Here is a 144,179-nt window from a genome sequence, read left to right as displayed (position 1 = left end):
CTGTGAGTATGTTGAGTTACATGGCAAACGGGAAGTAAGGCTGCAGATGGAATTAAGGTTTCTAATCAACTGACCTTGAGATGAGGAGAGTTTCTGGATTATCCAGGTGGACTCGATCTAATCACAAGGGGATGAAGGAGGCAAAAGAGGGGGAACCAGAGAGATGTATGAGAAGGACTCAGCCTGACATTGGTGCCTTTGAAGATGGAGAAATACGGTCTTGAGGCAAAGAATGTGGGTGACCTCTAGAAGATAAAAGAGGCAAGGCAATGGGTTCACCTCTATAGTCTCCGGAAGGAATGCAGCCATGATGGCACCTTGATTTTAGCCAAGAGAAACCCACTTCAATCTTCTGATTTCCAGAACTGTAACCGAATAAATTTACCTTGTGTTAAGCCACTAAGTTGTTCTTACAAGAGCAATAGAAACTAATGTAGATTTTGGTAGCTGGAAGTGGGGTGCTGCTATAACAAATACCTAAAAAGGCCATACCTTCAACACTGCTTGGGCATCATCTCAGCTAAATATCCAAGTTCATCACTTAAAGTTCAACTTTCCACATAATCGTAGAAAATAATCCTAATAAGCTATCTGCCACTATCTAGAAAAGGTCTCTCTTCCTACAGTTTCCAATAACTTGTTCCCCGTTTCCTTCTGAGCCCTCACCAGCAGCACTTTTAACATCCATATTTCTACCAACGATCTGTTTAAGGCAATCCTCACTTTTCCTGTCATGCACCTTAAAATTTCTCCAGCCTCCACCATTATGCAGTTCCAAAGCCACCCCGCCTTTTAGATATTTCTTATAGCCACACCCTACTTTCATGTACCAAAATCTTCATTAGTTTCCCTTGGCTGCTGTAAAATATACATATGGCAACAGGGGAAGGGTGCTAGTGTGTCAGTGTTTGTAGCGGGCTGATTGTGTGGGGAATGAGTGTGTGTGTGTGACAGGTTTGTGGGGGACTTGTTTCTGGGGAGTGAGAGTGTGGTGTGTGTGTGTTTGAGAAGTGAAAGTGCAGAGTGATGTGGACATGTGTGGGTGTCTTAGTTTCCTAGTACTGGTATAACAGAAATACCGCAAGTGAGTTGCTTTAAAGAACAGAGATTTATTTTCTCACAGTTCTGAAAGTTTAAGAGTCCCTATCAAGTTCTTGACTGTGTCTATTCTTTCCGTGTTGGTAGCCCAGGTGGCATAGATCTTCTTTGTGCTTGCCTTTGTGTATAATCTGTTCTTTTTATAACTTGGAAGTGATTAGGTTTAAGACACACCCTACACTGATATGGCCTCATTAACATAACAAAGAAAATCCTATTTCTAAACAGGACTATATCCACAGGTGTAGGGGTGTCTTGGTCATCTAGTACTGCTCTAACAGAAATTCCACAAATGGACTGCTTTAACAAAGAGAAATTTATTCTCTCACAGTCCAGTAGGTTATAAGTTCAAATTCAGGTGTCAGCTCCAGGGGAAGGCTTTCTCTCTTTGTCGGCTCTGGAGGAAGGTCTTTCTGGTCAATTTTTCCCTGGACCAGGAGCTTTTCTGCACAGGAACCCTGGGTCTAAAAGACACGTTCTGCTTCCAGCACTTCTTTCTTGGTGGTATGAGGTCCCCAACTCTGTTTGCTTCCTTTTCCTTGATAAAAGGTGGTGCAGACCACACTTTATACTGGATCAGGGAGGTGACCTGAGTAAGGGTGATGTTACAATCCCACCCTAATCCTCTTAATTTAGGATTACAATCACAAAATGGAAGACAACCACACAATACTGGGAATCATGGCCTAACCAAGTTGACACATATTTTTGGGGGGGCATAATTCAATCCATGACAAGTGGTTAGGATTCCAACACATATTTTGAGGGGAACACAATTCAGTCCATAACAGAGGGCAAACTTTTATGTGCGAAGACTTGTAGAAGGGGTTTTGTGTGTGTTGAAGGGAGTATGAGTAAAATGCTTGAGTGATCTATGGGGAGGGCATAGAGGGAGTATATGGGGTAGGGTAGAGTATATAAAAATGGAGAGTTGTGGAAGAGTGTGTGGTGAAATTAATGAATGGGATAGCTGTGAAAGTGAGAGGATAAAAGGGAGCAAAGACGTTAGGAGTTATAGGAGGAAACCTCCAGAGGAAGGTGACAGTGATGGTGTTGCCCGGTGGAAACCCCAGGTCCTGCTCAGTGTGACTTGTTACAGCCAATAAACAAGAGGCTGAGGTGGAGATCAGGAAGATGCCTTTATTTCCTTGCACAAGGAAAGGAGCAATTGGGACTGCTGCCTCCAAGACTGCTCACAGGCAGCTTGAGGAAGTGGGCTTTTACAGAAAGTGGACAAGGAAATGCAAATATATCATGAATATCAAACCCCTGGGATGGAGGAAGAGGTTGGTTTTCCTTTATTAGGATTACAAGTCTCCAACCAGAGGCAGTTTGAAGCCATCTACAGCCCATTCTGTGGTTATCTTGTCAAGAAAAATTTCGGAACAAAGTACAGCTTATTCTGCTTGGTGTAGGAGGATAAGCCAGAGCAGGTGTCTCTTAGAAAGGTTGGGCTCTGAGGCTGCCTGCCTCAATGGGAAACATCAAGGTGGTCCTAAAACTTTGCTCTTATACCACTTTTCACAGTTCAGAATTCAGGGTCCCCAGGCTTTCCCCATGTATAAACCACTTGGCTTCCTCAAGGTCCTGGATCCATCAGAATAGAGTCTATTATAAAACCCATCACTGAGAATGGGATAAATACTGAATTGCTGTTTTCAGTCAGTTGAGTTAAGAGAGTAAATCTGAAGTCATTCAAGAGAAGGAAGAAATAGTTTGAAAGGAATAGGGGTAGAGGAGTGGAGATTGGAGAAGATATGGGAAGACGCATGGGAAAATGAGAAGAATGGGGACGCTAAAGAAGCGGGGAGAGGGAGGTGCCACAAGGTGAGGAAAGGCCAACATGAGCCTGGGATGCTTCAATGAGCAGCCTTATCATTGAGAGTTTTGGTTCTTTGTTTGTTTGAGGGAAGGAGGCAAGAGAGTGTTCAAAATGGAATATGTTTGTTACTAAACACTCACTCGTTTTTTTAAAATTAGCATTCATAAACGTGTAAAACCCCCCTTATGCAAATTGTTTTCATTTCCATTGGTTCTAATAGGTAAACTGTGAAGGTCATTCAATTTGTAATTCACTTTTATAGCTCTTCTAAGTCATTTGTGTAACGCATAGGACAGTGGTAAAGACCATTTTTTTTTTTTAAATTATTTATTGTACTTTAGGTGAAAGTTTACAGATCAAGTCAGTCTCTCATACAAAAAGCCATACACACCCTGCTGTGCACTCCCAGCTGCTCTTCCTTAATGAGACAGCACATTTCTCCTCACCAGCCTGTATTCCCCATGTCCATTCAACCAGCTCCTGTCCCCCTCTTCCTTCTCATCTCACCACCAGACAGGAGTCGCCTGCATAGCCTCATGTGTCTACTTGAGCCACGAAGTTCACTCCTCACCAGCATTGTCGTCTATCTTATAGTCCAGGCCAATCCCTGTCTGTAGAGTTGGTTTTGGGAATGGTTCCAATCTTGGGCTATCAAAGGGTCTGGGGACCATGACTGTCTGGGGTCCTTCTGGTCTCAGTCAGACCATTAAGCCCAGTCTTTTTACAAGAATTTAAGATCTGCATCCCACTATGTTTCTGCTCTATCAGGGATTCTCTGTTGTGTTCCCTCCCCATCAGGGCAGTAATCGGTGGTAGCCGGGCACCATCTAGTTCTTCGGGTCTCAGGCTGATGGAGTCTCTGGTTTATGTGGCCCTTTCTGTCTCTCGGGATCATATTTGCCTTCTGTCTTTGGTGTTCATTCTCCTTTGCTCCAGGTGGGTTGAGAGCAATTTATGTATCTTAGATGGTCTCTTGCTAGCGTTTAAGACATCAGACGCCTCTCACCAAAGTGGAATGTAGGCCGTTTTCTTAATACATTTTGTTATGCCAATTGACCTAGATGTACCCTGAAACCATGGTCCCCAGATCCCCGCCCCTTCTACTCCGGCCTTCGAAGGTTTTGGTTGTATTGAGGAAATTTCTTTGCTTTTGGTTTAGTCCAGTTGTACTGACCATCCCTGTGGTGTGTGTTGCCCTTCCCTTCGCCTAAAAAAATTTTTGTCTACTGTCTAGTTAGTGAATATCCCTCTCCCTCCCTCCCCACCCTCTTAGCCATCAAAGAAAATTTTCTTCTGTGTTTAAACTTTGTCTGGAGCTTGTATAATAAATTTTTAATAAATTGCCTTCTTAAATATAGAAGATTCTGAAAAAAAGAAACCTGACAGAATATGAAGCCATATGCTTAATTGAGTGTCTGTCTATTGCTGTTAGGTGCTGTCAAGTTGGTTCTGACTTATAGAAACCCTATAGGACAGATTAGAACTGCTCCATAGGGTTTCCAAGGAGTGGCCCGTGGATTCGAACTGCCAACCTTCTGGTTAGCAGCCGAGCTCTTAACCACTTCGCCACCAGGGCTCCAAAGGCAGCAAATCCTCTCCTATTTGAAGTTTTCATCCCTAGCATACTGTAGCTTTTATTGGGGACTTAGTAACAAGATCCATCCAGTGTTGGGAACTAGTGAACCTTTCAGAGTTCAGGCCTCTCATTTGCTGGCTCTTTGGGCCACCCTGTCTATCTGGAGAGAGGACACAGAGCGCAGACAGTGACCATTCCCCCAGAGGGACATGGAGCAGTGTAGAAGGAATGATTACATTCTCCCAAGGCTCCTACACAATCTTCTTGCTTGATTTCTGCTTGACACTGAGAATAGGCAGCCACTGCCCTCTTTAGGTCAATGGTGGACACATCCCCCTCCACACCCCTGTTTCACAGGGTCACCAAATGCCACCATTTGAGGGACATTCTGTCATCTCCTGACTAAGCTTGTGAAATAAGAGGGCAGCGGGCTTGTCCTGGTCTTCCTGGTCAAGGGCGGAGACTTTGGGCACTGCTGGGGTCTCTGCCCAGTGAGGGCAGAAGGTGCGAGACTATCTACTTCTTCTTGCAAGAGCGCTTAAGCTCCACTTCACAGTCTCCTTCTGACTCAGCTACTCATCAGGAATGCCACTGGCACATCTCATCAGATCTCTTTTCCTTTTGCTGCTGCTGATGGAAGAAGACTGGGGGGTGTTGTGCAGTGAGCGTCCTCAGACAGTGTGAGCTGGGCAACCTGGGCAAAGTGGGGGGGAGGGACAGTGACAGGGCTGCACTCAGGTCCCACTGCCCATCCCCATTTTCTACACTCCACCCTGTTCGCTCCCCCTCACCATCACAGTCCCTGGATTCTCCATCCTTGTTGGAGATGTCCAGGAGCACACTGGGGTATGAGAAGGATCAGGATGGGAGAGATAAGAAGTGAGGCTGGAGCCAGGATGGGGAGATGGAGTGGATAGTATCTGTTCTTGGCAAGTATGAGCTGTCCCTGTACACTTAGGGAGGGGAGTGTGGCTTGACAGGGAGATACCCAGGATGTTACTCATGGCTAGCTCCATAATGTTCTTTCCATCGCTCCAGTTGGTGAATCATTCCCTCCAGGTTGCTCACCTAACTGTTACCCAGACACTCCAGAATGCGTAACTTCAGTTTGGGAATCTTCCCATTCTATCTGCCTGATATGGGCCTTTTCTTCCTCTTCACCCACTAATTCAATTACGGCACATGATCACAAGCACCCCCATGCACAAGGTACAGTGTTAAATATGGTATCTCTCCCTCTACTGCCCAGCCCCACCTCCTACTCCAGAAAGCCTTCCCTGAATACCCTGTGCCCATGATGGATTTCACATGTGCCCTAATACTGTCTCTTTTTCCTTCTGTTGAAAAATCTGGGCACCTAGAATGTAAGGCCCTGGAGGACAACGGTGTCATATTTTTTGTGCCACCGAACTTGGCAGATATTCAAGAAATACTTGTCAGATAAATTCTCCTAGTAATAGTGTGCATGTTTGGGAGGTACAAAGGAGCATCAAAGTATTTTACTGAATCCCAGATAGTTAAAGAGGTGAATAGGATGAAGATCTGAGAGGGTCTGGAATGTAGACTCCTCCCTCTGACAGGCCACCCCTTCTGAGGGATCCTCTTGGGGTCACAGAGTGTTGGAGTCTAAGGAGACATCTTCCCACCTCAACCTTTGCCTGAATTTTTTCTTACAGACTATCACTCTCTTCATTATGATTTCATGGTGGTGACTTGGACTAGACCTGCACAGCCCTGGTGCAGAGTACATGCACAGTTCAGTAGATGGAAAGCCTTTCTTTCACTATGATAGTAACAGCAACAAGGATAAAGCCTTGCATTCTATGGGTGAGAAAGTCAACATCACAAAAGTGTGGGAAGAACAGATCAAAACCCTGAAAGACTTGGGGCAAGAACTCTGTATTTTCCTGCCTGATGTTAAGCTGGAGAGCTTCGTGGCCACAGGTAAGTGTGGAGGAGCTCATGGACTGGAGACAGTCAGCAGGAGACAGAAGTGTGAAGGGAAGAAGTAGGTGGGGAGGGCCATTGGATGTATTTGTATCAAGGAACTGAACATAGATCCAGCTCCAGAGGGCAATGGAAACTAGATGGTCAAAAAAGGGCAAGATCCAGAAGACAGAGTTTGGGTCCCTAAATGGTTGGAAGAAAACAGGACCAATGGGGAGTGAGGGGGTTGGCAAGAATAGAGGGCCACCTCTTTGTGGATTGGGAGCAGGTCCTCCCACCTTGCAGGTCAAGCTTGCTTTTCAGAGAGAAGCAGAACAGTACACTGGTGCGTCCTGGCAGTTCAGTATCAGTGGGCAGCTATTCCTCCTGACTGACACAGTGAACACCAACTGCACAGCAGGTCATCCTGGAGCCACGAGCATCAAGGAGAAGTGGCAGAAGGACAGGGCATTAGCAGAATATTTCAGGAAGATTTTACAAGGAGATTGCAATCACTGACTTTGTGACTTCTTGGTGCACTGGGAGAATATGCTGAGGCTGACAGGTAACTGAGGAATGAGAGAGATTTGTTGCTTCTTTTGAAATGTGTGCGCATGTATGTATGGGAGAGAAAGAGTCATAGGTAGATTCGCTGATTTGCTTTCTTAGAGAATTTTCCTTCTCAGGAGTCAGTGTCTACCATAGAAATTTTCTACACATCCTACCTTTCCCTTCTCATTTCTGATATCTCTTCCTTACTACACAACTCATCCCCTGGTAGCATATGGGCCACCACACTGAAGTTCTTTCTAGTCTCTAAATCACTGTGCATCATTCCTGCCAGATCTTTTGTTCATGCTCATCACTTTGCCTGGAATTTTCTTTCCTACTTGGTCGAATTCTAAATGGTCATCCAAATCCAGTTTAACTGCCACCTGCTCTGAAGACTTCCCCACTCTCCCTGGATAGAATTAGTCACCTCCTCTTGTGAGCTCTGAAAATCTGACTATAGAAAGTTATCACGTTGCTTCATGGTATATTTTTCTGCCTCTGTCAGTGTATTTAAAGGTCCATAGGGGGCGCAGTGGTTAAGAGCTTGGCTACCATCCAAAAGGTCAGCAGTTTGAATTCACCAGCTGCTCCTTGGGAGCCCTATGGGGCAGTTCTACTCTGTCTTATAGGGTTGCTATGAGTCAAAATCTACTCAACAGCAACGGTTTTTTGTTTTTTTTTTTTTTTGTAGGTGGCACAAAGATGTTTACCTGTGTTTTATCGACTACAAAAAGGCGTTTGACTGTGTGGATCATAACAAATTACGTGTAACACTGTGAAGAATGGGAATTTCAGTACACTTAATTGTGCTCGTGAAGAACCTGTACCTAGACCAAGAGGCAGTCGTTGGAACAGAACAAGGCGATACTCCATGGTTTAAAGTCAGGAAAGGTGTGCATCAGGGACATGTCCCTTCACCATACTTACTCAGGCTTATGTGCAGCAAATAATCCAAGAAGCTGGACTATATGAAAAAAAGTACAGTATCAGGATTGGAGGAAGACTCATTAACAACTTAAACGATATATGGATGACACAACCTTCCTTGCTAAAAGTGAACAGGACTTGAAGCACTTTGATGCCGATCAAAGACTACAGCCTTAAGTACGGATTATACCTCAAAATAAGAAAACAAAAATCTTCACAACTGGACCAATAAGCAACATCATGATAAATGGAGAAAGGATTGAAGTTGTCAAGGATTTGATTTTACCTGAATCCACAATCAATGCCCATGGAAGCAGCAGTCAAGAAATCAAACAACAATTGCATTGGGCAAATCTCCTGCAAAAGACCTCTTTCAAGCATTAAAAAGCAAAGACGTCACCTTGAGAATAAAGGGGCGCCTGACCCAAGCTGTGGTATTTGCAGTCTCATATATATGGGAAAGCTGGACAATAAATAAGGAAGATTGATGAAGAATTGATGAATTTGAATTAAGGTGTTGGCAAAGAATATTGAATATACCATGTACTGCCAAAAGAATGAACAAATCTGTCTTGGAAGAAGTATAGCCAGAATGCTCCTTAGAAGCAAGGATGGTGAGACCTTGTCTCACATACTTTGGACATCTTATCAGGATGGACCAGTCCGTGGAGAAGGACATCATGCTTGCTAAAGTAGAGGGTCAGTGAAAAGAGGAAGACCTTCATTGGGATGGACTGACACAGCGGATGCAAGGATGGGCTCAAGTATAGCAACAATCGTGAGGATGACACAGGACCAAGCAGTGTTTTATTATGTTGTACACAGGGTCGCTATGAGTCAGAACCATCTTGACGGCATGTAACAACAACAAGAGGTGGTACAAAAGGAGCCCTTGTGGCTCAGTGGTTAAAATCTTCAGCTGGGAACTGAAAGATTGGTGGTTCGAACCCACCAGCTGCTCCATGGGAGAAAGATATGGCAATCTGCTTTGGCAAAGATTATAGCCTTACGAGCTTCTTGGATCAAGTAGACACATGAGACTATGTGGGCATCTCCTGTCTAGAGGGGAGATGAGAGGGCAAAGGGGGTCAGAAGCTGGCCGAATGGACACAAAAAGAGAGAGTGGAGAGAAGAAGAAGTGTGCTGTCTAGGGGGAGAGCAATTAGGAGTATGTACCAAAGTGTATATAAAGTTTTGTATGAGAGACTGACTTGATTTGTTAACTTTCACTTAAAGCACACACACACACAAAAAGATTATAGCCTAAAACTCTGTGGGGCAGTTCTACTCTGTCCTCTAGGGTTGACTTGAGATGAAATCCTCTCAATGGCAATGGGTATGGTTTGGGTTTGAGGTTGCACAAATGGTTTGTACTTGACTGCTAACGTAAAGGTTGGCAGTTGAACCCACACAACAAACCCAGAAGAAAGGCCTGGCTGTCTGCTTCTGTAGAAAATCCTATGGAGCACTTCTATAACACATGGAGTCATCATGATTCAGAAGCGCTTAATGGCCTGCAACAATAAGACAATATCAGTATATTCATAAGCTCAGTTGGGGACATTACGTTTTCAACCTGGGACCTGTACAGTGGCTACCATATAACAGAAGCTCAGACAAGTGAGGATTTGAATGGTTGTATAATTATAAAAAACGGATGCACTCATCTATGCCAAGAAATTTGGAAGATAGCTCCCTGGCCAACCCACTGGGAGTGATCCATATTTGTGCCCATTCCAAAGAAAAGTGATCACACGGAATGGAGAAATATATCAAACAATACCATTAATATCACATACAAGTAAAACTTTGCTGAAGATCATTCAAAAGTGGTTGCAGCAGTACATTGACAAGAACTGCCAGAAATTCAAGCCAGATTCAGAAGAGGATATGGAACAAGCGACATCATTGCTTATGTCAGGTGTATCTTGGCTGAAAGCAGAAAATACCAGAAAATGTTTACCTGTGTTTAATTGACTTTGCAAAGACATTTGACTATGTAGATCATAACAAATTATTGATAACATTGCAAAGAATGGAATTCCATAACACTTAATTGTGCTCATGAGGAACCTGTACATAGTCCAAGAAGCAGTTGTTCGAGCAGAAAAAGGGGATACTGGGAGGTTTAAAATCAGGAATGGTATGCATCAGGGTTGTATCCTTTCACCATACTTATTCAATTTGTATGCTGAGCAAATAATGCAAGAAACTGGACTATATGAAAGAGAACATGGCGTCAGGATTCAAGGAAGACTCATTAACAACCTGTGATGTGCAAATGACACAACTTTGCTTGCTGAAAGCTGAAGTTTGAAGCACTTAGTGATGAAGATCAAAGACTATAGCCTGCAGTATTGATTACACCTCAATATAATGAAAACAAAAATCCTCACAACTGGACCAATACGCAACATCATGATAAATGGAGAAAAGATTGAAGTTGTCAAGGAATTCATTTTACTTGAATCCACAATCAATGCCCATGGAAGCAGTAGTCAAGAAATCAAATGAGGTATTGCACTGGGCAAATCTGCTCCAAAAGACTTCTTTAAAATGTTAAAAAACAAAGATGTCACCTTGAGAACAAAGGCGTGCCTGACCCAAGCTATGGTATTGTCAGTCATTTCATGTGCATTCAAAAGCAGGACAATGAATAAGGAAGACTGGAGAAAAATTGATATATTTGAATTATGGCGTTGTCTAAGAACATTGAATATATACCACGGGCTGCGAGAAGAATGAACAAATCTTTCCTGGAAGGAGTATAGCCAGAATGTGCCTTAGAAGCAAGGATGGCAAGACTTCATCTCACACACTTTGGACATGTTATCAGGAGGGACTAGTCTTGGAGAAGGACATCATATTTGGTAAGGCAGAGGGTTGGCGAAGGAGAGAAAGACCCTCAGTGAGATGGACTGACACAGTGGCTGCAACAATGGGCTCAAACACAGCAGTGATTGTGAGGATGCTATTGTGAGGACAGTGTTTCATTCTGTTGTGCATATAGGGCAGCTACGAGTCAGAACTGACTCGATGGCACCTAACCACAACAACATAATTACCCTTAGGCAGCAGTGGCTGAGGAAGGAGTTGCCTCCTCAGATTTGGAATCTGGACAAGAACTTGAACTCTTTTTTTTTTCCATTTCAGCACCACCATCCACGGTCCCAACCACATTTCAACTCTCCTACATTTCCATCATTTTAGTTATTGTCTGCTCAGTCCTGATCTTCATCATCAAGTGTTGCATTTGGAAGAAGACACCAGGTACTATGGGCAAAGATATACGGAATGGGGTGGATTGGCCTCTGGATTAGGGGGAGGCTTGGCCTGTGTATTAGTCAAGCATTCTCTAAAGAAACAGAACCAGTGAATATATTCCATATTTGCATATACAGAGATAGATTTACTTCAAAGGATTGGCATATGCGATTTTGAGGGGCTGGGAAATCCACAGGTTAGGCGTCAGGCTGGAGACTTCTGCAGGCTTGTGTCCCAAGATCTGTAAGTCAGGTGACAGAAAGAGTGCATAATGGAGCAAGAGAGAGCTATTTCTGCCAAAATGTACTTTTATAGTTTACAGAAAGACCACACCCTAAGGAGGTTCCCCTCTCAACTGATCTATTGACTACATTATATTCAATTCCAGTATGGAAGGTAATTATGTTATGTTACATTGTCTTACCTTGGGTTACATTACGGAATAGAAACTAGTTTAGTGTTTTGCCAAACCACTAGGAATCACAGCCCAGCTGAGTTGATGTATCAAATTAACCATCACAGCCTGGCATGCAGATGGGGAGAATTGAGACTGCTGGTGTTCCCCTGACCCTCTACCAAATCTTTTCACCATGGAAAAAGGATGAGATGAATCAAACCTCCTATCTGGATAGCTGAGAGTAAGAGGCTTAGCTCCAGGTCAGTTGAACCCTCTCTGACCCTGGCAAGTAAGAAAGGGGCACAGTCTGTTCCAGGATTGGGGCCTGTCTTTGCTTTGGGTCTGGGCCCTGAGGTAAGCAGAGACATTTCCAAATTAATGCACCCGCAGTAGCCTGGCAAAATCAGGCCTGATTCATACTAGGGTCACTCTCTAGGAGTTGCCATGTGGCGGGTGGTGTAGGACAGAAGAAACACAGAGTGCAGGCAATACCCAGTCTAGGACTGAGATAGCAGCTTGGTGATTTGACCATGGGAAAGAATATCCCATACCCAAGTCAGAGGTATCCCTGGGTTTAATCCCTTGGGGATTTAATCCCACACAGTTAAGAAGGCTCTGTGGGCTCTAACCAAGCAGGCTGGGGTAAGGGCTGAACAAACAGTAGTGGAAAGGAAGCTGGAGAGGGGATTGGTGAGCAGGAAAGGCCAAGGGCCAGCTCTAGATCCAGGAGTAGGAGAGTGAAGATTAAAAGGTGGGACTTCATGGACACCTGGGTTTCAGGTTTGCCCCTGGGCAGAGATCCTGGCAACCAGAGTTATGCCATACCCACCTTCAGGGGTCTAAGCCTGTTGAAGGGTGACCCATGCCAAAGCTGGGCCACTCATGCCTCTGGTATGGGCTCCTCCTATGTCCGCTTAGACGGTCTTCTCATCAAAGGGATGATCAGGGCCTGAAAAGGGGAGAGGATTGTGGTCACACCGACACTTTGTCTGCCTTTGTTCTGAACCTCTAAAAGCTCTTTGATAGGTGCTGGGACTAATTATTGATTTAGTGGAGAGAGAACAATTTTGTAAAGTAGAGGACAGAGGGGGAAGAGGGGAACCAAAGGGATGAATCTCTCCCTAAGGGAGAGGTGGAGTCTGAGATCTGGAGAGACAGGGAGGGGCAAATCCTGAGGTGATCTGACCCAGGGTTCTACAGTTTTCTGTTTCTTCCCAGAAGGTGGAGAATACTACCAGGATATACCAGGCAACAGGGTGTTGCTCACCAGTACTCCCTAAGAGATGACAATGTCGGCTTCCACTGCCACCTTGTACACCAGTGTTCATTGTAACACTATTCACAATAGCCAAAAGATGAAAACAATCTAAATGGCCATCAACAGATGAATGGATAAACAAAATGTGATACATACATATAATGTAATACTACTCAGCCAACAGGAGAAGTTAAGGCCTTTTTTTTTTTGAAAGCTCTGGCGTCAGGGCATTGTGAAAAAAAAAGTATTTGTAATGAAGTCATTGGTCTTGCAAAATTCTATCACGTGATCTCTGGCATCATTTCTGTCACTAAGGCCATATTTGGACATGTTATCAGGAGGGATTAGTCCCTGGAGAAAGACTTCATGCTTGGCAAAGTAAAGGATCAGTGGAAAAGAGGAAAACCATCAAGGAGATGTATTGGTGCAGTAGCAGCAACAATGGGCTGAAGCATAACAATGATTGTGAGGATGGCTCAAGGCTGGGTGAGACAGATAGGGTTAACTGTGCTGGCGGAATTGAAGAGCTGTTAAAAGATTACCACCTGGAAGCTGGGTAAACATGAGATAAGGTTAAAACAACGCATGAATTACTACTTCCTTCTTAGTGTTTTTCTAGTCCCTTCCCCTTTACAGCATAGAAGAACAAAGTTGACTGCTGTTTGATCTTCCTTGGCCAGCCGAAGTGGGCGATATAGTGCAGAAGATCAGTGCGCCTGCACCATATCCCATAATAAGTGAGGCCAAGAGTTACCAAGAGGAGTCCATCTTGAATATCGGTGGGTTCCATCTTGGACTCCAGGTGCTCGTGAAGCCTAATTAATATGTACCACCATTCTGAGAGGGACCCTCCCCTTCAAAGAAACCCACTAAATATTCATTTCTCTACTGTCCCCACTGAACCCATATAAGCCTTTACCCTACCTCCCTTTTCAAGTCAGTCTTTTGGAACAGTATGAGCACCTACTCTCTCCTTTTACTTGTCAGAAGTAAAATAAACCTTTTAGAGCTGAACCCAAAATTATCTCCTCTGTGTATTCTTACAAGAGAAAGACAAGGACCCATTGAGTCCAGAGGGCCTCCATGCCCTCGGCGGTAACGCAGGCAGTATTTCATTCTGTTGTACACAGGGTCGCTATGAGTCAGAACCAACTTGACAGCACCTAACAACATTTTACAAAATCCTTGCATGTATATCATCACAAATCAGAGTTAAGATACTTCGTGTTATTACAAAAAAAAAAAGATGGGGTAAGGGACAAACCTATGGAGACCTAAAAAGAATATTCTCCTATATTAAAGTATCTGAAAGTCGCTCAATTACACTTTGCCTTCTGCTAAGAACAGCCACAAAATATTGTGACAAAGAAGCATATTGTGTGGTATTTATATTCTTTGGAGTAGACATTACATTTTATACTCAGTAGTTCTAAATATAGTAAATGAATATAAAAGTCCCTCACTTACTTTGTTCTTAGAATTACCTTTTTTTTTTTAAACTGGATAAATACAGCTTTTTTTATTATTGTACTTTAGATGAAGGTTTACAGAACAAACTAGCTTCTCATTGAACTATTAGTACACATATTGTTTTGTGTTGCCAACCCCACAATATGTCAACACTCTCCCTTCTTGACCTTGGGTTCTCTATTACCAGCTTTCCTATTCCCTCCTGCCTTCTTGTCCTTGCCTCGGGGCTGGTGTGCCCATTTACTCTCGTTTTGTTTTATGGACCTGTCCAATCCTTGGCTGGAGGGTGAACCTCAGGAGTGACTTCATTACTGAGCTAAAGGAGTGTCCAGGGGCCATACTCTCGGAGTTTCTCCAGTCTCTGTCAGATCAGTAAATCTGATCTTTCTTTTTTTTTTTTTTGGTGAGTTTGAATTTTGTTCTACATTTTTCTCTGGCTCTGTTGAGGATTGTGATCCCTGTCACAGCAGTCGGTGGTGGCAGCTGGGCACCATCCAGTTGTGCCAGACTGTCTCGTGGAGGTTGTAGTACCCATGGTCCATTAATCATTTGGACTAATCCTTCCTCCACATCTTTAGTTTTCTTCATTCTTCCTTGCTCCAGACAGGGTGAGACCAGTGGAGTATCTCAGATAGCCACTCACAAGCTTTTAAGACCCCAGACACTACTCACCAAAGCAGAATGTAGAACATTTTCTTTATAAACTATGTTATGTCAGTTGAGCTAAATGTTCCCCAAAACTATCATACCCACAGCCCCCAGCCCAGCAATTCGATCCCTGAGTGACATTGGATGTGTCCATGGAGCCTCTGTGACCCTGCCACGGACAAGCTGTGCTGGCCTTCCCAACATTGTGTATTGTCTTACCCTTCAAAAGCCACCACCCATCTATTGTCTATTTAGTGTTTTTCCAACCCCACTCCTCCCCTCCTTCATAACCATCAAAGGTTGTTTCTTTTTGTTTGTAAATCTTTTCATGAGTTTTTGTAGTAGTGGTCTCATACAATATTTGTCCTTTTATGATTGACTTACTTCCCTCAACATAATGCCCCCCAGATTCATCTATGTTGTGAGATGCTTCACAGATTCATCATTCTTTTTTATCGTTGCACAGTATTCCATTGTGTGTATGTACCACAACTGGTTTATCCATTCATCTAGAAATGAAGTCTTAGTACGTGCTACAGTACGTATGGGACTTTAAGACATTATGCTCAGTGAAATAACCCAATCACAAAGGACAAATATTGTATGGCCACAGTTATATAAAAAGACAAGAGAGAGAGGGGGCCAAGATGGTGGACTAGGTAGATGCTACCTCTAATCCCTCTTGCAACAAAGACTCGGAAAAACAAGTGAATCGATCACATACATAACAATCTACGAACCCTGAACAACAAACACAGATTTAGAGACGGAAAACGAACAAATACGGGGAAGCAGCGACTGTTTTCGGAGCCTGGAGCCAGCGTCCCAGTCAGGTAACCTTGGCGCCGGGCTTCTGGGCCCAGGCGAGCTGAACTCAAAAATCTTGGGACTGCGCAAACAAGGGGAGCAGCCCTACTCCCCTGAACTAACCCCGGGAGGGGGCCCAGTCGGTCCACGGAGGCAGCGCAGCGACGCGGCTGGTGGGACGAGAAGTCCCCGGGAGGCAGCGACTGATTTTGGAGCTGGGAGTGCAGCGTCCCAGCAACAGAACCTTGACGCTAGGCTTTGGACTGGCAGTGGAGGATCTGACCGTGGCTTCAGTAGGCCAGACCCCCAGGGGCAATCTCCACACAGCCAGCACACGTAGGCGACACGCCCCTCGGGAATCTCAGATAAAATAGTCATTCCAAGCAGGACAAACAACTTTGGCTATATTCCGAGGTGCTACTCTCCTATCTCTCTGAACCCTCCCCCACCATTCCCAGGCGGCTTCATTAACATTGGAATTTCCTGAGCCAGAGGGAGAATGGCTCCGGCTCTGCGGCAGCTTTGCTTCCCCCCACGTTTTTTTTTGGTCTTTTCCTAACCCATTCTTCCGGCCTGAGAGAAGGAACCACAAAAAAACCAGGGACCAAAAATCCATCCCTAATTGGACTGAAAACACAGAACCAGCTACAGCCAAGCATATATGATCCAAATCTCGGACTTTCATCCTTACAGGGAACAAGGTGGTGGTTATAATCCAAAGGCAGCTCTGATAGGGACCTGACTGTATTTTTTTTTAGCGGATTTTCTGGAAAAACAAGTTTCCCAGTGATGGCTCGGAGACAGCAGTCGATATCAAACCACATAAAGAAGCAGACCATGACAGCTTCTACAACCCCCCAAACAAAAGAATCAAAATCTTTCCCAAATGAAGATACAATCCTGGAATTATATACAGAATATAAAGAACTAATTTACAGAATGCTTCAAGACATCAGAAATGAAATAAGGCAAACTGCAGAAAAAGCCAAGGAACACACTGATAAAACAGTTGAAGAACTCAAAAAGATTATTCAAGAACATAGTGGAAAAATTAATAAGTTGCAAGAATCCATAGAGAGACAGCATGTAGAAATCCAAAAGATTAACAATAAAATTACAGAATTAGACAACGCAATAGGAAGTCAGAGGAGCAGAATCGAGCAATTAGAATGCAGTCTGGGAAATTTGGAGGACCAGGGAATTAACACCAACATAGCTGAAAAAAAATCAGATAAAAGAATTAAAAAAAATGAAGAAACCCTAAGAATCATGTGGTACTCTATCAAGAAGGATAACTTGCGGGTGATTGGAGTCCCAGAACAGGGAGGGGGGACAGAAAACACAGAGAAAATAGTTGAAGATCTCCTGACAGAAAATTTCCCTGACATCATAAAAGATGAAAGGATATCTATCCAAGATGCTCATCGAACCCCATTTAAGATTGATCCAAAAAGAAAAACACCAAGACATATTATCATCAAACTCACCAAAACCAAAGATAAACAGAAAATTTTAAAAGCAGCCAGGGAGAAAAGAAAGGTCTCCTTCAAGGAAGAATCAATAAGAATAAGTTCAGACTACTCAGCAGAAACCATGCGGGCAAGAAGGGAATGGGATGACGTATACAGAGCACTGAAGGAGAAAAACTGCCAGCCAAGGATCATATATCCAGCAAAACTCTCTCTCAAATATGAAGGTGAAATTAAGACATTTACAGATAAACACAAGTTTAGAGAATTTGCAAAAACCAAACCAAAGCTACAAGAAATACTACAGGATATTGTTTGGTCAGAAAACCAATAATATCAGATACCAGCACAACACAAGGTCACAAAACAGAACGTCCTGATATCAACTCAAATAGGGAAATCACAAAAACAAATTAAGATTAATTAAAAAAAAATGCTCATAACAGGGAATCATGGAAGTCAATATGTAAAAGATCACAATAATCAAAAAGAGGGACTAAATACAGGTGGCATAGAACTGCCATATGGAGAGTGATACAAGGCGATATAGAACAATACAAGTTAGGTTTTTACTTAGAAAAATAGGGGTAAATATTAAGGTAACCACAAAGAGGTATAACAACTCCATAACTCAAGATAAAAGCCAAGAAAAACGTAACGACTCAACAAACATAAAGTCAAACTCTACGAAAATGAGGATCTCACAATTTACTAAGAAAAACGTCTCAGCACAAAAAAATATGTCGAAAAATGAAATTGTCAACAACACACATAAAAAGGCATCAAAATGACAACACTAAACACTTATTTATCTATAATTACGCTGGATGTAAATGGACTAAATGTACCAATAAAGAGACAGAGAGTCTCGGACTGGATAAAGAAACACGATCCGTCTATATGCTGCCTACAAGAGACACACCTTAGACTTAGAGACACAAACAAATTAAAACTCAAAGGATGGAAAAAAAATATACCAAGCAAACAATAAGCAAAAAAGAAGAGGAGTAGCAATATTAATTTCTGACAAAATAGACTTTAGACTTAAATCCACCACAAAGGATAAAGAAGGACACTACATAATGATAAAAGGGACAATTGATGAGGAAGACATAGCCATATTAAATATTTATGCACCCAATGACAGGGCTGCAAGATACATAAATCAAATTTTAACAGAACTGAAAAGTGAGATAGACACCTCCACATTTATAGTAGGAGACTTCAACACACCACTTTCGGAGAAGGACAGGACATCCAGTAAGAAGCTCAATAGAGACACGGAAGACCTAATTACAACAATCAACCAACGTGACCTCATTGACTTATACAGAACTCTCCACCCAACAGCTGCAAAGTATACTTTTTTTTCTAGCGCACATGGAACATTCTCTAGAATAGACCACATATTAGGTCATAAAACAAACCTTTGCAGAATCCAAAACATCAAAATATTACAAAGCATCTTCTCAGACCACAAGGCAATAAAACTAGAAATCAATAACAGAAAAACTAGGGAAAAGAAATCAAATACATGGAAACTGAACAATACCCTCCTGAAAAAAGACTGGGTTATAGAAGATATCAAGGAGGGAATAAGGAAATCCATAGAATGCAATGAGAATGAAAATACTTCCTATCAAAACCTCTGGGACACAGCAAAAGCAGTGCTCAGAGGCCAATTTATATCGATAAATGCACACATACAAAAAGAAGAAAGAGCCAAAATCAGAGAACTGTCCCTAAAACTTGAACAAATAGAAAGTGAGCAACAAAAGAATCCATCAGGCACCAGAAGAAAACAAATAATAAAAATTAGAGCTGAACTAAATGAATTAGAGAACAGAAAAACAATTGAAAGAATTAACAAAGCCAAAAGCTGGTTCTTTGAAAAAATTAACAAAATTGATAAACCATTGGCTAGACTGACTAAAGAAATACAGGAAAGGAAACAACCCAAATAAGAAACGAGAAGGGCCACATCACAACAGACCCAACTGAAATTAAAAGAATCATATCAGATTATTATGAAAAATTGTACTCTAACAAATTTGCAAACCTAGAAGAAATGGATGAATTCCTGGAAAAACACTACCTACCTAAACTAATACATTCAGAAGTAGAACAACTAAATAGACCCATAACAAAAAAAGAGATTGAAACGGTAATCAAAAAACTCCCAACAAAAAAAAGCCCTGGCCCGGACGGCTTCACTGCAGAGTTCTACCAAACTTTCAGAGAAGAGTTAACACCACTACTACTAAAGGTATTTCAAAGCATAGAAAATGACGGAATACTACCCAACTCATTCTATGAAGCCACCATCTCCCTGATACCAAAAACAGGTATAGACATTACAAAAAAAAGAAAATTACAGACCTATATCCCTCATGAACATAGATGCAAAAATCCTCAACAAAATTCTAGCCAATAGAATTCAACAACATATCAAAAAAAATAATTCACCACGCTCAAGTGGGATTTATACCAGGTATGCAAGGCTGGTTTAATATCAGAAAAACCATTAATGTAATCCACCACATAAATAAAACAAAAGATAAAAACCACATGATCTTATCAATTGATGCAGAAAAGGCATTTAACAAACTCCAACACCCATTTATGATAAAAACTCTCACCAAAATAGGAACTGAAGGAAAATTCCTCAACATAATAAAGGGCATCTATGCAAAGCCAACAGCCAACATCACTCTAAATGGAGAGAGCCTGAAAGCATTTCCCTTGAGAACGGGAACCAGACAAGGATGCACTTTATCACCGCTCTTATTCAACATTGTGCTAGAAGGCCTAGCCAGGGCAATTAGGCTAGACAAAGAAATAAAGGGCATCCGGGTTGGCAAGGAGGAATTAAAATTATCTCTATTCGCAGATGACATGATCTTATACACAGAAAACCCTAAGGAATCCTTCAGAAAACTACTGAAACTAATAGAAGAGTTTGACAGAGTCTCAGGTTATAAGACAAACATACAAAAATCACTTGGATTCCTCTACATCAACAAAAAGAACATCAAAGAGGAAATAACCAAATCTGTACCATTCACAGTAGCCCCCAAGAAGATAAAATACTTAGGAATAAATCTTACCAAGGATGTAAAAGACCTATACAAAGAAAACTACAAAGCTCTACTACAAGAAATTCAAAAGGACATACTTAAGTGGAAAAACATACCTTGCTCATGGATAGGAAGACTTAACATAGTAAAAATGTCTATTCTACCAAAAGCCATGCATACATACAATGCACTTCCGATCCAAATTCCAATGTCGTTTTTTAAGGTGATAAAGAAACAAATCACCAACTTCATATGGGAGGGAAAGAAGCCTCAGATAAGCAAAGCATTACTGAAAAAGAAGAAGAAAGTGGGAGGCCTCACTCTACCTGATTTCAGAACCTATTATACAGCCACAGTAGTCAAAACAGCCTGGTACTGGTACAACAGGCACATAGACCAGTGGAAAAGAATTGAGAACCCAGATATAAATCCATCCACATATGAGCAGCTGATATTTGACAAAGGCCCAGTGTCAGTTAATTGGGGAAAAGATAGTCTTTTTAACAAATGGTGCTGGCATAACTGGATATCCATTTGCAAAAAAATGAAACAGGACCCATACCTCACACCAAGCACAAAAACTAACTCCAAGTGGATCAAAGACCTAAACATAAAAAATAAAATGATAAAGATCATAGAAGGAAAAATAAGGACAACCTTAGGAGCCCTAATACAAGGCATAAACAGAATACAAAACATTACCAAAAATGACAAAGAGAAACCAGATAACTGGGAGCTCCTAAAAATCAAACACCTATGCTCATCCAAAGACTTCACCAAAAGAGTAAAAAGACCACCTACAGACTGGGAAAGAATTTTCAGCTATGACATCTCCGACCAGCGCCTGATCTCTAAAATCTGTATGATTCTGTCAAAACTCAACCACAAAAAGACAAACAACCCAATCAAGAAGTGGGCAAAGGATATGAACACACACTTCACTAAAGAAGATATTCAGGCAGCTAACAGATACATGAGAAAATGCTCTCGATCATTAGCCATTAGAGAAATGCAAATTAAAACTACGATGAGATTCCATCTCACTCCAACAAGGCTGGCAATAATTCAAAAAACACAAAATAATAAATGTTGGAGAGGCTGCGGAGAGATTGGAACTCTTATACACTGCTGGTGGGAATGCAAAATGGTACAACCACTTTGGAAATCTATCTGGTGTTATCTTAAACAGTTAGAAATAGAACTACCATACAACCCAGAAATCCCACTCCTCAGAATATATCCTAGAGAAACAAGAGCCTTCACACAAACAGATATATGCACACCCATGTTTATTGCAGCTCTGTTCACAATAGCAAAAAGCTGGAAGCAACCAAGGTGTCCATCAATGGATGAATGGGTAAATAAATTGTGGTATATTCACACAATGGAATACTACGCATCGATAAAGAACAGTGACAAATCTGTGAAACATTTCATAACATGGAGGAACCTGGAAGGCATTATGCTGAGCGAAATCAGTCAGAGGCAAAAGGACAAATACTGTATAAGACCACTATTATAAGATCTTGAGAAATAGTATAAACTGAGAAGAACACATACTTTTGTGGTTACGAGGCGGGGAGGGAGGGAGAGGGGTTTTTACTGATTAATTAGTAGATGAGAACTACTTTAGGTGAAGGGAAGGACAACACTCAATACATGGAAGGTCAGCTCAACTGGACTGGACCAAAAGCAAAGAAGTTTCCAGGATAAAATGAATGCTTCAAAGGTCAGCGGAGCAAGGGCAGGGGTTTGGGAACCATGCTCTAAGGGGACTTCTAAGTCAATTGGCAAAATAATTCTATTATGAAAACATTCTGCATCCCACTTCGAAGAGTGGCGTCTGGGGTCTTAAATGCTAACAAGCGGCCAACTAAGATGCATCAATTGGTCTCAACCCACATGGAGCAAAGGAGAATGACGAACACTAAGGTCACACGACAACTAAGAGCCCGAGAGACAGAAAGGGCCACATGAACCAGAGACTACACCATCCTGAGACCAGAAGAACTAGTTGGTGCCCAGCCACAATCAATGACTGCCCTGACAGGGAGCACAATACAGAACCCCTGAGGAAGCAGGAGATCAGTGGGATGCAGACCCCAAATTCTCATAAAAAGACCGTACTTAATGGTCTGACTGAGACTAGGGGAATCCCGGCAGTCATGGTCCCCAAACCTTCTGTTGGCACAGGACAGGAACCATCCCCGAAGACAACTCATCAGACATGGAAGGGACTGGACAGTGGGTAGGAGAGAGATGCTGATGAAGAGTGAGCTAATTATATCAGGTGGACACTTGAGACTGTGTTGGCATCTCCTGTCTGGAGGGGGGATGGGAGGATAGAGAGCTGGAAGCTGGCAAAATTGTCACGAAAGGAGAGACTGGAAGGGCTGACTCATTAGGGGGAGAGCAAGTGGGAGTACAGAGTAAGAGGTATATAAACTTATATGTGACAGACTGACTTGATTTGTAAACGTTCACTTGAAGCTCAATAAAAGTTAATAAAAAGAAAATATTAGGAGACAAAAAAAAAAAAAAAGACAAGAGGAGTCAAATGTGTAGAGACCAAAGCTCACTAGGGGTTACCATCCTATAGAATCTCAGGGAGCTCAGGGAGCTCAGGGAGGGACTGAGATACAAAGAACAATGGTAAACATAGAAATCGGTATAAAAAAAAAAAAAAAAGGCTAGAAAATATAACCAAATACTGACTGTAACAAATAGAAACTACTTTTTCTGTTTGTTAACCAACTTCATTTTTATTTAAACAAATGACCTTTTTTTTTTCATTCAAAAAGTTTATAAATAAATAGTTTTGTGACATTAGGTGTAGTCTCCACAATGGGTCAGCACTCTTCCCCTTTCCCTTATTACCCTGGGTTCTCCATATTCATTCATCCAGTTTTCCTGTCCCTTCCTGCCTTCTCTGCTTTTGAGCAGGTTTTGCCCATTTGACTTCATTTACTTGATTGAACAAAGAAGCATGTTCCTTACATGTGTTAGTGTTTGTTTTATAGGCCTGTCTAATCTTTGGCTGAAACGTGGGCTTGAGGACTGGCTTCACTTCTGAGTTAGCAGGGTATCCAGGGGCCATAGTCTCTGGGGCTCCCTCAGTCACCATCAGACAAGTAGGTCTGGTATTTATTTATGAATTTGAATTGTGTTCTACATTTTTCTCCTACTCTGCCAGGGACCCTCTATTACGATCCTTATCAGAGTGGTTAGTGGTGGTAGCTAGGCACCATCTAGTTCTTCTGGGCTCAGGCTGGCAGAGGCTGTGGTTCATGTGGTCCATTAGTCCTTTGGAGTAATATTTTCCTCCTGTCTTTGGTTTTCTTCATTCTTCTTTGTTCCAAACATGCTGGGACCAATAGATGTAACCTAGATGGCCGCTCACAAGTTTTTAGGACTGAGATGCTACTCACCAAAGTAGGATGTAGAACATTTTGTTTATGAACTATGTTATGCCAATTGACCTAGATGTTCCCCAAGACCATGGTCCCCATCCCTCAACCCCAGTAACTCAGTCCCTCAAAGAGTTTGGATGTGTCTAGGAAGCTTCTGTGACTTTGCCTTGGTCAAGTTGTGCTGACTTTCCCTATATTGTATATTGTCTTTCCTTCACAAAAGTTAACATTTGACTACTGTCTTAGTTATCTAGTGCTGCTATAACAGAAATACCACAAGTGGATGGCTTTGACAAACAGAAGTTTATTCTCTCACAGTCTAGTAGGCTAGAAGTTCAAATTCAGAGTGTCAGTTTCAGGGAAAGGCTTTCTCAGTCTGTCGGCTCTGGAGGGAGGTTCTTGTTAACAATCTTCCTCTGGTCTAGGAGCTTCTCAGCATAGGAATCCCAGGTCCAAAGAACACCCTCTGCTCCTGGCACTCCTTTCTTGGCGGTATGAGGTCCCCATGTCTCTCTGCTCGCTTCTCTCTGTTATATTTCGGGAGAGACTGACTTAAGACACAAGCTAATCTTGTAGATTAAGTCCTGCCTCATTAACGTAACTGCCACTAATTCTACCTCATTAGCATAATAAGCCAAAACCAAACCTGTTGTGGTGCAGTAGATTCCAACTCACAGTGACTTTATAGGACAGAGTAGAACTGCCCCATAGGGTTTCCAAGGAGTAGCCGATGAATTTAAACTGTTCACCTTTATGGTTAGCAGCTGTGCTCACCATGGCTCTTAACATCATAGAGGTAGGATTTATAACACATAGGAAAACCATATCAGATGACAAAATGGTGGACAATCACACAATACTGGGAATCACGGCTGTCTTTGGCTGGGTTCTCTAGAGAAGCAAAACCAGTAAAGCATATAAATATATATAGAGAGAGATTTATATCAAGGAAATGGCTCATGTGGTTATAGAGCCTGGAACATCCCAAGTCCGTTGTCAGGACAGAGCCTTCTCCTGATTCACGTAGCCACAGGGGCTGGCGAACCCAAGATCAGCAGATCAGAGAGCAGAGCTCTTGCTAACAGGCTGTGAAGATTAATGAATCCTAAGACAGGCAGGGAAGACAACAGGTAAGCTGCTAACACAAGTCCCAAGAACCGGATGTCAGCAAACAGGAGCCACCTGCAGAAGCCAGAGTGAGGAAAAGCCCAGGAGCTTTGCCAGAACATCCACTTATATTTGACGCAGGTCACATGCCCGAGGAAACTCCCTTTCAACTGACTGGCTACTCACAGCAGATGCCATCACGGAGGTGATCACATTATATCAAATCTCATCATGGAAGTGATCACAACATCATATGACTGCCAAACTACCTTATAACTGCCAAATTACTGAGAATCGCAGCCCAGCCAAGTTGACACACAGTCTTAACCATCACAATGGCCTAGCCAAGTTGATACACATTTTTGAGGGGGACACAATTTAATTTATAACAGCTTAGGTTTTTACTATCTAATTAGCGATTTCCCCTCCCTACCCCTCTCCTTTCTCGTAACCATCAAAGATTGTTTTTTTCTCTGTGTAACTTTTTCTTGGGTTTTTATAATGGTCTCATACAATATTTGTCCTTTTGTGATTGACTTATTTCACTCAGCATAATGCCCTCCATATTCATCCTTGCTGTGAAATGTCATTGGGTGTGTAGATATTTATTAAAGCTATGTCTTCTTGGTAGATTGTCCTTTTAATCATTATATAATGTCCTTCCTTGTCTTTTTGGTTGATTTTGCCTTAAAGTCTATTTTATCTGAGATTAGTGTTGCCACTTCTGCCCCTTTTTGGTCACTCTTTGTTTGATATATATTTTTTCCATCCTTTGATTTTTGTCTTTCTAGCCAAGGCAGCTTGGCATGGCCCAGCAGGAAAGGGTAGAGGTGAGGTACAGGCTAGGTGGGAGGGAGAAGGAAAAGGAAGAAAGGGGAAAAAAATTTTTTAATGGCATGGCATGAGCCAGCATGTGGAGGCAGGGTGGTCCTGGGCTGGTGGTGGGCTGATATCTCTCTAGCCTTGTCTAACCGAGGTGACCCAGCAGGAAGGGGTAGAGCCAAAGCATAGGCTAGGTGGGAGTGAGAAAGAAAAAGAGAAAAAGGAAAAAAAGCTGGCATGGCAGGAGCCAGCAGGTGGGAGCCGGTGTACCCAGGCTGGCGGCGGGCAGATAGCTCTCTAGCCAAGGCAGCTAGGCATGGCCTGTTGGGAGGGGTGGAGATGGTGTACAAGGCAGAAGGTGAGGGATGGGAAAGCGTGTTTCTCTGGTTACCAGGTGCTCTGTCTCCTGTTGGGATCTCCTTGAAGTTGCCTTCACATATTCTCTGAGACCGCTGATGGCTGTGGTCCAAGATGGTGAGGCTGTGCCATGTCAGTTGGCAGGGGACCTCCACTCTGCATCTCTCCTCACTATCTTTTTTCCTTCAGTTTCTTCTTCCATTCAGTGTTTGATCTATTTCTTTATCCCGTCGTTTGATGTTTAGGATTCCAGGATGGATGTTCGTATCTGCTTTACTTAGTTTTTCAGGTCTTTGCTGCAGAGCGATGGCATGAGGCATATGTCTAGGGCACCATGTTGGCTCCACTGAATTGGTAAATATTTTGCTGTGTATATTCTCAACAACAACAACATAAATAAAATTTAGAATAAATAAAAATAAATTCTAAAAAACGAGCACATGATTTAGTAAGCACAGAAATTTTTTCTTCCATTTAGACCTATGATTTTTTGTAATGTATATTTTTACCTTTTATAACCACTGAAACCAATACTGAAATAACTTGAATTTAAAACTAGATTTCAAAATAAAAACAAAGATTTTTTAAAAAACAATAAAGCAATTTCAATCACATATTTCTTATTTTCAAGCATAACTATTAAATGTATTTTAATGAAAGCAAATGTATTTTGTACAATTAATACATTCTAAATTGTTTATTTCATCTTTATCTCCTTTTAGTTTATGCTTAATGCATTTCACTGTATGTATAACATATATATAATATACATGTAGGTAATTTACACATAAATTTAAAATTTGACATTTTTTTAAAAAGGCGATACAAACCCCATTCCAACATCAGATGGTACCAATAAACAGTAACTTTTTTACTAAAAATTTTAGTTCATGACCTTTTTAAGTTACATCCTCTCTTAGCCTCAGTTTCTTTACCAGTGACTTAAGGAGAGACAGAGGACCCTTCTCACTAAGAGCTTATGAAAATGAAGTGAAATCATGATTATAAAGGACCTGGTACCTCAAGATGCTCAATAAATGGTAGTCCCCTTATGGAATGGGTCACAGGGAGTAAGGTGTTAGAGCTTGACCCCTTTCCTGATGATCTTTATAAGCCCTCAGGAGGTACTCTCCTCCATTAATATTCAATCTAAGTACAGTCAGTTCTGCTGTAACATGACATAGACATTCCCCCAAAATTCTAGTGCTATACAAAATAGTGCAATAAAAACCACTCAGACCATGGGAAAATGCAGCTAGGGCACAACACTCAAAAACTCTGTCAGTGACAATAAAAATATAAGAATCAGGAGGAACCTGGAAGGCATTAAAAAAAAAAAAAACACTGCCATCGAGTCAGTTCTGACTCATAGTGACCCTAGAAGACAGAGTAGAACTGCCCTGTAGCACTTAACCACTACGCCACCAGGGAGTATGCTGAGTGAAATTAGTCAGTTGCAAAACGACAAATATTGTATAAGAGCACTATTATAAGAACTTGAGAAATAGTTTAAGCTGAGAAGAAAACATTCTTTTGCGGTTACGAGGGGTGGGTGGGAGAGGGGTATTCACTAATTAGATAGTAGATAAGAGCTGTTTTAGGTGAAGGGAAAGACAGCACACAATACAGGGGCAGTCAGCACACTTGGACTAAACCAAAAGCAAAGAAGTTTCCTGAATAAACTGAATGCTTCGAAGGACAATGTAGCAGGGACAGGGGTCTGGGGACCATGGTTTCAGGGGACATCTAAGTCGATTGGCGTAATAAAATCTATTAAGAAAACATTCTGCATCCCACTTTGAAGAGTGCCGTCTGAGGTCTTAAACGCTAGCAAGCAGCCATCTAAGATGCATCAATTGGTCTCAACCTACCTGGAGCAAAGGAGAATGAAGAACACCAAGGACACAAGGTGATTACGAGCCCAAGAGACAGAAAGGGCCACATGAACCAGAGACTACATCATCCTGAGACCAGAAGGACTAGATGGTGCCCGGTTACAACCGATGACTGCCTTGACAGGGAACACAACAGAGAACCCCTGAGGGAGCAGGAGAGCAGTGGGATGCAGACCCCAAATTCTCATAAGACCAGACTTAATGGTCTGACTGAGACTGGAAGGACCCCGGTGGTCACGGTCTCCAGACCTTCTGCTGGTCCAGTATAGGAACCATGCCCGAAGCCAACTCTTCAGACATGGATTGGACTGGACAATGGGTTGGAGAGGGATGCTGGTGAGGAGTGAGCTTCTTGGATCAGGTGGACACTTGAGACTATGTTGGCATCTCCTGCCTGGAGGGGAAACGAGAGGGTGGAGGGGTTAGAAGCTGGCGAAAAGGACACAAAAAGAGAGAGTAGAGGGAGAGGGCGGGCTGTCTCATTAGGGGGATAGTAATCGGGAGTGTACAGCAAGGTGTACATGGGTTTTTGTGTGAGAGACTGACTTGATTTGTAAACTTTCACTTAAAGCACAAAAAAATTATTAAAAAAAAGATAAGAATCAAATTAAACTGTGGCAGAGTTTTATACCTATTAAATGGATAAGAAATGCAGACATACTACAATAAATATGACACTTCACCTAAAAAAGACCTGAAGTTCATTGTGCAAGAGTTCACTTGCCAAGTGTGCAGGAGGAAGGGAACAAAAGGGAGAGGGGAAAGGGTGAGAAAAGACAGAGAAAAAGAACAGAGAGAGGGAAATGTATAATAAGCTAAAAGGAAAGGGAAAAAATAAGAGGGGAGGGCATGAGGCTGGGGCAGTTGGAAGGGTTGCCCAGCAATGAGTCATTATGCAGTGGCGGAAGGTGGGTTATCTGAGGTCGGATAGAAAGTCATAGCCTGGAGGTGGACAGATGTGACTCGTAACACACATGGTGAGCTCAGGTAGCTGGGAGATGGTTGAGGTGTGCGTGTGTGTGGGTGTGTGGGTGTGTGAGTGAGACAGAGAGAATGCTTTGTATATTCCTACACAGCTTAGTTCAGTTTTCTGCATTCACCTTGCATCTCTTGAGGACTAAATCCCTCATAAGCAAGCCTGAAATTCATAATACGCTCAAATTGTTCCCTCTTGTATCATTTGTGTTGGAACAAATTAGTATATTTAAAACAGGAGGTATAGAACTGACTGCATAAATCATGGGCATGAAATGCAAACAGCTTCTTTTCCGATAAACACTTTAACACTGCATGCAATAAAAACTTATTATTTTTTCATGTCACTGGTTTTTACTTTGGAGCCCCTGGGTGGTGCAAATGGTTAACAAGCTCACCTGCTAACTGAAAGTTTGGAGATTCATGTCCACCAGAAGTGCCTTGGAAGAAAGGCCTGGCGATCTACTTCCAAAAAATCACCCATTGAAACCTCTGTGGAGCACAGACCTACTCTGACGCTGGGGTCGCCATAGGTCAGAGCTGACCTGGTAGCAACTGGTTAGGTTTTCCTGTAAAACAAACGCACTGAACACCTTTCTAACGTAAATGAGACATGGAATTTTTGCTTTCTCTTTTATCAACTCCTCCTCCATTCCCACTTAGAGTTTGGTTGTAAATTCTTATCATCCTGAAAATTTTGTCAGATTAAAAAAAAAATATAGACTTCTGTTTGTGACTGTGTCTTCAGGCTAGCTTTCCCATCATAAAAACCAAAAAACCAAACCCATTGCCATTGAGTCGGTACTAACTCATAGCAATCCTAGAAGACAGAGTAGAACTGCCCCATAGAGCTTCCAAAGAGCACCTGGTGGATTCGAACTGCCAATGTTTTGGTTAGCAGCCGTAGCGCTTAACCACTACGCCACCAGCATTTTCACCCTATCATAAACCACCATAAAATCGGACAAAACAGGTAACTATTTTCAGGCAGTGGACAACAAGAATGCAAGACTGTAATCCCTGAAAGAATATAAACTCCCAGTGTGAGCCCTGTGATTGTCTAGGCTCTCTGCCTGGGGACCATTCCCCATGGTACAGTGAGCTGGAGTCCAAGCGGAGCCTAGTGGCCCTGCTAAGTAAAGAAAGTTCCTGCTAAGTTTGACACCGCTAAAGTGTCTGGAATCTGCAGGCAGGTCACTGAACAGGATATTGATGAGTAGAGGGGGGAGGACAGAACTCTGTGGAGGGGTTTCCCCTGAGTCCTTGGCCAAGGGGTGCACACACAGGGTTAGACCACCTGAACCTCCAGAGGGCACCTGCCATGGGGTTGAGAATGAAAGAGAGATATAGAAGAAGGGAAGTACTTCAGGACAGAGAGGAGCCAGAGAGGAGAGATCTTATTACTACTTTATGAACACTCTGGGCATACTAAGGCCATATCTGAGGAATAAGGATCACATCCTAGAATAAGCTACTCTGGACCAACCCAAAGCAAGCTTAAAATCAATTTCTACCAAGAACAGCAGGAGAGGCAAGTTTGAGTCCTGCCAATTTAGAAGGGCTTAGGAACCAACTTGAACCTGCCACAGAATCACCTAACAGAGCATAAAACCAAGCCTTCTGGAGTTCAAGGTGGTCAATTAGTAATTGAACTGTCTGCTCTAACAAAAATCAACGCACTTCAGAGGAAGGTAACAGAACGCAGAGTCTCTACAATATATTATCAACAATAAAATAGATGGAATAAAAAATTTACTATACATGTCTGATGATTTTTAAAAATGGCTACAAATTCTTTGATACCTTTCCCATCAAGAGTAGAGCCCTGGTGGCACAGTGGCTAAGCGTTTGGCTGCCATCCAAAAGGCTGGCAATTCAAATCCACCAGCCGCTCCTTGGAAACCTTAGAGGGTAATTCTACTCTGTCCTATAGGGTCACTATAAGTTGGAATCGACTCAACGGCAATGGGCTTTGGTTTTACCCGAGCAAGAGGCAGAGACTCTGTCTTCTCTTGACTCGGGGTGGGCTTGCAATTGCATCAACCAGCAGAGAACAGTAAAAAAGTGACATTGTGTGACTTCCGAGGCTGAGTCATAAAGGCAATGAAGCTTCCACCTTGTGAGCAGGAAGACTCATGCTTAGAGCCATAAGCTACCATGTCCCTGACCACCCTGTGGTCAATGCTATGAGGAAGCCACAGGGAAAGTCACACGCTGCTAGAAAAGTCAGCCTGCCTAGGCATCAAATCGTTCTAACCCAGACATCAGACATGCTAGTAAAGGAATCTCCACATAATTCCAAGCCCCTGGCCTTGAGTCACCCCCAATCTTCTTCTAGTCTTTCCATCTGTGAAGCATAAATCAGAGCCCTTTTCTTAATTTTAAAATTTTTTTACAAGCTCATTGTCTGAGAGTCATGGATATACAGTCTTATAAATAAAAAAAAAAAAGAACATTTTCCTTCTCTACCCCATCTCACACCCCAGAAATAAGCGCCGTTAATGGTAAACACAGCAAATCATTTCCACTTACCTCAAAAAGGCCCTCCCCCATGGAAGGCCTTTTCCAGTAAGGGCCTTTGTCTGCCTCAGAATCTTTGTGAAGGCCGTTTGAAGTCAAGCATATAAAATGCTTTTCGAGTTTTGAAATAATACACAATTTTTAGTATATCAGATTATTAGGCATGTTGATATTCAATATTAATAATTATTATAATAGCTAATCTTCAGAAGATTTGTTGATGCCTTTAGTGCCTATTTTCATCACAGGAGAAAGTGTCTTGTAAAAAGCCTGCCCCAGCTGAGGCCTATGGCAAAAAAAAAATCATGATATTGCTTTAAAACAAAAATTGCTTTAAGGGCATCTTAAAAGCAGCTACAGCCGTGCGGAGCTAAATATCTCATAGGTGGAAGAACCTCCAGCCCACAATGGCACATCCATACATAGTCTTTTGGATAAGAGGCCATTTCTGTAAGCCTTGAAGTTACTAAAATATACACCCTCAGCAAATTTATAATTTCTCCCTTCCGTAAAATGACAAGAAACAATGGACTAATTTTTTTCTTTCATTTTTCTTTTTCTTATTTTTACCTTCTAACCCTACCTACTACTACTCTCTGTTCTGAACCTGCAAGTAATGAGCTCGTCAATGCCAGCTCTGGAAATTAAAAAAAAAATCTGCAGCAGAAGCTGCCGTTTTCCTACCCAATTATGTATACTTCCCCTCTTTGTTGGTAGGTTCCATTAGCTTAGGTATTTTCAAACACCTTGTCTCAGTTAAAACTCACATCTCCCCTAGCTTTTACATGATCTAATAATCTGAGGGTCTCTTCAATACACAGACCTGGCAGGTCCCCATAGTTAGCTGGGTTCAGGTTTCTAGTTATGTTTGTGGAAATCTAAGTGAATCTGATTTTCCTATTCTTAAACAAACGAAACATCCTTCAGCACTGTGCCACTCCCCTGGTGCTGCCCAAGAACATCCTGAGAACATGATGTGGAAACAACCCAAGATGAGATGTTGGAGGTAGAGGGCTGGTGATGGCCTCTCGCAGTTCCCAAGTTGAACAGCTTCCCCCTCAGGGGAAGTCCCTGAGGTCACAAGAGCCCTCAAAGTGCCTGAGTCCCTGTGAGCTGTCGCACTGAGCAGGCTTGTCTGGTTAATAAAGCCAGGTCGGCCCGGGCATAAATCCTGCCCTGAGCTGGCATGGTGGCCGGCTGGGCAGGGAGGGCAGCAGGGCACAGCCGTTCTCGGGGCTCAGCGGCTGGCAGCCCCGGGAGCAGCTCCTCTCTCCCGGCTGGCCCGGCCTTTTCTCCCGCCTTGGAGAAGCGGGCCCCAGGGCGGCACGGGCTAACGTGGGGCGGGGCGGAGGGCGGCGCGGAGGGCGGGCCGGGAGGGCCTCGCTGCGCCCCGCCCCGCTCGGCCACTGTTCGCTCTCCCGGTGCTGATCCACGCCGCCGTTCCAGCGCACCCCGGGGCCGGGCGGAGAGCGCGGGGGCGCCTGGAAGGACGGGGCGGCGGCTATGCCGTCCGCTGCTGCGATTCCCACCGGCGCCCGCGAGCGCACAGCCAAGGCGGAGCAGCCGGGCCCCGGGGACGCCAGCCCCTGAGCGCGCCGGGCCGGGACCGCGGTCGGGGCCTAGCGCCCTCCGTCCCCGCCGGCCGGCGCCCCGCTCTCTTCCCACTGTCCGCCCGCCTCGCCTCGCCCCCTGAGCGGCCGTCGCCCACGCCGCCGCTGCCATGGCCTCCGCGGCCGGGGAGAGCGCGGGCTCGGGGCGCAGGCGGCCGCCGCGGCCCCGGGCGCTTCGCGGGCTGCTGCTGCTCTGCCTGTGGCTGCCGAGCGGCCGCGCCGAGGGCCCGCCGGCGACGCCGCTCTCCGGCGTGGAGCAGCTGCTGCAGGAGTTCCGCCGGCAGCTGCGGCAGGAGCCGGCGCAGGAGGAGCTGGAGCTGGAGCTGCGCGCCGGCAGCGGCCCCCGCGAGAGCTGCCCGGGCGCGGGCGGCGGCGGCTACCGCGCCATGCCCGACGCCATCATCCGCACCAAGGACTCGCTGGCGGCCGGCGCCAGCTTCCTGAGGGCTCCCGCGGCCGTGTGGGGCTGGCGCCAGTGCGTGGCGGCCTGCTGCGCCGAGCCGCGCTGCTCGGTGGCGGTGGTGGAGCTGCCCCGGCGGCCCGCGTCCGCGCCCGCCGCGCTCGGCTGCTATCTCTTCAACTGCACCGCGCGCGGCCGCAGCGTCTGCAAGTTCGCGCCGCACCGCGGCTACAGCAGCTACAGCCTCAGCCGCGCGGCACAGGCCGAGCCGGGAGCCCTGACAGCCGGCGCCCCGGCCGCCGCCGCCGCCGCCGCCGCCTCGCCTCCGCTCGGTAAGCGCTCGACTGCAGGGCCGCCGGGGTCTCTTGTCTGTGCACCTGCTGGGTGGCTGGAGACCTGCCTGGGCAGGACCGCTGGGACGTCCTCAGCCATGTCCGGGACGAGACACTCATTGCAAGTTGCTCCAGAGGAGTATCCGGTTTCTCAGTTTTAGGGGTGGTTTTTGAAAAACCCCAGTAGACTAGCAGTAGCGGGAACGGTGGGCTGCTTCTGGAATTTTTCAAGGCTTGAGGAGGGAGGTTGATCTGAGAAGACCCACAGATTTTCGAGTTAAAGAGGGTGAAAAGCTCAGAGCAAAAAAAAAAAAAGAAAAGAAAAAAGTTTGTTTTGGTCTCAGGGGTTTTTATAAGGCATGTTTTGTGTCAAATAATTGCAAGAGCAAAATCTAATTAATTAGATGCCGAGTCGTTCATAACACCTACGCCTGTTTCTTAACATGACTCGCACGGATTCTTATAATTCCTCCCATAGTTGCTTTCATCAGACAAAAATAGGAAGGAAAACGTGTCAGGTATTCTTGAAAAGAAGCCCAACTGATTGCCATGAACTACTGTTCCGTTTTATAAAGAGTGAAAAAACAAGAGTTGGTTTTAGTTAAAAACAAGAAAGTTTAAGTAAGGCACGTCTCTTTTTTAAAACAAGCTAAAAAATGATACTTTCCGTTTTGTGGTTTTATTTTGTGCAGATGCTCCAAGAATCAGTACATATACAGGAAACAGAAAACATTGTGTCAGTTAGAGATGAACATCACGGAAGGAGTAAAACCGTGATTGGACCCACTTGTGGTCCAGCTGGGTGTCTCTGAATCACACTCTGATGCTGTTGATTTCTACTAACACAAGAGTGACATATTAGATCGTTAGCAGTATTAGAGGGAGGCATGAGAGTAGTCTCAGCCACTTCAGAAATCAGGGGAAGATTCTGCCACTCTGTGGGTCTAATGAGAAAGGGCTGGCAGTCTTCGTCCATCGTGCCCTGCCCCTCTCCCCCACCTCCAGGAAGAGGAGGCTCAGAACCCTTGTCATGGGGGAGCAGGCTTCAGAAGGTCACCCTGCACATGCCCAGCCTTGAGGGAGACACAGGGAAGGACCAGCTGACCAAGTAGTCCCCGAAGTTTTCTCTCTGAATTGGGGGGAAGTGGCACTTTCCCTTGGACCCTCACCAGCATCCTTGAGCGCTGCCTCATGCCTGTTACACTCGCACATCCTTCCTGTGCCCAGACATGAACAAAAAATCACAGAAGCAAAGAAACAAAATTCCCTTCCCATGTGCTCACTAGCACACCTGGGAGAAACTGACATTGCTAAAGGGAACTTTGCTACAAACTAGGGGAAAACAGAAGGGAAATAAGGAAGGAATACCCCCCATGATAAAATTAGTTTACTAGTAGAAGTTTCTGAGTTTTTCCTTCTACTTCCTTCCTTGCTCTTCCTTCCCTAGGAGAAATTTGTCTAGGAATTCCAGTTTGTTGATGTTCAGGGGTAAAAATAGGTGCCCACTGGGGTTGGTACTGATTTCTGGAAGAATCTTGCCATGCCCCAGCTTCTTCAGATCCCAAGCAATATGGAAATGTGGAAGGATACAGTCAGGCTCAGAGGCACAGTTTGGCTCTGGAGGTGAGGCAAAGGTCATTTCCCCATGTCCTGTCTTTCCCTGCCCAGGAACTTAACCTGTTAAGGTTTTGTGTGCTACTGAGACTGCTAAGTTTTTCCTTCTTGCATTGTTTCTTTTTTTTTTTCTCCTGAATCTTGTGAGCATGTGGAGTTGGAGGCTAACAGACCATGAAATGATTTGGAAAAGCTCTTACAGAAAATTTGTTATGGGGTTATTTGAGGTAAATAAAAAGAACGTGAAGCAATGGTGAGGGACCAGTTGGGATGGGATAGCATAAATTTATAAAGGAACCCATCAGTGCAATGAATTGCTGACATTTATTGAGTTTGGTGCTAGGTGCTGTTTTAAGCTCTTTAAATACATGAAATCACTTTATCCTCACAACAGCCCAGAGATACAGGCTTGACTGCATACTGTAATCTCCACTGTGTACTAAGGCTTGGCTGATAAATTGCCCAAGGTCACGCAGCTGGTGAGTTGTGGAGCCAGGTTATGGGCAGCTCTGTTCAACCCCAGAGCCTAGCCTCTGTGTGCTTTCTGCAGCAGCACCAGGCAGTTTTGAGGTGGTGGTTGAGGTGAGGACAGTTGGATTTTGCAGGGTGGGACTGTCAAGGTGGATGTCAAGGACGTTAAGGGAATGCAAACATGAGTGGAGGATGCTGAGAGAGGTGTCTTGAAATGCCTGTTCTGCCTGCAGTAGTGTATGAACAGGGAGCAGAGAGTCCTAAGACCTGAGTTTGAGACCCAGCACCTCCACACACAAGTCCTTGCCAATCCTCTTGGAACTTCAGTGCTTGCCTTGCCTGCCTTCTGAGATCATGGTGAGAATCAAGGGTGGACCGGCTTTGTGAATTATAGAGGCAGCACACGTGTGCATGAAGTTGTTATAGCACCCTGCTTGGGTCTAGGGCTGACTTCATGGGTCCCTTCTAATTTCTCAGCCTTGGCAGTATCATTTGTGCCCAGGTGGCACAGACCCAGCTTCTAGAACCTGTTCCTTGTCTTTAAGGCCCTGTTCACAGCAGTGTGTTGTGAATCAGGTTAGTTAACAATATTATTCTTCTCTGTATAAAATACCACCTTGATACACTGTCAAAATTGGTATGTTTTACTTCACCTCTGTAGATCTTACCACGTGTGTTTAGTTTTCAAAACAATGTTTTCATAGTAATTATCATTGGCTTATTACATTCTTATGATGAAAATTCAAAATTACATTTGTCTTGTTTTCATCAGCAAGTCAAATATTTTTCAGTGGTAGCACACTCCTTTCCTCTTCCTGTTGTCATTAGCTTCATTTTAAGGCCTGTTTCTGGGTATGGAAAGCTCTGGCTTATTTTGAAATATATTTTGCAGTGTAATTCACCTGATCTTGAACTGAGGAAGGAACATACAGCCTTGGTGGCCCAGTAGTTAAGTGTGCAGCATTCAAATCCACCAGCCACTCCTTGGAAACCCTATGGGGCAGTTCTACTCTGTCCTGTAGGGTTGCCATGAGTCAAACTAGAATCAACTGCAAGGAGTTTTTTTTTTTTTCCCCCCCACAGTGGTCTGTTTAGAGGATATGAGATATGGCTATGCTCATGAATCTCGTCTTAAAACTCATCCAGAGACCCCCAGACCTTCTGTTGGCCCTGGACAGGAACCACTCCTGAAGCCAACTCTTCAGACATGGATTGGCCTGGACAATGGGTTGGAGAGGGGTGCTGGTGAGGAGTGAGCTTCTTGGATCAGGTGGACACTTGAGACTATGTTGGCATCTCCTGCCTGGAGGGGAGATGAGAGGGTGGAGGGGGTTAGAAGCTGGTGAAATGGACACGAAGAGAGAGAGTGGAGGAAGAGAGTGGGCCGTCTCATTAGGGGGGAGAGTAATTGGGAGTGTGTAGCAAGGTGTATATGGGTTTTTGTGTGAGAGACTGACTTGATTTGTAAGCTTTCACTTAAAGCACAATAAAAATTATATATATATAAAAAAAAAACTCATCCAGAGAAAAGTCAGTGACTAAAACAATGGCTTTTTTATTTTTGTTTTTCTTCCAGGAGAGGCAGGGTTAATTAGTTTTATATTTTAGTTTGCCCACTTAAAAAGTAGTATTGTAAAATAAATTTTAACTTAAATAGCTGCTAACTGTGATGTCTGACTTCTCAATTGTCAGATGCTTTCCAGAATTATAAAGTGGTGTAATTGGAACTTCACTTGAGTTGGAACTTGCATTGTGTGGAAAGCGATGAGCCTTTCAGAGCCAAAGGAAAGGTCAGCACACGTGAAGGGGCATTGGTAGTCCAGGTGTCATCTCTCCTTACCTGCAGAAGCAGAATAAAGACATCAGGCACTGGATCTTTGCTCAGAGGCCTAAAAAGAAGAACAAGTTTCTTCTTAAAAAGGAGATTGCTTACTTGGCTTACTTTAAATCAGAATTACTAGTCCCCATTGTTTTAAATGACCATAAATGGGACTTGTCTTCTCAGTAGACACGTACTCCTTGGCAATAGCGTTTCTCCCTGCAAGGGTGCTTATTCTTTATAATGTGCCTTATGGTGGCAGTGGCATTCTCACCCAGAAAAGCCAGTGCTCTCACAGCCATGTGCCCCCGTGGGACTTTGCTGTTGCTGGGCATTGAGAGGGTCCCCAGCTGAGAAGATGAGGCTGGAGGGCTGGGCCCCAGAACATCCAAAGGGAATGATGACTTGTTGAAGGATTTTTCTTAGGTAAGGAAGTGACCCGATCAGATTAACTTTCTGGAAGAGTCATTCTAGTTGCCAGGTATCAAGAGTGGCTATGTTTGTTGCTAATGAGAAACTGTAGGCATGCAGTGAGCCCTGAGGTTCAGGCGTTGGGACGTCCTGTTGGCCCTTAGAGGTTCACCTAGGTGACAGATACAGGTGTGGTTAAAGCCCCTGCGGAGGAAGAAAGGCAGTGACTTAGCAGCGTCACTCTGGCTAGTTAAGGAGGAGCTGTCGGAGGCCGGCATTTGGACCAGGGCTTTGGCACTAGAAGAAGTGAGCGCATAGTGGATGTATTACAAGGACCCGTCGAATTTTTTCCCAGTAATATTGTTAAATTTCTTTAAAATGTGTACATCTGGATAAATTTACTAATAAGAATTATTAGTATAAAAGATAGTAATAATTTACTAATAAGAAGCTTAAATCAATAAAATACTTACAGGTATGCTCTTAAAAATGGTTTCCGTGTACAGCTGGTCCCATTGGCCATCACGGCAGCTGTCAGTAAAGTATTACTATTTAAATGAACATAATTAGCCTTAAATTACTTAGTTCCACTCCAGATCAAAGGTAAATGTATACTTGATTTGCTACTGTAGGTCATCACAACAGAAACTCAGTGTGCTGGCTTCTGTTGTAGAAATTAGTTATGAGAAGCTGTGAGCCTCATCTATTTTCCTAGAGGAAAAATTGGATTCTGGAGACTTTCTCTGTGGCCTTTATTTTGTGTGGATCCAGGGACTTGCCTTAGCTTTCCAAATTTAATTTATTACCCAGAGGACACTTTATATCACTTCTATTTTTAAAATTTGAGCACAAGAAAAAAAAGAAAATCTGTATCAGGAGTGAATTTTTAAAAAATTATTTGTGTATTTTAAAAAAATAATTCATTTATTAGAGCTTTGAACTCAAACCGTTTATAAATGAAGTTAAAAATTCACTCTAAAGAATCAAACTTGTCCAGATTCACACAGTGGAGGGCCCTAGTACAACTGTTTTGTACCCAACTTTGTCCTCCCTACTGCTAATAGCCAACACTTCACACTTTTCTTCTGCACGTACGATAGCTAAATTCCATATTCATAATAGGTTGCTATTTGTTTTTTAGTGGGTAAAGGCAACACAATGAAAATCAATAAGAAAATAACTTTCAAGTTATTCTCGTAGCAGTTCTAGGAGACCTGGTGACACAGTGGTTAAGCGTTTGGCTCCTAACCAAAAGGTCACCAGTTTGAATCCACCTGCTGCTCCTTGGAAGCCCTATGGGGCAGTTCTACTCTGTCCTATAGGGTTGCTATGAGTAGGGATTGACTCAATGGCAATGGGTTTGGTTTGTTTGGTAGCAGTTCTATTCTTACAAACAAGATATCTCTTGTTGTTGTTAGTTCATAGATGTTTATTTTGTATTATATCTCATAACTTGCACATAAGTTTTATTATTTTGGAGATAAAATTTTTTTTTCATTATTTTAAAATGAGGATGAATGATTTACAGTAGAAAGTATATCTCCCTTCTACCCCATCCCTCAGTCCCCAGAGGACACCACTGCTTATAGTTTCCAGTGAATCCTTCCAGAAACATCCTATGCCCTTTTACACAAATGGTCCTGTAATACACACCCTGTCTGCATCCTGTTTTAGATTGTTCCATTATAACACATTAGACTGTCTCATTCTATATCCATCCCACCTTCCTGTTGGGTTGTTGATCTTTATCTCATTCATTTGTAGGAGCCCCTTTTACAGCTGTTTTTTAAATAGCTCTTTTCACATGCAAATACATTTCCATAGTTCATCTACTGTTTTTTTTTTTTAAGATATCTCTTTTAATAAGTTAGAAAAAATAGGGCATCATCTTTCTGTGAATATTTTATTTTCTTTTGTAGACAATGATGAGCCTCCACTTAGCAAGGCGGGGCAGGATGTGGTTGTGTATCTGCCCACAGAGGGGGTGATGTTGGATGGTCGTGAGAGCACAGATGACCACGCCATCGTCCAGTATGAGTGGACACTGCTGCGGGGTGACCCCTCGGTGGACATGAAGGTAATCCCTGTTGCCATTACTCATGGAAACTGATGTTCCAGTGAAGTGTTGTTTGGTAATGACCTTCCACTTGTGTTTCCAAAAACGTCTGTTAGCTAGCAGAGGAGATGATAAAACGCAGAAAGTATAAAATGGGTTGTCAAAAAAAAAAAAAATGGTTTGCTCTATAAATTTATTTTTCTACTGAGTAAACAGTGTTCCTGATAACTTGGTTTGAAGTTTACCATCATTTTTGCAGGTTTTAGTTGACTTCTCTGGAATGCTAAGATACTACAAAGAACAAAAAGCTCATGCTTTCTTTTAATGGGAGGAGCCCTGGTGGCACAGAGGTTAAAGTGCTGAGCTGCTAACCAAAAGGTCAGCGGTTCAAACCCACTAGCCACTGCGCAGGAGAAAGATGTGGCAGTCTGCTTCCGTAAAGATTTACAGCCTTGGAAACCCTATGGCGCAGTTCCACTCTGTTCTTTAGGGTTGTTATGAGTCAGAATTGACTCGGTGGCAGTGGGTTTGGTTTCAGTTTTCGTTCTTTTAATGACTCAGATTATCTTTTTTTGTTGTTGAACATTTTGTTGTGATTTAGGTGAAAGTTCATAGAATAAATTAGTTTTTCAATCAACAGTTTATATACAGCTTGTCTGGTGACATTAGTTGCAAACCCCTGAATTTGTCAGCACCCTCCCCCCTTCCTCCCTAGGTCCCAGTGTCCCTTTGCCCAGCTTTCCTGCCCCTGCTGTCCGTCTGAACTTTGCTTTTGGGCAAATGCTGCCCTATAGGTCTCATATTGTTGATTATTCTAGGGTGTACAGTCCTCACTGGTGTTACTGTTGCTTCTATAGGCCTGTCTATTGTATGGCTATAATATGACCTTTGGGAGTGACTTCATTTCCGAGTTCGAAGGGTATCTAAGGGCCATAGTCTTGGGGGTTCCCCCAGTCTCTAGCAGACCAGTAAGTCTAGTCTTATTTATCAGATTGCTTTTTTTAAGTTTTACTTATTCTTTCTTTTAGCTCAAGATCCAGGTAGAAATTTTGAAAAATAGAAAGGAGTATAAAGAAGAAAATCACAATAAAATGAATTCATTCTTCAGATGGTCCAGAAAGCAAACATCTTACTGAGCAGCGAGCTGTGCTGGAGATAGCTGAGTTCCTAAGTGTGAGCAGGGGCGGCATGAGGTGTCTTATTCAGCTGTTCCGCACTGTTGCTCAGCAGGCTTATCAGGGCTGGGTTGGAATTGCTGCGGAGGGGAACGAGCCCCTTGTACAGGGCTGCTTGCACATAAGGAGTCTTGAGTCGGGAGACAGGCAGCTTTTTATTAACCCTGGCAGGGCCCTATCTAGCCCAGAGCATTTCCTGCCTTAGGCAGATAAACCACATCTTAACCGCTTCAATCAGCCAGTCCTTCAAGACTACTGTAAGCACAGTGATTTTTCTCAATGTCGTAGCTTTAGAATTGGGCTGGACTCTTGGTCAGCATCCTTACCCTGCCTCAGCAGCCTTACCCCTTCTGCATCATCCCTTCCTGGGGTCATCTGGCTTCTGCCTGGTATTTCCAGGAACAGAAGCTCAGTGTCTCCCATCATGTCCTGTGACGATGTTAATTAGCTCTAATTCTCAGGCAAACAGGATGTGCCTGCAGTTACTTCTATGCAGTGGTGCTGGAACTTTCTTTTGGAATAACATTGAACACATCTTTCTATTCTGTGTAACTACTTTCATTGAATCCATTCTGACTTATGGCGACCCTAAGTGTTTCAGAGTAGAACTCTGCTCCATAAGGTTTTCAGTGGCTGTGATCTTTTGGAAGTAAATTGCCAGGGCTTCTTTCCTGAAGTAGCTCTGGGTGGATTCAAACTGCCAACCTTTTGGTGCTTAACTGAGTGTTTAACTGATTTTGCCTCCCGGGGACTCCATGTAATCTGTATAAAAACCAGAAAACGCACTGCTGTGGAGTTGACTCTGTATAAAAACCATCTATTCTCTGTGAAAACCAAAAACCCACTGCTGTGGAGTTGATTCTGACTCATAGCAATCGTGTAGGACAGAGTAAAACTGCCCGTAGGGCCTCCAAGGTGGTAACCTTTACGGAAGCAGACTGCTACATCTTTCTCCCTCAGAGTGGCTGGTGGGTTTGAACCGTGGACCTTTTGGTTAGCACATGAACACTTTAACCACTGCACCGCCAGGACTCCTTCTCTTCTATATAACATCCCTTTAAGTCTTTAAAGAAAAATGAACTTTACAACTTGATATGCTCTTCTCCAGACCTAAAACCCCCGATTCTTTCAGCCGTTCCGCCTATGAATTGATTTTCAGCCTGTTCCGATTTTCTCAGATTAATCGATGTCCTTTCTAAAATCTGACACCCCGACTGAGCCCCGTATTTAAGCTTTGTCATCGTGACGCAGACTGCTACCTCCCGTGACCCAGTCATGGTCTCTACCTCTGTCAAGGGAGCTTAGTCTACAGGACCGGTTTCAGTAGCTGCATCACACAGCAGGTTCATGCTGAGCTTTGCAGGAGTAGGATCACCCAGCCTGCTTCATCTCTCCACGGGCACTGCTGTCATGAGTGCAGGACCTTCTTCTATTTTTCTTTCTTACATCTCAGCTTTTCGGGTTTTACCTACAACAGAAATAATTTTGAACTTTGAGTGCCATCTGTCATATGTATAATCCTTCTCTGCTTTGTGTCAGCTGCAGAATTGATTAATATGTCTTTACTGAAATCTTTGAAAACTAGATTGATCAGGAAAGGTCAACCCAGTTTTGGGTAAGCCGCTTATCGTACTGCTAGGGACCTCCCTTGAGATGCATATTGCCTCTTAGTTGACATTTCTGGGATATATTTGTTTAAACGGCTGCAGATCTGCCTCTGTTATCATCTCACCTTTCATGTTTGCTGCTAAAAGCTTTATTCCGTAAGCAACAAGAGTGCTCAATGAAAATAGTACTGATCATTCAGTATTTAATTTATTGAAGATGTTGATAAAGGAGTAACAAAATTAGGTATGTCTCATAGGCTGTTGTGCCGTTAAGAGGAGGCAGTGCCATGGCCTCCATCTGCAAACCAGCCAGCCCTGTAATAGCGATGGCGGACAGTCCGGAAGTTATAAAGCCGTCATCTAAGTGACCTGTAAAAGGAGAGCCATCTGCTACCGAATTGTGATTGTCTCATAATGTATACATTCATGAACTCTCCCAAAAGTACAGTCATCCTATGATGACTTTATCATGATAATTGCCACCATGGGTAAGTGCTTACTCAGGCCCAGGCAATTCCTCAGAATGACCTCAGATGTAGGCGTATCCCCATAATGGATTAAGACTGTCAGGAAAAATCGTGAAAGACTTTGTAATGGGCAAAAGATTGCCGAGTACCCTTCAGTGGAATGCTGGGGGCTGTCTGTCGGATCTTTCAGAGTTAGCTGATTCATTGTTGTTATTGTTAGCTACCATTGAGTAAGCGCCGACTCATCACAACCCCGTACACAACAGTGTGAAACACTGCCTGGTCCTGTGCCATGCCTATGATCAGCTGGAATCAGACCGTTGTGATCCACAGGGCTTTCACTGGCTGGTTTCCCGCAGTAGTTTGCCAGGCCCTTCTTCCTAATCCATCTCAGCCTGGGAGCTCCGCTGAAATTTGTTCAGCATCTTAGCGACACACAAGCCCCCACTGACAGACGGGCGGTGGCTGTGCGTGTGGTGCGTTGACTGATGGTAATGCAAGTGATTCTTGTCCTTGGAAATACAAATATTTTTTCTTTCTTTTAGAGGAGCAACTGATTCACTTTGTAGAATGATGATTTCAGCCATGACATTTTCTTGCTTGTAGCTATTAACCTAGGAGCCCTGGTGGTACAGTGGTTAAGCGCTTGGCTGCTAACCCCAAAGTCAGTGGTTCAAACCCACCCGCTGCTCCACAGCAGAAAGATGCAGCAGTCTGCTTCTGTAAAGATTACAGCCTATGGGCAATTCTGCTCCGTCCTGTAGGGTTGCTATGAGTCAGAATCAACTCAACTGACAACAGGCTTGGTTTTTTGGTTTAGATAATAACCTATTAGTAAATTTATCTCAGTACCTATTAGCAAGTTTGTTTCCTTTTTGCATCTGTTAGCAACTTTATTTCAGCATTCCTGGTTGCTTGCATTTGTCTGTTCTTCTGATTCTTCTTTGAAGCAGTGAACACCTGCTATCTCCCTCTTTAATCCATGAATTAAATAAAACCTTTAATGTATGTTCCTATTATATTTGTGTGAGAGCCATGGTTTTAGGATTTTGGAAATTTTATTTTAACAATAATTAACAGTCTTTAAGAGGCCATTCCTCTGATCTTTTTTAATTTGGGAAGCCCAGTTTCACCCCAATATTTCTAAGAGGAAAATTAAAACAAAACAAACAACAAACAAGCAAAAACAAACCCATTGCTGTAGAGTCAAATTCTGACTCATGGAAACCCTATAGAACAGAGTAGAATTACCCCCACAGGGTTTCCAAGGTTGTAAATCTTTATAGAAGCAGACTGCCACATCTTTCTCCTGTGGAGCAGCTGGTGGGTTTGAACTACCCACCCTTCAGGGAGCAGCCGTGGGCTTAACCACTGTACCACCATAGCTCCTTAACAGGGAAATAAGAACTCCCAAGTCAAATCACCTTTTTTCTGAGAGCGGTATCCAGCCGACTGGAGTACTCATAGGAGCCCTGGTGGCACAGTGATTAAAGCACTCAGCTGCTGACCGAAGGGTGGGCAGTCCAAACTCACCAGATGCTCCACGGAAGAAAGTTGTGGCAGTCTGCTTCCGGAAAGATGATAGCCGTGGAAACCCCATGGGGCAGTACTACTCTGTATAGGATCACTATGGGTCATAATCAACTCAGTGGAAGTGGGTTGGGTTTGGCTTTGGTTTGGAGTGTTCATGCTGTCTTTCTTCAAGCTGTGAAATGGTGCTGACTCACAGCAAACAGCTAAAACCCAGCTTCGTTTAGTTGAGTCTCCCTTTTAGGCCTGCAACTGCTCCCCTGGCCCAACCTGCTATTTTCATCCAGTTCACCTTTTTGGCCCCCTTCTATATTCCAAGGGCACAACCACAGTCCCGCATTCTTCCTTTGTGCTTGTGACCCCTTGTCACTGGTATTTCTTTCTGATATTCTACAGGTTGATCTAGATTATAGTTTGTATGAAACAATGTTCCCTACTGATAAGGAAAAGGGGTTAGTCTTGTGCTTTCATTCACAACACTCCGGGTAACCTTTCAATATTCAAGTCTGTTAGGGTAGTGTAGCAAGGTCGGAGTTTGAAGCTGGAAACCTGGATGAGCAGCCTTGTCGAAATCTAGCTCTTTTACCATAGAATCATTCTCATTAAAGCCTGCTAACAGCCCTTCTGGGAAACAAGTCAGCACGTGTTCACTGAGAACCTGTAATGTACCCAGTACTGTGCTCAGGACTGTGGGGGAAGTAGAAATATAACCATAGTTCCTTTCCACAAAGAATCTTACAGTTTATATGGGAAGACAAAATTTATATGAATAACAGGAAGGAAAAAAAAAAAAAGACAACAAAAGGATGAGGATGGAGCTCTGGGTTTAGGAGTGGGCAGAAGTGAAGCCCATGAGGGCGACTGGCCAGGAATTGTCTGTTGGTGGAACTGGCAGCAGGAAGCGGAATCCAAGGAAACGGGAGTGTCACAAGGACCAGAGTGGCCAACACTATTAGATGCAGTAAGAGGACCTGTTAAAATATTAATAATAAAAACAGACTAATAGATATTAATTGAATCTGACAACTACATGACCCTTACTAGATAGTGAGTTTTGCTAGTAGTTTCATGGAATCATGGGGAAAGGAATTGTGTTACTCTGGGTTCTCTAGAGGAGCAAAACAAGCAAAGCATATAGAGAGAGAGAGAGAGAGATTTATTTCAATGAAATGGCTCACACAGTTGCAGAGGCTGACAAGTCCCAAATCCATGGGTCACATGTCAGGCTGGAGGCATCTCCTGACTCACATGGCTACAGGTGCTGAGGAACCCAAAACTGGCAGGTCAGATGGCAGGCTCCTGGCTCACAGGGCTGCCGAAGCTGGTGAATCCCAAAATCTGCAGAACAGACAGCAGGCTGCCGGTTATATCCCCAAAACTGGAGATCAAAGGATGATAAGTTGTATGCAGGATTGAGAGAGAGAGAGCTTTGCCACAACATCCCAATATATTGGGTTCAGGCCCCAAGGAAACAGATTGACTTTCAACTGATTGGCTGCTCACATCATATCAAAAAATGGAGGATGATTATATTACATTATGAAAGAGTAATCAGTCCCATATCTCCCAGACCACTGAGAATCATAGCCTAGCCAAGTTGACACATAACATTAACCATCACAGGAGTCAATGGATGGAGTGAAGGATACGTGGGAAAACAGTGGTGAGAGTTGAACAGCATGATGAGCATAATTAATATCACTAAATCATACATATAAAAAGTGTTGGAAGGCAAATTTTTTTTACATATATGTTTACCACAATTAAAAAAATAGTAATGAGAAATGAAAATAGCAAGTGCCATATGTTGTTGTTCTTAGGTGCCATTGAGTCAGCTCTGACTTATAGTAACCACAGTACAACAGAACGAAACACTGCCTAGTCCCTGCCTGGTCCTGCGCCATGGTCACAATCATTGTTATGCTTGAGCCCATTGTTGCAGCCACTGTTTCAATCCGTCTCATTGAGTGTCTTCCTCTTTTTCTCTGACCCTGTACTTGACCAAGCATGATGCCCTTCTCCAGGGACTGATCCCTCCTGACAACAGTTTGTCCAGAGTATGTGAGATGAAGTCTCAAATACTTGCTTCTAAGGAGCATTCTGGCTGTACTTCTTCCAAGGCAAATTTGTTCATTCTTCTAGCAGTCCCTGGTATATTCGGTATTCTTCGCCAGTACCATAATTCAAAGGCACCAGTTCTTCTTGGAGCTTCCTTATTCACTGTCCAGCTTTCACATGCATATGAGGCGATTAAAACCACCATGGCTTGGGTCAGGCACACTTTAGTCCTTAAAGTGACATCTTTGCTTTTTAACACTTTAAAGAGGCCTTTTGCAGCAGATTTGCCCAGTGCAGTGCATCGGTTGATTTCTTGACTACTGCTTCTATGGGCATTGATTGTGTATCCAAGTGAAATGAAGTCCCTGACAACTTCAGTCTTTTCTCCATTGATCTTGATGTTGCTTATTGGTCCAGTTTTGAGGATTTTTGTTCTCTTTATATCAGGGTGTAATTCATACTGAAGGCTGTGGTCTTTGATCTTCAAATCCCCTCAGCTTTCAGCAAGCAAGGTTATGTCATCTGCATAATGCAGGTCTTTAATAAGTCTTCCTCCAATCCTGATGCCCCGTTCTTCTTTGTATAGTCCAGCTTCTTGGATTATTTACTCAGCATACAGATTGAATTGTTGTTGTTGTTGTTAGGTGCCGTCGAGTTGGTTCTGACTCATAGCGACCCTATCCACAACAGAACAAAACACTGCCCGGTCCTGTACCATCTTTATAACCGTTGTTATGCCTGAGCTCATTGTCGCAGCCACTGTGTCAATCCACCTCATTGAGGGTCTTCCTCTTTTCCGCTGACCCTGTACTCTGCCAAGCATGATGTCCTTCTCCAGGGACTGATCCCTCCTGACAACATGTCCAAAGTATGTAAGACGCAGTCTCGCCATCCTTGCCTCTAAGATGCATTCTAGCCGCACTTCTTCCAAGACGGATTTGTTCGGTCTTTTGGCAGTCCATGGTATATTCAATATTCTTTGCCAACACCACAATTCAAAGGCGTCAACTCTTCTTCAGTCTTCCTTATTCATTGTCCAGCTTTCACATGCATATGATGTGATTGAAAATACCATGGCTTGGGTTAGGCACACCTTAGTCTTCAGGGTGATATCTTTGCTCTTCAATACTTTGAAGAGGTCCTTTGTAGCAGATTTGCCCAATGCAATACGTCTTTTGATTTCTTGACTGCTGCTTCCATGGCTGTTGATTGTGGATCCAAGTAAAATGAAATCCTTGACAACTTCAACCTTTTCTCCGTTTATCATGATGTTGCTCGTTGGTCCAGTTGTGAGGATTTCTGTTTTCTTTATGTTGAGGTGTAATCCATACTGAAGGCTGTGGTCTTTGATTGAATAGGGTTAAGAATAGCCACAGACAGCCTTGCAGTTCATAGAGTTTTTTTTACTGTTGTTTTGTTTTCTAGGTTAAGAGAAACTTGAGCATAGTAATAACAGAGTCATTTGAGATAGAAATTAATTAATGAGTCAGCGTTTTTAAAGTCACAAGAGGAAAGGAGTCAATGACTAGAGGAAGGAGTTAGCCTACAGCACAAGAGGGAGTCTTCATCCCTGATGGCTCAAGGGAAGGAGGTGACAATGGGTACATTACCAGGAGTGGGTGGGTGATGAAGCTATAATTATAGCCACAGTTATGGTCCTCATTTTTCCCTTGTAATAGATGAGTCACCTGCTGAGAAGGTATGGACTACATGTTGGGTGTGGAGCTTGGAGAAGAGGTATAGGTTTGGAACAGCAGCTAAGGACAAGTAAAGGGATTGTCAGTTAAGGGTATTGTCATCCCAGATAAAAGTGGAAATCATGAATTCAGGGTGGGGCCAACCTGCTAAAATGATATGTGGACCAGGCGTGGAAAGGCAGATCATGGTACCCCTCCAAGGATGCCACTGATTTCCAGTTTGGGATAATGTTAAACTCTGTGCCGCAGGTCTCCTAACTACCTGTGATGTTTCCTGTTTGGGCATCAGGTGCCTCACTCGGGAACACTGAAGCTGTCCCACTTACAAGAAGGAACATACACCTTCCAGCTGACCGTGACTGACACTGCAGGTCAGAGAAGCTCCGACAACATCTCAGTGACTGTGCTCCCCATGGCCTACTCCACGGAAGGTGAGAAGAAATGTCCTTCCCTCACGAGATCCACAGTGGTTGACAGAAATAAGCTCTGTGGGGAAGGGTGGTGTTGGGTTGGTATTTTGCGGCCTGACTACACCTCCCACAGGCTCTTCCATCTTATTTTTGGCTGTTGTTGAATGAGAGTCTTTACTAAAAATGTAATAACAAAAACAGGCGCCATCGTATTTTGGGGTAAGTGGCATTGCTGGGAGCAGTCTCCCAGAGGATGCATAATAGCTTGTGTGAGAGGCTGGACTGTATAGATACCCCCTCTTTTCTTGACTTATCTTCATAAAAGATAAGTGGGTTTTGTTTTAAGGTAGAGGGTCTACTGATACACATACATATATGTTCAGAGCCTGGAGTTGAGGAGTGCGATTGAAATAAATGAAGTGCACGTATCAATTGAAAAGTACTATTTAAAATTTTTCACAGACACTTTGCACAGATGCACACATGCATTAATAATATCATTTAAAGTATGTAAGATGGTTCTCATATTCTATTACACAATGTAAAACTGATTTATTTTCATTCGTCTATGTTCCTTACTCTCCCAAACATGGATATTTCTAAGATTAGCTCATCAAGTTAAAAACAACAATAACAGCCTATTACGTGGAACTTGGAAGCACTAAAGATAAAGTGGTATTGCAGAGGGAAACCTTCACACCATTTACTTCTGGGCTACCTTGGTTTCCTAGACCACAAGTGGGTGACTTTAAAGAACTTTAAGGAATTTATTGTCACAGTTTTAGAGGCTAGAAGTCTAAATCAGGGCATCAGCTCTAGGGGAGGGTCCCTCCTTATTGGTAGCCCTAGGCGTTCCTTGGCTTGTAGACGGTTCCTCACATGGTCTCTTCCTCCTGTGTGTCTCTCTGTGTCTGTCCTGCTCTTTTTAGAAGTCATCACTCAGAAGGAGTTAGGCTTAGGACCCACCCTACTCCAGTATGTCCTCACTAACATAACAAAAGAAAATCCCAGGTACAGGGGTTAGGATTTCAGCATATCTTTTGGAGGGACACAATTGAATCCATACCATGAGGAAGTGCAGAGACATTGTATATCCTGTCTTTTGGCTGGCAGATATTTTCTTAGTGTCCTCCATGTGCAGGAACTGCTTGCACAGGAGTGGAAGGGGTGCCCTCAGTAGGTGTGGCACCTGTCCTCACGTAGCTTAGAGTTGGTGAAGCTGCCCAGTTATTGGCATAGCTCCAGTAAATGTGAAGCAAGCCTCTGGTATCCTTGAATACTCTATAGTCATGGTATTCATGGTAATTAAGCCAGCAGTTTGAAAAAGATAGGTAAAGCAATTGGAATATAACTGGTTTACTTAACCCTGGTGGCGTAGTGGTTAAGAGCTATGACTACTAACCAAAAAGTTGGCTAGTTCGAATCCACCAGGTGCTCCTTGGAAACCCTATGGGGCAGTCCTACTCTGTCCTATAGGGTCTGTATGAGTTGGAATCAACTCGACGGCAACAAGTTTTGTTTGGTTTTTTTTTTCATAGCTGATCGGATCTTCCATTGGAGTCCCTGGGTCGTTCAAGCGGCTAATGTGCTCAGCTGTTAACTAAAGGTTGGATGTTTGGGTCCACCCAGAGGTGCCTTGGAAGAAAGGCCTGGCAGTCTACTTCCAAAAACTCAGCCATTGAAAACCCTGTGGAGCACAGTTCTCTGACACATATGGGGTCACCATGAGTCCGAGTCGACTCAGCAGCAACTGGTTTTAGTCTTCCATCAAAAACATAGTTCAGCATGCTGCAACATGCTGAACATCATGAAAACACTATGCTAAGCGAACTGAGTCTGACCCAAAGGACAGATATTGTCTGATTCAATACCGAGAACAGGCAAATGCAGAGAGACAGAAAGTGGTTTCGTGGTTACCAGAGGCTGGGGGAGAGAGTGAACGGGTACTGAAAAAGTTTTGGAGGTAGAGAGCAGTTATGATTGCACAACATTGTGAATATATTAGTGCCACTGAATTGTACATTTAAAATGGCAAGCTCTATGTTATATATGTTTTACCACAATAAAATTAAAAATGAAACACACATAGCAGAAAAAAAACATAGTTCAGTATGCATATTTGAAACGAAGTTTTACAAGGAGTTAGAAATTTTAGAAGGAGCCTGGATGGTGCAAGTGATTTGCAATCAGCTGCTAAACTACAAGTTGATGGTTTGAATCACCCAGTGGCTCCATGTGAGGGGAGAAAGGGCCTGCACCGATGCTAAGCAGGTGGTTCACCCTTCACAGCCAGCTGTTTGCCCTGGTTTATTTACTCAGGCCAGTATTTCCAGGCTCCAAAGGTAAATTGCCAGTTATAAATTTCCAGCCCGTCTCTAAGATGATAATAAAATGTATTTGAAGTAGCAGAGAGTGATGTGAATCACTTTTGATTACTAAAAAGCTGCTTGTGTTAGGTCTTGTATATGTACCTTTATATAGAAAATAAAAAAGAATAGGTGTAATACTGACTGCCCCGTGGAATCACTTACCGGCTAGAGTAAAATAACAGTCTATGAACTAAAGTTAATAAAATAACACAGAGAGACACTGAAAACCAAAGGTAGGGACAGAGGGGTGGTTCTCTCCTCCCTATTATATATATTGACCTTGCAATTAACGATACTACGTAATGGTAGCCAAGGATGACACCTTCTAGGGTAAAGAGACAAGCAGGTAGCCCTGCTTATGTGGTAATATTGTTGGTATGTAGATGCTGTCCAGTCGATTCCGACTCATAGCAACGGAGTAGAACTGCCCCGTAGGGTTTTCTTGGCTGTCATCTTTACAGAAGCAGATCGCCAGGTCTTTCTCCTGTGTAGCTGCTGGATGGGTTCAGATTGCCAACCTTTTGGTTAGCAGCAGAGTGCTTAACTGTTTGTGCGACAAGGGTTCCTTTTATATAATAATAACGTGGTTTAATTTTGGATATAGAGGCTGCATATTTTCAAGCTTTAGAAAAAAACGATCTATTCAAATAGCAAGCAAACAAGTACTTCCAGTATGGTCTGGATCAGTGGTTTCCAAATGAGATACTGTAGAGATATTCAAGACATCTATCAGAGTGGGGAAGAAGGTGCCAGAACTTATATTCTCATTAATTTTGGATCTGATCCTTTAAGTTTTCAGTGTATTTTATAATAAGTACAATATATTAGTATATTGTTGTTGTTATGTGCCGTCAAGTTGATTCTGACTCATAGTGACCCTATGCACAACAGAACGAAACACAGCCCGGTCCTGAGCCATTCTTACAATTGTTATGCTTGAGCTCATTGTTGCAGCCACTGTGTCAATCCACCTCGTTGAGGGTCTTCCTCTTTTCTGCTGACCCTGTACTCTGCCAAGGATGATGTCCTTCTCCAGGGACTGATCCCTCCTGACAACATGTCCAAAGTATGTAAGACGCAGTCTCGCCATCCTTGCCTCTAAGGAGCATTCTGGCCGCACTTCTTCCAAGGCAGATTTGTTCGTTCTTTTGGCAGTCCATGGTATATTCAATATTCTTTGCCAACACCACAATTCAAAGGCGTCAACTCTTCTTCGGTCTTCCTTATTCATTGTCCAGCTTTCACATGCATATAATGTGATTGAAAATACCATGGCTTGGGTCAGGCACACCTTAGTCTTCAGGGTGACATCTTTGCTCTTCAACACTTTGAAGAGGTCCTTTGCAGCAGATTTGCCCAGTGCAGTGCATCTTTTGATTTCTTGACTGCTGCTTCCGTGGTTGTTGATTGTGGATCCAAGTAAAATGAAATCCTTGACAACTTCAATCTTTTCTCCATTTATCATGATGTTGCTTGTTGGTCCAGTTGTGAGGAGTAGTACATATATATCATTTATAAATAAATACTCATATATTGGAGATACATGTTCAACAATATATTATTGATAAGGATGCATGGTTAAAAAAATTGGAGACCACTAATAGATAAAATAGGAACCCTGATGGTGTAATGGTTAAGCACTTGGCTGTTGCCTGAAAGGTTGGTGGTTGGAACCCACTAGCGGCTCCATGGAATAAAGACCGGGAGACCTACTCCTGTAAATATTACAGCCTAAAAAACCCAATGGGGCAGTTCTGCTCTGTCACATGGGGTTACTAAGAGTCAGAATCGACTCTACAGCACTTAACAACAACAAAAATCCAGAAATAGATGGATAAATGACACATATGGGTCTTTTTTTTTTATGGGTCTATGGGTCTATCTCTAAAAACTATCAAGAAGTAAATAAAACCTTGAGATACTTAGGATTCTCATTTCATGTCATACTCTTAACACATGTGACCAGTCCCTGTCTCCTGCTTCCATTCACAAAGCTGCCCTTCACCTCTGCTCCCAACCCCTCCCCTGTGGCTGCCGCTGACTCTTGTTCTAGGCCCAAGTTCCCAGTCAAAACCCCAGGCCCTTTGCTTTGTCTTTCTTCTCCAAGGGCTTCCACTATCACTTTTTTAAATTTTATTGTGATGAAATATATATATAACAAAATGTTTGCCACTACAACCATCATTATATATACAATTCAGTGAAAAGATTAATTAGGAAACCAAAATGCAAAGCATATGTAAAATGGCATCGCCATTAAAACGTGGTCATGCCAGTGCCATCCAGGAGGTGGGACGGGGTTAGGTGGCCTGTTGAGAAGCAGTGAATGGCCAGAGGAAGAGGAGCCCAGGAGTGGGGTGAATGAATGAATGCAGAGTGAGCACAGGGAGGAAGCCCGGCTGGTGATGACACAGCTGCTGCTCCTCCGTTCCTATCTCTCAGGCGGTGGAGGCTGGAGAACGGACCAGCTCCTGAGAATTGAGTCAGGAGGCTCAAGAAGAGCTCCCCTGGCCTATGTGGAGCCTATTACCCCAGCTCCTTGTCAGCTGCATCTCTTTACCCAGAGGCATTGTGTCATGTTGCTGCTGGTAGTTGCCACAGAGTAGATTCTGACTCATGGCGACCCCGTGTGCTGCAGGGTAGAACTGCTCCATAGGGTTTTTCTGGCTGTAATCGTAACAGAAACAGATCTCCAGGCCTTTTCTCCTGCAGTACTGCTGAGTGGGTTTGAACCGCCAGCCTCTAGGTTAGCAGTTGAGTGCAAACTGTTTGCGCCACCCAGGGAGCTCTGTATTGTATCACACATTAAAAAAAAAAGCCAGTTGCCATCTAGTTGATTCTGAGTCATGGCGACCCTTTGAGGTAGTAGCCAAGCGACTGACTGTTTGCACCACCCAGGGACTCGATCCTACACATGGCCTCTGTTAATCTTGACGCAGTAGAAGTCTTCATTTTCTTGTCCCGCTGTGATTTGAGACTTGTTTATGAACAGGATGCTCGAAGGTTTGCTCGCGCTACCAGTTCTTCTGTGACGATGGCTGCTGCATTGATATCACCCTGGCCTGCGATGGAGTGGAACAGTGTCCTGATGGGTCTGATGAGGCCTTCTGTCAAAATCGTGAGTGAGCTGCCTCAAATTTTCAGGCAAAGGGGGTAAAGGGGAGGTAGTAGAGATGGCTGTGTTCTTATAATAAAATGGAAACTCCATATTTTCTTTACTTTTCTTCTTCTACCTGGTTTTGGGTTTGTGGAGCCCTGGTGGTGCAGTGTTTAAATGCTAGGCTGCTAACTGAAAGGTTGGCGGTTCAAACCCAGCAGCCACTGTGCACGAGAAAAGATCTGGTAATCTGCTCCTGTAAAGATTTCAGCCTAGGAAGCCCTGGGAGGCAGTTCTGCTCTTCCCTACAGGGTCTCTATGAGTCAGAATTGACTGAACTGCACACACAGCGAGCCTCTCTTCTCAGTTGTAAATGTCATAGTTTTGGTGTTGCTTATGATTTTTTGTTTTCTTTTTCAATTTTCCAAAAGATTCTTCCCCAACCTAAAAATGCTGTATAACATATGCTTTTTTTCAGTTGAAGTGAATTAATATTTTGTGTGATCATTTATGAGAAAATTTACGATATACTAGACTGTAGCTAAGTCAGAGCTATAAATTCGTCTTATAATGTCATATACAGACAGGTGAACTGTAAGAAAGAAGAGGAAAAGCTGCAGAAAGTGTAATGAAGCGTCAGTTTGAGGAGGGTTCCAAAATCTCAAAACCTTAGGTTTAAGTCTTACCTTTGTCAGTTTCTTTATGTGTAACATTGGAAAGTTATTGGAACAAGAGAGAACAGATTACCCATTTGAATCTTAGAGAATAGTATTTTATGGGGCTCTGGTGTGTCTTACATAGATGAGTTATTATTCCCAAATACGTGTCGCTTTAAATCAATTGCAAATTTAGTGGTTGTCAGTTAAAGTTCAGAAAAGGAATCCAAGAACTAACGGTAGCTCTTCCATTCTTTAGTAAACTTTGGCCACAAGATGGTGACTCACACAGCAGCAAGTCCTGCCCAGCCAAGAACCATAGGACTGAGTGAAGACATGGGGGGACACGCCTTGTTGGAAATGGACCAGAAAGCCACCACCCAAAATCAGCCACCTACGTTATCAACCACAGAGAAGAAGAATCATTCCACCTCTCGGGGACCAGGGAGTCAAGTCGGTCCTGTTTTGCCAGGTAAGGACTCGGACTTGGGTAGCTGTTCTCCACAAGGAGCCTCAGGGCTTGTAGCTAAACTGGCTCAAAATTAAATTTATATTTGAAGAAAAGCCAGTGGCTGTCAAGTCAACTGCAACTCATGGCAACCCCTTGAGTGTCAGAGTAGAACTGTGCTCTATAGAGTTTTCAGTGGCTGATTTTTCAGAAATAGATCACCAGGCCTTTCTTCCAAGCTGCCTCTAAGTGGACTTGAACCACCAACCTTTTCATTAGTAATGGAAGTATTAACCATTTGCTCTACCCAGGGATTCTGTATTTGAAGCGTATTAAGGAAATATCTTAAGAGAAAGAAGATAACTAAAATAAAGACTTAGAAAAAAGAAAAGACATGACATTTGCAGTGATTAATTTATAGTAAGGAACACCTGCTAAATACATTCATACATACATACGTGTATGTGTACTCCAGAGGTACCAATACATTTATTTATAAAGAAATTGGAATTAGGAAGTTTTAGCACCTTGCTGAAGGCGCTCATATCCTAAGTGTTAAATTTTAGGTTATTTTGAGATGAAGCAGCATAACCCTTGCACAGTTATGTAAGTCTTCTTCATCCTGTCCCTCTTCTAAGCAAGTGAATGTAAAAAGCATTATTATGTAATCTTGAAATGGTTACATGTGTTAGTAATTCAGTGTGATGCCTCCCATTTAACTAAATCCATCTTTTTTTAAGAAGGTTGAACTTATTTTAAAATACATTCACACTGCTCAAGTATTACAGGATTACATCATTCTAAACTTTTTTTACATATTTATATTTGCACGAATATATGCCATATGACACAGAAATATAGATTTTCTTGTTTCTAGATGCTTTCGTAAATGTCTTTGCAGCACTCAGATTCTACATACATTTTATTAAAATCATCTGTCACTGTTTTAATAAATTTTATTATGAAAATTTTTTGTTCAGTGTAGAAGATATGGAAGATGGAAAATAATAAAAAAAGGAAAATGAAAATGACTTAAAATACTACTTCTTATTTGAAAACTTTTTAACATTTTGATATATTTTCTTCCAGCCTTTTGTTCATCTACTTTTTATATTTTAAGCGTCACTGTACAAACATGTGGAAACCCTGGTGGCATAGTCGTTAAGTACTATGGCTGCTAACCAAAAGGTTGGCAGTTTGAATCCATCAGGAGCTCCTTGGAAACTGGATGGGGCAGTTCTACTCTGTCCTGTAGGGTCACTGTAAGTCAAAATCAGCTCGATGGCAATGGGTTTGGTTTTCTTAATACAAGCATGTCTGCAGAACATGTGAATTCTATGAATGGCTTTTCTTTTGTCAGTTTTGGCTTAAAAGTGGTCAAACATCCGCTTTTGATCCATTCCTTGTTGGTAATGCCACCTACTGGGCAAATCCGTCACTACATCCAAACCTTGGGCTTGATTTCAGTCCGTTATCTCTGTAAAGAAGGTTCATTTGGAGAAAACTGAGTCCCTGGGCGGTACGGTCAACACCCTCAGCTGATAACTGAAAGGTTGGAGGTTTGAGTACGCCTAGAGGCACCTCAGAAGAAAGGCTTGGTAGTCTACTTCCAAAAAATCAGTCATGAAAACCTTACAGAGCACAGTTCTACTCTGACACACATAGGGTCACCTTGAGTCCTGGTTGACTCAGCACAACTGGTTTGGTTTTATGGAGAAACAATAACCTAAGAAACAGTCATGGGAGACCAGGTGTCTTTGGCAGGACTGTTGAAGGAGTGAAGAACTGGCTGAGAGGACTGTTCTTGGAGATCAGGTGGATGAATTCTTGCTACCACATTGAGGTAGAGAGGCCCATATGGGCATGAATGAGTAAGCTGAAAGTAGAATGGAGACTAAAGCCAGGTCTCCTGTCACCATCCTTCATTAGGTTCAGGTCTTGGCTTTGCCTTGAGTAAATTACTTCATATCTCTGGACTTCAGTTTCCTCCTCTTTTAACAAGGATTTCAGCCAGATGACCTCAAAGATCCTGTCAGCACTGAGAGTCTGTTTCAGGAATGATCAATAACCTGACACTTGTGCAACATTGGATCATTCCCTACACATGGTTGTTGTTGTTAGCTGCTGTCAAGTCAGCTCTGACTCAGGGCAACCCCATATATAACAGAACCAAACTTTGCCCAGTCCTGCACCTTCTTCACAGTCATTGATGTGCTTGAGTCCATCATTGGAGCCACTGTGTATTTTGATTGCCTTCCAACTGAGGTGGCTCATCTTCCAGCACTATATAAATTAATATTGGCTTGTGATCCGTACAGTTTTGTTTTTCTGTTTCATTATTATATTCACTTTATCTTTTTTTGTTCTTTGTTATTTTTTTAATAGTATTTTATTGTGTTTTTAATGAAAGTTTACAAAGCAAATTAGGTGCCCATTGTCTTAGTTATCTAGTGCTGCTATAACAGAAACACTACAAGTGGATGGCTTCAACAAAGAGAAATTTATTCTCTCACAGTCCAGTAGACTACAAGTCCGAATTCAGGGTGCCAGCTCCAGGGGAAGGCTTTCTCTCTGTGTCAGCTCTGGAGGAAGGTCCATGTCATCAATCTTGTTTCACTGTGGGAGCATCTCAGCCTAGGAACCTCAGGTCCAAAGGACGTGCTCTGCTCCCAGCACTGCTTTCTTGGTGGTATGAGGTCCCCCTGTCTCTCTGCTCGCTTCTCTCTTTTATATCTCAAAAGATATTGGCTTAAGACACTATCTAATCATATAGACTTCATCAGTATAACTGCCGCTAATCCATTTTATTACATCATAGTAATAGAATTTACAACACATAGGGAAATCACATCAAAGATAAAATGGTAGACAGTCATGCAAGGGGACCGTGACCTAGCCAAGTTGACAGATATTTTGGGGGGACACAGTTCAATCCATGACACCCATTTAACAATTTCTATACAGATTGTTCAGTGACATTGGTTACATTTTTTCAGTATGTCAACATTCTCGTTATTTCCATTCTTGTTCGGTTATTATTAATCAAGCTTCCCTGCCCCCACCCTTTACCTTTCCATCTTTGCTTTAGGGTAAATCTTGACCATTTGGTCTCCTATAGGTAAATTTTTAAAGAAGCACAGTACTCACAGGTGATATTGTTTATTTTATGAGCCAATCTGTTATTTACTGAAAGAGGACCTCAGGAAGTCGTTTCAGTTCAAAGTTTAAAGGGTATTTCAGGGCAATAGACTTAGGGGCTCCTCTAGTCTCAACTAATCCAGTAAGTCTGGACTTTTAAAAATTTGAGTTTTGTTCTACATTTTTCTCCTATTCTATCAAGTTCCATCTATCGTGTCCCTGATTGGAATAGTCGGTAGTGGTATAGCAGGGCACCATCTAGCTCTCCTGGTCTTAGGGTCGATGAGGCTGTGGTTTGTATAGGTTATTAGTCTTATAGACTAGTTTCTTTTTTGAGTCTGCTTTCCTTCTTTCTCTTTTGCCCCAGATGAGTAGAGACCAATAGTTGTATCTTAGATAGCCACTTACAAGCTTTTAAGAACCCAGACACTACTCACCGCAAAGTTTATGTAGGACATAAACTTTATGAACTATATTATGCCAGTTGACCAAGTTGTCCCACGAGACTATGGTCTTAAGCCTTTAAACCCTGTAAACCAATCCCATGAGGTGTTTGGTTACATCCATAGAGTTTTCACTGACTAATTTTCAGAAGTAGATCTTCAGGCTTTTCTTCCTAGTCTATCTTAGTCTGAAGCTCCGCTGAAACCTGCCCCCCATGGATGACCCTGCTGGTGTTTGAAATACCAGTGGCATAGCTTCCAGCATCAAAGCAACACACAAGCCACCATCTATGACAGATTGACAGGTAGGTGGTGGATTGACAAACAGCTGGTGGTAGTTATTGCTAATTGATTACAGCACCGTTTCCTGGAGAGTGTGGACTCAACCCCAGAATCCTTTGCAAAAATAATGCTCTAGGCTGCCACCACCTGTTGATTATAACTAGCACACAATTTGAAAGGTATCTGTGGTCCCTGTTCTTGTCCGTTATGATAATAAGCCTTTGGCCTTGGAGCCCTGATGGCATGTTGGTTAAGTGCTCAGCCACTAACCAAAAGGTTGGTGGTTCAAACCCCACCAGGCACTACATGGGAGAAAGATGCAGCAGTCTGCTTCCGTTAAGATTATTGTTATTGTTAGTTGCCATCTAGTCAGTTCTGACTCGTGGCAACTCTCTATATGACAGAACAAAACGCTGCTCAGCCATCCTCACAGCTGCTGTTATACTTGAGCCCAATGTTGCAGAGACTGTGTCTATCCATCTCGTTGAGGGTCTTCCTCTTTTTTGCTGACCTTCTAATTTACCAAGCAGGATGTCCTTCTCCAGGGATTGGTCCCTCCTGGTAACACGTCTAAAGTATGTGAGATGAAGTCTTGCCATCCTTGCTTCTAGAGAGCATTCTGGCTGTATACTTCCTCCAAGACAGATTTGTTTGCTCTTCATGGTATATTCCAGATTTCTCAGCAACACATAATTCAAAGGCGTCAATTCTTTGGCCTTCTTTATTCATTGTCCAGCTTTCGCATACAAGGTGATTGAAAACGCCTTGGCTTGGGTCAGGCACACCTTAGTCCTTAAAGTGACATCTTTGCTTTTTAACACTTTAAGTGGACTTTTACAGCAGATTCGCCCAATGTAATGTATCGTTTGATTCTTGAATATTGCTTCCATGGGTGTTGATTGTGGATCCAAGTAAAATGAAATCCTTGACAACTTCAGTATTTTCTATTTATCGTGACGTTGCTTATTGGTTCAGTTGTGAGGATTTTTGTTTTCTTTCTGTTAAAGTGTAATCCATACTGAAGGCTGTAGTCTTTGATCTTGAAGTCCTCTTTGCTTTCAGCAAGGAAAGTTGTGTCATCTACATATCGCAGGTTGTTAATGAGTATTCCTCCAATCTTGATGCTCTGTTCTTCTTCATGTAGTCCAGCTCCTCAGATTATTTGTTCAGTATACAGATTGAATAAGTATAGTGAAAGGATACAACCCTGACACACACCTTTCCTGACTTCAAATCACGCAGTATCCCCTTATTCTGTCTGAATGACTGCCTCTTGGTCTATGTACAGGTTCTGCATGAGTACAACTAAGTGTTCTGGAATTCCAATTCTTTGTAATATTATCTATAATTTGTTATAATTCACATAGGTGAATGCCTCTGCATAGTCAGTAAAACACAGGTAAACATCTTTGTTGTATTCTCTGCTTTCAGCCAAGATCCGTCCCACATCAACAATGATATGCCTCGTTCCACATCCTCTTCTGAATCTGGCTTCAATTTCTGGCAGTTCCTTGTTGATATACTGCTGCAACCGCTTTCGAATGGTCTTCAGCAAAATTTTACTTGTGTGTGATATTAACGATACTATTCAATAGTTTCTGCATTCTGTTGGATCACTTTTCTTTGGAATGGGCACAAGTATGGATTTCTTCCAGTTAGTTGGCCAGGTAGCTGTCTTCCAGATTTCTTCCAGTGCTGCATCTGTTTGTTGAAACATCTCAATTGGTATTCCACCAATTCCTGGAGCCTTGTTTTTTTGCAAGCCTTCGGTGCAGCTTGGACTTCTTCCTTCAGAACCATCAGTTCTTGATCGTGTGCTACCTCCTGAAATGGTCGAATGTCAACCAGTTCTTTTTGATACAGTAACTCTGTGTATTCCTTCCATTTTCTTTTGAGGCTTCCTGCGACGTTTAATATTTCCCCCATAGAATCCTTCAATATCACAACTCGAGACTTGAATTTTCTCTTCAGATCTTTCAGCATGAGAAATGCCTTTGGTTTTCTAACTCTAGATCTTTGCACATTTCTTTATAATACTTTGTCTTCTCAAGCCACCCTTTGAAATATTTCGTTCAGCTCTTTTACTTCACCATTTCTTCCTTTCACTTTAGCTACTCTACATTCAAGAGCAACTTTCAGAGTCTCTTCTGACATCCATTTTGGTCTTTGTTTCCTGTCTTTTTAATGACCTCTTGCGTTCTTCATTTATAATGTCCTTGATGTCATTCTACAACTTGTCTGGTCTTCGGTCATTAGTGTTTAATGAGTCAAATCTGTTCTTGAGGTGATCTCTAAATTCAGGTGGAATATACTCAAGGCCATGCTTCGGCTCTCATGGACTTGTTTTAATTTTCTTTAGCTTCAACTTGAACTTGCATATGGATAATTGATGATCTGTTCTATAGTCAGTCCCTGGCCTTGTTCTGATTGATAATATTGCACTTTTCCATTGTCTCTTTCCACAGACGTAGTCAATATGATTCCTGTGTATTCCATCTGGCAAGGTCCACATGTGAAGTTGATGTTTGTTTTGGTGACAGAAAGGTACTTGCAATAAAGAAGTCTTTGCTCTTGAAAAATTTTGTCATATGATCTTTGGCATTGTTTCTGTCACCAAGGCCATATTTTCCAACTGCTGTTCCTTCTTTTTAGTTTCCAACTCTTGCATTCCAATTGCTAATAATTATTAATGCATCTTGATTGCACGTTTGATCGATTTCAGACTGCAGAAGCTGGTAAAAATCTTCAGTTTCCTCATCTTTGGCATTAGTGGTTGGTGCATAAATTTGAGTAATAGTAGTATTAACTGGTCTTCCTTATAAGCACATGGATATTATCCAATCACCAACAGCCTTGTAGTTCAGGATAGATCTTGAAATGTTGTTTCTGATGATGAATGCAACCCCATTCCTCTTCAATTTGTCATTCCCGGCATATTGGAAACCCTATGGAGGCAGTTCTTCTCTGTCCTAGAGGGTCGCTGTGAGGCAGAATCAACTCGGTAAGAGTGGATTTTCTTTTTTTATGAAGATATAAGGAATGGAGTTCCACAGTTTCAGAGAGACTAGATGTCCAGTTATTATTTATAATATATATATATTATAATTATTAAATGTTGAGGTGCAATCCATACTGAAGGCTGTGGTCTTTGATCTTCATCAGTAAGTGCTTCAAGTCCTTTTCACCTTCAGCAAGCAAGGTTGTGTCATCTGCATAATGCAGGTTGTTAATGAGTCTTCCTCCAATCCTGAAGCCCCATTCTTCTTCATATAGTCCAGCTTTTCCTATTATTTGCTCAGCATACAGATCGAATAGGTATGGTAAAAGAATACAACCCTGACGCACACCTTTCCTGACTTTAAACCAGTCGGTATGCCCTTATTTTGTCCGAACAACTGCCTGTTGATCTATGTAAAGGTTCCTCATGAGCACAATTAAGTGTTCTGGAGTTCCCATCCTTCTCAGTGTTATCTCTTTAAAGTGTTGAAGAGCAAAGATGTCACCCTGAAGACTAAGGTGTGCCTGACCCAAGCCATGGTATTTTCAATTGCATCATGTACATGACAAAGCTGGACAATGAATAAGGAAGACTGAAGAAGAGTTGACGCCTTTGAATTGCGGTGTTGGCGAATAATATTGAATATACCATAGACTACCAAAAGAACAAACAAATCTGTCTTAGAAGAAGTACAACCAGAATGCTCCTTAGAAGCAAGGATGGCAAGACTGTGTCTTACATACTTTGGACATGTTGTCAGGAGGGATCAGTCCCTGGAGGACATCATGCTTGGCAAAGTAAAGGGTCAGTGGAAAAGAGGAAGACCCTCAATGAGGTGGATTGACACAGTGGCTGCAACAGTGAGCTCAAGCATAGCAATGATTGTAAGGATGGTGAAGGACCGGGCAGTGTTTCGTTCTGTTGTGCATAGGGTCGCTATGAGTTGGAACCGACTTGATGGCACCTAACGACAACAATTATTAAATACATGTTTACTGGAGAAGATTTGGAAAATACAGAAAAATATCAAGAAGAAAATTAAAATCATCTAGCAAAACTCACCATTAACATTTTGTTCTGTTTTCTTCTGGTTACATTTATTTGTACACATACAACACATGTTTATTTTAACAAAGCCAGGATAATCTTTTCTTATATCTTTTTTTTTTCTCACATATAAGCATTTCATATATTAAAATACTCATCAAAAATATGATTTTTTTCAAAGTCCGGGGTGAAGAGACTGGGAAGAAAAGAACAGAACTTAGAAGTTAGACAGTGTCATCATGGTGGTGCCATTTCTACTGAGACAGCAGCTATCTCCTCCCTCCACCTCTGTAGTGCCTAAGACAACCAGACTGGAATCCTCATCCTGTGATTTCATGCCAGTTAAAGAACCCACATAATATATGTAGATAAAAATGTATTATTTTTCATAACCTACGCCTGAGGGTTTTTTTTGTTTGAACATTTTATTGTGCTTTAGGTGAAAGTTGACAAGGCAAATTCGTTTCTCATTCAATAATTTATACACAGATTGTTCCATGACATTGACTGTAATCCCCACAATGTATCAGCATTCTCCCCATTTCCACCCTGAGCTCCCCTTTTCCATTTGTCTAGTTTTCCTGTTCCTTCCTGCCTTCTCATCTTTGCTTTTGGGCAGATGTTGCCCTTTTGGTCTCGTATAGTTGGTTGTTTTACAGAGCACTTTCCTTGTGGGGGAAACCCTGGTGGCATAGTGGTTAAAAGCTACAGCTCCTCGCCAAAAGGTTGGCAGTTCGAATCCACCAGGTGCTCCTTGGAAACCATATGGGGCAGTTCTACTCTGTCGTATAGGGTCGCAATGAGTTGGAATCGACTCAAAGGCAATGGTAATGGCATTTTTCCTCATGGGTGTTATTTTTTATTTTATAGACCTGTCTATTATGTGGCTGAAAGGTGATCTCCGAGAGTGCTTTCAGTTTCAAGTTCGAAGGGTGTCTCAAGGATAAAGTCTCAAGGGTTCCTCCCGTCCCTATCAGACCAATAAGTCTGGTCTTTTTTTATGAATTTGAATTTTGTTTTACATCTTTCTTCCATTCTAACCAGGACCTTCTGTTGTGTCCCTGGTTGGAATGGTCTGTAGTGGTAGCTGGGCACCATCTACTGGTTCTCCTGGTTCTTCTGGTCTCAGTATGCTTGAGTTTTATAAGTGTCGTCAACTATCTCAGTAAGTACAGACAAGTTAAACTTGCTGCCGCCTCCTTCCCTTACAGATGTGTTGTGAGGATAAGTAAAACTTAACTCATTGAAGACATCTTAAAGAAATACTAAGATTAATACTAGTCATATAATACAGACGGTAATGAGATGCAGTTTTTCATCTGCATTGGCAAAGAAAAAATTGCAATAATTGGTGTTTGTAAGAGTACAGAGAAACAAGTCTCACACACTTCTGGTGGGAATAAAGTCAGTATAGTCTTCCAGAGGGCAGTTTCTGAAGCCTTAAAAACGTGTACACCCTTCACCCCGTGCACTCTTGGGAATTTATCCTAAGCATATTACGAAGGCTGCAGTTGAGGACATGTACAATACTTGGCTACACAAGTAAAGGGACACTCAGCGCCCAGCACCCTCGGCCATCAGGCAGCAGCAGTACTGAGCTCCCCTGTTGCCGTGAGTTCACTCCACCTGGAAGGCCACAACAGCTGAACTGTTGGATGTGGTTGCTGCTGCAGAGGCTGCTCTCTGTGTGGTCCGAGTCACTCATTAACAGGGCTGTCCTCTTGCGCCTGCCCCAGCCAGGTCCACGAATATCCCTGCAGAATATGCCAAAGCCTGGTGAGATGATATGGGTAGAGAGAGTGAGAATGCTGGTACATTGTAACCAATGTCAGCCAACTGTGCATGTAGAAATTGTTGAATGGGCGTATGTTCTGCTGTGCATGTTTTCATCAAGAATAAAAAAGGAGCAAAAAGGAAAGAAAAATACAAAATCAGGTACAAATGTGACACTTAGAATGAGAAAAGGAATCAGAAAATTACAAATTTTAGAAAGTTGACAAATGCCACAAACATCGCAAAATCTAGAAAAATAACAGTATTTTTATTGATCAATGGCCTGACGGAGTTTTATAATTATTTTTCTCAATGTTTTTCAGGTGCAAGGCCATCAGTCACCTTTATTGATGACAATTTTGTAATATTGTTTGTAGAGAATTCAAAGATAATTCAGCCTTTTGTCTAACTTGGCATTCTGAAGAAAGTTTTTATTATTGTTAAAAAAAAAAAAAAAAAAGAATGCCAACAAAGTAATAAAAAGTAAACAGAGAAAGTGATCATTGTCCAAAAAAGTTGCAGGCATATTGTGACAAGTATATTTAGTTATACGCACAATGCTTAGCATTCTGTCCAGCACAAAGTGAGTACCTAGTACATGCCTGTTCCCTTTCTTAGCGTCTTCTTTTTTTCTGGAGTGTGAATGATCCACAATTTGTGTGTAAGAACTGTCAAGCACAAGGTCATGGCCTAACAGAATAAGCCAGTAAAGAAACATTTTTACATTTAGACAGTTTATCACATAGAGAGCGAGAGGAAGAGTGGCCACAGGGGCCAGCTCCCCAGGATCCTGGTGCGGGGAGACACCGAAACAGAAGGGGCCAGATGTCAGCAACAGGAACCAGACGACAGGACACCATGTTGCTGAGGAGTCTGTTCTAGACTACAGCTAGCTATTCCCCACGGGCAAGGCCAAGAGCCTCCTACCTCATCAGAACCTGGGAGACGTGAGAAACTGAATGTCCAGTTGCCGCAGCAGCTGTCTTATGATAGCCGCCTTTGTAGATAGGCTAGTGAGAAATGGTCTCATGAAACTCCTCACAAGCCATCCACATGCTCATTTTCTGGTAGAATCACCTGGAATGAAGATGCCGCTCAGCTGTGGTTTAGCTGTGACTCAGATCAACAGTGGTTCAGCCAGAACTCAGGTCAACTGTGGTTCAACCAAGATTCAGATTAGCTGTGTTTCAACTCAGATTAGTTGTGGTTCAGCCAAGACTCATATCAGCTGTGCTTCAGCGAGGACTCAGATCTGCTGGGGATCAAGCCTTGCCCACAAGACTTGTGTTAGCTACTTTCAGGGGCTGGCACGGAGCTGTTCTCACACATGGATAGAAGCAATAGCAATATTGCTGATAAGCGCTTAGTAAGACTTTGGAAGAAGTTTCTTTTCATCTATAATAATTTCTTAAAAAGATGACTTTTACACTTGAGCCTTTGTTTTGAGGTTGACACACAGCGACGCGTGCAGGTCTTTCATGCACGACTTACAGAATGTTTATATTTGTATACACCCACGTAATCACCATCCAGGTACGGAACATTGCCAGCATCCATTATTATGGGACACTTTATTCAGAGAGGACATTTAGTTAAAGGAGTTTTCAAAGACTTTGGCCCTAGATTTTCATAGTTATTTAATCTTGTCATTCTGTTGGACTTTCTCTTTTCTTATTGAGAAACTATTTTGATGTTATAAAATATTTCTGGAAAGGTAGTTTGAATTTGTTGAAGCCTGATAAGCACCCCAGCATTACAGCCTGTTGTGCCTCAACATACTCTCAGGAATCAACTAGATTCCCCAGTAGATGGAAGATCCAGTTGAAGGGATGTCATAAATGAGCATAATCAGATTTTTATTACCCTATGAGGGGAGAAGGAGGTTATTTCCATGAAAGTATTTTGAGGGGAGTAGAGCCTCCTTCATTGGCCTTACTTTTTTGGAAAATGTCATTAAATCACCTATAATCAGGAGAGGCCTTCAAACACCCCATTATTCTGGGCCACTTAGAGAAATATTGACCATGGAAAAGGCGCTGTTTACCGTCTACAAGATTTCAGCCTGAAAGTTTTTGGCAGTGTGATGGGGTTACCAAAGTTTTATTATTTGAACTCTATAGATGGTTTCTACAGTAAATTCTATTTTGTAACACCCAGCCCACATGTAAGTCAGTCCAAGGAATCACTTGTTTTAAACAAAATACCGTGATTCATTTTGTCTAGAGATGAACCTTGTCTAAATAAGGCTGTCAGCCTTCTGATAGGGTTAAAAAGTTACCCTGCAGCCAAATACAGATATTTTCATAAACAGTGAAATTTTTATTAGCCTGTCTTTACCAGTGGAGAAAGGATGCTAGTAAAAGAAATGAACTTAGAATTCCTTTTAACTGATCTTGGGCATGTTGCTAGAGGCTTTTTCAAAGTTTGCTCGTACCACAATGGGAAAATGAGCACAGAGAATGCCCGCGAGGAATTTTATGGCTGTGTTGTTGTTGCTGTTATTGCTGTTAGTTGCCTCAAGTCAGTTCCAACTCTTGCACCCCTTACGTGTAAGAACCAGACACTGCCTGCTCCTGTGCCATCTTCATGACCGTCTTTGTGTCAGTTCATCTCATTGAGGGCTCCTGTTATTTCCGCTGATCTTCTGCTCTACCAAGTGAGGCCTAAATACTATTTCTGGTATAAGCAGATGTGAAGGTCAAGTACGCCTGGCTAGCTGTGATCCCTTCCTAGTACGATACAGAACATTTCCTGCAGGGAGCTCCCTCTCCCTAACTTTGCAGACACGCAGTATGATCAGCCCGTGAACAGCAACAAAGGACAATTCTGTTGTCTATGTTAGGCTGGTGTAGAGATGGTGTCAGGAAGCTACAGAACATTCTGGATGGCAGGCCCTTATGGCAGTACTTTCCCAGCTTCCTCCCAGGACATGTCTGCATTCTTCTCCGGTGATTGAAAATGAAATTAAAACAACTCCCACCCAGCTTCCAGCTCCCTCTGTGAATGTGAACATAAAACAATGGAAGTGGGAGAAAACAATTTCCGAAGACATTAGCTCTTTTCTAGAAGGATCACTGCCAAATGAATTATTTTCAAAAGAAGTGATTAGACGTGTGGTTTTTTCTGATTTGCCACACTGGCTAGAGGTGGTGATGGGATGTGTGGAAGTGAAGCACTTTGCCATGGCGTTCCGTGGGCTGAGGTCCAGGAAAAGGGACCGGCACAGCCAGGGAAATTGCAGTGAAGTACTTCCTGAAATGTAGAAAATAGAAATTCGCATTCAAATGCCAAGAGGGCAGAGCAAGGTTACCGGGTAACGGAGAGTCCCTGGTAAGTGTGTCTTCTCCTGTGCACACTCGCCTCTGCCTAATACTCTCCCACTTCCCACATCACTGTCTTCCTGGCCCCAGGTGGACGGCTCTAAAGGGGATGATGGCAAATCTTTTTAAAAACACCTTTAAATTCTCTTTAAAGTCAGCAACTGAAGCTTCAGAATGAACTTGTATAGTTTTTTTTAATGAACCTGCTCCCAGGGGTCGGTCCCCTTTTCAAGTACAAGTAATCTATTTCTCCACCACATCCTTAGTAGAGCTTTGTCCTGGATTTTCCCTAAGGGAACATTTAAATCTGTAATTTTTGTCTAGATATGAGTGTTGCTGTTGGCTTAGCTGCCATTGAATAGGCCCCCAACTCCTGGCACTTCCAGGCACAACAAAAGAAAAGGCTGCCTAGTCCTGCGCCATCTCCATGATCGGTTGCACATTAAACTCTTGTGATCCGTAGGCTTTTCATTGGCTGCTTTTTAGCAGTAGATTGCCAGGCCTTTCTTCCTAGAGTGTATTAATCTGGAAGCTCTGCCGAAACCTGTTCGGCACCGTAGCAGGACACAAGCCTGCACTGACAGACGGGTGGTAGCTGCATTTGAGATGCGTTGCTGGGATTAGAACTCAGGTCTCCGGCATGCAAGGCAGGAATTCTAGCACTGAACCACCGCTGCCCCCCATGTTAATTTGCCTAGATATGAGTAAGTAAATATGAAATCAACTATAAATTCTTGGAGTAGAAAACTTATCAAGAGCTAGCTGCGACTTTGAGTGCAGTATGGTTCAATAGAAATGCTCCTTCTTTGGATCAGACTGGGTTCTAATTCCAGCGCTGCAGTCACTAACAACTATGTAATGTCTCTGAACTTCATTTCCTTATCTGTAAGATGAGGACGACAGTATCTTCTCATGGTGTTGCTGTAAGGATGGCGCGAGCTATTTTAAGTAAAGTAAATGTCAGCACTATGTAAATCTCTCCTAGAATGTTCAAATTCAGTGATATTCACTGGGAAACAGGGTTAAGTCCGTGGGTCTACAAGATGGTTAATTTAAATAAAAAAGTAGAAACAGTGTGCAGTCCCAGTACTGCATTCCTGTTAGGAATTAAGACGAGCAGCCCTTCATCTCAATGGAAACAGACAGACTGAGGGATGTTGCGAATGCAGTTATTTTATGCCTTCACCTTTGGGTGAGAAACAAACCCTCTGAAAACAAGGGGGGGTTGGTAGATTTTAGCGTTTTGTTTTTATTCATGGCTCATTACTTTTTTTTTAAAGTGGGACATGAATTCCCAGCCACGTGACTCTACTTCCCAATTTCCTACTGGAGAGAGAGGTAATAGGAGAAGTATAGAGGCTTCTCTGCAGGCTAGCCTGGCTGTCAGACATGGGGCAAGGAAGGAAGCACTCAAGCACTGGTTGCGGGGTAATTTAGTAGTTTCATGTTGTTAGGTGCCATTGAGTCGATTTTTGACTCATAGTGACCCCAGGTGGCACAATGGTTAAGCGTTCAGCTGCTAACCAAGAGGTTGGCACTTTGAACCCACCCGGTGGCTCCACGAGAGAAGGGCCTGGCAATCTGCTCCCGTAAAGATTACAGCAAAGAAAACCCTGTGGGGAAGTTCAGCCTTCTCACACAGGGTTGCTATGAGTTGGAATCGACTCAGTGGCACACAACAACAACAGTAGTTTCATTTGTAGCCCGTCATCAAGCACTGCTCCATTTTGTGTGCTCAGCTGCTGGGTGGACCAAGTTAGGCGTATCAGAGATTTTTATCTCCACAGCATAGACACGGCGTTCCTTTTGGAGATCCGTGGGCATCTGGCATTTGGGAAAATCAGGCTTCGTTAACTCTAAGACAGTCACGTTTTCCGTATCATTCAGGCACGTTCACAGAAGCTGAGAGTGTATGAAAAAATAACCCAAACAAGGCTTACAATGAGCCTCCAAAAATGTTACTGAAAAGTTCCCACCATTTCCGTGTGAAGATCCACACCATGGGACTTGCATATGAAAACCCAGCACCCTCAAGTCAATTCCGACTCATAGCGACCCTGTAGGACAGAGTAGAGCTACCCCACAGAGTTTCCAAGGAGCACCTGGCGGATTCAAACTACCGACCCTTTGGTTAGCAGCCGTAGCACTTAACCACTGCGCCACAAATGCTTGCATATGGAAAGCATTTATTAAATATGAACTCAGTACCACTTTCCTGACAATTGTTTCAGAGTCTTTATTGGGCTCAAAAATTGCACTCTGATATGTCTACGAACAACAAAAAAAGTAATACAATAAGTAAGATTCATGTTCTTCATTTTTTCTCTGTATTAAGCAGTGCTTTCTGTGGGTGGTAACTTACAATTCTTTTTTTTAGTAATTTTTAATGTGCTTTAAGTGAAAGCTTACAAATCAAGTCAGTCTCTCACACAAAAACCCATATACACCTTAGTACACACTCCCAGTTACTCTCCCCCTAATGAGACAGCCCGCTCTCTCCCTCCACTCTCTCTTTTCGTGTCCATTTCACCGGCTTCTAACCCCCTCCACCCTCTCATCTCCCCTCCAGGCAGGACATGCCAACATAGTCTCAAGTGTCCACCTGATCCAATAAGCTCACTCCTCACCAGCATCCCTCTCCAACCCATTGTCCAGTCCAATCCATGACTGAAGAGTTGGCTTCAGGCATGGTTCCTGTCCTGGGCCAGCAGAAGGTCTGGGGGCTATGACCACTGGGTTCCTTCTAGTCTCAATCAGACCATTAAGTCTGGTCTTTTTATGAGAATTTGGGGTCTGCATCCCACTGATCTCCTGCTCCCTCAGGGGTTCTCTGTTGTGTTCCCCGTCAGGGCAGTCATCGGTTGTATCCGGGCACCATCTAGCTCTTCTGGTCTCAGAATGATGTAGTCTCTGATTCACATGGCCCTTTCTGTCTCTTGGGCTCCTAATCGCCTTGTGTCCTTGGTGTTCTTCATGCTCCTTTGATCCAGGTGTGTTGAGACAATTGATGCATCTGAGATGGCTGCCTGCTAATGTTTAAGACCTCAGACACCACTCTTCAAAGTGGGATGCAGGATGTTTTCTTATTAGATTTTATTATGCCAATTGACTTAGATGTCTCCTGAAACCATGGTCCCCAGACCTCTGCCCCTGCTACTCTGGCCTTTGAAGCATTCAGTTTATTCAGGAAACTTCTTTGCTTTTGGTTTAGTCCAATCGTGCTGACCTCCCCTGTATTGCGTGCTGTCTTTCCCTTCACCTAAAGTGGTTCTTATCTACTATCTAATTAGTGAATGCCCCTCTCCCACCCTGCCTCCCTTCCGCCTTTTGTAACCACAAAAGAATGTTTTCTTCTCAGTTTAAACTATTTCTCAAGTTCTTATAATAGTGGTCTTATACAATATTTGTGCTTTTGCAACTGACTAATTTCACTCAGCATAATGGCTTCCAGGTTCCTCCATGTTATGAAATGTTTCACAGATTCCTCACTGTTCTTTATCGATGCGTAGTATTCCATTGTGTGAATATACCGTAATTTATCCATTCATCCATTGATGGGCACCTTGGTTGCTTCCATCTTTTTGCTATTGTAAACAGTGCTGCAGTAAACATGGGTGTGCCTATATCTGTTCATGTAAAGGCTCTTATTTCTCTAGGATATATTCCAAGGAGTAGGATTGCTGGATCGTATGGTAGTTCTATTTCCAGCTTTTTAAGGAAGCGCCAAATCGATTTCCAAAGTGGTTGTACGATTTGACATTCCCACCAGCAGTGTAGAAGTGTTCCAATCTCTCCACAGCCTCTCCAACATTTATTATTTTGTGTTTTTTGCATTAATGCCAGCCTTGTTGGAGTGAGATGAAATCTCGTTGTAGTTTTGATCTGCATTTCTGTAATGGCTAATGATTGTGAACGTTTCCTCATACGTCTGTTAGCTACCTGAATGTCTTCCTTAGTGAAGTGTCTATTCATATCTTTTGCCCATTTTTTAATTGGGTCATTTGTGTTTTTGCAGTTGAGTTTTTGCAGTATCATGTAGATTTTAGAGATCACGCACTGATTGGAAATGTCATAGCTAAAAACTTTTTCCCAGCCTGTAGGTGATCTTTTTACTCTTTTGGTGAAGTCTTTGGATGAGCATAGGTGTTTGGTTTTTAGGAGCTCCCAGTTATCTAGTTTTCTTCTGCATTCTTAATAATGTATTGTATACTGTTTATGCCATGTATTAGGGCTCCTAACATTGTCCGTATTTTTTCTTCCATGATCTTTATTGTTTTAGAGTTTATATTTAGGTCTTTGATCCATTTTGAGCTCGTTTTTGTGTATGGCGTGAGGTATGGCTCTTGTTTCATTTTTTTGCAGATAGATATCCAGTTATGCCAGTACCATTTGTTAAAAAGACTGTCTTTTCCCCGTTTAACTGTTTTGGGGCCTTTGTCAAATATCAACTGCTCATATGTGGATGGATTTATGTCTGGATTCTCAATTCTGTTCCATTGGTCTATGTGTCTGTTGTTATATGAGTACCAGGCTGTTTTGACTACTGTGACAGTATAACGGGTTCTAAAATCAGGTAAAGTAAGGCCTCCCACTTTGTTCTTTTCCAGTAATGCCTTATTTATCCGAGGCCTCTTTTCCTTCCACATGAAGTTGGTGGTTTGTTTCTCACATCTCATTAAAGAATGTCGTTCAGATTTGGATCGGAATCGTATTAATGTATAGATCACTTTTGGTAGAACAGACATTTTTATAATGTTAAGTCTTCCTATCCACGAGCAAGGTATGTTCTTCCACTTATGTAAGTCTCTTGGTTTCTTGCAGAAGTGTACTGTAGTTCTCTTTGTATAAGTCTTTTACATCTCTGGTAAGATTTATTCCTAAGTATTTTATCTTCTTGGGGGCTACTGTAAATGGCATTCATTTGGTGATTTCCTCTTCGATGTTCTTTTTGTTGGTGTAGAGGAATCCAACTGATTTTTGTGTTTATCTTGTATCCCGATACTGTGCTGAACTCTTCTATTAGTTTCAGTAGCTTTCTGGAGGATACCTTAGGGTTTTCTGTGTGTAAGATCATGTCGTCTGCAAATAGAGACACTTTTACTTCTTCCTTGCCAATCTGGATGCCCTTTATTTCTTTAACTAACCTGATTACTCTGGCTAGGACTTCCAGCACAATGTTGAATAAGAGCAGTGATAAAGGGCATCCTTGTCTGTTCCCGATCTCAGTGGAAATGTTTTCAGGCTCTCTCCATTTAGGGTGATGTTGGCTATTGGCTTTGTATAAATGCCCTTTATTATGTTGAGGAGTTTTTCTTCTATTCCTATTTTGCTGAGACTTTTTATCATGAATGGGTGTTGAACTTTGTCAAATGCTTTTTCTGCATCAGTTGATAAAATCATGTGATTCTTGTCTTTTGTTTTATTTATGTGGTGGATTACATGAATTGTTTTTCTAATGTTGAACCATCCCTGCATACCTGGTATGAATCCCACTTGGTCATGGTGAATTATTTTTTTGATATGTTGTTGAATTCTATTGGCTAGAATTTTGCTGAGGATTTTTGCATCTACGTTCATGAGGGATATAGGATTATAATTTTCTTTTCTTGTGGTGTCTTTACCTGGTTTTGGTATCAGGGATATGGTGGCTTCGTAGAATGAATTTGGTGTAACTTACAATTCTTTAGTATAGCTACTTAGATGAGAAACATACATAATAAAATCTCCAGATCTGTCCTGCTGGGGCTCAAGTACAATATGAGGAAGCCCAAGCATCTGGAGTAGTGCTTCGTGACCACTGTCCTTGCTGAGTTCTGCACATCTAAGGGTTCAGTGAAATATACTCTGATTTAAAAAATAATAATTTTCCTACATTGAATACTCCCCAAGTGCCTGTCACTGTGCACGCCTGTGGACCTCAGAGCAACCCCGTGACGTGTACCGCATCCCTGGGTGTTGCTAACCAAAAGTTTTGGAAGTTTGAGTCCACCCAGAGGTGCCTCAGAAAAAAGGCCTGATGATCTACTTCCCAAAAAATCAGCCACGGAAGCTCTAGGGAGCAGAGTTCTACTCTGATACATATGGGGTCGCCATGAGTCAGAGTCAGCTTAAAGGCAATCGGGGTTTTTTTTTTTTTTTCTTCAATTTAAAGAGCTATCCCTTTTACGTAATTAGCTCCTTCCTCATGTGAAGGTTAGATATACCCTTACTTTATAATCAAGTGAAAGCGATGGTTGTAATAGATGGTCATTTCTTTTAAGGTTTCCTTGACAATAGCTACGGTGAGCTACAGCTGCTAACCAAAAAAACTGGCAGTTCAAACCCACCATCTGCTCCTTGGAAACCCTACAAGGCAGTTTTACTCCATCCTTTGGAGTCAGAGTTGACTTGATGGCAGCAGTTCAGTGGGTTTTTTTTGTTTGTTTTTTTTGGCAAAATAAAAAATTGGTAATCCTAAACTGGCCTCCAGAATTATTTTGGAATGTTACTGGTCCAAAAGATACAAAGGCCTTGAAATCACTGTACTGGAAAACCTCTTGCTGTGCAGGCGAGTTCACGTTCTTGGTAGCCCCAGTGCTACCCCAGCCTCATAATTTAGGTGCAGTATTCCCTGTCCCCATCCTTCTCCTGGGACGCGGGTCCCTGCAGCTCCAGCTGACGAACATTTCCCTCCTGGCTGGGCAGCTGTGCACCTGTCAGCCCAGCACAGTGACAGCTTTTACCTGGTCGCCTCCTTCTCCTTCGGTTCCACTGTGGTCACCGCCTTCCTTCACCAGTGTCCCCTGGTTCCTCTCCTTCCTTTCCTCTCCCCTCACTGTCTGGATGGAAGTGGGGCTTCCACCGCTACAGTGAGGTGGACAGTAACAGAAATCAACTTGAAAAGTAAAGTGTGATAGTCTGTTGTCATAGTTAGTTGTCACCAAGTCAGCATTGACACGTGGCAGCCTTATGTAGAACGGAACGAAATGTAGCCCAGTCCTGCACCATCTTCATGAGCATTGGTATATTTGAGTCCATTGTTGTGGCCAGTGTGTCAGACCATCTCATTGAGGGTCTGCCTCATTTTTGTTGGCCATCTACCAAAGATGATATTCTTTTCTAGCAGTTGGTCTTTCCTGATGACGTGTCTTTATCGGACAACATTCTGCTGTAGTCCGTAAGGTTTTCACTGGCTAATTTTCAAAACTAGATTTCTAGTACTTCCTTCCTAGTTTGTCTTAGTTTGGAAGCTCTACAGAAACCTACCCACCATGGGTGACCCAGCTGATGTTTGAAATACCGATGACATAGCATTCAGCATCACAGCAACACACAAGCCACCACAGTACAAGGACGTGGCAGGCGGGAGGTGGATATTCTAGCCTGCTAGGAGTTGCTTGTGCCTCACTCATCTCTGTCACTCTGTGTGACTTGGTGTTCATGGAGGAGAGCCAAAGTTATTGGCTATAGACAGCCGGCACGCCTGGAGAGTGACATGGCACAGGAGAATGTGCAAGCCTGCTGTGGTCTTGGCCGAGAGAAGCAAGCATGGGCTAACCTCCCTGTACTGATAAGCTGAGTAAGTGTGGACGAATACCCCTTACAGTCACACTTAGCGGGCAGGAATATCCAAAACAGAAAGGCTGGAGGAGGCTGTTGTGGGGCTCGAGCCAAAGGAGATGAAGACCCACAGCTGTGCCCGAGAGGATAGGGTAGAAGAACGTGGCCAGGAGATAGTTCAGAGGGCGTGGGAGAAATGGTTTGCATGATATGGTGACTGGTGGGATGAAGGAGTGAGGGAAAAGACACCTAATGAAATGGAGTCCCTGGGTGGAGCAAAGGGTTAAGCACTCAACTGCTAACTGAAAGGCTGGTGGTTCAAATCCACCCGGAGGCACCTTGGAAGAAAGGTCTGATTATCTATGTCCAAAAGATGACAGCAGTTGAAAACCCTGTGGAACATAGTTCTACTCTAAAACACTTAGGGTTACTATGAGTCAGAATCAACTTGATGGCAACTGGCTTAGTGAAATAAATGTATTTGTAATCTTCTGTTCGATGGCATTAACACACGACTGCAACGATAATTTATATGACTGCTTTCTGTCTCTAGTAGAGCATGTAATACCTTTACATTTTGCGTTATCCAGTTGACTTTGTGCTGCTTATTAAATTCACATGTATTGCTCAGTAGAAATTACCAAAAAATTTTATATACTATCTTTAAATAATCTTACTGCAGTCGCAAGTATTATAAACATTTTTTCACTGTATGAGCAAAGAAGCTTTAATTTTTTTTTGTTTCTCAATAAAATTCCTCATGTTAGCAAATCATTTTGAATGCATTACCATTGTGCCTTATATTACTCAGAATCCCATTTGAAATCACAGAGCATGAGGGTAACTCTGTAACTAATGAGTAGGCACCCCATTAATTACTGTATTGTCAATGTACTGAGTCCCTGGGTGGCCCACATGGTTAATACTCGGCCAACACTTCACCACTAATCACAAGGCTGGGGGTTCAAGTCTACCCAGAGGCACCATAGAAGAAAGGCCGGGCAATCTACTTTGAAAAATCAGCCACTGGAAACCTTATAGAGCACAGTTCTTCTCTGACACACACACGGGGTCAACATCAGTCAGAATCAACTCAATGGCAACTGGTTTTGGGTCAATAAACACACCCACCCATTGCTGTCAAGTTCATAGCAACCCTATGTAACGGAGTAGAGCTGCCCCATAGGGTTTCCAAGGCTGTAATCTTTTTTTTCTTTGAATGGTTTAATTAACTAATTTTTTTATTGTGCTTTAGGTGAAAGTTTACAGCTCAAGTTAATTTCTCATAAAAAAATTTATACACACATCGTTATGTGACATTAGTTCCAATCCTTATAGTGTGACAGCACATTCCCCCTTCCCACTCTGGGTTTCTTGTGTCCATTCAATCAGTTCCTGTCGCTTCCTGCCTTTGGTCTTTTTTTATCTAGTTGAACTAAGAAGCACGCTCTTCATGAGTATTATTTTATGTTTTATATAGTCCAGTCTATTCTTTGTCTGAAGAATGAGCCTCGGGAATGGTTTCAGTTCTGGGTTAACAGAGCGTCCAGGGGCCATGGCTTCAGGGGTCCCTCCAGTCTCAGTCAGACCATTAAGTCTGGTCTTTTTACATGAATTTGAGTCCCGCTCTGTCAGGGACTCTCTGTTGTGTCCCCTGGCAGGGTGGTCATTGATGGGAGCTAGACACCATCTAGTTCTTCTGGTCTCAGGCTGATGGAGTCTCTGGTTTATGTGGTCCTTTTGTCTCTTGGGCTAATATTTTCCTTGTGTCTTTGGTGTTCTTCATTCTCCTTTGCTCTAAGTGTGTTGGGACCAATTGATACATCTTAGAGGACCGCTTACAAGTGTTTAAGACCCCAGATGCCAAGGCTGTAATCTTTGAGGAAGCAGACTGCCACATCTTTCTCCCCGTGGAGCAGCTGGTGGATTTGAAACTCCAACCACTAGCCTTTGGGTTAGCAGCCCTGCACCACCAGGGCTCCTCAGTAAATACACAAAAGTTGTAAATTACTAGATGGGAAATGATAGAATGGCACAGTAATGACTCATCAGAACCCAGGGAAAAAATCCTAAGATTTTATCTTTCCTTATATTTGCTCTAAATATTATATGATCACTGAATACATTGGTTAGACATTTAACAACATATCATCATATCAGAGACGAGGGCATATCTCCACCAACAAGCAGTTAGACACATTTGAATTTAAATCCCAGCCCTGTGACCCCCATCCTTCTTGAGTGTAGCTGGGCAAGCACTAGACCTCCCTGAGCCTAGCCAATAGAAACAGAGCTACTGATAACCCAGGCAGGGATGTGGTGAGAAAATGAAACATCCTGGTGAGTTCCACAGACACGGGGGATGCTGACCGTTCCATTTTAAAATAAAACCCTCTCTTCACTGTTTACCGTTTGCTCTTTATGGCATGAAGCCTAGAGACTAACCTTGACTTTTCTCGCCCGAGGCCTTTCCTTCCTTCTCCAGGGGTGGTGGTAGTTTCAGCCGTTAGCTCACTCCCCCTTCTCCAACTAGTGGTTTCATACTAGTCACAGAATCTGCTATATTAAATTGACTGCATTAGTTATCTAGTGTTTTAGTATCAAGTATGAAAACCAGTTGCCCTTAGTTCGACTCCTATTTATGGTGACCCCATGTGTACATGTCAGAGTAGAACTGTACGCATAGGGTTTTCAGGGGCTGATTTTTCAAAAGTAGCTGACCGGGCCTTTCTCTGGAGGCAGCTCTCAGGAGACTCAAACCTCCAAGCAGCCAAACCAGTTAACCATTTGCACTTCCCAGGGACTCAGATATAAGGCCCACGCTTATTGGAGAAATAAACCCTGCAGGTCTTCTCCACAGTTCACCTTTAAAGAGAGAAGTAAGGCTGCCTTTTCACACCTTTTTCCTGAAGCTCCTGACGTACTTCCCATATATACTGTTCCTTTTCTGCAGGTGGTAGCTCCTCAGGGAACAACCAAAAAGAGGAAACTTTTAGTTTTGAGTCAAAGAGTGATCGAAGAGGAGGGGAACACCCAGCCCCAGAAACAGGTAAAAGCATACCTTGAAACTCAGTGCAGAGTATGGAAATCTGCAGAAGCAGGTGCCGCGTAGTCTTCAAGGACATTAGATGACGCGGCAGGAGTTCGTGACAGGAGCAACGACCTGTGGGCCAGAGGAAGTGTCTTCTCGTCTCCTAGGTCACGCTGCGTCTTTGGGCTCTTGAACTGGCAAGCTGATACCTCTGAACATCAGTTTCCTCTTTATAAGTCGATTGGACCAGACCGTCACTGTGGTCCCTTCCAGCTGTAATATTCTATGGCATGGTGGGTAAGAACACAGGGTCTAGAATCGGATGTCAAGGTTCAAATCCTTACTCCAGTACTAAACTCTATGACCCTGGGCAGGCTGTTTTCTCTCTCTCTGGATCTCTATTTCTTTGTTGGTAAGATGGGGATAGTAACTCTATCTGCTTCAGAGTTGTTAGGGAGAATGCCTGGGACCATTTAGGACACTGCTTGGCTCCTGGCCTGAGCTCAGTAAATAATTGATGGCCAATTTTTGTGAGTTATTTATTATACAGTAAGAGCAAAAGTCTTAGAGTACCTAGTCCTCTCCAAGTTCTGTAGTGACAAAAACAGAAGCCAGGAGGAATAGAGGAAAGGCAGAGGAGGGAGAGGGAATATTTAGTAAGCAGAAGAAAAAAAAATTTTTTTTTTTGAAGAGGACCATTAATTCCATATTTTTAATTGTTTTTTAGCTAAAAAAATCATGGGCTGTCCAGCTGCTCTGTCTGGGTTCATACCCCAGCTCCCCCACTTGCCACACCATCTTAGGCAAGTCACTTAATTCTTGATGCCTCAGTTCCCCCATTTGTAAAATGGGGACAGTAATATGACCAACTTATACTATTGTTGTGAGAACTAATTAAGATATAAAGTGCTTAAAACAGTGCTCACACTACTTACTATGGGCTTATTATCTTTAGTTACCAGCACCTAGCTCAGTGTCTGACACCGGGAAAGCTCTTCATTAATGCAGAATGAATGAATAAATGAATGAAAGAAAATGTTGTTATGGAATCAGCTTACCCAGTGGAGGTTTTCACTCCTCTAATTCCACCAGTTGGCAAGGCCCCTGCAGCTAAAAATAGTTCCAGCATCGCATCTCCAAACCTGGCCTGACAGCAGAGTAGACCAGTCTAAGAATAGAGCCTGCTGAGCTTGATAAGCAAGACTGATCTGGGTACACCCTGTCTTTTCCAGACTTGTGTAAGCCTCTAAAGGCCACTTCTGGTCTGGGCATCTAGGACCAGCCCTGCAGGAAAACTAGAGAGATATTTTCCTTAAATACCCCTGGTCAAACTCACACCAGAATAGATATTGAAGTTAGTCTTCAGCAATAGTCCTACTGGCTAAGAGTAGATTCCCTGGTTTAAAAAGGAAATAACTTTATTAAGCCTTAACCAGAACAAGAAACCAGGAGTTGGTCCATAGTGATTTTAAGAGAGAATGACCATGTATGAATCCACAAATGTAATCAATGGCGATAATGAAAACATTTCATACAGCCAGAATGTCCTTTTTTTTTTTACGTATTACAGATGGATATATGGGTGATCCGACTGCAATATTTGTAGCCGCTGATGGTGTACGAATTTCGTAGGAACCTGCTACAGTGTTGGTATTAAAGAGGTCTGAGTTTGACATCTAGCCTGCAACTCACAAGTTACATACCTTTAGGCAAATTATTTAACCTCTTTGTACCTCAGTTTGTCTGCAAAACACTAGGACCTACTTAATAGAGTTGTTTGGATTAAACAGTGTCTGCAGAGGGCTTATCACATAGTAAATGGCAACTGTTCTTGTTAATCACTGACCTAGCTTTTTTATGTCTAAACTTTTTACAGGTGCAGTGCTCCCCCTGGCCCTGGGCCTAGCTATCACTGCTTTGCTGCTTCTCATGGTTGTTTGCCGACTACGACTGGTGAAACAGAAACTTAAAAAAGCTCGTCCCATAACATCTGAGGAATCTGACTACCTCATAAATGGGATGTATCTATAATAAATCTAATTTAAATAGCTTGGGGTAAGGACATGTTCCACTTATAATTTATACATGTATCAGGTTCCGGAAATCTACAACCTCTTTTGTTTTTAATTATGCTAGGAAAATGACTAAACACCCAAATTCTGCAAATCCCAAACTTTTGTTTTTATTATTTATTGCAGAAAGATTTTCCTTGGGAAGTATGTAAAATATTTTGAAATTTAGAGAAGAGTCTATCTGATTAAATAGACTTTTACAAATCCAATTCTGATTTTACATAAGCTATACCTGAAAATCAGGAGCCCTGGTGGCACAGTGGTTAAAGGGCTCAGCTGCTAACCAAAAGGTCAGCAGTTTGAACCCACTCGCAGCTCTGCAAGAGAAACATGTGGCAGTCTGCCTCCATAAAGATTGCTGTTGTTAGGTGCCGTCAGTTCCGACTCATAGCAACTCTGTGTACAACTGAACGAAACACTGCCTGGTCCTGTGCCATCTTCACAATCGTTGCTGTACTTGAGCCCATCGTTGCAGCCACTGTGTCAGTCCATCTCGCTGAAGGTCTTCCTCTCTTTTGCTGACAGTCTGCTTTACCAAGCGTGATGTCCTTCCCCAGGGACTGGTCCCTCCTGATAATGGGTCCAAAGTACGTGAGACAAAATCTCACCATCCTCACATCTAAGGGGCGTTCTGGCTGTACGTTTTCCAAGACAGATTTGTTTGTTCTTCTGGCAGTCCATGGTCTATTCGGTATTCTTCACCAGCACCATAATTCAGATGCATCAGTTCTTCTTCAGTCTTCCTTATTCATTGTCCAGCTTTCACATGCAAATGAGGCCTTGAAAACCCTATGGGGCAGTTCTACTCTGTCTTATAGGATCACTATGAGTCAAAATCAATTTGACAACAATAGGTTATACCTGAAAATAGAAATTTGTAGTTAGCCAAGGCAAAAGATTCAGTATGGCAAAGGTGGCCTTTGGATGTCAGTGTTAACCCTTCACTCTTCAGAAGCCAACTATTGATTGGTCTTGGCATCCCTGGATGGGCCCCTTAATGCACAGTGTCCCCTTGTTCTGTAGCCCTTCTGTTATTCCTCCCTTAAGCTCCCAGTGCTCTTCTTTCTCCTCTCCCATTCAAAATCTGTTTTTTAGACTGGATCTCAGTTGAGTGTACACCTTCAATGAGATGTTACCTATTGCAGGAATAGCTAAATTAGAAACCTCTGGACAGGCCAGTGAGGCCTCAGGGAAGGAAAATTTGGGTTCTTCCCTGCCTCTGACATCATGTCAGTAGGTGGCTACCTCAGTAGACAGACCTGTGGGAGAAGAAACTCAGCCTTTGGGCTACAGACAGCTCTAAGAGGGCTAGGGAACGACACAGGAAATCAAGGTGGAAGCAGAGACTCTGGCAGGCCAAGAGTCCCAACAGAAAATTAGCTGAGGGCAAAGCGAGGAAGGACAAGTAGTGCTTTCATCTATCTCCTCAACGCTGCCACATGGTCCAGTTTCTCACTTATATAGGTGCCCGTTTTCAACATCCCTCTTTGTTGATGGACGAGAGAAATGTATTCAAGTAGAAAAGCTGAACACCGAACAGATTTCTGGGTGCAGCTTTTATAAAAATATCACCATGTTTAGTTATCAGCAGATTGTCTCATCCAATAGAACGAGCCAGTTTTTTTTCCCCCATTTTTTTTTTTTTTAACAGTATAAAACGTTTCATGTAATCAGCTAATGCCAGGCTTATGTATTTCCAGAGCATAAATAGCAGTTTTGCTTAAATTCATCTTTATAGAAAATTGGCATCTATCTTAAATCCCCCTTCCGTAATCTCTCAGATTTTAAAGGCAAATTCCTGCCATGAGCACTCCCTGCCAGGATTATACACATTCTAGAAATTATTCTGAGAGGAATGTACAGTACGGTGCCTCTCTACACTGACATGTTCTCACTTCCATATTTTTTTTTTTCCGTAAGTGCAAATCTTTTAAAACTAGAGTCTAGAACATTTTACTTTCTGATTAAACCTAAGGTAGGCTGTTCTTTTAGCAACTTGGATGGGGGGCGTATAACATATCAAAACATTAACAAATGGAAAGTTACTTCTAGAAAAACAAATTAGTTATCGTTTTTGTTTCCTGAGAATCTCAAGCATTTTGTTGAATGTTTAGCGTTGAGCAGATTTAGATTTCTTAAGGGCAGTTGAGTGAAATTAACTGTGAATGAGCTTAAGATGTTTGTACTTTTTATGCGATGCTGTGCAGTTTGTTTTTACATAGAAGGATGCCACCTGTAGACATACCGATAAAGTGAAAACTGATGAGGCATGCATCATTCAGCACATCTTTTATAGTAAAAAAAAAAAATAGAGGACGTTAAACCCCTTTTAGTATTGCTGTGGCATTGAAATACTTAAGATGTCAGTATCTATGTAAACAATATTCCTTTAATAAACTGTATTTTATTCTTAAGCCTTTTTTACAACCTTTTAATATAATCATAGTAATAATGAGCCAATATTTACTGAGCTGCTACTGTATTACCTGGATTTAATCATATCAACCCCATTTTACAGAGGGGGAGACTGAGGATTAGAGAAATGAGACTTGCCCACCGCCATATAAAGCATATTGGAGGGAAGGAGAATCAAGGCCTACAAAATATGTATACTATCAGATGGGCCAAACTGCATTTAAGACAAGTCGAAAATAATTTTATAAGGGAAGACCGTTTTCCTCTCAAACATGTTCTCGTGTTTCACATCTTTCCCTAAGTGAATTAAACCATCTAACTCATCTTCCTGAAAATTTAAACTTAATTTTCCCTTTTATCCTCAGTACAAGTAGACAACAGCTACTCCTCCATCTATTCACAGCATTTGAATGTTTCAGTTCACCTGTGTCCAAATATGTTCCCTTTCATAGGAAAATACCAGAACGTTTTCATCTTTCCCCCAGTGACTTTTCAAAACTTATGGTTTGGCCCCTCGGCTCCCTCTCATATTTACTAACACCCTCCTTTCAGTCATTGGTGGTCATTCATGTTGCTTTTTGGTAATTTTCCCTTGACCCAAACACGGTGATGGATGTTTCTGTTTGTCCTCAGTTTTGCTGATCAAGGCAGACCCTGCTGGTGGGTTTAGCTGAGTTTCACCTACATAGACATACTACAATGTGATGTGCCCCAGGCCGTCCTTACCTTCAGATGTCCCAGTCAACATCAGGTTGATGATGTCCCCTTAACATAAGTATCAGTGTCCTGAGATTCTATAATGGGGTCACTGATAAGTTATTTTGCCCCAAACAATTCCTCTCATGTTTTGGTTTGCTCTCTTTTGGGAATGTGCCACTTTGTTCCTCTCAGAGCTACGCCAGCTATATGTTTCCTCTCCGGACTCCAGGTTTTCTGCAGTTCTTGGCATCAAAGCTGAATGACATTGGATGTCTAACAAAGAACTGCCCAAGTTGAATACAAAGAGGGAAAAGCTTAGATTGAAGTTCACAGATGTTTTCATACCCCTGGCTTTTTAAACAACTGTGTTGCTGACTGTTTTTTGGTTTCTGGCCCCACTTTCCCAGAATTTTTGCCCTATTCAGTTCTAGTACTCTAAAGTGGATATTATAGCTATTTTAATGGCTAAACACCTATAAATTCTTTGGCTAAATACGAAACCACCAAGGATGAACTTAAGGGCTGACAGTCCAAAGCTGACTTTTTTTGGGAATGGATTTGAATGGTTAGAACTGAGCATTCTCTTATTACATTTGCTTTATTTCGGTCTAAGCATGTCTTCATCCTGTCACCACATGTAAACTGGAAAGAGACCAACTTACAATATTATTCAGCTTAAAGAGCTTCTTATAAAGTAATTTCAAAACTTCAGAAACTTCTCTAGACAAGTTGTAATACAAAAATACTTTACATTTTTACAAAAAGGAAAAATTGTGTTGACTATATGGACTTTAAAAAGTTTGTTTGGTCTTCTCATTTTCATAAAATTTAGCTGAAAACTCAAATGTCCAAATAAATCAAAAGATATTGTCTAGAGATTTGTATATAGAAGACTAAGAAATCGGAATCATCAATGGCCCGGTCTGAGACTGCATAAATGCCCTAAACTAAAGCGCTACCACCATGCCTTCAGTATTTTTCTCCAGTGAGGGTAGGTGAGGCAGCAATAATCTGATACCCTTAAAACTCCTACCTAAAACTTCTGGCCTGCCTTACCTCTGTTGCCTACCTCCTAATCCCTAAGGGAGCCAACATCCTAAAGAAATCCCCATTGCCATGGAGTCGATTCCAACTCATAGTGATCCTACAGGGCAAGACAAAACTGTCCCTTAGGGTTTCCAGTGAGGGGCTGGTGGATTCGAACTGCTGACCTTTTGATTAGTAGCGGAGCTCTTAACCACTGTGCCACCAGGGCTCCATCCTAAAGAAAAGCAGGCCTTTATTTCCCAGAAAATATAACCCCCCCACACACCTTTTTCTAATTGATTTAAAATGGATACAGTAGTATTTACATGGACATTCTGCAGTGGTTTTGATCCCTAATGTAATTTCTAGGTTTCAGAATGTGGGGCTTCAAATACACGTCCCCAGCTGTTGCAGGCCCCTGGACTGCTTCCCTTTCACACCTAAAATGCCTTCAGTGTTGTCACCTCCCTTTGGACAAAGAAAGTCTTCTATGATGCCCATCCTATTGGGACCCTTCACCTGAGTAAGGATGAGCTCCTCAGACCCAGTAGCTCTAGAACTTCCTCTCAGGATGGGGGGGGGGGACCTGTTGCTGTCAAGTGGATTCTGACTCATAGCGACCCTATAGGACAGAGTAGAACTGCCCCATAGGGTTTCCAAGGAGCACCTGGTGGGTTCAAACTGTTGACCTTTTGGTTAGCAGCTGTAACTCTTAACCACTAAGTCACCAGGGTTTCCTCTCATGATGAAAGCAAAAAGGTTGGAGGCCCCCAGGGATTCACCAGACCAGCAAAGCACTCCATGGGAACTGAAAGTCAGATGTCACTTTTTTTTTTTCTCCCACCAACCAACAGAGCACTTCTGTATACAGAGTTCTGACCTCAGTGACACAAAGTTAATTAAGAAGATGAAGCCCAAAGTGGGGAAACAATTATATTGTAGCCATGGTAGCTGAAGGATTAGGTAAGGAAATCACTGGACTCGATCTCCTTTTTATTATATCACAATACATAAACTTTCTGGGGTCCCATGGACCAATTTTCTTTGAGCAGGATTCTTTCATTGGCACTCTATTTGAGCTATCCTTTATCTGAGCCAAAACAATGTCTTTCAGAAATCTTCCTGAAACAGGAGAAACAGAGAGATGCAACTGAAATCTAATCAGAAGTCATTTTACTGAGGTATAGTTATTCAGGAAACCCTGGTGGCATAGTGGTTAAGTGCTACGGCTGCTAACCAAAGGGTTCGCAGTTCGAATCCACCAGGCGCTCCTTGGAAACTCTATGGGGCAGTTCTACTCTGTCCTATAGGGTCGCTATGAGTCGGAATTGACTCGACAGCAGTGGGTGTATAGTTATTTAAGAACACAATAAATTGTAGGGAATGATGATGTATACCCTTCTCTTACCTAAATTTAATACTTACCTAAAGTAAGTTATTGGCTTTTTGAGCCCCACTTAGAATTTTTTTTAATTGCCTGTATTTATTTCATTTGCAATACTAGTATTCTTTTAGTGCCATCCTGTTAGAATGTACTAAACCAAATTATTGGAAAAAAATTTTAACATTATCTGAAAACCAGAAACACCTACCTCTCTAATGAAACAAAATTACTAAGGAGCTTTATTTCTTGGCTGACAATCACATACCAACAATAGTTTCAAAGAATTCAAAAACATTATTTAAAAAGTTATTTTTGAATCCACTGAATTTTTAAATGCTTTAGTATAGGTACAATTTAACCAAATATAAGAGTAGTCAACTTTTTTTTAACAATGGCATTTTTTTAAATTGTTGTTAGGTGCTGTAGCGTCTACTTCGACTCAAGGCGACCCTATGTACAACAGAACGAAACACTGCCCAGTCCTGTGAAATCTTCACAATTGTTGCTATGTTTGAGACCATTGTTGTAGCCACTGTGTCAATCCATCTCACTGAGAGTCTTCCACTTTTTTGCTGACCCTCTACTTTACCAAGCATGATGTCCTTCTCCAGTGAATGGTGCCTCCTGATAACATGTCCAAAGTATGTGAGATGAAGTTTTGTCATCCTCACTTCTAAGGAGCATTCTGGTTGTACTTCATCCAAGACATTTTTTTTTTAATTAATTAAGGCAATGGAATTTTTTTTTTGAATGAATTGTTCGTCTTTATTAAACTTAGCTGCAAGACTTTTTTTTAAATAATTTTTATTGAGCTTTAAGTGAATGTTTACAAATCAAGTCAGTCTGTCACATATAAGCTTATATACACCTTACTCCATACTCCCACTCGTTCTCCCCCTAATGAGTCAGCCCTTCCAGTCTCTCCTTTCGTGACTATTTTGCCAGTTTCTAACCCTCTCTACCCTCCTATCTCCCCTCCAGACAGGAGGTGCCAACACAGTCTCAAGTGTCCACCTGATACAAGTAGCTCACTCTTCATCAGCATCTCTCTCCTACCCATTGTCCAGTCCCTTCCATGTCTGATGAGTTGTCTTCGGGAATGGTTCCTGTCCTGGGCCAACAGAAGGTTTGGGGACCATGACCGCTGGGATTCCTCTAGTCTCAGTCAGACCATTAAGTCTGGTCTTTTTATGAGAATTTGGGGGCAATGGAATTTTTAATATTTACATAGAAAATGTTAGTGGATTATTTTTTAAGTCTTATTTTTTTCTGTTACTGGCTGAAAGAGTTGAAACCTTTGAGGGAAAGTGAAATTCTTAATAATTCAGGTTTCTATTTTATAAATCTTGAGAGCTAAATGTGGCTTTGATAAAACCAAATCCATAGCACAAACCTTGTTTCGATGGGACCTCACTAGATTAGGACTTTCTGAAATATTTTTCATTGCTGCCCTCTGTGTTATGTAAGGAAATAATTTCTACTACCAAAACATGAAACAGTAATTGGAAATTATGACTACTGAAGATTAAAGAGACATTTCTTGTCTGTGACCTACACACATACATAAATTCAACCCTCTTACAAAGAAAAGCTCTTAGACCTGGTTGTAATTCATTATTTCTCTCTCTACCCATTTACTGATCTTCCCTTAAAATCCATTCCTATCGATTCAACTTTTTCAAGTTGTAATTCACAAAAGTGTAAAGTCCAAGAGCAATGCTAGAACAATGTTTAAGGCAAAGCACTTGTCTCTACCAATCAAGTGGCCCTGAGTCGTCTCACCATATTTATAAACTGTCTCCTCAACTAGATTACAGCCTCTCCAAAAGCTAACAAGGGGATTTACGGAAAATAAAATGTAGGCAATGGCTACCAAAGATACAGATTGATGGATAAATTTAAGAACTAATTTTAAGTCCTAAAGAATATTTGCCCTCCAACTACTTCAAATGACACCAAGTCCTGAACTGTGACGGTTTATGGTCTGGGTCCAGAAGCAATAAACAGCAACAGCAAACTGAAGCCAGCAGTGAGCTTAAACTCAGAGTTCTGGGCACCAAATAATACTAGCTGACACCTAAGAGTTTCCTGCGTCTGAAACCTCACCCAAGGAGAGACACTTGTGAAAAGATGTACGCATGAGTTAAAAGTCAGTTTTAAAGAAAAAATAGAGGTAATATTTAAGATTTTTTAAGTTAGATTTTAAAGTCTAATACTTTGTAAGAAGTGGGAGGAGAGGTGTGTCTCACAGTCCCACTGAGTAACCTACTTGCCTGATTACACGCAGGCACGCACAGCATGGGAAGGGCGTGGTTGGGAGTGCTCATTCTCATAGTTCTAGAGGTTCTATTTCCCCAAGTTCTAGACCCCTCAGAAAAACTACAATCCTATTATAAGAGGTATAAAAAAACATAATATTTAAACAAGATCCCAAAGCACCACTGCCTCCTTAGAAACTCATGTTAAAATCATTATGTAATAGATCTATTTATAGGAGAGAGACGGGTTTTGCTATGTTTATCCTCAACCCTATCCTTCCCTCACATTGTCAATTATCCACTCACTCATTCGGCATTTATTGTACATCTGCTACAGGATTTGCCTTGTGCCAGGCAGAGAAAAATGACAAAAGAGGTATGGTCTTTGTTTTCAGGGCGTGTACTCACATTCTACAAATGTACAACTGGACTCACGCTGTTTACCTCATCAGATTACACAAAAGGGAGCATCAAGGAAAGGAAACAATTCTTCCTCCATGATCTGTATCTGGTGGACATGTTCATTCTTCCATATTCAAACACCACCAAAGCCTGTTTTACTTTTGACTTTATTTGGCAAAGCAGCACTGCATAAACTGTTCGGTAACGAGGACACAGCTTACACAGCATGTGAAATTCATATATATTCTCAGCAGCAAATGAGAAACAGAAACAATACTGAGCTACAAGTCTCCTACAATTTTTAAAGAGAGAAAGGAAGAACTAAGTTATGTCCAATCTGAACAGCTGAGTGTGTTAGGGGACATCACCTGCCATCTTAAGTTTTAATATTTACAAATGCTTAGTTTTAAGGTAACAAAGCAGCTGATTGTATCTACAACATGCTATTCTATGACACCACATCAAAGCTTTAACAAGGAAGCTCATCTCTATTTTCTTAGTAGCATCTATCAGACATCCAAAGAGCAAGAATCTTAACTTGTGAAAGACAGTGTTATCTGATGCACAAAAGCAATCTGATAAATTAATATCAGAAGAGAATTAAGTGTCCAAGAAAAATCACTCCTCAAATCAGAATTCACAAACTAAGTTTTCCATTTTGTAGAACTGCTTCTTTTAATGTTTTAAAGTAAAATGTGGGCATGTTAAAGTAATAAACACAAATTTATACTCTGCATCCTTCCTCTACCAATTTGGCTATGTGCCTCTTTGAGAATTAGAAACTCTAGACAACCACACATTTTCATGCTGAAAATCATAGTGTAACAAAGTCCAAAACAAGCTGTGATGCTGTTGGTTTTCAAAAAGCTGAGGACTGAGATGAGCAATCCACTGTAATGTTAGGTACTGGTCAAGCTGATGTCGCTCTCACAGTTCATCCCTGGGGGGGAAGAGAGAGAAATAGAAGTAAGAATTACAGACCCCAGCTTCTGACAGATACAACTACTAAATCAGTAAAAACACACTGATCCCAAGCAATGTGTTTAAAAAAAAAAAAAAAAGCAAACAATCCCAAATCAAAGCAAAAATGGAAGTCAGCCACTTCAAACATGTTTCTGCCACTTCAGAGTGAGGTATGAAATTGAAAGTCCTGAGTTCTTTGTTTCTTAATTCTAAAGATAACTTTCTTCCTTCAAGATCAATAATTCAGGGAAATCCTAACTGTTTTAGATCTAGGATCATCATGCTAATACTGTTTATTGTAAAATGACAACTTGAGTATTGAGAGTTCAAATGATTTATAAAATTGTATGGTTACAGTCACAAAATTGGACAAAAATTTAGTCCTCTGCTTAGAGTGTCTGTTAGCAATTGTTCAGCTGGTCAATCTCAACCCAAACTCTTTGGGAGAAAAGGCATCACCTGTAGGTATAATATACCTGTCAGCTGATTTCATAAGGCAGCTTTATCAGCTCCAAACGAAACCATTCGCTCAGCCGCATGCAGCACTGTGCCAGCAACTGCCAGTGAGAGGAAGGAAGGAATCATAAAGATGCCGTCTAAAGTAAATGGCGTGTTATCTAAGCTATACCTCAACAAAGCTGTTAAAAGCGGGAGAAAATACATAAAACAACCAGAAAACCCTAAAGGCCTCATATTTGAGGGTAACCTGAGTGAACAAAAACATCATTAGAGACTCAAGTACTTTAGGGATAAAGAGTCATGATGTTTCCAACTAAATCTCAAATGATTTGGGGAAAAAAAAATTCATATATATTTGTGTAGAGAGAGAAAATGACAAACCGAATATGGAAAAATGTTCATTGGTAACTCTGGATAAAGGAACTCAGGAGTTTTTTGTACTATTCTTGCAACCTGCCTGTAATAAAAATTTTAAAATGAAACGTCAAAATAAGCTTTAAAGGGAAGGTGAAATAACTTATATTTCACAGGTAAATGGTGAATTAAGGGGTTATCTGATAATTTGCTTTTTAAAAAAATGAATTTTAAAAATTGTACAAGAAAATATTTAAAAAATTACTTTTCCCATAAGCTGCATTTGTCATAACAGTATTAGAATATCTGTTAAACAATAAATGATCAGTTCTGCTTCACCTAAACAGACTCTCCTAAAGGAACCCATTATCACACAGCAGTACGGTGATTCTCATGTAACAGCTTTGACTTGAATTCATGCAAGCATGCAGATATTTCATCTGGAGGAATTCACCTTCAGGTGTGCTATTCTATTCATAAACTAAAATGGATTCACTTGTGTTTTTTAAAGTATGAACGGATGATACTGTTGGGTTTTTTACAACAATCGACCACATTTCATTGAGCTGTTGCAAAACATTAAGAATACTGTACATGAACCTTAATGCTCCATCAAAAACATCATACAGCAACTTTGCCAAATACTCTCTCTGTCATAGTTTAGATTTTTTTAATAAAGGAAAAGGAATTAAGTTATAGACCTGAATTTTAAAATACAGGCTTCAGGGGGAAATAAAGGTTGACTGCCAGTGCATATACAGCCTTGTCACCGCCTGCCTAATACTCCCAAATCCATTTAGTAACTTTCGTTACTCATTTTTCCTAATGTTTACAGTTCTACATAAATATCTTTATGTGACTTAATACATAGATCACTTACAAAAAAAGTATATCCTAAATTTTTTGAAAGGCTCTTTGAAATTGCTATATATATATACTAAATATGTTCATAACTAGAGTAACTCCATGCCTAACAATAAAACAATCAAAACCTATGAATGTTTTCTAGTAATTTAATGGACTTGCTGAGCCCTGATGGTGCAGTGGCTAAGACCCTGGCTGCTGACCAAAAGGTTGGCTGATCAAATCCATCAGCTGCTCCTTGGAAACCCAGCGGGGCAATTCTGCTCTGTCCTGTAGGGTCGCTATGAGTGAGAATCGACTCGATGGTAATGTGTTTTCCGAGATTATAAGCATTTGAGAGAGAGAAAAAGTTTCCAAAAAACCAGAATTCATTCCTGCCCTTAAGGATGCACAATACTGTCACAATGCTGTAACACACATAAAGAAGAGAGGCGAGAGAGAGCATAGCACCGAGTGGATACCTAGGCCCTATACTGTCAGTCTTGGAAATGCCCCGTCAACTCACAGCATCTTTTTCATGTGCGAGTGGCACTTTAAAAAGATATCAATAAAGTACTTACAGAATGATAATCCTGCAATATTCCTGTTTCACAAACTACAGAGATGAACCTACTGCATTGACCCTTGGTTACCAAAAAGATATTAAAAACAAAAGGAAAACTTTTACCAGAAGATTAAAAAAAATTGATTTCTATATAAATGTACTTATTTGAAATAAAATATAAATTTAAAAGTATTAAGAGTTTCTGAAGCAACTAATAAAACTATTACACGTCAATAGTCACAAATGTAATCCCACAGATTCTAGGTCTACCCTCTACAGATCTGGCAATCTCCCCCTTCTATTAATCCACCAGAAATACAGGTGACATTTTCCAAGTATAAGGAAACACACGTCTACATTCTGGTTTGTAGCTTTGTTTGGCACTATAAGTCAGCATGCCTACTTTGGTGCTAATTTTTTCATATGGTTTCGAGCTCATGGTCCTCTTACACCTCCTCAGCAAAGACTAGATCTCACTTTCACCAAAGTACTACGCCTATCTCTGGGTTCCTCAGGAAGAGAAGGATGAAGGATGGTGAGAAATAAGAGAAGGTTCATGCGAAAGTACTATGATGAGTTGTTACATTAATCCTGAAGAAAATGTAAAATAGAAACCACCTAGCCTGGCAAGAAGTTGACTGAAGAGTTTTTGAACTGGTAATTCCCAAATATGGATAAGTACTTAAAAAATGGTAAGCAACTACTTTCCATCTTCACAAAGAAGCACATGAGGGAGAAGGCTTTTTAGCCACACTAGATGTTTTTTTTTGTAGATGTAGCTACCAATCTACTTCTCTCTGTCCTCACTACCACTGCCTTAATGCAGGCCACCATCATTTCACCCTTGATTTGCTACAACCACCTCCTGTTTTCAATTCTAGTTTTGTCTCTTTCCAATCTACTCTCTACACCAGAGTTATCTTTCAGAAATGTAATTCCAGTAACTTCACCACCAGGCTTAAACACTTCAATTGCTTCCTACTGCTCTCAAGGCAGAGACCAGACACCCCCCGACAAAAAAAAAAAAAAAAAAAACCAGTTGCCATGGAGTCAGTTCTGACTTACAGTGACCCTGTGTGCGTCAGAGTAGAACCGTGCTCCATGGGATTTTCAATGGCTGATTTTTCAGGAGATCTCCAGGCCTTTCTTCAGAGGCACCTCTGGGTAGACTCAACTTAAAAGTTTGCCGTGGAGCACAAGTCCGAACACACTACACTGTAATTGCCTGTCTTTATTTGTATCTCTACATGACTGTAAGCTCCATGAGAGCCGGTCAGTCTCACATTGGCAGCTGTATACTCCTGGCACCTAACAGTGCCTGGCATAGTGGGTACACACATATTTGTTAAATGAGTGAATGAGATTAAGAGGATCCTCACACTGACAATGATTTGAGAACTGAATAAATCACCAGAGAAAAGTGCTTAAGATGTTGCTTTTCCAAGGCAATTTCAACACATTCTGTCAAGAACAATTTGAACACAGATAGACCTGAAGGGGAGAGAAGTAGGGCATACAAAGCAGAGGTGATTTCTCAATTCCAAACCTAAATTTTAAAAGAAGCAGGTGTATCTGCTGGGGCAGAGGAAAGAAGCTGGTGGTGGGAGCTGGTTTCAGACTCCATCTGCCACAGGGCCCCTTCCTCTCTGGCCCATGTGATGCTCTGGTAAGAGACAAGACGGCAGGAGGAGAGAAGCTGAGGTGATTCATATACCTGGTAGTAGTCACATCCCCTGATCACTTCAGCTCCTGCCTGATGCCCACCCCTCTTCTTCTGTCCTGTTCTCAGTGAGTTCCATTAAGTTTCTTCACCTTGCACCTTTAAGTCTAGGAGTAGAAACAGCTTCCCACTGTTGCTAATCCCTGGGTGTGTCAACACCCTTTCCAGGATCCCACAACCTTTTCCCTATCTCCCTGAATAGCCCCTTCATTAAGATCACTTCAAAATCCTAGCTCAGTATGCCTTCTGTTTCCTCCCTGGACTCTGACAGAGTTTATAAACACAAACAGAAACAGTAGTGACGGTCTCTTAAGAGTTTAACTGTTCATGTTTTACCCTCACAAGCATCCTATCTTTCAGTAATTTCTTTTTAGTACAATTTTTTCTTAATGTGGCAATTGGTTTGTTTTTTTCCAATTTAATCTTTAGCTTTTATCTTTCATAATATACTTTGTGCTTTCAGGTTTACAATCAAGTAACTGAACCACATTTTTTTGGATGCAGGAAAATGTGTTTGAATAGGTAGAAAATCTGTAACAGAAAAAATTAGAAAGTACTGATAGTACAACTAGAGAAAAATTTTTCAATGATGCAAATATAATCTTGCTCAAAAAAACTTTTTTAATTTGAAGACCAAAAAGGAAAACAGTACACATTAAAATATTTGGCAAATGACTGAAAAACTGTCCATAAATTTAAAAATCGTTCTAATTTTTTAGACACAAATAGTTTGGTTTAATCAGAGGTGGACCCAGGCTTTATGGGGGATCTAAGCATTCTTGCCTTCCAGGAAGGAGACTCAGGTTCAACTCCTGGCCAGTGCACCTGATGGGCAGCACAGCCACCACCCATCTGTCAGAAAAGACTTGCATGTTGGTGTGATGAGTAAGCCTCAGCAGAGCTTCCACACGGACTAGGAAGAAAGGTCTAGCAATCTATTTCCAAACAGCCAGTGGAAACCCCATGGATCACACAGTCCAATACGCAACCGATCACTGTCAATGCTGTAGGACTGGGCAGAGTTTTGTTCTGCTGTGCATGGGGTCGCCATGAGTCAAGGACTGACTCAACTGCAGGTTTCTTCATGGGGAAAAAAAAAAAAGCAAGACTATGCACATAAAATCAGGTTCATGGCCATGGAAGGACTCCATGCAAGTGAGGCACCTGAAGCTTGAGTTTCATTAGCTTCATTGTAAATCCACCTCTAGTTATAAGACAAAACACCATTTTGTAATCCTTTCATCATTAAATTATAGGTGGTATATTCAATATGAACATTTATTGTGCATAAAAAGAAAAGAACTTAATAATGAAAATCTGAACTCTTAATACCAACTTTCGACAATTTCACTGATACCTTTGCCTCTTTTATACAATGACAATCATACAACTCTGTAAGGGCATAACCATACTAGAAGCAAAGTGAAGAAAGGTCAGAATTACTTGTTAGTAACTCTATCTGATTCTAATGGAAAAGACTGATAACTTTTTAAATGATTTTTCTAAGAAGTGGCTGTGCTCCAGGTTAGAGTTCAATGACCGATGTGAATTTAATTTTTCAAAACTTGGTTTTGAACAAATTGAGTTAGATTCATTAGCACTTTTGCAATTAAACATTCACTCAAAAAGAGCCTTCCTCTTTTTAGAAAACAAAATTGAGACAGCTATTAAATTTATAATCACAGTTTTATTGATTAAAAAATGAGTATCTTACTGTCAAATAAAAATAGACGCTAAGACAAGGAAGCTATAAAGCCTTTCCTATTCTGACATTTAACTTTAGGTAATCTTATCTGATGTCACTTTCACTTATTGATCTCACCCCTCCCACTGGAGAGGGACGGGAAGGAAGAAAAGAAATCTTGGCTGCAGGCAAAATATTCAGATTGTGCTGAGACACAAAAGTGGGCATTGTATTGTAATGAGGCATGCTGGGTGAAGATCATGCTGCATGCTGCTGGCCCTTTGGGTGGGTTTGTGAGACCTGGGCACTCACTGAGTAGCTTCTAGAATCCCCTGCTCTCCTCAGGAGCTTAGCTATAAAAAAAAAGCTATAGCAGCTTAAAAACTGACTGTCCTGCTCTGTAGAATGGTGGGCTTATTCCTTCTAGAGCTCTGACACAACAGCTGAATGTCAAAGAGGCACAGGTTGTCAGACATCCGTGAATCTGACTAAAAGGAGGAAATCAAGCTGAAAGAGAGAACGTTCTCTCTGGGAACCTGACACTTCAGAAAACTGGGACAGCTTTATCTGTCCCCTTCTTCTTGTAACAACGGTACAGCAGAGAGTAGGGCAGGAAATGATGGCTACTTCTCTTCCAAACCAAAGCTTTTGTTTCCATGACCATACAGCAGCTGTAAAAATGATTTCTAAATATAGGAACACAGGGTGGCTGACGAAGACTAAAGTATCCTTAGAAAGTTCTGAACTGTATCTGAAAGTCTCTTTGAAATAAAGCTAACACCTTTGGTGCTGGCCAAGTCTCACCCACCTCTGTTACCCAAAGCTATGAGTTAAACCAAGAGAAGGGCAAACCATGCAAAATTTTTCTACATTTTTAATGTAATGATGTTTCTGATGTTATAATGGAGTAGCATAAAGGCGAAAACCAAAAGAGCAGCTCTTGCAGTCTAAGGTCTTAAAATCCACACCCTTTCACCTTGCATGTGTGGAAGAAGAAAGAGCAGAAGAGAAAATCACTTCCACCTGGACCACTGCTTTTCTTTATCTGTTAAAGGCACGTATATCACCCCCATCAGAGGCTTCATTTTGACGCTGCCATCTTGTAGCTTGTCGTACTGCTCCAACATTTGGTTTCCGCCTGCGGGACCGACTGGCAATATCAATCTCCCACCAGGCTTCAGCTGGTCTATTAGCTAGAAGAGAAAGAAAACCAGATACACAGCACGTTATGTATTTCATATTAACAGTCATTTTACGTCATTATAAGCAACTGCCAGTATCCACGGGCGGAAAGTAGAGGTGCACCTTAATACACACATTCTTTGATTGTTGAACTTGTAACTCAATTACCCACTTACTCATTACCTATCAGCCTCCCCTGCTAAACTACAAGTTCCTGGAGGACAGGGACTGTGTCTTACTCATCTTCGTAACCCTAGAATTTAACTAAGTACAACTGCAGTGCTCAAAATGTTTGCACTGAACTTTCCTCTTGGGACGATCAAAGACAAAGCAGAAAATTCAAACACAGTTGTGTCTGTCTTGAGTTGGATGGGAGTTGTAGAAAATCAGCAAAGAATCCCAATCCTATTATTGTAGAGCCTATGGCATCACTGAAGCAAAGAAAAGGGAAGTCTAGTTTAATGACTGCATTGAGGCACCATAAGGAGAACAAGTAGGGCTGGAGTTCTGGAGCATTTCAGCGAAGACACCCCTGTCCTTGAAGAACCAAGACCACTCCGTGAAAGACCCTCCAGTCAGAAAACTTTCAGGGCATACATTACCATCTGTGGCATTTCAGATCACCAATAATCAAAAACACAAGAAACAGGCATTACTTTGGGTACTGTTACCCCAGGCAAGAGTGCCTTCCAATCGTTATTTTGGTTTTCAGCAAGCCTATCATGTTTTTTCCATTTTAATTTTTATCAAAGTAATACAAGTATTCTTTCAGTTGTTTGCCTAAATTTCAAGGCTTATAATGTAAAACAGTAGACACCTTCCTCTATACCAATCCTGTTCCTTAAATCCAGTCATTTTAAATCCTTTTAGTACATCTTCTAGTATTTACGTTTGTATTTCAAATATGCTACATAAGGATTAGGCTCTCTTTTTTTTATATATATATATCTGGCTTCCTTCCCACAATCCAACCAATACCATAATTCTGAAATTCTGAACTGAAGATCCCAACCCCTTTCACTTAAACACAATTCTATTTCAGATTTTAACTGCCAATATTTAAAAAAAAGAAAAAATAAAAAAGCTACTGGTCATGTGTTAATACATGAAAATTCATTGAGCTGCTCACTTATGGCTTCTACACTTTTCTACATTATGTTAATACCTCAATTAAAATGTTTTAAAACCACCTAGAGCAACAGGGGAAGAAGAGTCAGGAACAGGAACAAACGGAATGTGTAGCTAATTGCCTCCACAGACAAATACCGACTTTGCCATGAGACCAGAAGAACTGGATGGTATCTGGCTACCATTACTGAATATTTTGATCAAAGCTTCTATAGAAGAATCCTGATTAAAAAGGGGGAGATGCACAACAGAATTTCAAATTCTCATAGACCCCAGACTTTCTGAAGCCATGGGTGCTAAATGAACCCCTGAACCCCTATTGCCCTGAGATAATCTTTAAACCTTAAACCAAAAATATCCCCTGAAATCATCTTAAAACCAAGTAACAGTTTAGCTTAACTAGTAAAAAAGGTCTGCCTTGAGCATTATGCTCTTTTAAGAACTATCTATATGGGATCAAAATGACAGTAGCAACTCTAAAGATTAGATAGGAACATTAGGGGGCAGTGAGTTTATGCTAATGCGGGAAGAACAACTCAGAAAAGGAGGGTGAGAATGGTTGGACAATCAAAGGATGCAGTCAATGTCACTAAATTGTACATGGAGAAGCTCTTTAAAAAAATGTTTCAAAGAAAAGAAAATATACTTTGATGGTTAAGAAAGTGGGGGGGGGAGGGGTATTCACTAATTAGATAGTAGACAAAAACTATTTTAGGTGAAGGGAAACACAACACACAATACCGGAGAGGTCAGCACAACTAGACTAAACCAAAAGCAAAGACGTTTCCTGAACAAACCAAACGCTTCAAAGGCCAGAGTAGTAGGGGCGGGGGTTTGGTGACCACGGTTTCAGGGAACATCTAGGTCAGTTGGCATAATAAAATCTATTAAGAAAACATTCTGTATCTCACTTCGGTGAGTGGTGACTGGGGTCTTACACGCTAGCAAGTGGCCATCTAAGGTACATCAATTGGTCTCAACCCACCTAGAGCAAAGAAGAATGAAGAACACCAAAGATACAAGGTAAATATGAGCCCAAGAGACAGAATGGGCCACATAAATCAGAGACTACATCAGCCTGAGACCAGAAGAACTAGATGGTACCCAGCTACAACCGATGACTGCCCTGACAGGGAACACAACAGAGAATCCCTGATGCAGCAGGAGAGCAGTAGGATGCAGACCTCACATTCTCGTAAAAAGACCAGACTTAATGGTCTAACTGAGACTAGAAGGAACCCGGTGGTCATGGTCCCCAGACCTTCTGTTAGCCCAAGACTGGAACCATGCCAAAACCCAACACTTCAGACAGGGATTAGACTGGACTAAAGACAGAAAATAATACTGGTGAGGTGTGAGCTTCTTGGCTCAAGTAGACACACGAGGCTATGTGGGCAGCTTCTGACTGGAAGGGCGATGAGAAGGCAGAGGGGGACAGAAGCTGGCTGAATGGACACGGGAATACAGGGTGGAGGGAAGGAGTGTGCTGTCTCATTAGGGGGGAGAACAACTAGGAGTATATAGCAAGGTGTATATAAATTTTTATATGAGAGACTGACTTCATTTGTAAACTTTTACTTAAAGCACAATAAAAAAAGTTTTTTTTAATGTTTCAGAACCACTGGTTTAGTCTTTTATTTTTTTTTAAAACAGATAGGCAACAGGGTGAGAAAGAGTAAGGAACCGTCCCAAGATCATTCAGCCAGTTAGAAGTTGATGACCAGAACAAATCCCCCAACTCTCAGGTTCTCATATCGGATCCAAATGTGCAAAAAAAGAGCCCCTTCCAGTTTGGGTATGGATGAAACTGGGCAGCAGGACAGTGTCCTTTCAGTCATGATCATGGAGTCAAGAACCATGCAAAACTCATATACGTAAGAGGAACCGAAGATTCTAGTGAATTCAGTTAAGGTTATTACAAGGGCTGATACAAGCTTACCGGAGTCTCACTAAGATGAAAAATCAGTATTGTACTGAAAACATTTCCTTGAATACGTAAAATACAATATCGAAATACCCCTCCTTATCAGTGCCAGCTATACAAATCCTACTACTGTAAGATTCATTTCAAGGTCCATTCCTGTATGTAGTCTCTCTGACTACTCTGTGCAAAATTCTCTCCCGCCCTTGAACTCCTTCAGTACATGCTTTCTTTTCCATTCACTATCACATCCAAAATGATATGCTATCATTAATTTCCCTTTGATGCGTATGACACATTTCTTCTAGAATATAAGCTATATAAAGGTAAAATGTATGGCAAATACTTCCCGCCATTTCCCATGAACCTAACACAGTCTTGCATATTCTGGTGCTTAATAAAACACCACACTGACTAATTCCCAGCTCATGAACTCCAGAGAGATCTTCCCAGTTCCACTGGTACACTAGTTCTTAGCCAGATCAAACACTGCTTGAAGCAGAACTGCTGTGAGCTGGGGTTTAGTAATCTGCCTCTCATTTATGCAACTGTTGCATATTAAAAAAAAAAAAAAAAAGTACCAACTAACAAAATGCACCACACACAAGTTTCATTGTATTTTGAATATCACCTAGAAGTCATCTCTATATAAAACTAATGGTTCGGGTTGAACAAGGCACACAAACACAGAAAACACTCACTGCCTGGGGCACAACTGGGGCTGCAGCTCCCACGTGAATGGCATCATATGGAGCTTCCTCAGCATAGCCCATTCTTCCATCCCCCACTGAAAGAAAAAAAGGTCAGCTTTAAAAACCTGTTCAGACAGACCTATCTACTGTGAAGAACTACGCTGCAGGAGCTCTGCAAAAGGGAAAGGGCAGGTTTTCCAGGAAGAAATGCTGGGACAGCTGAACACCGATAAGGAAAAAAATACAACTGGACTCCTACCTTCACAAAAATCAATGTCAGGAAGATCAGAGGCCTAAATGTGTAAACTAAAATGATAAATATTCACAAAAAATTATATATGGAAATATCTTCATGACTTTAAAAACAACTTGCCGTCGAGTCACTCACAACTCATGGCGACCCTGTGTGTCAGAGTATAACTGTGCTCTATAGGGTTTTTGATGGCTGATTTTTCAAAAGTGGATCACCAGGTCTTTCTTCTGAGGTGCCTCTGGGTAGACTCACCTGGGTGATGCAAATGATGAACACACTCGGCAGCTAATGAAAGGTTGGAGGCTCGAGTCCACCCAGAGCTGCTCAAAAGAAAGGGCTGGCTATCTACTTCCAAAAAATCAGCCATTCAAAACCCTATGAAGCAAAGTTCTACTATGACACACATGAGGTCACCCTGAGTAAGAGTCAACTCGATGGCAGCTGGTTTTCTTCATGATGTTAGGGTAGTCTTAACAGAACACAGAAAGCACTGAAAAAAATTGCTAAGTCTTCCTACTAAAATTAAGAATTTCTATTTATCAAAAAAGGATACCAGTAAGAGAGTGAAAAGGCATGCCACAGTGTGGAAGATACTTACAATATCCTATAAATCAAAGAAAAACACAGACAACCAATATCTGGACAGGCACTTCACAGAGGAGTAAATCCAAATGGCCAAACATATGAAAAAGCATTCAGCTTCACTGGTTAACTGGAAAATACAAAATTTACCAAAAGATACTGCTAAACACTCACTAACCCACCAAAACCCAACTCACTAGGTGGGCAAAAAGAAAAGTTGAACGATATCAAGGGTTGGGGTAGATGTGGAGCACAGGAACGCTCATACGTTGCTTGTGGGGATGTAGATTGGTTCCATGACTTTGAAACACAGTCGGGCAGTGTCTGTGATCACCCTGTGCCCCTGCGATAACACCGGTAGGTACATGAGTGTCTGTACGCTGAGTGGATACACGTGCAAGCAATTCTGTACAAACATGTTCCCAGCGGCATGGTGAATGTGCCCAAATCAGAAACAACTCAAATATTCACCCATGGTAGAAGTCATAAACAAATTCTGGCAATATTCTTTCAGTGGAATGCTTTATAGTAATGAAAATAAGCTACATGAAAAAAGATGGGTAAATCTTACAAATGTATTATTGAATGAAAGAAATCATTCACCACAGAATATCTACTGTATGTTTCCATTTATCTAGAGCTCAGAAAGTCAAAACAAAACATTTTTATGGATGTGCAATTAGGTAGTAAATAGATAAAAGTAAGGATACTTGATACCACTAGGGAGAAGGGAGAGAGTTATGACCAGGAAAAAACAAGCAGGGACTTACTTCTCAAGTGTTAACAACGCTCCCTTTCTTAATCAGTACAGTGATCACACAGGCGTCTGTTTTACAATTTGCTGAGCTTTACATTTATGTTTTATGCACTTTGTGTATCTCTATTATATTTTTCAGTAATACGAAATGTGCTTACATGGAAGTATGTGCATTGTATATTGGTAACTACAAAAAAAAAAGCTACGGGGAGAGGAAGGGTTTTCATTTTTTTATCTTACACAGTTTAATTTTTTATACTGGACATTTGCTACTTTTATATTACTTAAAAAGCAATGATGCATTCAACATCGGTATTATTTGAAAATACCATGGTCAAGGTGGAACCAGTCAACATTTTAGAGCAATTGCTTTTCTTAGTATTTGAAAGTGAATTTTAAAAATGCAATAATTAGCCCTGAGTATTATTTAGCTTACATGGCATTTTCCGAAAATAAAAATTCTCTGGAGAGGAAATGTTTCAAGTTTTCTGAAACTCACCAACCAGATGTACTCTCCCTGAAGACAAAAGCATTGGGTCATCCTTTCTGACATTATTTATTGAGTCGTCCACTAACTCCTTAATGTGATCAATTCCTATGACTTTTCCACTAGGTCCAACCTAGGAAAGAGAGTAGAATTCAATAATTCATTGGGCTAAATCTGAAGTTATATTCTGCAATAAGTCATTATCTAAAGTCATATTCTGCAGTAAGAAATCAAGGTAAATGAACAGCTGAAGTCATACCAGAAGCCAGACATATTCCTAGACTTTTCTATTACATAAGCCAGATAAATTCCCTTTTAACTCTGCCAGTTCGGGTTCAGTGTTCTGTCACTCTAACCAAAAAATATCCTAAGTGATACATATTCCAATTGCTATCTTAACAGAATTAAAAAAAATAACCCTCAAAAACTGCTAGTGAAAAAAAGAGCCAAATCATATAATATGCTTCTGCTGGGGCTAGAATGAAAAATAAAGTTCTTACCATACGCGCAAAACACGCAGTAAGGATTCCACTTCCAGATCCTACATCAAGGGCTTTAGCTCCTTCATGCAATTGATCAAATAGAAGTTCTAGCGCGTATGCATGCTGCCAAAAGAAAACAATGCAAATGTTCATTTTTCTCAAGTATATACAGTATGTTCAGTCTCTAGAGCCCTGGTGGTGCAGTGGTTAAACAGCTCAGTTGCTAACCAAAAGGCTGGCAATTCAAATCCACCAGCCACTCCTTGGAAACCCTATGGGGCAGTTCTACTCCTACTCTGTCCTATGGGGTCGCTATGAGTCGAAATTGACTCAATGGCAATGAGTTTTATACATATTTATCACACACCACAATTTTTTAAAAGCTATCAGACCCAGTAGCAAAAAATCATCAGATTCAGTGGCAATGAAGACATAAAAATATACATCCGTGGATGCATAGTGATAACAAACACATACGTTTTTACATATACATATATATACACACATACATATATAAATACACATGAAGAATAAGGAGAAATTGTTTCTTACAGTAGAATCCCACCTAAAACAGAAGAAATGATGAACTTAGGAAAATGTCATTTGGCAACCATCTCAAAACAAAAAACCAAACCAGTTACTGTCGAGTTGATGTGGTAACTAATTCAGGTGAAAATCACAGATCAATGCTAAAACTAGTAGATTAACATTTGACAAGTTACAGGATGTCTACATAATCTCAAAGTATTCACTCAAGTATGTACTTATTGATATAAAAAGAAAAATAATAACTTTACAGTACCATAAACCTACTGCCGTCGAATTGATTCTGACTCATTGCCGACCCTACAGGACAGAGTAGAACTGTCCCACGGGGTTTCCAAGGCTTACGGAAGCAGACTGCCATATCTTTCTCCCAGGAAGCAGCTACTGGGTTCAAACCGCTGACCTTTTGGCTAGCAGCGGAGCGCTTTAACCACAGTTTCTCAGTGCAGAAACCTGGTAGACATTACCTTAATCAGCAATAATGAGGCACACTGACATCACATGTCTCTGGTAAGATACATCACTTCTGGGATATTGCTGGCAAAATATATAACCCGTATCTCATCGTGAGGAAACAGCACACAAACCCAAACTGAGGGACATTCTATAAAAAATAATGGCCCAAATTCACCAAAATTTTCAAGGCCACAAAAGACAAGAAAAGCCTGAAGAGCAGTTCTAGATTAAAGAAGGCTAAAAAGACGTAACAATTAAATGAAACTCATGATTATTAGAACATAAGAACAATTGGGAACATCTAAATAAGGTCTGTAAATTGACTAACAGTATTAAAAAAAAAAAAAAAAACAGTATTAGCAGCGTTAAATTCCTGATTTTGATAGCTGTACTGTGGTTATGTAAGAGAATGTCCTTATTTTTATGTAAAGAGCATTATGTCTGCAATTTAAAGACTTCAGGAAAAAAAAGAGAAAGGAGAGACAGTTGGACAGATAAAACAAGATTAGCAAATGGTTGGGAATTTCAGAAGCTGGATGATGGCCACATGAAGGCTCATTATATAACTGTCTGTCTGGCGTTGGACATGGAGTCACCATGTGAGTCGGACCCAACTTGATTGCACCTAACAACAAAACCATATAGGGAGAGAAGGCCTTTAACAGATGCAGCTTCATGGTATTCAAGGGTTTTCAAACTGTGTTGCAGAAAGCCCTTCAGGTTTCACAGAATCCCTTTATGTTAACCAAAATTCAACTATTAAAGCACAACGACCTGTTGCTGCTACTCTCTATGGCACTTAAAAGTCACTTAGAAAGGTTAAATTAACAATCTTAATCGATTCTCCATTTGCGTTAGTTTTTGGAAATAAACTCCTTTAGGGGGTCTTACCTATGACTGTCAAACAATCAGTGGCCTCTCTCTCATTTGGTCAGAGAACAAAATAACTTCATTAATCAATGTGATTAACATCCTCTTCCTTTCCTTTTTCTCCTTCTATCCTGCCCCATCCCTTCCCCTCCTGAACATTAGAGTCCTTAAGTGGGGCCGAGCAAGGCAGCTATCCATACCCAGGTGGCAAGAAGGTAGCTGCAGTGGCTAGACAGGAGTGTCAGAGCCCACGCAGAGTGAAGAGTACATCTGTGCTCACAGTGGACCCACACAGGGAATCAGAACCCACACTAGATCGGGGCGGGGGGGGGGGTTCTGTGTGACAGGGTAGATCAGTGCCAGGTGTCGGGGCATGAGAGGGGAGTGGGACAGCAGCAGCAGCAATAGTAGGAAGCTGGCTACATACAGAGGACTGACCAAAGAAATAATTAAGGAAGTAGGGACTATATTTCTTACTGTAGAGAAGGAAGTTAAATCTGGAAAGAAAGAAAACTAAAATGAACCCTGTGGTGTTAGATTGAAATTGGAGGTATCAGTGTGAATTCTTCATTTTCAATATGTATAAAGGGAAAGAGATAGAAATATAAATATGTGTGTATATGAATAGAGCGACATTCCAGTAGCAATGAGCTACCAACTTGATGGCACCAAACAACAATGTATCAATGTTAATTTCCTGATTTTAATACTTTTATTGTGGTTATCCCCCACACGTCTGTCAGTCTGTTGTACTGTGAGGGCTTGTGTGCTGCTGTGATGCTGGAAGCTATGCCACCGGTATTCAGATACCAGCAGAGAAGAAGTACAACCAGAATGCTCCTTAGAAGCAAGGATGGCAAGACTGCATCTTACATACTTTGGACATGTTGTCAGGAGGGATCAGTCCCTGGAGAAGGACATCATGCTTGGTAAAGTAGAGTCCGCGGAAAAGAGGAAGACCCTCAATGAGATGGACTGACACAGTGGCTGCAACAACGGACTCAGGCATAATGACTGTGAGCAGGGTGCAAGAGTGCACAGTGTTTCGTTTTGCAATGCATAGGGTCACTGTGAGTTGGAACCGACTCGATGGTACCTAACAACATTATGGTTATATAGGAGAATATCTCTGTACGAAATACTCAAGTATTCAGAGATAATGGGGCATCATTTCAGCAACTTACTCTCAAATGAAGTAAAGAAAGAAAAGTTCTTTATGCTGTACTTACAACTTCTCTTTAAGTTTGAGGTTGTCCCAAAAAAAGTTTTTAAACATCTGGTTGACCTTATCTGTCTGATGTTTCAAAATAGTATAGTGGGATACTATCTCCAAATCCTCATTATGAACATCAATCAGTAAGAAAAGAAACTGCTAATTAATGAGGCTTCTAAGACAAATTAAGAAGCCCTGGTGGCACAACAATTAAGTGTTCAGCTGCTAAATGAAAGCCTGGCAGTTTGAAACCACTCAGAGGCTCTACAGGAGAAAGATCTGGCGATCTGCTAACATAAAGATTACAGCCTAGGAGTTGCGTAGTGGTTAAGAACTACGGCTTCTAAACAACAGGTTGGCAGTTCAAATCCAGCAGGCACTCCCTGGAAGCACTATGGGGAAGTTCTACTCTGTCCTACAGGGTAACTCTGAGTCGGAATTGACTCAGCAGCAACGAGTTTGGTTTTGGTTTACTCTGTCACATGCAGTCACAATGAGTTGAAATCAACTCAAATGCACACAACAACAACCACTAAGACAAACTGGATTAAACAGCTTTTACTGAGGAAACTGCTGGGGACATTTTATCTAGTCCTATCAAAAGACTTAACCTGAAGGATGAGATCTCTATGGAGAGATTGTGTACTTCTTCCAAGAAGAAAATCTGTACCTTTCATCATATTCTTAAAATGATTAATATCCCCCAAAAGTTTAATAATTTCTACGAATACAGCAACAACTATCATACCATAAGAAAATGGAAGAAATAAAAGAAACAACATAATTCCTATAATGCCTGGCTTTCTTGAATCTAGCAATCAAAGAGCTAGAAGAAAACCACAAAACCAAACCTGTTGCCGTCAAGTCGATTCCAACTCACAGTGACACTACAGGACAGAGCAGAACTGCCCCACAGAGTTTAGGACTAGAAGGGACCTCTACAAATTGACAAACCCACAGTACAGCTTCAACATATTTCCAAAAGAAACTTTGGAATTGTTTTCTTTTTTTTTCAGTACTATGTCTGTCAGTTTGTTGTACTATGGCAGCTTGCATGTTATTGTGATGCTGGAAGCTATGCCACCAGTATTTCAAATACCAGCAGGGTTACCCACAGTGGACAGGTTTCAGCAGAGCTTCCAGACTAAGACAGACTCGGAAGAAGGACCTGGCGATCTACTTCTAAAAAAACCTGACCAGTGAAAACCTCATGAATAGCAGTGCAACACTGATACAGTGCTGGCTAGATCAGGCTCGAAGACACTCAAAGTACAACTGGGGAAAAGCTGATGTCTTTAAATTATGGTGTTGGTACAGAATACTGAATATACATATTGACTAGACCATAAACTGCCAGAAGAACAAACAAATCTGTCCTGGAAGAAGTACAGCCAGAATGCTTCTTAGAAGCAAGGATGGCAAAACATCATCTCACATACTTCTGACATGTTATCAGGAAGAATCAGTCCCTGGAGAAGGGTATCATACTTGGTAAAGTAGAGGGTCAGCGAAAAATGGGAAGACCCTCAACAAAATGGACTGAAACAGTGGCTGTAACAATGGGCTCAAAAAGAGCAATGATTTTAAGGATGGTGCAGGACTGGGCAGTATTTTGTTCTGTTGTACATAGAGTCACTATGAGTCAGAATTAACTCGACAGCACCTAACAACAACAACGTCTATACAGAATTTTCTTTAAGGGGAGGTTACTACTAAGTTATTGTTAAAGTCCCATTCAGATTTTAAAATGTCAACACCTTTAGTCATAATTATAAGCTTTTTCTACGCTTTTATCACTATAGCTAGCATATTTCTGGATAGTCCATGCTCATCTCTAAGTTTAAACATTTTAAGTTTTTTAATATTCATTTTAATAATTATGAAAATGTTTAAACCCACAGAAAAATTGAAAGAATTTTCCTCCTCACATAGATTCACCAACTGTTCACTCTGTGCCACACTATTTCACCAAACCATCTGAAAATAGGCTGTAGACATCATGACAGTCCCTTTCTAAACACTTCAGCATGCATCCGCCAAAAGCCGGGATCCCCCTCCTTCACCACCACAGCACCGTTAGTACACTCAAGAAAATCATCATTTCAGTATTATTCAACGGACACGCCACACTCAAATTCCCTCATCTGTCCCCAAATGGCCTTTACAGTTGTCCCCCCTCCCACAATCCATTCAAGGTCCAGGCACTGCATTTGGCTGTTGTGTATTTTTTATCTCCCCAATCTAGAACAGTTCTCCCCTTAACTCATCTCCACCTACCACTTCATCCTGTTCTTCAGAACATTGAGCCCTTTGAGGAATTCAGTCCGCTGTCTTACATAATACCCCACATTCCAGATTTGTCTATTTCCTCACGGTTAGAGCCAGATCAAAGGCTTCTAGCAAGAACATCAGACAGGTAGGTCATGCTGTGCACCTCACTGCATAAGGAAGCACATAACGTGAAGCCATCTCTCCACTGGACATGCCAAGCTCAATCACTCAGTAAATGTGGTGGCCACCAGATGACTCTATTTTAAAGGCATACTTTTCTCTTCATAAGTAAGAAGTAATACAGAAAAGACAAAACCAGAATGCTCCTTAAAAGCAAGCACGGTGAGATTTTGGCTTGCTTACTTTGGATACATCATCAGGAAAGATCAACTGCTAGAAAAGGACATCACATTTGGTAAAGTAGAGGGTCAATGAAAACAGGGGAAACCCTCACGGAGATGGACTGACACAATAGCCACAACAAGGGACACAAACATACCAACAATCATGAACATGGCACAGGACTGAGCAACGTTTTGCTCTGTTATACATAAGGTCGCTAAGTCAGGACCAACTCAGTGACAACTACCACTAGCCATTAGAGAGATAAGAATCACAACTACAACAAGATACCATCTCACCCCAACATTAGTGGCACTAATTGAAAAAAAAAAAAAAAAAAACAGAAAATAACAAATGTTGGAGAGGCTGTGGGGAGACTGGAACTGCTGGTAGGAATGCAAAATGGTACAATCACTATGGAAAACAATATGGTGTTTTCTTAAAAGCTAGAAATAGAAATACCATATGATCCAGCAATCCCACTGCTAGGAATATATCCTAAAGAAAGAAGAGCCATCACACGAATAGACACATGCACACCCATGTTCACCTGCAGCATTATTCACAGTAGCAAAAAGATGGTAACAACCTAAACGCCCATCAACAGACGAATGGATAAACAACCTATGGTACATACACAGAACAGAATACTACGCAACAGTAAAGAACAATGATGAACGTGCAAAACATCTCACAACATGGATAAATCTGGAGGGCATCGTGCTGAGTGAAATAAGTCAATCACAAAAGGACAAATATTATATGAGACCACTATTATAAAAATCTAAGAAAAGGTTTACACACAGAAAGAAATAATCTTTGATGGTTATGAGGGAAGAGAGCACTGGGGAGGGAAAAACACTAGACAGTAGATAAGTGGTAACTCTAAAGAAGGGCAAGACAATACACAATACTGGGGAAGTCTGCACAACCTGACCAAGGCAAAGTCATAGAACCTTCACAGACACATCTGAACTCCTGGAGGGACCTAGTTACTGGGCTAAGGGCTGAGGACCTTGTCTGGTGGGACATCTAGCTCAATTGGCATAAGGGAGTTTATGAAGAAAATGTTGTACATTCTACTTTGGTGAGTACTGTCTGGGGTCTTAAAAGCCTGTGAGCAGCCATCTAGGATACTTCACTGGTCTCACCCCTTCGGGAGCAAGGAAGATGAAGAAAACTAAAGATACAAGGGAAAGATTAGTCCAAAGGACTAAGGGACCACATCTACCACGGCCTCCACCAGACTGAGTCCAGTACAACGAGATGGTGCCTGGCTACCACCACTGACTGCTCTGACAGGGATCACAATAGAGAGTCCCGGACAGAGCTGCAGAAAAATGTGGAACAAAATTCTAACTCAAAAAGAAAGACCAGGCTTGCTGGCCTGACAGAGACTAGAGAAACCCTGAGAGTATGGCCCCTGGATACCCTTTCAGCTCAGTAACGAGATCACTCCTGAGGTTCACCCTTTAGCCAAAGATCGAAAAGGCCCATGGAACAAAACAAGACTAACGGTGTGTACCAGCCCTGGGGCAGGGACTGGAAGGCAGGAGGGAACAGGAAAGCTGGTAATAGGGAACCCAGGGTTGAGAAAGGAGAGTGTTGACATGTTGTGGGGTTGTTAACCAATGTCAAAGAACAATGTGTGTACTATTTTATGAGAAACTAGTTTGTTCTGTAAACCTTAATCTAAAGTACAATATAAATAAATATGTTAAAAAGCAAAAAAAAAATTAAATTCAGACTTACATACAAAAAAAAAAAGTTCTATATTTGACTATGGTGAGTAGCATCTGCGGTCTTAAAAGACTGCTGGCGGCCACCTAACGTCCATCTACTGGTCCCATCCTGGCTGGTGCAAAGGCAAATGAAGAAAACTAAAGGCACCAGGCAAAGATCAGTTTAAAGGACTAACGGGCCACAACTACCACAACCTCCACTAGACTGAGCCCAAAACAACTAGATGGTGCCCAATTACCACCGATTGCTCTGACAGGGATGACAAAAGAGGGTCCTAGACAGAGCAGGAGAAAAATGGAGAACAAAATTCAAATTCACACACAAAAAAAGACCAGACTTGCTGGCCTGACAAGGACTGGCGAAACTCCAAGAATATGGCCCCTGGGCACCCTTTTAACTCAGTACTGAAGTCACTCCTGAGGTTCACCCTTCAGCCAAAGATCAGACAGGTCTATAGGGCGAACAATAACACACGGAGTAATCTGCTTCACAGTTCAATCATGTATACGAGACTAAATGGGCACATCAGCCCAAAAGCAAAGACGAGAAGGCAGGAAAACTGGACAAATGGCAACGGGGAACCTGGGTAGAGATGGGGAAAGTGTTGACACATCCCAGGGTTGCCAACCAATGTCACAAAACAATTTGGGTATTAATTGTTTACTGAGAAACTAATTTGCTCTGTATACTTTATCCTAAAGTACAATAATTATCAAGAAAATATGCAGAGTAATAATTTGAGACTACTTGAGTATTTTGTTCCCCAAAAATCTTCTTCTTAATGGTTTTAGACCCACTGATGATCCTTGTCTAATTCAATTATTACACTGATGATTACTAAAGAGTGATTTTTTTTTTTTAATTCTTTTACTCCTTCCACATTTATTAACTGGCATTCCTATGATTTTTGTTTTTTTGTAGAGAATACCTTTTCTCTCCCCACCCCCCACTCTTTTTTTTTTTCTTTTTATCACAGTAGGCTCATGGACTTCTGTTTTTTAAATCACTATGTCTTCATTATTCTTTTTGATTCTCAAATCATCTCAAATTTGACCTTTGTGAGCCTCTTCAAACCTGCTCCTACGTCCTTCTGACATGATCACATTAGCCTTTGGGGACTTTCTTAATTTTTCAGTATCAGTCACTTCTCCAGGGAACTCTAGTTCCTTTTAGCAAGAAATGGTATTTAGAATTCAAAATCTGGATACTAGGTGTGTTTTCCTGAATCGCACTTCGATGTAATTTTAACAGGATCTTATTCTCTTCCTCAACGCCCACATCACACTTTCTTTAAGGCTTTGGAAAATATTCCAAGGTTGGAGTTACTTTGAAGCCTATGATTTTAAGGTTTATCTAATGAAGATGTTATTTCTCTTTGCTGCTTCCTTACCGTTTGTTTTTATAATACGTTTAAGATCTATGCAATATATGATAAAAGATCACCTGTTTATCCATATAATAAAATAATTACTATTTTATCCTATCCATATCCTCATTCAGAAAACATCAAAGAACACTGCATGCTTACTGCTTGTAAGCACGCATATAGATGTTCTGCGTGACTATATACACACACATAAATGTGCAGTGTTTCCTTATTAGTAGCCACAGGTTACTCAGATAATACCAGTGATTAAAAATGCATCCTTTTCAACAATAAAAAGACAAAAAACCCAATTAAGAAACAGGCAAAGGATACGAACAGACATTCTCCAAACGTATACAAATAGCCAATAAGCACAAGCACAGATGCCGAACATTAGTTCTCAGAGAAATGTAAATCAAAACCACAGTGAGATACTATTTCACACTCACGAGGGTGGGTAAAATCAAGAAGACAATAACAAGGGTTGATGAGGATGTGGAGAAACTGGAACCCTCATATCCTGATGGTAGGAGTGTAAAATAATGCAGCCACTTTGGAAAACAATTCAGCAGTTCCTCAAAACATTAAACACAGAACTGCCATGTTGCTGTTGTTAAGTGCCACAGAATTGGTTCTGACTCATAGCAACTCTATGTACAACAGAACAAAACTCTGCCCGGTCCTGCGCCATCCTCACAATCATTGTTAATGGTTGAACCCACTGCTGCAGCCACTGTGTCAATCCATCTCATTGAGGGTCTTCTTTTTCACTGATCATTTACTTTACCAATCATGAGCAATTCCCCTCCAATGTACATATCCAAGAGAACTGACAATACATATACACACAAAAACCTGTATACTAATGTTCACAGTAGCATTATTTTTAGTAGCCAAAAAGCAGAAACAACCCAAATGTCCATCAACTGGCAAATGAATAAACAAAATGTAGTATACTCATACCATAGAATATTATTCAGCAGTAAAAAGTACTGATGCACACTAAAACATGGATAAACCTTGAAAACATAACGCTAAATTAAAGAAGCCAGTTCACAAAAGGCCACATATTGTATGATTCCAATCACATAAAACGTCCAGAAAAGGCAAATCCATAGAAAGAGGAAGTAGATTAGTAGCTGTGAGGACCTGGGGCAGTGGGGGATACAAACAGATAACGAGTGGGCACAAGGTTTCTTTTTGGGGTGATAAAAAACGTTCTGAAAGTAGACAGTGGTGATGTTTGCACAACTGTGAATACACTAAAAACCAAAGAATTGCAGGTGAATTTTATAGTATGTGAATTACATCTCAAAAAAAAAAAAATGTATTCTTTGCCATGGAGTGGTTTTGTTTAGCAGTGAACTCGACATCCAGCATCAAATTTGAACGGGGAAAAAAAACGACACAGTATTTCCTTTAATACCTGAAAACACCCTGTCAATTTCCCAACACGCTGAGTATCAGTTCTCCAAATACTTTTAGGACTAAGTAAATGTTTCTACTTAAATTTTTCATTTAAGTAGTAGTTCAAACTGCCTGCAGGAACTTTAAGACTATAAACTTGTCTATTATCATTAATTTCTTCAAATAGGTAACATACATGGTTTAAAAAAAAATTGCTAACATATAGAGGGTATACAGTAAAAAGCTGACCTCACTTCCACTCCTATCCCCCAATCATCTAACTCCTTACCTTAGAATAATCACTTTCAGTTTTCATGCCTATAGGAAGCCATGTGTGGTATATATGTACGCATGTTTGATTTTCAAAGATTAGAGAATACTTAACATATCCTTCTGCACTCTAGTTTAACACTAACAATGTTTCTTGTAGATCTTGCTATAGGCATATTTACCGAGCGTCCTCATTTAACAGCTTCACAGTAGTTCACTGTATTGGTATACAATAATTTATTAACTATCCAGTATTAGTGGACTGAGCAGCCCTGGTGGCACAGTGGTTAAATGCTAGGCTGCTAACCAAACCCACCAGCTGCTCTACAGGAGAAGGAGGTGGCAGTCTGCTTCTGTGAAGATTACAGCCTAGGAAACTCTGTGGGGCAGTTGTACTCTGTCCTATAGGGTCACTGTGAGTTGGAATCGACTCAAAGGCAATGGGTTTGGTCTGGGTTTTATTAGGGGACTGAGTGGCTACTTTCTTTTTTTTTTTCTTTTTTTGCTATTATAAACTATATGCCAGTGAACATGTTTAGTTGTCATTTCCTACTTTTGAAAACATACCTATGGGATAAATAAAATAAAACTGGGAAGTCTAAGGTATATTTATTCCAGACTTCGATAGATCTTGCTAAATTGCCTTCCAAAGACACTTTATCAATTTACTCTCCCACTAAAAAAAGGATGTGACTGCCAGTTTGCCCTTGCCAACATATAGCATCAAACTTTTTTTGAGCTCTGACAATTTGACAGGGAAAAAATGGTACTTCACTGCAGTGCTAATTTGCAATTTACTAATTATAAGTGAAGATGACATCTTTTGCTTTAATGTCATTATCGTTTATACTTTTTTTTATGAACTATTATTCTTACGCTTAATCCACTGTCTTTTGGCTTATTGGTCTTTTGCTAATTAATTTGCCCTAAACTGTCAAATATATTACAAATATTTCCCTCAACTTTTCTTTTTTTAATTTTGCTTATGACTTTTTTCTCCATAGAAATCCTAAATTTTTACATTGCAAAATGTGTCTGTTTTAATGTCTTGTTTTCTGTCATGTTTAAAGAAGCCATTGCTATTCAATTTTTCTAAATAATTCTATTTTTTCAGGTACTATAATTATCAGTTTACTCCAAATATTCATGTAAAATTCATTTTAGCACAAAGGCTTTAAGTATACATAACAGCTTTTCCAAGTCCAAATACTTTAGAGAATCAGAAAAGGGATTGTTTTGAAACACGAAAAACCAACAGAGTACTCATTCAAATAGCTGACATTTAAAACCCAAGAAAATTCCCAACAGATTAAAAGTGCTAGATCACTTAAAAAAACAGGTCTTTCTCAAAAGTCATGTAGCTAGTTGCTATACCTGACCATTTCCTAATGAATTTTACAAACAAATGTGAAACAATATTCAACTTGCGATTTCTATAACCTGTCCATTATACTATTTAAAATATTCTCTCCCTCAAATGACTTTTATCACTAAATATCTTTCATGTTCAATTTTAACATGCAGTTTACATGTAAGTATGTAGTTTACATACTACTAACTTTAGTATGACAGTTTCCACGCAGAGAAGCTACTCCTATATGCATTATGAATAAGATGTTCATTACTAATTTATAATTCACACATGATAAAATTGATCCAATTAAATGTTTAAAACCTTCTTTAGACCTCTTTTTACTGAAGAATAAAAAAAAAAAGACCCTAGAGGAAAATGTGATCCATTTGCAACCAAATGAACAAAGTTAACTTACCATGTGTGGAGCACTGATTGTTGCCTGGAAACCTGCAAAACAAGACGAGAACTACTGATACACGCAGCAGCAAAAACATACTTCATACTCCATACAATTCTTTTTCAACATCCGTAAGTTACTTTCCACAATAATTATTCTGGTTTTGATAATCTCAAGAAAATAAAACTTTTATTTTGTACTTTAGAGTACTGCTATACAGCAGTTAAAATTAGAAAATAAAATCACGCCAAAGGCTAAGGTGCTCATCTTCCAGTAACACAGTCCCTCTATTTCTAAGTTTCTTCTTCTGTGTAGTTAGCTAAGAAGAGAAGAATTTCAGTAAGTTGAGAATTGACAGATTTGTGACTTGTTCTTTACTTCAGATTTATAAAAAAGAAAATATGTTTCTGTATATAATGGGTATGTTCCTACCGTTTGCAAAATTAAATTGCTTCATATTTCTGGCAACTTTAAAAAAGCTGAAGCAACTAGTAGCTGAACTAGTTTAAGAGACAAATGAACTACTTCGGTTTAGTCTTTATACTATTACCTAATATTGATTCATACAATCTTTTCTTGGTTTTTGGCTTTTAGTTTCTTTTCTTCCAGGGCGGCTTTCTCAAAACTTATTTACCTGCTTCTGCCTCTGAAGCAATTTTCACTGAGCGGTGGTAGCAGGTGCCTTCGGGGTTCAGAAGGTCCCCAGGATCTTCTATGCTGACTGTGCTTCAAAAGAAGATAGTATGGCAGCCGGCCGACAGAATCCTGAGGCACTTCTAAGCCTCAAAGGCGCCCACTGCCAAGGCTCAGCAGTTCAGCAAAACCTGCTTCAGGAGAAGGAGTTAAATAAGGAACTTTCTAAAAACAAACACAAGCAAAATTATCAGGGTAAATGAAGCAGAAAGTCAGTAATACCTTCATTACACTTAATTCCTTTAAAAACTGACAGAAAAAATTAATGCTAATGCAAAAAGCAATCTTTAGTCAGCATTAGTATCTCTAAGGAAAACTCAATACTCAGCTACAACTAACGTTTAAGTTTTCATTAAAAGTATATTTTAAGAAAAAATTCTTCAAAATTTTTTACATACATATTATATGCTGTTTGAAAGAATATAGAAGACATGTCATACATAATATCAGATTATTAAAATGAGTTATATTTGGGATTAAGAAACTTACTAAGGTATAACACTCAGATTAGAAAGATAACAGTAGATAAATATCTGTACCCCAGCCGAGTTTTATCTATAAAAATGACAGAGTCACTGAGGGAAAATGTGACATTTTCAGAAATCCAGATCTTACCTATTGATTGTGGGGAATCCATGTAAGGATTACACTTTGCATAGTGGGAGCGATCTGTAGCCAGCATTACTTCAAATACTTTATCTGTCTTGATGATTCCATTTTCTGAAATGAATGAGGCAAATATTTTAAGCAGGGGAAATGACATGTTCAGGTGTATTTTAGAATAATTATCCCGGCTGCAGTGTAGAGACTGAATTAGAGGAAAGAAACATTGGAAGTTGTTGCAATGGCCCAGGTGATGGCAACCTGGTCTTTAATAATGACAGTAAGGATAGAGAAAAGTAGAAAGATCTGAGTTATATTTAGCAGGGAATGTATACCTGACTGATTGGATATGGGGGTAGGAGTGAGGATAATGGTCAAGATGGTGATGCCACTCACTGATTTGAGAAATCCTAGGGAAGTTACTTATGGGAAGTTATTTATTCAGTTAGGGGCTATGGAACATAAAAGGGGGAGAAATTGCGCAGTTAGTCAGGCATACGGATCTGGGGCTCAGGAAAGAGATCTGGGGTAGAGATATAGATTTCCATTTACATAGATGGCAACAGAAACAACGGAAATGAACTGAATATGTCCAGGGAAAAAGACATAGAGAAGGCAAACAAAAGCCAACATTTAAGAGATATGCAAAGAAAACTGGAGTCTTCAATGATGATGAGAAGGAGCAATACAGAGGTGGGATGAAAACCATGAAGATCTAAAAGCCCAAGAAAGAAGAGAAATGTTCAAGAAGGAAAGTAAGGTCAATAAATATAATATTTATAAATAAATACACATTTGGTTTCCCCAAACAAGTTTTTGAGACTAAGTATAATACGTTAAAATAACCCTCCTGGTACCATGCATAAAGTTTCTATGTAACATCCTTATCTGCTCATTCAATATGCTTATTGACTGTCTAATACATACCAGACGCAGTGCTACACGCTTAGGATTACAAGAATAAGTAAGACAGCAATAGTTCCTGCTCTCACAGATCTTAAAATCTGTAAGAGTTTATTAAATGTATGAACTTGACTTTAACAATCTAAATTTGTTTAGTTTGGCTGAATTATGAATGACCATTTAAAAATGAGACTATTTTTGTAAAAGCATCATGAGAAGTTTTAGATACTCATTTATGCAAACTAATTTAATATATTCATCAACTGTGGAGCTTCCAGGTTCTGGAGAGTAATGACGGCCACCAGAATCTGAATTTCTCCACATATCCTCTGAAAACACCTAAACTTAGGTCAAAAAGACCACAAATAAAACCATACATAACCCACAGCTTCACATTTATAGGAGACAGAGAATATCCAGAGAAGTCTGAATACTCAAACTTTACCTATAAGTAGAAAAATAAACAACAAATCTCCTGCTACTGATGGAAGCCTGCGGGTACAGAGAGCAGAAGTTGGTGGGATGAGACTTAAAAGACTCCAAAAACAGAGGAGGAGGAAGCATGGGACACAAATAAGTACAGACAAAATCACTCCCAGAAAAAAGAAGCCGAACAGTAAGTGATACAACAATAATCACAGGTCTGGACCTGAAAGTTTGCAGCACTGGCTGGCTGTAAGGGGCTTCAAAGTCAGTGAGCGAGCAAGGGGTGCCAAGGCCACTCAAAGGAGAGAGAACTGGCTTTTTCAACAAATAGTGCTGGGACAATTGGATACTCTTATGCAAGAGAATGTTTGACCTCATACCATAAACAAAAATTATTTGAAGATGGACCAAAAACGTAATTTAGGAGTTAAAACTATAAAACTCTTAGAAGAAAATATTGGGGTAAATCTTCATGACCTTGGATTTGGTAATGGCTTCTAAGACATGACACCAAATGCACAAGAAACAAAATTTCATCAAAATTAAAAACTTCTGTGCTTCAAAAGGCACTATAAAAAAAGTGAAATGACAACCCACAGAATGGGAGGAAATATTTACAAACCATACATCTGACAAGGGACTCATCTGTAGAATATATAGAGAACAACTCAAAAATAAAAAGACAACCCAATTAAAAATTGAGCAAAGGATGTGAACAGGTATTTCTCCAAAGATCTATAAATGGCCAATATGGACATGAAAAGATGCTCAACATAATGAGTCATTCTAACCAAAAACAACCCGTTGCCGTTGAGTCAGTCCTAACTCATAGCGACCCAACAGAACAGAGTAGAACTACCCCACGGGGTTTTCAAGGAGTGGTTGGTGGATTCAAAGTGCCAAGCTTTTGGTTAGCAGCCCTAGCTCCTAACCTTGGTGCTATTAGGGCCTCAATTAGTCATCAGGGAAATGCAAATCAAAACCACAATGCGGGGAGCCACCAAGTGAGATACCATTTCACATCCACTAGGACTGCTATGGAGCCCTGGTGGCACAGTGGTCAAGAGCTTGGCTGCTAACCAAGAGGTTGGCAGTTCAAATCCACCAGCTGCTCCTTGGAAACCCTATGTGATGTTCCACTCTGTCCTACAGGGTCGCTCTGAGTTGGAATCGACTTGACGGCAACAGGTTTTAGGATTGCTATGGAGTCCTTGGGTGGTGCAAACAGATGCGCTTCACTGCAAACTGTAAGGCCAGAGGTTCAAGTCTACCCGGAGGCACTTTAGAAAAAAGGCTTTAGAGAACTACTTGCCAAAAACTAGCCGTTAGAAATCCTATGGAGCACAAATCTACCGACACAGATAAGGATGCCACGAGTCAGTCCACTCAACGGCAACTGGGATTTTTTTTTTTTTTTAGGACAGCTATAACAAAAAAAATTTTTTGTTATAATTAAAACTAAGGAGCCCTGGTAGCACAGTGGTTGAAGCAATTGACTGCTAACCAAAAGGTGGTGTTCGAAACCACGAAGGAGAAAGATGTGGCACTCTGCTTCCATAGGTTTACAGCCTTGGAAATTCTGTGGGGTCACCATGAGTCAGAAACTGCTTGGCTACAGTGGGTTTTTGGCATAATTAAAATCACCACTTATCTAACTGTGGTGGCTTGCATGTTGCTGTGATGCTGGAAGCTTACCACTGGTAATTTCAAATGCCAGCAAGGTCACTCATGGTGGACAGGTTCCAGTGGAGCATCCAAACAAAAAAAGACTAGGAAGAAGGACCTGGCAATGTACTTCTGAAAAGTTGGCCAGTGAAAACCCTAGGAATAGCAGCAGAACACTGTCTGATAGAGTGCTAGAAGATGAGCCCCTCAGGTTGGAAGGCACTCAAAATACAACCAAGGAAGAGCTGCACCCTCCAAGTAAAGTGAACCTTAATGATGTGGATGAAGGAGAGTTTTTGGAACTTCATTTGCAGGTGTGATGAGACTCAAAATGAGAAGAAACAGCAGCAAACATTCATTAGTAATAGGAACATGGAATGTATGAAGTATGAATCTAGGAAAATTGGATGTTGTCAAAAATTAAATGGAACATTTGAAGATCAATATCCTAAGCATTAGTGAGGTGAAATGGACTAGGACTGGCCATTTTGAATCAGACAATCATATGGGCTACTATGCTGGGAATGAAGACTGAAGTGGTACAGCATCACATTTATCATCAAAAAGAATATTTCAAGATCTATTCTCAAGTACAATGCTCTCAGTGACAGGATAATACCCATACACCTACAAGGAAGACCGGTTAGTATGACTATTATTCAAATTTATGCACCAACCACTAAGGCCAAAGATGAAGAAATTGAAGATTTGTACCAACTTCTGCAGTCTGAAATAGATGCAACAAGCCATCAAGATGCACTGATAATTACCGGTAATTGCAATGCGAAAGTCAGAAACAAAAAAGGATCCATAGTTGGAAAACATGGACTTAGCGATAGAAAATACGCTAGTAATTGCGTTATGGAGTTTTCAAGATCAACAACCTATTCACTGCAAATACCTTTTTTCAACAACATAAATAGCAACTATATGCGTGGACCTCGCTGGATGGAATACACATGAATCAAATAGAATACATCTGTGGAAAGGGACAACGCAGAAGCTCAATATGATCAGTCAGAACAAGGCCAGGGGCCAGCTATGGACCATCAGTCAGACCATCAGACCACAATTATGCACATGCAAGTTCAAGTTGAAACTGTAGAAAATTAGAACAAGTCCACGAGAGCCAAAGTACGATCCTGAATATATCCACCTGAATTTAGAAACCATCTCAAGAACAGATTTGATGCATTGAACAAAAATGACTGAAAACCAGACAAGTTGTGGGATAACATCAAGAACATCATACACGAAGAGAGTAAAGCTCATTAAAAAGACAGGAAAGAAAGAAAAGATCAAAATGGATGTCAGAAGAGACTACGAAACATGCTACTGAATGTAGGGCAGCTAAAGAAAAAGGAGGAAATGAAGACGTAAAACAGCTGAACAAAGATTTCAAACGGTGGCTCGAGAAGACAAAGTGAAGTATTATAATGACATGTGCAAAGACCTGGAGTTAGAAAACCAAAAGGGAAGAACATGCTCAGCATTTTTCACGCTGAAAGAACTAAAAGAAAAAATCCAAACCCAAGTTGCAATACTGAAGGTTTCTATGGGCAAAATATTTAACAACGCAGGTAGCATCAAAAGAAGATGGAAGTAACACACAGAGTCACTGTACCAAAAAGAACTGGTCAACATTCAACCATTTCAGGAGGTAGTAAATGATCAAGAACAGATAGTACTGAAGGAAGAAATACAAGCTGCACCAAACGCATTGGCAAAGAAATTGAGGATAACAATTAAGATGGAAGACGGCTATCTGGCTAACCAACTGGAAGAGATTCATATTTGTGCCTATTCCAAAGAAAGGTGATCCAACAGAATGCAAAAATTATCAAACAATATCATTATCACAGGTAAGCAAAATTTTGCTGAAAATTCCAAAATGGTTGCAACAGAACATAGGCAGGGAACTGCCAGAAGTTCAAGCTGGATTCAGAAGAGGATGTGGAACCAGTAATATCATTGCTGATGTCAGGCGCATCTTGGCTGAAAACAGAGTACCAGGAAGATGTTCACTTGTGTTTTACCGACTATGCAAAGGTGTTCGACGGTGTGGATCATAACAAATTATGCATAATACTGGGAAGAATGGGAATTCCAGAACACTTAATTGTGCTCATGAGGCAGTCATTCTAACAGAACAAAGAAATGTTCCATGGTTTAAGATCAGGAATGGTGTGCATCAGGCTTGTACCCTTTCACCACACTTACTCGATCTGTATGCTGAGCAAATAATCCAAGGAGCAAATAATCCAAAACAACACAGCATCAGCATTGGAGGACGACTCACATGCAATATGCAGCTGATGCAACCTTACTTGCGCAAAGTGAAGAAGACTTGAAACACTTACTGATGAAGGTCAAAGATCACAGCCTTCAGTATGGATTACACCTCAACATAAAGAAAACAAAAATCCTCACGACTGCATCAACAAGCAACATCATAATAAACAGAAAAAATCAAAGTTATCAAGGATTTCATTTTACTTGGATCCAAAATCAACACCCACGGAAGCAGTAGTGAAGAAATCAAATATATTGCATTGGGCAAATGTGCTGCAAAAGACCTCTTCAAAGTGTTAAAAAGCAAAGATGTCACTTTAAGGAATAAGGTGCACCTGATCCAAGCAATTTTATTTTCAATCACCTCAGATGCATGCAAAAGCTGGCCAATAAAAAGAAAGACTGAAGAAGAACTGACGTCTTTGAATTATGGTATTGGTGTAGAATATTGACTAGACTGCCAGCAGAATGAACAAATACGTCTTGGAAGAAATACAGCCAGAATGCTCCTTAGGAAAGTGGGAATAGCGAGGCTTTGTCTCACATACTTTGGACATGTTATCAGGGGGACCAGTCCCTGGAGAAGGATACTATGCTTGGTAGAGGGTCGGGGAAAAAGATGAAGATCCTCAGTGAGATGGACTGACACAGTGGCTGCAAAAAACATAGCAACAATTGTGAGGATGGTGCAGGACTGGGCAGTGTTTTATTGTGCTGTACAGAATTCCGTTATGAGACAGAACTGACTCAACAGCACCCAACGACAACAAGATCAAAAAGTTAGATTAAAAAAAGGGGAAAAATTTGAACCCTCATATACTGCTATTGGGACTATAAAAAGGTACAGACTCTTTGGAAAACAGCCTGGTATGACCCAGAAATCCCACTCCTTGGTATAGTCCAAAGAAACCAAACCTGTTGCTGTCAAATGATGTAAACGAATGTCCACACAAAAACTTGTACACAAATGTTCACAGTAGCCAAGTGGAAACAACCCAAATGTCCATCACCTGATGAATGGATAAACAGAATGGTATTTTCACACAGTGGAATATTATTTGATCGTAAAAAGGAATAAAGTACTGATACATACTACAACATGGATGAGCCTTGAATATATCATGCTAAGTGAAAGAAACTAGTCACAAAGCAACATAATTGTATGATCGCATTTATATGAAGTGTCCAGAAAAGGCAACCTTACAGAAATAGAAAGTAGATTAGTGGTTGCTTAGGGTTGGGGTGGTGGAGGAGGGGGGCAGGCAATAGCTAAAGGTTATGGCACCTCTTTTTGAGGTGATAAAAATGTTAAATTGACTGTGGTAATGGTTGCACATATCTGTGAATATAGGAAAAAGCACTGAATTCTATATTTTAAATGAATGATTATATGATATGGAATTGTATCTCAATTAAAAAAAACAAAAACAAAACCTGTTATAATCGAGTTGATTCCGACTCATGGGGACCCCATGTGTTACAAAGTAGAACTGTTCCATAGAGTTTTCTTGGCTGTAACCTTTATGGAAGCAGATCACCAAGCCTTTCTTCCATGGCATTGTTGGGTACGTTCAAATCGTCAACCTTTAGATTAGTAGTTTAACTCAATCTGTTTGTGCCACCCAGGAACTTTTATATCTCAATAAAGCCCTTAAAAAAAAAAATCAGTGGAACCAAAGATAGTCTTTGGAGTAGCATTGCTTCTAGGGGAGAATCAGATAAATAGAGATGTGGCAATGATGGCAACTAAGAAAGGAAGAAGAGAAAAGTAAGGATCCTGCAAAAACAAAAGGAAGAGCCCTGGTGGCACTGGGGTTAAGCACTCACTGCTAACCTAACGGTTGGAGGTTCAAACCCACCAGCTGCTCCGCAGGAGAAAGATGTGGCAGCCTGCTTCCACAAAGATTACAGACATGGCAATCCCATGCGGGCAGTTCTACTCTCCTGTAGGGTTGCTATGAGTCAGAATTTTCGATGCAACAGCAATGGGTTTGGGTTTAAAAAAAAAAGAGCAACAAGGTACACCAACCCCTCCGGTTTTCCCACCACTACTACCAACATAAGAAGCCATGGTGGTGCAACAGTTAATTGAAAGGTCAGCAGTTTGAACCCACTGGCAGCTCCGCAGCAGAAAAGACATGGCAATCAGCTTCTGTAAAGATTATAGCCTAAGAAACCCTATTGGACAGCTCTACTATATCCTATATGGTCACTATGAGTCAGAATTCACTTGACCATAAGTGACAACTACCAATATCTACCAACATCATTATCCACAAGTTACTATGGTGACAGAGGAGGGTGCTCTTGAATTAAGAATCCTGGCCACAAAATGCCTAAAAGTAGGAAAAAGAAAAAAAGCCAAACTAATTCCTTTCAAAGCTAATGTAAAAAGAAAACAAAATGCAAATCAAAACATTTTGGCCGACTAAACATAATATTTAAAACTATATTCTAAGGGGAAACCCTGGTGGCATAGTGGTTAAGAGCTATGGCTGCTAACCAAAGGGTCAGCAGTTCAAATCCACCAGGCGCTCCCTGGAAACCCTATGGGGGCAGTTCTACTCTGTCCTACAGGGTCGTTGTGAGTCGGGATCGACTTGATGGCAACATGTTTTGTTTTGTTTTTTTAATGGAGGAAATTTACCAGAAAACAAGTAAACTAAGTACCAGGAACAATCAAGTTCAAGACATATCCTAACAAAACTATTAGGTTTTAAAGGCAAAGAAAAAAATCCTCAGAGCCTTGAGGCAAAATATCAAATTACCTAAAAAGGGTTAAAAAAAAAAAAAGGCAAACATCAGGCTTCTGAAGACCAACATATACGGCAAAGCAAGAGTGGAAAAGCATTTTCAAGAAATTCAAGGAAAGAAAGTACAAGCCAATAACGAAAAGGAGCAAATTACTCATATACCTAACAACATGGATGAATCTCAAGAGTTCTAAGTGAAAAAGCCTGACACAGGGAACTGTACACTACATGATTCCGTGTATATGGAATTCTAGAAAAGTCAAAACTACAGTGGCAGAAAGACAATCTGTGGTTGCTGGGGGGTACAGGAAGAAAATTTACTGCCACAAGGGCATGAAGGAACTTTTGGGAGAAAGGAAATGTCTATATTAGAGGTCAACAAACTTCCGCAAAGGGCCAAATAGTAAACACTTGAGGTTTTGCATCTCTGTTCCAACTACTCAACTCTGACACTGTAGTGAAAGAGCAGCTATAGACAATATGTAAACGAAAGAACATGGCTATGTTCTAACACAACTTTATTTATAAAAACATGTGACAGGCCAAATTTGGCCTGTGAGCTATACTTTGCCGTTGTATATCACGATTAGGGTGTCAGTTACACAACTATATATGCTTTGGTTACACATGTTTGTCCAAATTTTCAAACTGTATGCTTAAAATTGGTGAATTTTATTTAACGTGAATTATACCTCAATAAGGCTTTTTTTTTTTTAAAGTGTAAGCCAAAGATTTTACACCCAGCCAAGCTATCCTTCAAATATCAAGGCTACAGAGAAAAAGGGTTGAATGTGCAAAAATTCTGGGGATACTGTACACACAGCTCTTTCTGAGGACTCATCCACAGGATGTACTTCATCCAACTAACAGATAACCATGATACATAAGCAAAGAACATATATCTTATTGCACAGCAAAGACTAAAATAACTGTGGGGACATGGGTACAAAAACAATTTTAAATGTTATGTGTTCTGACAAAGAAACAATGCAGCTAAAAATAATGGGAAGAGAAAGGAGAAAAAGAGGGAGGGGGTAGAATAAGATCTTTGACTGCTATAATACATAATAGGAGAAATCAAAGGATATCATTTAAAACTGACACAGTAGATAGTAAAAAGTTAAGAAAAAGGCAGGTTAAGGGAACTACAAAAGATATAAATATAATGCTTCCAAATACCAAAACTATTTTATTTTTAAAAATTAGCAAACTTGGCACACCAAATAGGGAAACACTGTCAATAGTCATAGACTGGCAAAGACAAACTTCCACGACTTTTCCATTTTAAAATGATTATAAATTTTAGGGAAATTAACCCAAATAGAAAATATTATTTCTACACAAAGAAGCTTAGGCAAGCTACCTGAGAAGGTTATTAAAACAGTGAAAGCATTTTTAAAAAATTTTAAGTGGACTAATAACAAAAGAAATATTTTCTGAAAGTTTACCAAGTTCCAGACACAGTCCTAAGCACTTTACACATAACCAAAAAAAAAAAAAAAAAAAAAACCAAACCCAGTACCGTTAAGTCGATTTCAACTCATAGCGACCCTACAGGACAGAGTAGAACTGCCCCACAGAGTTTCCAAGGAGCGCTTGGTGGATTTGAACTGCCGACCTTTTGGTTAGCAGCCGTAGCACTTTACCACCATGCCACCAGGGTTTCCACTTTATACATACCATCTCTTTTAATTCTATGGAACGATTTTATGTTGTTTCTAAGAATCCTATAAAGTAGGCACTATTATTATCTCCAGGAGTACCTGGGTGGCACAATGGTTAAGTGCTTGACTACTAGCCGCAAGGCTGGTGATCCCACCTAGAGGCGCCTGGGAAGAAAGGTCTGGCCATCTGCTTCCAAAAAGTCACTGTCTCGGAAACCCTATGGAGATCAGTTCCACTCTGAACACATGGGGTCGCATGAGTTGGAATCAACTTACCAGCAACTAGTTTGTTTTTGGTTAATCATTATCTCCATTTTACAGATGATAAAATTGAGGTTAAGAGAAACCAAGTTGTCCAAGATCACAGAGCAAGTATGGGAAAGCCAAAATATGTACTAAGACGCCTACCAATCACTTCATTGTATTGCTGCTAACATAGTCAAACAGCTCAGTGACTTCTACTACTAGTTCATTCCCCAAAATAATTCCTCAGTAGTTCATTTGCACTGAAATTGATTAAATTCCTCAGGGGTGATTCAAAGAATCTCAAGGCCACAAATTAGATTTGAGTCATCAAGTCTAACTTCTCTATAAATTGAAGAGTTCCACTGACTGAGTTTTTACTAGCTCAAAGACCCTTTTCCACATTCAGATCATTCTAATTATCAGAAAACTTCCCTGTATTATGATGAAATTTCCCTCTTTATAACTCACTTACTTGAACCATTAGTATTACTCTCTGAAGCCATAAAGAATATATTGAATTTTATACCTAGACAACCTTTTTTATACATCTAAAGACATACCATAACCACCCCAAGCCTTCTCTTTTTCAGGTTAAGTGTTGTTATGACTCATAGCGACCCTATGTACAACAGAACTAAACACTACCCAGTCCTGCACCATCCTCACAATCGTCGTTATGCTGAGCCCACTGTTGCAGCCACTAGGTCACGCTATCTCGTTGAAGGTCTTCCTCTTTTCCACTGACCCTCTACTTTACCAAGCATGATGTTATGGACTGAATTGTGCTCCCCAAAAATGTGTGTCAACTTGGTTAGGCCATGATTCCCAGTACTGTGTAAGAGCCTACCATTTTGTCATCTGATGTGATTTTCCTATGTTGTAAATACTGCCTCTATGATGTTAATGAGGCAGGATTAGAGGCAGTTATGTTAATGAAGAAGGACTCAATCTACAAGATCAGATTGTATCTTGAGTCAACCTCTCCTGAGATACTAAAGACAGAAGTAAGCAGAGAGAAGTGGGGACCTCATACCACCAAGAAACAAGAGCCAGGAGAATAGCACATCCTATGGACCCGTGATCCCTGTGCTGGGAAGCTCCTTGACTAGGTAAGACTGATGACAAGGACGTTCCCACAGAGCCAACAGAGAGAAAAAGCCTTCCCCTGAAGCTGACACCCTAAATTCAGACTTCTAGGCTCCTAGACTGTCAGAGAATAAATTTTTCTTTGTTAAAGCCATCCATGTGTGGTATTTTGGTTATAGTGACACTAAGTGGATGACTAAGACAACGCCCTTCTCCAGGGGCTGGTCCCTCCTGATAACATGTCCAAATACGTGAGACGAAATCTCGCCATCCTTGCTTGCCTCTAATGAGCATTCTGGCTGTACTTCTTCCAAAACAGACTTGTTCTTTCTTCTGGAAGTCTATGATACATTCAATATTCTTCGCCAACACCATAATTCAAAGGCATCAATTCTTCTTTGGTCCTCCTTACTCACCATCCAGCTTTCACATACATGAGGCGACTGAAAACACCATGGCTTTGGTCAGGCACACCTTAGTCCTCAAAGTAACATCTTCACTTTTTAACACTTTAAAGAGGTCTTTTGCCGCAGATTTGCCCAATGCAATGCATCATTTGATTTCCTGACAGCTGCTTCCATGGGCGTTGATTTTGGATCCAAGGAAAATGAAATCCTTGACAACTTCAATCTTTTCTCCGTTTATCATGATGTTGCTCATTGGTCCACTTGTGAGGATTTTTGTTTTCAGGTTAAGTAACCTTACTCAATACTTCCACTTATTCACTAGTTTTAAAAACTGTGTGGTGAAGAACGTTACCTTGTCCAAAGAGAGATATGGCCTTTGCCCTTGGCTTCTGGGAGGTAACCTATGTCAGGCTTCATAGCAGTATCTTTGTTTGCCTGGTCACCTTGGTCACATCAGTAGCAATATGGTTTAGGGTAAGGATTTCGGGCCAAGCCAGATATTACTTAGGGTGGAGACTCTGGTCATATTGTATCACTTGACCTGGGGACTCAGTTCAACCATGTGAGTAATCAATCATGCCTCCATAATAGAGCCTCAATAAGAACTGTGAACACCAAGACTCAGGTGAGTTTGCCTGATTTGCAATACTCCATGCACATTGCCACCTTTCAATACTAGCAGAGTAACGTGTCCTGATTCCATGGGGAGAGGACAACAGAAGTTGAGTTCGATATGTCTATTCGACTCTGCCCTACCTACTTCTTCCCTTGGCTGATTTTAATGTTTCCTTTCCCTGTTACAAACTGTACTCATGAGCATAATAGCTTTCAGTGAGTTCTCTGAGTCCTTCCAGTAAATTATTGAACCTGAGGATGGTTTTGGGTAGGGCTTTGAACCAGCTCACTCTGGTTTGGACCCCTGCTGAGAATGTGCATTTCTAACAAATCCCCAGAAGATGCTAATGCTACTGGTTAGGGATCAATTCTGAGAACACTAATAGAGTAGTGGTTCTCAAAATTTATCATAAAAACACAACATAAATGTTGGAGAGGTTGTGGAGAGCGTGGAACACTTAGACACTTCTGGTGGGACTGTTAAATGGTACAACCACTTTGGAATCGATTTGGTGCCTCCTTAAAAAGCTAGAAATAGAACTACCATACGATCCAGTAATCCCACTCCTTGGAATATATGCTAGAGAAATAAGGGCCGTCACATGAATAGATATGTGCATACCCATGTTCACTGCAGCACTGTTTACAATAGCAGAAAGATGGAAACAACCTAGGTAACCATCAATGGATGAATGGATAAACAAATCATGGTATATTCACACAATGGAATAGTACGCAACAATAAAGAACAATGATGAATCCATGAAACATCTCATAATATGGATGAATCTGGATGGATTATGCTGAGTTAAATCAGTCGCAAAAGGACAAATATTGTATGAGACCACTGTTATAAGAACTCAAGAAAAGGTTTAAATACAGAAGAAAACATTCTTTGATGGTTACAAGGGTGGGGAGGGAGGGAGAGGTGTATTCACTAACTAGGTAGTAGACAAAACTATTTTAGATGAAGAGAAGGACAACACACTATACAGGAGAAGTCAGCACAACTGGACTAAACCAAAAGCTAATAAGTTTCCTGAACACAAGCAAACACTTCGAGGGACAGAAATGCAGGGGTGGGGGCCTGGGGACCATGGTTTCACGGGACATCTAGGTCAACTGGCATAACAAAGTATATTAAGAAAACATTCTGCATCCCACTTTGGTGAGTGGCGTCTGGGGTCTTAAAAGCTAGCAAGCAGCCATCTCAGGTGCATCATTTGGTCCCAACCCACCTGAAGCAAAGGAGAATGAAGAACACCAAAGAGACAAGGAATATATGAGCCCAAGAGACACAAACAGCCACATAAACCAGAGACTCCATTGGCCTGAAACCAGAAGAACTAGATGGTGCCCAGCCACCACGAATGACTGCCCTGACAGGAAACACAAGAGAGAGTCCCTGATGGAGCAAGAGAGAAGCGGGGTGCAGAACTCAAATTCTAGTAAAAAGACCAGACTTAACGGTCTGACTGAGACTAGAGGGGCCTCAGACGACATGGGCCCAGGAATCTCTGTTAGCCCAAAACTAAAACCATTACCTAAGCCAACTCTTCAAAGATTAGATTGGACTATAAGACATAAAATGATACTGGTGAGGACTGTTCTTCTTAGCTCAAGTACACACATGAGACTAAGTGGGCAGCTTCTGTTGGGAGGCCAGATGAGAAATCAGAGGGGAACAGGAGCTGGCTAAATGGACAGAGGAAATACAGGGTGGAGAGGAGGAACATGCTGTCATATTATAGGGAGAGCAACTAGGGTCACATAACAATGTGTACATAAGTTTTTGTATGAGAAACTGACATGAACTGTAAACTTTCACTTAAAGCACAATTTAAAAAAAATTTACCATATATAAGAATCACCTGGGGATCTTGATAAAAGGTAGGTTCTGATTCAGTATATCTGGGGTGAAAATTTAAATTCTCTCTCCCTTAAGATATATACTTCTGTTAAACTCATGTGGGGAAGAACATGCTCGGGATTTTTCAAGCTGAAAGAACTGATGAGAAAATTCAAGCCTCAAGGTACAATACTGAAGGATTCTATGAGCAAAATATTGAACGACATAGGAAGCATCAAAAGAAGATGGAAGGAATAAAAAGAACTGGTCAACATTCAACCACTTCAGGAGGTAGTATATGATCAAGAACCAATGGTGTCGAAGGAAGAAGTACAAGCTTCATGAATGCATTGGCGAAAAACAAGACTCCAGGAATTGATGGGATAACAACTGAGATGTTTCAACAAACCGATGCAGCAGTGGAAGTTCTCACTTATCTATGCCAGAAATTTGGAAGACAACTACCTGGCCAACCAATTGGAAAAGATCCATATTTGTACCCACTCCGAGAAAGGTGATCCAACAGAATGTGGAAATTATCAAACAATATCACAGGCAAGCAAAATTTTGCTGAAGATAATTCCAAAATGGTTGCAATAGTACATCAACAAGGAACTGCTAGAAATTCAAGCAGAATTCAGAAGAAGACATTGAACAAGGGATGTCATTGCTGATATCAGACGGATCCTAGCTGAAAGCAGAAGAGCATCAGGAAGATGTTCACCTGTGTTTTACTGACTATGCAAAGGCAGGAGTCAAGAAAGCAAATGACATATTGCACTGGGTAAATATGCTGCAGAAGAACTCTTTAAAGTGTTAAAAACCAAAGATGTCACTTTGAGGACTAAAGTGCACCTGACGCAAGCCATGGTATTTTCAATCACCTCATATGCATATGAAAGCTGGACATGAATAATGAAGACTGAAGAAGAATTGACGCCTTTGAGTTACGGTGTTGGCAAATAATACTGAATACGCCATGGGCTGCCTGAAGAATGAACAAATGTCTTGGAAGAAATACAACCAGAACGATCCTTTACAAGCAAGGATGGTAAGACTTCATCTCACGTACTCTGGAACTGTTGTCAGGAGGGACCAGCCCCCGGAGAAGGACATCATCCTTGGTAAAGCAGAGGGTCAGTAAAAAAGGGGAAGACCCTCAATGAAATGCACTGACACAGCAACACTAGGTTCAAATATAGCAAACGACGGAAAGGATGGCACCGGAGTGCTTTGTTGTATTGTACATAGGGTCACTATGAGTCTGAACCAACTCAATGGCACCAAATAACAACAACAACAAAGTCATGCGAATTTCTTGGACTGCTTTCTTACCCTAAAGACTTGTTTTGCTGCTTTACTGAAGTTTTTAGTAAAGTAAAAATTTTTACTAAAAATTTACTGAATATCTATCTCTACATTATTTTTCATAGCATGTCACCACCACTTATTTAAAAGCTGAAAACATCAAGGCTCAGGATGAAGCTTTACTAGGCCATTATTAGGTGGTTTCAAACATTTTCACCAAAAAGTTCTTGTTGTTATTTATTTTTGCCCAGAACACCATGTTTTGAGATACCTAAACCAAGCTACATTTACTAAGTTATTATTTTCCCATTTTTTGGTAATTTATGACATATACAACTGCCAGTGCCCTGAAACATTTCTAGCAAACAGCAAAGTAATTTAATGTTTCACTTGGCCTGTGCAGCTTAATTATGGATACACATGCAATTACCATTAGGCTTTCTAAAATAATGAAAATAGATTGATAACCACTATCCCGAATTGTCTTGCAGCCCTATGGTCCAAGGACCCTAATTAAATAATTATAATAATGGCTAATGTTGGTCCAAATAAGCAACTGATCCAAATAAGTAGGAGGATTCAAAAGTGAAAATGCAATAGAATTCAAGTTATAGGCCAAATAATGAAGAGCTTGAAGGGAATTGGAGACGGCAGTGCAGAGGCAGGTAAGTCAAACTCCAGGGAAACAAAAATGTTATGCAGAGTCATAATTTAAATGTGAAGAAGACAAAATACGGCATGATTTTAAGCAACTGATGAAGTGTAAAAAAGAAAAAAACATTTGACTATTCCTCTTCAATAGCAGACGGATCTGTGATATTGGAAATAAAGAGCAGGAAGTAACATCATAAAAAACATCATAGCACCCTACAAAGTTCTGCGAAGTGCTGACTCAGTCATAACTATCAGTGCTGGTTATTGACTTTCAACTTTTAAAATCAACAAATAAAGTAGAGAATATTTACTGCTCAGAACAAAGTGTAAATGTTTTCCACCTTGACGAAGTAAAAAGAACTGCTGAGAAGCTGTGAAACGTAGAGGGAGCTCCCTAATACCCTCTCTTACAAAGTGGAAGGGTTAGCAGATGAAGTCAGTTTACAGGTTACGGAACAAGAAACGGGTTTAAGTATATTACTCAAAGTTACAAAAGTAACCACAAAAGAGGAACCAAAAATTATAAACTCTAGGGGGTGGGGGAGTAGGTTTGTAGTGTGTAAATTCTCAACTGTCTTGGCAGGAGGTCAGTAGAAGATATCAAAAGTTGATAAAACAAGAAATAGGTGCTAAGCATATAATTTAGAGACAGGAAAATAATCACCAGAAAAAAAGACAAAAACAGACCAGAAATATAGTTAAAAGTAGTTCATTTTAGGCAATGGGCCAGGGGTGGGGCGGAATGGGGCAGGTTGCTGTTGTGTTTTTCTTTATAAGCCTTTCTGTACCATTTTATCTTTTAACCATGTAATATATTAACTAAAAAATAATCTTTTTAATTCTCCTTATCTTATCATGGAAACCTTGGTGGCACAGTGGTTAAGTGCTATGGTTACTAACCAAAAGGTCAGCAGTTCGAATTCACCAGGCGCTCCTTGGAAACTCTATGGGGCAGTTCTATTCTGTCCTACGGAGTCGGAATCGACTTAAGAGCAATGGGTTTGGTTTTGGTTTTTTGGTACCTTATCATTATCTCACACACACACACACGTTTATATATGTATTTATGTATATACATACATATATGTGTTATATATGTATATGCATCCGAACAGCAAGGAGCCCTGATGGTTCCGTGGTTAAAACGCTTGTCTGCTAACCAACTGTTGGCAGTTGGAACCCACAACCACTCCTCGGGAGAAAGGTGTGGCAGTCTGCTTCCATAAAGATTTACTGCCTTGGGAACGCTATGGGGCAGTTCTACTCTGTCCAAAGGATCACTATGAGTTGGAATCCACTTGATGGCAGTGGGTTTTTGGTTATCCAAATAGCAAGATATGGAAGGGACTCCTTTTCTTCCACAGTAATAAAATTTCATTGGGTGCATTCTCTAGCCTCCCTGAAGTTATGTGTAACCTTACAATTAAGTTCTTGTCAATGGAACATGTGCAGAGCTTCCGATTCATGACATTGAAAGGAATGAGTATTCCTCTTTCCTCATTCTCCTCCCTGCTAGCTGGAATATGGAAATGGTGAAAGTAAACTATCTTCAACCTTGCAGATGAAGGAAAAACTTTAGGGAAGGCAGAGCAATGAGAGGGGACCTACCATATTAGCCGCGAATGGCTTACAGCTGGATTGTGAGAGGAGAAACTTTTATTTTGTTTAAGCCATTGTTATTTTGGTCTTTTGTTACAGCAGCCGAACGTGTATCCTAATACAGAGGCATATAAGGAAGAAAACGAGGTCAGTCTGAAGAACAAGGTTGGAGAGTGGGAGTAGATCGTTGTTGTTAAGTGCTGTCAAGTCAGCTCCCCCTCACAGCAACCTGATGCATCACAGAACAACATGCTGCCAAGTCCTGTGCCATCTTCATGATCACTGGTATGTTGCACAAGACCCTAAAGAGGCCTGACAGCTAACCCAGTGTTTACACTTGGTACAGTATGCAACAGGAAGCCATTTCAGACTCCTGAGCAGAAACGGTACACCAGGAAATCAGTGTAATAACAAAATGGATCCAAGGGAAGGGAAATTGAAAGTCTGACCAATCAGACACCAGGTCTAGGCTAGGATGGAATCAATGAAAACACAGTCAAAGGGATGACTACGAAAGCCATTTGTGAGAGCTACTGGGTTAATCTGGTGACAGTCTGAAAGAAAGAACCAACGATTACTTTAAGATTTTTGATCTGAGAGAACAGAAGAGGAATTATAGAAATCCTGGCAGAAATAAAAAAGACAGGGCCTGAGTTGGTATCAACTACTGAAAATACAGGCAAGAAAACAAGCAGCAGGTGGATTTCAAGCCACAAATAAACTCTTTACAAACTTGTTACAAAGTTGATTTCAATGAAAGAAATATTACCTTATTATATTAGTTTATATGACTGGAACATTGCTAATCATCTACCCTGTATTTCTTCTCAACTGTCAATATACTGTGGAAAACAATGAGAAACAAAATTTCACCTTTTACTTCCCATCCAGAATGATCAGGCGTATTAGGTGGTAAGTAGAGCATGAAACATTCTCAGTACAGAAAGTCTGAAAGGGATTAGTTTTAAGCTCATACTATCATCAAAGAAGAATTTTATGTGATGGCAAGTTACAATAAAGCATGTCACACAAGTACTTCTTAATAGATACATCAAATTAACAGTTTGTTTTTATGCTATTTCTCAAAGATAAGAAGTTCCTTGGTCTCTTTATATCGCTGACAAACTAAAATGTTATGTGAAACTCTAACAGGTAGACTGAATTTTAACTTCTGGGGCTCTCTCCTAAAACACAACACACACAAGTGATTTTGTGCAATTTACAGTGCTATTAAAAAGCACAGAATTTTGGATTTAGAAGAGTCCTTAGAGATCTAGTGTACATTCAAAACTGATGATATAATCTCTTCTACAATATCTCTTATGGTGAAACGGTCAACCATTCTTTGCATCAACATATTAAGTGACAGAAAGCACTATTTTTTCAAAGCCAATTCTTTGTTAGAATAGCTTTGTGAGTACTTCCTTATAATGAGCCAAAATCTGCCTTCCATTTGTCCTGGTGTGACCCTCTATTACATGACACTTCTTAAAATATTTAAACATCATTGCTCCCTCAAGGCTTCTCTTTGGCAAACCAAACAACTGTAATTCCTTCAAATGACAACCACAGAAAATGTTGACCCTCTTGTCATCCTGATCACCCCTATATGATAATTTTCGGTTTTTCACTGCTGCCCTTAAACAAGCTGGCCAGAACTAAAAGCTATACTAATAAAAATATTTGGAACAACACAATGGAACCTTTCGCTTACCTACAGCTTAAGGTCACAGTAAATAGAATGTAATACAACGTGGCACCTAGATCTACTGCTGTTCAACAGAACTTTCTATAACGGTGGAATGTTCTGGCTGTGCTGTCCAACAGGGCAGCCACTAGCCTCGTGTGGCTACTGACCTCTTGAAATATGGCTACTGCGACTAAGGAACTGAATTTAGGTTAATTTTAATTAATTTAAACTTAGACATACATTGATATTAAAATTTCATGAAACTGCATACATTAAATCTTATTCAACGCACTGTGAGTTTACTTGCTAGTATGTACCCATAAGACTGAAGTGAAATAAGTTAAAATGAGGAGGTATTTTCTGGATTCTGAATGAGACCCCGATTTCTGAAAAAAGTCTCTCAGGATTTTATTAGCTGGTTATATTTGGCCCTTGGATACACATGACAAAAGTAATAGAATATTAAGACTAAATGTTCTTTTCCACTGGCTACACTGCTCATGGCTAAAAATTGATGTTCTAAATAGAAAAACAAAATAGTTTCAATATATTTGCAAAAGTAAATGCTTTAAAGAAAAAAATGACAAATTATCATAATTCTTATGTATTCAAATACATACTAAAGGTCTCCGTTTGAATGTCTTACAAGCATCTTGAAGTCAACATTCCCCAAAATAAACCCCTGACTCCCATTCCCCAAAAAAACCCTGCTCCTCACTCACGTATTATTTCCAACTCAGAAAACGGCAAATCATTCCAATTGCCCAGGCCTAAAACCTTGGTGTCATATCTTTGACTCCAACTTTCTCCCACATTCCAAATTCAAACCTAACACTTGGTATTTCCTCTGCCTACAATGTTCACTCCCACGCCCGCTTTATCTGCATGGCTTACTTCTTTCTTCCATCAAATCTTTGCTCAAATGACACCTTAGTGAGGCCGTCAGCCCTACAACTGCAAACCCACCACCCCACACTCCCTACTCTCCTTCTTTACTTTGTCTCCATAGCACTTACCATCGTGTGATATACTATATATTTTACTTGTCTGCTCCTATTAGAAGTAGGCTACAGGAGGGAGTAGATGTTTATCTGTTTTGTTCAATCTGTATCCCCAGTGCCTGGCACACAGAAGGTACCAAAATATCAGTTGACTGAATGACTCAACGAACCCTATAAATTATATATGCAAAAAGACACAATCAAGGACAGAAAGGAAACATAAACAGAAATAACTGATTAGTGTACCGAAATGAATTTTTTCAATTAAAAAAAATTGGTAAAAGAACACTTGTTAGCATTGTTTTAAGTGGCCAGTGCAGCATTTGAAGTCTATTAGTTGGAAGGTAACCTTCCACAAACCCTCTTTTAGACACCCCTGCTCTCGGAGGGGGGATGTCTTTTCTAACTCTCTCAACCTCATTCACTCCTGTCCCGTCTTTCATAACTTTTACCACAACTTGAAATTAGCTAAATTAAAGTAAAAAATAAACTCTAATGTAAACATTATTTAGGTTATCATGCACCCTACATTAAACAGGTTCACATATGTTTTTGAATTAAGCCAATTTGTCTCACAGGCACATTAGTTATAAAATACTGCATTTTCCATTTCTTTAGACCTGCACTATCCAGTACAGTAACTACCTGCCTCATGTGGCTATTTAATGAAGTTCGTTAAAATTAAATAAAATGAAAAATTCAGGTCCTTGGTTCATACTAACCACATTTCAAATGTTCAATGCCACATGTAGCCAGTGGCTACTACACTGGACATCACTGATAGTGAACATCACAGAGAGTTCTACTGGGCAAGACTGCTGTATACATTTTCTAAAGCTTTCTTGTTAAAGCATAAAACATTCAGCTGAAACACTGGCAGATTTAACTCTGTAATTTTCAATTCTCTAAGTCAGTGGTTCTTAAAGTGGGATCTCTGAACCAGTGGCAGCATCACTTAAAAATCTGTTAGAAACACAAACTCTTGGGCCCTAGCAATCTGTGCTTAACAAGATCTCCAGGTGATTCTCGAGATTTTGAAGCATGCTCAAAATTTACAACCACTGTTCCAAGTTACTAAAGAGCAGCTGTCACCATAATATCCAAAAAAGAAACCCAAACCCATTGTTGTCAAGTCGATTCCAACTCATAGCGACCCTATAGGACAGAATAGAGAGTTTCCAAGGCTGTAAATCTTTAAGGAAGCAGACTGCCACATCTTTCTCCTGTAGAGCTGCTGGAGGATTCAAACCACCGACCTTTCGGTTAGCTGCCGAGTGCTTAACCACTGTACCACCAGGGCTCCTCACCATAATATAAGCTATGAGACAGTAAGAGATCTACCATTACAGTCTAAAATATCCTGTAAAAAGATACTGCTGTTGTTAAGTGCCATCTTATATATAACAGGACAAACTGCAGCCCAGTCCTGTGCCATCACACAACTAAGTGTCTATTATAATGTTTTATAATACAAAAGAAAAATTCAGTAAATATTTTCAATAAAATTATTAAAATAATATTAAAACTAAATCATTATGGACTTCATTTCTTTTGAAAAATCATTAAAACTGTAATGCGTTTCCACTCCTAATTTGCAGGATCCTTTTCAGTCCATCTTTTTCTAAGGCTTCAGTTAGAACCCCTTAAAGTTGGGAATACGCAACAGTGGAATTACTATGAAGGAGGAAGGACTTTCTATTTTTTGTGCCAAATGAAATTTTTACATGGTTAAATATTATTTTTATAGTAAACTAATAAATAAAAATGAAATTTGTTAGCTAAAATTACCTTTTGGGGACCTGGTGGTGCAGTGGTTAAAAGCTCAGGCTGCTAACCAAAAGGTAGACAGTTGGAATCCACCAGCTGCTCCTTGGAAACCCTACAGGGCAGTTCTACTCTGTCCTATAGGGGTCACTATGAGTCTGAATCAACTCAAAGGCAACGGGTTTTTTGGTTTTGTTTTTTTTTTAATTACCTCAGCAAAAAGTTGAAACTAAAGTTGCAGAAGTGTTCCAAAAAGAAGTTAAGTAACATCCAAACCAAAACCGAGCCCATTGCCCTGGAATCATTCCCACCCATAGCGACCCTATAGGGCAGAAGAGAACTGACCCACTGCATTCCCAAGGCTGTAAATCTTTACTAAAACAGACTGCAACATCTCTCTCCTGAGAAGGCTGACAGATTCAGACTGCTGGGCTTTCAGTTAGCAGCCAAACACTTAACCACTGCGCCACCAGGGCTCCTTTAAGTACTCTAATTTCCTCTTCGGAATCATAGAGCCAATATAAAACTAAATATCTTCAATATCATATTAATGTATGTTAAATATTCCTCATTAAATTATCTGACAGAAAAACATTCTTAGAAATCTCAGCTAAGAATAATAATGCAATACATTAAAGTGATTATAAAGCCACTGGAATAAGGTCTAGTCTTGGCTTAACACAAATTTGGCCCAAAAAGGAGAGAAAGATCTTAAGATACTGACTGATTACAAATTTCTACCTCAGTCAAGTGTCTACTGGGATAACCCACTGGTGGAAAATTACTTAATCGCAATTCATGTATAGAATGTTTAAGGTATGTGCTCTGCAACAGCAGGCACATAGATCATGTTAAGAAATTTTATAAAAATACAACATATTGAGTATATGTGCAATCCATGGGAACCTAAATCACACCCACTTCTAATATCCTTTCATAAAATAAGACGATGGCAATGCTTGACAGAATTTTGAAATCTAAACATTCTTCATTACTAAACACTAAAAACACAATTTCCATATTTTAAGTATTGTTTAAAAAATGATATATGACTAATATTAAGCATATTAAGTACAACCATATGCCAGACTGTGACACTTATTTTCTTATCCTTGTATCGGAGCACAGGCCCAGGGTTATAATGGATACTTTATTAGCATTTGTGGAAAAAGGAATGAGTAGTAAGCTCTTTGAGAGGATTAAAAAAAAATTTTTTTAATGACCCCAGCCTTCGAGGTTACAAATCCAGTTGAGAGATAAGACGAACACACGAAAAGCTAAATAATATATGATAATTAAAAAATACCACGTAGCAAATACGATTATTTGCAAAGTTAGTGGCAAAAAGAATGCTATGAATTCTGACCAGAATGACATTATTATGGACTGTGGTCCTTCCGGACTCTGGAACAGACGACGATACTAAATTTCAATTTAAAAAAAGAAAGTGACACAGCACTTATCCCACCCTAAAATTACCGCCAGAGAAAGGAATAAAACAACTAAAGAAAATGGTATAAAGAACTTCCACACAAGGTTTTCTAAAGCATGTGGTATCCCTCACATACAATCGTGTGCTGGGGTCCCAGGACCACAAGTCTCTCAGAAACAGCATCCCCTGGTTATCTCTTCCTCCGCCCCCCACAAGCCTTCTCCCAACATCTGCAATGGCAATACTCTCATCTTCCTTTCCCTCCCTCTGCCGGTATCAGACAGTGGCATCTCCCTCCAGAGGAAAAACCGGAGGGCGGGGGAGGCAAAATAAGAAAGCAAGCTTGCAGCGAGGTTGATTATAAAGGAGGAAGGTGAGAAAACGCGGGAGACGAGGGTGGGGCCCCGGAGCTCTAGCCCAGTCTCTAGGCGGCCTGGCCACCACCACCCGACCGCGAGGGCACGCCCCTCGCCCGCCAGACCCGGACCAGAGGCTGCGGATTCGAGTGACAGCCCCACCACCTGTGCGGCACTCCCTTCCCCACACCCGCAGGGAGACAACTGCCCCTGCCCACCAGCAGCGGTGCTTTGCTCTTTCTCTCCCCTTCCCCTCCACGTCGCCGATGAGTGACAGGTCCCGGGGGAGGTGATCTCAAACGCACGTCGTTCGGGACTACCGGTGCAAGCCTGCGCCGAAGCCCTCCGACAAACGCTGGGGGTTAGACAGGTTAGACAGAAGGTTCCAGCTCGGCCCGAGGGGACCTGGTCCAGGCCCGGCCTGCCCTAGTTGCCCCACGCCGGGCGGGGGTGGCACTTACTGCGGAGGTTGTGGATTAGCTCCGAGTGGCTGGCGCCGCCGGATTTCCAGGCCATCGCTAAGCACACCCGGAGCAGGTACAGAACCACCTTCAGGGCGGCGACGGTGCCCAGCAGCTTCCCCAGGAGTGAGACCACTTCCCAAACGGTGACCGCCCCGCTCGCGTCCCCGCTGTGGCCGCCGCTGCTACTGCCGTCGCCGCTCCTGCCGCCACTGCGCGCTCCCGGCATGCCCCGCGGCACGCATGCGCCCTGTGACGCCGCGCGGCCCGGGGTGCGGCCGGGTGGGGCCGGGGGCGGGCGTGGCGGTATACCGGCGCGCTTGTTGCTGCAGTGGCTGCTCGGGCACCGCAAGGAGAGCGAGCTGAGTCAGCACCGCCGCCGCGGCTGCGTGCCCCTTCCTGAGACCTCGGGCTGCGCGCTGCCCCTTCCCTGGGTTCTCCCTGCGGCCACACCGGCTGGGCCTGGGCGCGGTCGGTCGCGTGCCTGGCCGCGGCTGCGGTTACGCAGCGCGGAGGCGGGATGGCGGGGCTGATCTGTGCCACCTTGTCTGGCGGATCTGGCTTCGCCGCTGCGGGTGGCTCTGCGGTCCCCGCCGGGTCAGCTGTTGCGAGCGGCGGCTTTGCTCCTATAGCTGCCCAGATTGTTAGATGGTGGGCTTCCTCCGTCCCGTTCAGGCCGGTTAGAGTAAGAGCTCCCTTCGAGGGAGCCTGAATAATCACAACAGAACCCGAGGACGCCAGCCTCTGGCTTTGTGATAAAAACATCACTGGTTAGCAGAGACTTTGGGACCCTGGTTTGTTCTCAGTCCTAAAGCACACATTCAGAGTGGAATGGGGAGGAGGTGATCTGCTCCTTAAAATAATAAAAACGTGAAGATCTACAATTGGTTAAAGATACCTCAGTATCCTATGGTGAATGTGTTATTTTCTCAATACAAGTGTGCGCTTCAGCTAATGATGCCTCACAAATTCCACTGTCAGATTGGGCGCTGGCTTTATTGCTATGAGCTCTGCAGATGATGAGTAAGAGACTGACGGGGAACGTTGCCTGTTGCATCCAAATTGCTGACTCCTGATCAGAGCTGAGTCTGACAATTCAGGCATCATTTAGTTCAGTAGTCTTTTAAGGAAAGCAGCAAAGCTATGTCAAGACATCCTATGCTGCTGCAGCAGCAGCAACTTCCAAATTCTAGTTTTTAACAGACTGTCAAGTGCGGCATGCCGCCCACTTCCAATCCACAATATACCTTGTCTATTTTTAAGGATCCAGTGACATAAATGAAACCACACTCATAAGTGTTTTCCACTTCAACATTAGGAGTAAAAGTGTTAGTTTGGGACTCCAATTAATTTAGTAGTTTTCCATTTCATCTTTCTGCAGCTTCCTGATGGTCTTCTGGTTGGGGAAAACAAAAAAAATGTGACGTTCTTAAGAGGAACATGATAATTCTCTAAAGCCGACCAAGACTGACTGCATTTGTATGTGATGCTACCATAAGCTGCAACTGTGAAATAGGACTGCCAATATCAGATACAAGTAACAACAGTAACAACATTTTAGAGAAACAACCAACACACAGTTATGAATACCTATAGCAAAGGAGATAAAAAGATGGACAACTCATACCTCTTGTATGCAGTAGAATCTATATTCTAGTCCAAGAGAGATGTATCAAAAGAAAACTATCAATAGAGGTCAAAGTATAAGTGCCATTAGTGGTCTAGTATCAAGCACTATGTATTTAGCTTATCATGACTGGGGTAATCAGGAAAAAGTACACGAAGGAACTGATCTGTAAGGGATGTGCTGGATTCTGAGGAAAGAGGAATGGAAGGAATATTAAAGGTAAAACCAAAAGTACAAGGAGCCCTGGTGGTGCTGTGGTTAAGCACCGGGGCTGCTAGGGTTGGTGTCACCCAGTGGTGTAACTCATGATGTCATTCCCCACCCGTCGCCACGGTCCTCCTCCCACCAGACCATGTAGAACCCTTAGTATTGTTTTTCATACTAATGTTATTTGTAAATTGTAATTCCTGTATATCACCCCTTCTTTTCCTTGAATTACTACTTCTTACTCAAAGTTATTGATATAGGTTCACAAATACTAATAACACAATATTATAGCTAAAACACCAGAAAATTTGACAAAATTAGCAACTATAAAAACACCGACAGCGGTGAAAACAACAGTGCATGTTTATAGCTCCTGCAGACAAAACCAAGTGACTTGAAGCATCAATGTGTAATAATGACAGCTTTGGCCAGAGCACATAGGAAGGTTCAAAAAGTAAATTAACATAGAGTTTTAGCCTTGTAGGTATATTAATACATGCAAGCTGAGCTTATGAGAAATGTTTTTGTTATAACTAACTACAGGGATATCTTTATAGATAGTCATTTTGGTGTCACCCACCTCTGACAGTGTCACCCAGTGCCATCTGCACCCCCACCAACTCCCCCTAGTGAAGCCACTGCACTGGGCTGCTAACCAAAAGGTTGGCATTTTGAACCCACCAGCCATTCCACAGGAGGAAAAACTTGGAGATCTGCTTCTGTAATGATTAAAATAATAATTAAAAAAAAGACAAACCTGTTGCCATTGAGTCATTCCAACTCATAGCGACCATATAGCCTGGGAAACCCTGTGGGCCAGTTCTACTCTGTCCTATAGGGTCACTATAAGCCAAAATTGATCGTATGGCAACAGGTCTTTTTTTGTTTGTTTTGCTTTTCCTATTAACCAAAAGCATAGAAGAAAGAACCTATAGTGCTGATTCCTGGGCTGTTGTTAGATATCGCCAGTGCATTCTTTATTATATACACAAATGAACTGGCCAAAGTTACATAGCTGGGCAATGAGCATCAAAACTAGATCTGGAGTCTTCAGAATTCCAACTACAGGCTCTGACAATGTGTATTAACAACTTTGAAGCAAATGAAAAGAGGAAGAGGTTTAGCATAATAAGTTAGTAT

General features: G+C 41.3%; 2 protein-coding genes across 5 annotated transcripts; one reads left to right on the top strand and one right to left on the bottom strand.

Moving 5' to 3' along the window:
* The first annotated feature begins 33,082 nt into the window (after positions 1 to 33,082).
* Positions 33,083 to 90,500, top strand: LRP11 (LDL receptor related protein 11). Of its 3 annotated transcripts, XM_064292074.1 has the most exons (8): positions 33,083 to 33,719; positions 39,954 to 40,111; positions 48,914 to 49,055; positions 54,396 to 54,521; positions 55,416 to 55,628; positions 79,098 to 79,193; positions 81,052 to 81,230; positions 87,189 to 90,500. In XM_064292074.1, the coding sequence occupies exons 1-7, from the start codon at positions 33,098 to 33,100 to the stop codon at positions 81,204 to 81,206; spliced, it is 1,512 nt and encodes a 503-aa protein (XP_064148144.1). In that variant the 5' UTR covers positions 33,083 to 33,097; the 3' UTR covers positions 81,207 to 81,230; positions 87,189 to 90,500. The 3 variants fall into 3 exon arrangements, with proteins under 3 accessions (XP_064148144.1, XP_003404015.2, XP_064148147.1); XM_003403967.4 differs by lacking the exon at positions 87,189 to 90,500 and having other exon boundaries at positions 81,052 to 83,661; XM_064292077.1 differs by lacking the exons at positions 54,396 to 54,521; positions 87,189 to 90,500 and having other exon boundaries at positions 81,052 to 83,661.
* On the bottom strand, positions 89,585 to 141,434 carry PCMT1 (protein-L-isoaspartate (D-aspartate) O-methyltransferase). Of its 2 annotated transcripts, none has more exons than XM_010586392.2 (8): positions 141,206 to 141,434; positions 117,047 to 117,151; positions 115,757 to 115,788; positions 103,522 to 103,626; positions 103,034 to 103,154; positions 100,952 to 101,037; positions 96,996 to 97,212; positions 89,585 to 90,371 (listed from the first exon to the last, which is right to left on the bottom strand). In XM_010586392.2, the coding sequence occupies exons 1-7, from the start codon at positions 141,432 to 141,434 to the stop codon at positions 97,033 to 97,035; spliced, it is 858 nt and encodes a 285-aa protein (XP_010584694.1). In that variant the 3' UTR covers positions 89,585 to 90,371; positions 96,996 to 97,032. The 2 variants fall into 2 exon arrangements, with proteins under 2 accessions (XP_010584694.1, XP_003404383.2); XM_003404335.3 differs by having other exon boundaries at positions 97,043 to 97,212.
* Between the last annotated feature and the right edge of the window lie 2,745 nt (positions 141,435 to 144,179).

The sequence above is a fragment of the Loxodonta africana genome, chromosome 1 (genome assembly GCF_030014295.1).
Source record: "Loxodonta africana isolate mLoxAfr1 chromosome 1, mLoxAfr1.hap2, whole genome shotgun sequence".
Lineage (NCBI taxonomy): Eukaryota > Metazoa > Chordata > Mammalia > Proboscidea > Elephantidae > Loxodonta > Loxodonta africana.
The sequence above is the reverse complement of the archived record's forward strand: the minus strand, read 5'-3'. Positions and strand labels throughout refer to the sequence as shown.

Excerpts from the sequence above, each read along its gene's own strand:
- LRP11 (XM_064292074.1), top strand. The coding sequence starts at position 33,098 with ATGGCCTCCGCGGCCGGGGAGAGCGCGGGCTCGGGGCGCAGGCGGCCG. Across the intron at positions 49,056-54,395 it reads CATGGCCTACTCCACGGAAG|GATGCTCGAAGGTTTGCTCG; the intron begins GTGAGAAGAAAT and ends GTTTATGAACAG. Across the intron at positions 54,522-55,415 it reads TGAGGCCTTCTGTCAAAATC|TAAACTTTGGCCACAAGATG; the intron begins GTGAGTGAGCTG and ends TCCATTCTTTAG.
- PCMT1 (XM_003404335.3), bottom strand. The coding sequence starts at position 141,434 with ATGCCGGGAGCGCGCAGTGGCGGCAGGAGCGGCGACGGCAGTAGCAGC. Across the intron at positions 117,152-141,205 it reads GCTAATCCACAACCTCCGCA|AAAATGGAATCATCAAGACA; the intron begins GTAAGTGCCACC and ends CATTCATTTCAG. Across the intron at positions 97,213-100,951 it reads CCCCAGTTGTGCCCCAGGCA|CTAATAGACCAGCTGAAGCC; the intron begins GTGAGTGTTTTC and ends TTTCTCTTCTAG.